Below are 144,179 nucleotides of genomic sequence, written 5' to 3'. Positions count from 1 at the left end.
TCAAGTAGAGTAGCCTTGGACCAACAGAATGTAGAAATAAACATATAGCACCACTGGATTATTTCTAGATACACAATGACCTAATGGAAAACGAATTTGGGTTTACAGAAATAACGCAAAAACAAATAACAAGACAGTCCACGAAAATTACATTACATGCAAACAAGAAGTACATGATTGCTTGAAAGATAACATATTTTTACAAAATATAGTATCTTCAGTGACCAAGGGGAATGACTGACACATTCATAACAACCACTTAGAAGGGAATTCTGAACATATAATCAAATTGGTGAGGCCATATGCGAGAACTTCCAGCATCTAGAGAACAGAAGAAAATCAAGTAATCCAGCACAAGTAAAAAAAGGTAAACAGCACATCACAAAATATATAAATTTTAAGGCAAAGTCATTCCCACAGTTTCCGGAATATGTGTTTCATAAGCACCCAGCATATATTTGTAGTGTCAGATATGACTTCAAAAATCGACTTCTCTGAAAATTCACTAAAAGAAAATTGAGAAAATCAATAGATTTGTCAAGCTAAAATGTTAAAAATGAGGAAAAGACAAGGAATATGTTAAAGAAAAAAGAAAGTTCCAAAGAAAGAAACATGTCACAAGATCCACACTGTGTCCAAGGTGCCAAATAAGGGATATATCAGACAAACAAGAACTTAAGAAGGGTATAAGTGTTTGTTAATAGATGTGGAATCTTATTCCTCTCTACAATGGCCCTAGAAAGAGTTAGATGCATTCAAGAAGTTGAAATTGATTAATAGGAGCCTCCATTTAGAATCATACTCACACCTTCAAATGTTGCATAATATAAATAATGAGCAACAACCTCCCCTTGACAATATAGATGAAAAGAAGTACGTGCAACCTTGTGAGAGAACATGAAGTTAAAGTAAAAGCGTGCAACACTCTAGAACTTCCTTTGAATAATGTGACAGTGGCATGTTGACAAGGCCTGGATAGCCAGAAGTCTTCAATATAGCCCATGATCTTTCAAAGATACACCCATAAAGTAAAGTGATTTGTCCAGGTTGTACGTGAAAATTTTGGGGAATAGGCAGACATTAAAGCAAAAATGATTGCTTGCTACTACTCTCTACTATATATTTAACTTGAAGGAAAAATAGAGGAAAGAAATTGCATACCTGAACAGTTGAGGACAACCCCGCCCCCTCCTAAACAAAGTGTACTTCTAGAACACTAGATTGTATGTGCTTGTGTAAGTTGATGAAATGATAACCAATGTTTTTAAACTCAGACCAGGCCTCAGACTCAGCCATGGCCAAAGCTGAGTAACATGGCCAAGTCTGAGTGGACACAACCAAGTCCAAGTGGACTCGGCCAAGTAGTTTACATATAGCCCAAATCGCCATAAAAATTAAACAAATAAGATATTGTTAAAAAATAAAAAAATTACATAGAAAGTCTAAATAAGTTGAACAAAATATATAAAACATGGATTTAAAACAAAATATTTACAGTTGGAGACATTTCAAAAAAATCCAAAAAAAAAAGAGGAAATATAAAAATAGGTCATACTGCAAGAAAAACTCACAAGTCATCATAAAAGAGTCCAAATTACATATAGAATTTTTATACATTAATTCCAAATTTTTCTATAATTTTTATGATTTTCATTTAGTTAACCCGAGTTTTACCCGGTTCTCGGGCCAAGGTGAGAAAATCATCAGAGTCCTTTTTTTTTTGAGGAAATCATCCGAGTCCTTGAACATTGGTGATAGCATTAGCAAGGGTTACTAACTGGTATCATATTATTATTGATAGAAAATACAATAGCACAAACCTTAGGAAAATAGCCCTGGCTATATTGATTAATACAACCACAATCAGTTAAAATTTAACACAAGTGTTAATGCGTTGTGCATATAAACTACGTTGTGCATAGAAACTATTATTCTTCAGCACAACAAATACTAGCATGAATAGAATTACTATAACATTGGCTATTATTTACCCACAGGTTGTGAACTCAACATGGTATAGTGGGGCCTAAAGGGTTTTTAAGAACACGTTTCTTGGAATCTACAGAGATTTCCCAATAAATTGTTAATGATGCAGATCTACTAAATAGTGATATTTGGACAGTCAGAACCCATATTTGCTTTTCCAAATTAAAGCTAAAATAAGAAATTCCTGAAATTGTATTCCATAGTAACATGTATTGCAGTTAACTTTACATGTTTATGAATTGACTATCGGCAATGAATGTTCGATAACTTTAACAACTGAACCATATCAGTAATTTCAAGCAGAGTTACAACTCAGTGGATTTTCTCACCAACAATCCTTACTTGAAATGTGCCCAGTGACTACTGTTAGGAAGAGAGTATACTTGCTTCATGTACCACATTCATAAAATTATGATGGCTGCCTCTATCATTTCCAATGATGTGTCAACTATGTGCATATCTAGCTATCATAGTGTTGTTCTTATTCCATGACATCAAGAAGGACCCCGCCACTCTAATGTGTGGATCTTTATCAACCATATGCCACTTAGTCTTGATTAGACTTGTTACTAGCATGAATTGAGCTCCATTTCTAAATATACTGTCAAAAGAGGGAACTGATCACTGCATGAGAACGTTAAAATTACACAGATTTCATTCACAAGATGTCACCTGGACTTGTTGCACAACTTCATGTTCATCCGAGTCAGCAAGGACTTGAATTTGATCGAGCTTGAGAATATTAGAGAAGACTGCACAGATAATGATTTGGAATCCAGAATTAAAATCATATGAACAAGAGAGAACCCAAAAACAGACAAAGCTTGAAATCCTGTCTCATGCTCAAGAATCATCAATTTCTGTAAAACCCTAAAGAATTTCCAATGCCAAAAGATGACTTACATAAATGGTACTCCCCAAACCTTGGACTACCTATTTGTCGTTTCAGCCGATCTATATTCTCTGTTATTGGACGAAGAAAATAAACAGCTTTGAGGTGCGCCATTGCTTCCTTGGATATGGAATCAACCATCTCTACCAAAAAGACCTCCTTCTGAAGTAACTCAGACTGAGAGTATACTACACTTACAATGCTGACCTGAAACCATGAGAATTCCCGACTATAACAATTAGCAATTGTATAAAAAAATCTGTCTCCATAAGGAATTCCAAACAATTGGGACCAATCAGATAAAAATTCTAAGATATCCTGCTATGAGAATTCAATCTACGAACATTAGAAGTTAGAACCAAGGAAATTTTTTCAGATGACAATAGCATGGCTTGCAAAAAACCTTGTGTGATTCATAAAAAGTTGGCCACTAAAAAGTGTAACATGCAAGGCCTAACAAGCAGGTTCATCTTAGGCACCCAATCGTATGTTCTTGTCATTGTAACATAAAGTGAGTAAGCAATACAAGGTGCTTTGGGAATCAAAGGTAAAATAAGACTGTAGTAGTGCTAATTATGATGTGTTTTACTTATTCGAGAAATACCATTTATGAAACGAGAATTCCAGGGGACATCCACCAATTATGAAAATGGAAAGGTTTGAAACACATGGAGAACACTTCTGTGTAAGTGTTTTGGCAACTCTCCTTTCTTTTCATTTTCTTCAAGCATATAAATCACGATGCTATGTCAAACCAAATTCACTTTTCTGGACTGATCAAATTGAGCCTAATTAACTTGATTATTTTTTTAATAAAGGCACGGAAAGTACATTGTTTTGATTTTGGCTATAGCATTAAACTCGTTGACCTGGTAAATCATAATCTTCAATCTTCATCTCTAGGGCAAGATTGAAATCTGACCGTCAATATTAAAAAAAATTGAAGGCCTACCTCAAAGAGGTTAGCATTGAAATTATTAGATCCGGAGCACATGCCACACACTTGCACGTGCACATGCACGTGTGCGTGCGCGCACACACACTCAATCTATAAACTACCAAAAATTAAGCTCAGGGGAGCTTCTGTCAAACAGGATTTTCCCAATATAAATAGGAATTTTTTTACATTTGATATATTAGTATCAAATTTAAATATCCAAAAAGGATTACCAATTGGCTAGACTTCAAAGATATCCTTTGCGCATTTTCTGCTTCACCATAGTCATTGATTTGGGAAGGTTTCTCGAGATTCAAGTCAAACATCTAATTAGGTTTGCGACTGTGAAGGCCGCCAGCTGAATTGATTTTAGAGAGAAAAAGTATCTGAAATTTTTTAGAGAGAATATACATGAATTTTTAGAGAGGGAAACCTCTCAAATTTTTACAGAAAGAAACTATTTCAAATCTTTAAGTTGTAGAAAGAGAAAGCATCTTAAAATTTTAGAGAGAAACTACATTAAATTTTAGAGAGAGGAACTACTTAAAAATTTTTAGAGAGAAATATCTCAAAACTTTTAGAGAGAGAAACTATCTCAAATTTTAAGTTTTAGAGAGAGAGTATATTAAAATTTTAGAGATTAGAAGGTATATCAAATTTTAGATAGAGAAACTACTTTACAATTTTAAGAGAGAGAAACTATCTCAAATTTTATGTTTTAGAGAGAGAAAATATCTTAAAACTTTAGAGAGACAAACTATATCAAATTTTTGATAAGAGTAAATTATTTAGAGAGAAAAACTATTTCAAAAAATTTAGATCGAGAAACTATCGCAAAATTTTTATAGAGAAAAACTATCTCAAATTTTAAGTTTTATAGAGAGAAACTAAATGAGAAGCTAAGCAACAATAGGAGCCCCGTAACATGTATTATAAACCGAAATTCACTACTGAGGCAAACCCAATTTCAAATACAGAAAATAATCATATGTAAGATTATATGAACAGAGTGAGTACCGTTTGGGAATCGAGAATGAGAACCTTCATGCCTGAAATGTCTTGCAACATCCGGGTCACATAGTCCCTGGCTGCAGAGATCAATACCATATTTGCACAGGTGAAGCAACGCACTTTTTCTTCAATTTCAAGATCCCATTTCTTGCTTCTTCATAAAGAAATCAAAACCCTAGTTCTCTGCAAATGCAAACAATCTTACCACCATCATCAAAATGAAAACCATCACTTTTCAGTTCCCAAATTTGAGTTACCAGTATGGGATTTGTGCTTGAATTGTAATAAGCTTAGGAAAATGTCCATAAAATGGTCAAACCACCTAAAAAATCCGCGGGTAAATCAACTGATTTCTCAATAAAGTCGTTACTGGAAAAATTTATCCAAAAGAACAAAAGAGATGAGATGTTTAACATCTCATCCGTTTCTTTTGATTAATTTCAAAAAATCCCCTGAAAAGACACAATCACTAGTTAGAACAATCGATATTTTAGGCGTGTTTTGATAAATGGAAAATTTTCCCGTGGTTTAATAAATTTCTTGATGAAAATTTGTTGTTCTCATAAAAGCAATTGGATATTAGAGAAAAGTATGAAAATTAACCACAACTCTCAAATGTTGAACTTGACCTATCAAAAACATTACCCTAATGAAAAAAACTTAAAGGATTCAAATGGAGTAGGATGTTATGTCAACACGCAATAAAAAGATCGAATTTGATAAAAAATTTAAATGAAAGTGAAAAAAATTGGAAAACCATTTTGTAGAGAGAGAGAAAAAAAAAAAGGGGACTAAATCCAACCAAATATTCCAATGCTTCAAAAGCAATGCGTTCTCTTTTACCCAACAAAAGAACAATCGGGTTTTCATGGCTACAACACCCAGCTCAAACAGCAAAGTCAGTAACAATTTAGGGTTTTCAAAAATGAACCTTAAGTTTTAGGAAGGAGATTATCGTTTTGGGTACCTGGTTGATTCAATCGAGGGCCCATTACTGAAGACCAGAAATGGCACTAGTCTTGGATCTGAAAGGCGCAAAAATGAAGAACAAGAGAGAGAGAGAGAGAGAGAGAGGCCTCTCACGTGGAAAGAGAGATTTTTCCCTTCAAAAAATGGAGAAATTGCAGAGATGGGGGAAAAGGATGGTTCCCAGATAGATTTCTCATTCATGTTTTTTCGCCATTTTCTCTATGAAATAGATGATTAGGGTTCGCACATGAACGGTTCAAGGACCGTATTAACAAGAAAAAGGCTCCTGATTTGGAGGCTTTGGGCTTTTTAATTAATGGTCTAGTGAGAAATTCAAAGGAGGAGGAAGTAAGAGAGATCAAGAAGCTAGTTAGGGACACTAATCTTGTTATCCTGAATAGAGAAAGATCATCAGCTTGGAGGATATTACACATCTCTCTACCCCAAATCTTCAATCCCAAATACCTCAGGCCATTCATGCACTTGTACTCCCAAGTCCAAAAAAAGCCGTCAAGAGAACGACGCCAGATTTATTTTAGAGAGAGACCAAAGTCCAAAAAAAAACAACGGCGCCAGATTTATTTTAGAGAGAGAAAGAGAGATCAAATGGAAAGGATAAGGCCAGCAACCCACCATTCTGGCAGCCTGTGAGCACTTCAGCACTCGAAATCATGTGAGAGGAGCGAGCAGGGTTAGATGGAGAAGCAGGTTGTCTAGAGACAGAAAAGGTGTTCACAGCAAAAGAAAGGCAACGGCCTTAGCAGGTCACCTATGGAGCCATCGGTGTCTGAGGTTTGATCCCTTGCCTTTCACCAGCATTTGCGTTGTAATTTATATCCATGGACGATGGAATCAACCATTACAATGTCTCGTGACAAATGAAATATTTTTATAACATGTCCAAGCCACATGCTCTCTCTCCGATTTCTGGTTTCTTGGAATGATACCAAAAAAATTTGTATTTGTGCTATAATGTTACATATTAGATTAAGGGTATGAATGTCGTAAGATTAAAGCTATTCCAATGAATTTAGGTACCGCACCAATACATGATAAGACGAGAGAGTAGACTTAAATGACTCAAATATGTGTGGTGACTACTAAATACATCACGATGTATGAATTAATTCAAGTAAAAAGATTGAAAAAGGTGAAAAATACGACCAAAAAAGCATAATTGGAAGTAGCTTGAAAAGATACGAAAACTTGTGGATTAAAATATGACTTTTAATAGAGCTAAATGGTAAACCAAGATTCGTATAATCGATGGTAATTAATTGAAAAAAGTAATAATTATGATAATGATGCTTTTAGAGAGTTGCAACCTTAAACAATCAAACAAAAAAACACCTCCAAACTTTGTGATGAGATATAATTTGGTGTTGAAATTCTTAAAGATAGTGTGAGACCTGTTTTTATCTCTAATATAAATTTCTAAACGCAAAAGATGTTTCACATCAAGCTGATTTATAAATGCATGAAAATCTAAAAAGTAGATGATCCAAATAATGTATTGCTAGATGTACTATTTTTAGGTAAAGGTGACAATGGGTCGCTAATGGGTTAGGTTCGACTATACCCAAATGGTATTCGGGTCCAAATTTTGGACCCAAAGCCAACTCGTCAAGTCTATAAGTTGGACTCATACTCATAGTCTTTGAGTCCCAGGTCTATTCCATTTGGCTCTCGAGTCTGGTCGGGTCCATTACCACCTTCATTATGAACTTCTTTTTATTTTTTTTTGCTTTTTTTTACCATCATATACCCATATTATTGGCAACAAAGTCACAATCACCGGCCATAAATTTCAAATCGTCTGATTTGTTGTTTAATAGCTAAAAATGACTATGAGTTATTATTGTATACAATCTTTAATACATATAAACTAATAAGACTTGAAGTATTTTATCTCCAACAATTTACGGGTACAGATCAAGTCTAAACAGACCCAGACTTGGACCCAAACCCAAATAGTACTCGGGTCCAAGTTTTGGACCCAGACCCGACCCATCGAGTCCAAATGTTGAACCCCATACTTGGACCTGTGTCGAGAATACCCAACAGGTTTCTGGGTCAGGTCCGGGTACATTGCCACCCCTATTTTTAAGACCACAAATCTTTCTTCTTTTTTTTTTTTCTCCACATATATCGAGATGATCAATGACATGTTTTTCCATTATTAAAACCACATTTTGCAAAAGATTTTAGAGGTGCACCTTAGGTCCACATTTTAAGGTGCTAACCTTATATAAGCTTTTTCCTTAGATTAAAACTAAAGAAAATAAGCATCAATTAAATACAATGCAACTGAATTAAATTAAAGGGCGTGGTTTCCATAAGGTTGCAACCTTAAACAATCCAACTAAGATTTAAAATGTGCGCCTCCAAATTTTATCATAATATATAATTTTGATTTAAAATGTTTTTAGGATTATCTCGAATCTATTTTTATATCTAATTACAAAATTTTAAATTCCAAAAAATAGTTAAAATCCAGTAGATCTATAAACATATGAAAATCTTGAAAATGAACGGCATATATAATATGTTGTAAAATGCATTATTTTTGAGACTCAAAATCTTTTTATTTTTCATTGTCATAAATCTCCACGTCGAGATAATCAATCACAAGGTTTATCAACATTAAAACAACATTTTCTGATAGATTTTTGAAATGCATCCGTAGTTCTACATTTTAAGGTTGCCACCTTATATAAACTTTTTCCTAAATTAAATCATACTTGATTTGAGAGAGAGAGCGAGAGAGAGAGATCAAACCATGTTATGGCATAGTTCAAATTGCTTACTCAGAGAGAGAGAGAGAGAGAGATCATCCCATGTTAGTTCCCACCATCGATCTTCAAATTGCTCACTCTGAGAGAGAGAGAGAGATCATCCCATGTTATGGCATAGTTCTTCCCACCATTGAGCTTCAAATTGCTCTTTGCTAAAACACAGGAGTACACTCTAACACAGTTCATGCACTCGGGCACACACACGCAGAGAGAGAGAGATTTTGGCTTTCCTGGCAATGCTTTACATAAAGCACCGTCTTCATACACATGGGAACAAGATTAAGGCATACAAAACTTTCTGTTCCTGTGATAAATTAGATGTCTCATTGCACAAGGCGAAGTTCCAAGAAGCAATTGAAAGGGAGCTTGAATTGCATCCTATTAGTCCACTACTAGTCAATCGATTCAATGGAGAGAATCATGACTTACCAAAAGGAGAAGATCTCACTTCACATGTAAAGCTCTTTTAACCGTTTAGAAGCTTCTAGAACATTCTCCCTGTGACCAAAGGCACTCACTCTGATAAAACCTTCACCAGCTGGTCCAAACCCACTACCTGGTGTTGTAACCAAGTGAGCTTTCTCAAGAATCTCTTCAAAAACATCCCATGAGCTTCGACCAGGAAAATGTACCCAAGCATAGGGTGCATTCCTCCCTCCATAAACCTTAAAACCGAGCGATTTGAAAGTATCCACTACTATGTCTGTGTTCTCTTTGTAGAAACCAACTACTTCATGCATTGCCTGAAAAGAAAATGTCACGTCATCTGAGCAAGTTGGATATGCACCAGAAAGATGGAAACATAATCCTCTCTCTCTCTCTCTCTCACACACATACACACACCCACACCCACACCCACACACACACACACACACCCACACCCACACATCACGTATCTGACCTTTAAACCCTGAGGGGAAAGGCATTCTAGTCCCCCAGCCTGCGCAATATTGGATGCACCATTGAAGGTGGTGCATACAATTCTATTGAAGTCTTTGGCAACAGGGAAGCCATCTGAAAACACGAGCTGTTTTGGAATAACTGTCCAACCAAGACGAACACCTGTAAACCCCGCATATTTTGAAAATGATGATATCTCAATCGCAACCTGCAATACATTTCAACACTTGACTTACAGATAATATATATTTGTCTCATTGGAATGGAAAAATTAAAAAGAAAAAAATCACATAAGCCAATAGATAGAATGTTTACCTCTTTTGCTCCAGGAATTTCAAAGATTGAGCGAGGGCAGTCATCTGAAATATACATTGCATAAGCTGAATCATACACTATGATAGATCCATTATCCCTTGCGAACTGCACTAACCGAACCAACTGTTCCCTAGTAGCAGCAGAACCAGTTGGATTGTTTGGAGAGCAGAAGAAAATGATATCAGTTTTTGATACGGTTGATAAATCAGGGAAGAAACCATTTTCAGGGGTGCATTTCATGTATTCAATCTTCCCATACTTCTCAACATCCTTTTGAAATGGGCCAGTTTGGCCCATAATGACACTGGAGTCCACATATGCCTGTCAGCATAAACAATCAATCAGAATGAGGAGTCTTCCTTAGGCAAATCTATAACTCTTTTTATGATTTTTAAGATAAGGATTCAGAGTCAAATACAAAGAAAGCGAAATTGAAATATGAAATAATATTTCACAGTAACATGAATATGAAACGAACAATGTACTCTCGGCACAAATGTCATTCAAATGATGACTCAATTGAATGAATTTTCTTATGTTGCTCATTAGGATATTTTTGTTGAACTCCCAAGTTACACTATAAGCCACAATGATTACCGGGTATGATGGATCTTGCACAGCCATCATCACATTAGACCCAAAAAGGATCTGCATGAAAGAGGAGCATTTTTAGTTGTCCTGGTCATTGACTTGACAAAAATCGATGTTAAACATGCAAGGAAATATTAAGGCAGCATTAGGAGGTTGTCGAAAAGTTCATCAATAGGATGATTTAAATTGCACCATACATGGCATTCAGGAAGCACAGAGCCCAATACCCACTCAACAAAGAAAAATACTCAGTATAACTTGTAAAGAAAATATCCCTATGACAGTTTAGTTGGTACACGTGCATATAACATCATGCATGCACATACATCCAATTACATATGCATGTAAGAAGTATGTGTATTACTTAATCATTAGATGTCCAAACTTGACTCAATTTTGAAATATAAACACAGTAAGCAAAATAATAGAGCAACCTGAAGGCGTGAAATGTCACATTTTGCACCATCTGAGACAAATATATCAGTTTCCTGAATACCAAGGTTGCCATAATATGTCTCTGCTATTGCAGCTCTCAAATTCTGAATATGGAAATATCATAAGCAACACATGTCAGTTAGCATTATGAATGGAAAAACGAAGAAGTCATATGGAAAACAGAAAACCACATAAGATGAATGCTTCCACCATATTTGTTTGATACCAAAATCATCACTACCGTACAAAAATGAACTGGGCTCCCTGATTTTCCCAATGATTGAGTATGCGGCATAATCAGGTGAAATGAACCAATTTCTAAAATCACTTCAGAAATAGCTCTATGTTTTTAATGACACTTCAAAAATAACTCTTATGTTTTTAATGGATAGATGTTAAGCTAAAATAGGTTAGTAAACCATATTTAGTAAAGATTCCATATGTAGTTGAACTTTCTCAAAAAAAAAACAGAAAAAAGAACAGATTCCATATGTAGTTGGCTTATTTGATAATGACATGCTTAGGGTTTAATTACATGTTTGATGGAGGCTATCCTACCTCATTAGGACCATCACAAGTGTGCTGGCTAAGTATAAAGTCACAATAAATGCTCACAGTGAGGTTCATAGATATGGTTTACAATCTGATTCAGATTCATGGTCAGGATGAATCTAACTACTTTTGAGGAAGCCAACTTAACCACTGTTAGGATCATTCCTTCTAAAGTTGATGTCCAGATTGGAAATAAATAGGAAAGAGTATTCCAAGGAAAACAGTTCATGAGGAGCCTAAGGCTTTCAAGACACAGCTCATGACAGTTCAAATGCTGCCAGCCCGAACACAGGAAGTGGTCATGAGATCTACATTCCATTTCCCCATCAGAATCGTAGAATATATTGTTTTGCTCTGCTCATAGTGAGGTTCATAGATATGGTTTATAATCTGATTCAGATTCATGGTCAGGATGAATCTAACTACTTTTGAAGAAGCCAACTTAACCACTGTTAGGATCATTCCTTCTAAAGTTGATGTCCAGATTGGAAATATATAGGAAAGAGTATTCCAAGGAAAACAGTTCATGAGGAGCCTAAGGCTTTCAAGACACAGCTCATGACAGTTCCAATGCCGTCAGCCCGAACAAAGGAAGTGGTCATGAGATCTACATTCCATTTCCCCATCAGAATCGTAGAATATATTGTTTTGCTTCTCTCACTATGCCTTCACCTTTAAAAATTTACTATGAGAGCCTGTTTGGATGACAATTAATTTTATCGGGAATAAATGATCTTATCTAAAATTGACAATATTATTTTGTTAGCTAATTGGTACGTATCTATCTTATATATAATATTACTTAATTATTTAACTTTTTTCGTGATTTCCAGCTAATTATAGCTAGTTCTGGCTAAAAACATTGTTTTCTAGCAAATTACTCCGAATAAAGTAAAAACAGCTTTTCAAAAAAAAGATAAACTCGTATGCCAAACTGCCTATCAGTTTGTCTTATATAACTTTATAATGAAGACTGCCAAACAACAGATAATTCATTATCAGGATCAAGGCTTAAAAAAAGCAAATCAGTGGCCCCGATCGGCCTCCCCAAAAACCAAGTTGGATTGGTGGATCGGTGAACCGGATTGGAGAATCAGCCAGTTTTGGCATAGAAATATTCCAAAAAGTACTATAATTTCTTAAAAATCTAGTTTCTTAGAGTTTTTTAAAAAATAGTAGTAATTGCATCATAGTTTTTCACTATTGTATCAAAAATATGGAAAAATTGAGAAGTTGTTTCATGTTTGAGTGTTTGTTGTCGATTAAATTCATTTTATAGTCAAAATGAAATTTAAAATGCAACTCATGGCAATAAAATGGATCTTCTAACTCAATTTGTTTTTTTTTGTTTTTTATTAACTTAAAAATTTTGGTTTTTGAAAGAAGCATATTATTCATTCTTTTTCTAGAAAACAAAATCTTCATTTACTACTTTTGTTTTTGCTATTGGTGTGCACAAAAATTTTAGAGAGAGACGAATTATTTTCGTGACCCAATATATCAATGATTTCTTTAGCTAGAGAGGTTTAAAAAGCCAAGATAAACCAAAAACCATTTAGAGGTTTTCTCATTAAAATCGTTACAATAGTATATTTTCTCTCTCATGGTTTCTTCTCTCTATGCATCTCCAATATTTGAACAGCCTTTCATTTTTAATTTTTGAAAGTTTCAACATCTATTCCCCAAACGGAAAACCTAACAGCTCAAAATAAAAAAAAAACCATTGATAGGTTTTCTCATTAAAATCATTACTATAGCATGATTTTCTCTCTCATGATTTCTTCTCTCTCTCATTAAAATTTTTACAATAACATATTTTCTTTCTCATGATTTCTTCTCTCTCTACATCTCTGATATTTGAACAGCCTTCGAATTTTAATTTTTTGAGAGTTTCAACACCTATTCCCCAAAAGGAAAACCTTGGTTGAAATATTTCCACACCCTTTTGTGAAATACCGATTTTTAAAATCCTTGAATGATTACATAAATGAGATAGATGGTTCTAGAGAAGCCCAAAAGAAAAAAAAAACGATAGGTTCTGCTTAAATGAAAGGAAAGATTCTAGATAGAGAATAAGAATCATGAAATGTTGTATTTAAATGATGTAGAAAGAGAAGAAAATATGAAATGTTGTAGAGATAGGAGGCTAGCACAAGAATCAACTTTCAACCCACCGTTGGAGACTTGACAAAGTCATTCATGGGAGGTGGGAAATAGAAGAGTTGGCAAATAATGAACCGCCTGATTAAGGGCAGAGAGATAAAGGAAAGCGAGACCTTAATAGAATTAAGATTTTTAAAACTTTTAACACCCTTTTCATGTCCCACATCAGTGAGATAGAAGGGGTATGTGGGGGCACAGGTTTATAAATGGCTCCAAGCTACACTAAGTTTTGAGGAGATTGGTTATTAGGAGTAGGGACACGTGTTCCTAAAGGAGAGGAGTGACACCTCTTTCAAATGATAACAAAGTTTGATAGTACAAGGGAGGGTGGCCCCCACCACCTTTCCTTTAACTAGAAAGATTTCAAATTTATTTGCCAAACAGGTAAAATGTATGAGCCAGTCCCGTTTGATAGAACCAGCCAATTCTGTTAATGAACAGGTAGAACCCTCCAGCTCATGAGGGGGCCCAGCCAAATCCTGATGTATAGCAGGATCGGCCAGTTCCGATTCAGATCACCGAATTTTCAAACCTTGATCAGGATTAATTTTATGGAAACAATGAATTATCAATGATAACATCTACATCCAAACGGGCCCCAAAAGAATAAAGATATGCTAAGTACCTTTTCACCCTGCTCAGCTCCATAGCCACTATAACCAGCAACAGTTGACAGTGCATACGACCTCTACAGACACCACAAAGGTTTAGATTGGGGCAAATCAGCCTTTTTTAACAATAAATTCGAAACCACACATAGGAGTAATTGAAGCTTCAAAAGGACAGCATATAAGATTGTTCTCAAGTGTCCTTTTCACATAATGAGCAACTCTTTAGGACTTGTAACAGCATAATATGGGGAAAATGCAGACCAAATAGTGAAGAAAATAAATACAAGCCGAGTTGCAATACTTTTTTACCTCTGCCATAGCAGAAGTAATAACTTCTGGAATAGGCTCAGTTGTGTCACCAATTCCAAGGCTTATCACCTTCGCTTCCGGATATTTCAACATATGCACTTCTCTTCTTCTAGCAATCTGAGTTTCAAGAAAAATACAAAGAATCAATCAATCAACAGCTAAAATTTTTCCTTCAAACTACAATTTATTTCTCCTGAAAGGTACCATTTATCATTTCCATTATATTCTATGTAACACAAAAACAAGAACCAGTGATCAAAATAAATCCTCCTTATCCTTAAAAGTATCCAATGATAGAGACATTCAAGGATTTTTTGAAAAGAAGACTGCGAAGTGAGAAGGTCTAAAAGTCATAAAACAGAATGAATAGAACATAATGGTAAAATAGTTATTTTTCTTATATAGTTCTATATTTCAACATCCAAAGCACAAAACTTATAGCAGGCCATATAAAGTGCAAACTCAATATGTAGGGGCTTTAAGGGAATTAAATACTGAGTGACATTCCAACACTCCCAGAGAAGGGGTTAGATGCTGGAACCATGTAGAGCTGAGACATCGGAACAGAATGTTTAATAAGCATTTTTTCATCCAAGCCTCTTATTGAGCAGATTCCTTTTACCAGCCACAAACTAGAAAGCCAAACTTAATATAATAATGCTCAATAAAGTTTCAGAAAACTGTAGAGAATTTGATATAAAGCAACACTCAACTTCATAGAACACTAGTAAAAAGTAATAAGAAGCATATAATGTAATCGAATCTTATACAAATGGATTCCCAGCAACTCACAAATCATAAATGTGAAGTTTGCACAAGGTGTCAACCTTAAACACTCAAAGTAAGGCACACCACCGAATCCACCGAATCTAGGTACAATTCCAGTGCCAAAAATCCCATTGATGGCCATAAAATCTATTTAATGTAGAACAAGAAGATTGAAGGAGATTGAAGAGGTAAATTAATTTAAAAAATTTCTTAAAAAAAAAAAACAATTCAAGCACACTGAGTTGGATAAATTTGGCTAGTAACCTAGAAGGCTTGATGTCTAAATGAGATGTATTAGAGGAGAAGTTATGTTAGGGCATTGAAGGAGATTGAAAAGGTAAATTAATTTTAAAAAGTTCTTAAAAAAAAAAAAACAATTCAAGCACACTGATTTGACGATTCTCTGTGAGTGAACTCAAATATTTTGAATTTATCAGCAATCAATAGCAGCAAAAAAGAAAAATAAAGCAAAAAAATAAACAGACTGATTTTAGCAAAGAACTCAAATCCGTTTATTTTTTTGGATCAATAGCTACAACTGTGGTTGCAGAACCCAAAAAGCACTTTTAGTCAGTTGTAGAACCCAAAAAGCAGCTTTAGGGCATTGGAGGAGATTGAAGAGGTAAATTAATTTAAAAAAGTTCTGAAAAAAAAAAAACAATTCAAGCACACTGATTTGATGATCCTCTGTGAATGAACTCAAGTATTTCAAATTTATCAGCAAACAATAGCAACAAAAAACAAAGAAATAAAAAAAAAAAAAAAACAGACTGACTTTACCAGATAACTCAAAACCGTTTATTTTTTGGAACAATAGCTAGTTGCAAAACCCAAAAATAAATATTGCATATCTAGAAATAAATGTTAACTACAATTGTGGTTGCAGGCTGCCAGGTTTTAGCTGCTAGTTGAAGAAGATGGGGTTGATGGGTTAGTTGAAGAAGATGGGGCTGGAGGGTTTTAGCGCTAGTTGAAGAAGATGGGGTAGTGGGTTTTAGCTGCTAGTTGAAGAAGATGGGGCTGGAAGATGGGGCTGGTGGGTTTTAGCTGCTAGTTGAAGAAGATGGGGCTGGTGGGTTTTAGCTGCTAGTTGAAGAAGATGGGGCTGTTGCTAGTTGAAGAAAATGGGGCTACGTGATTTTTGAGGTTTAAATATATATGCGATTCGGTTGATAGTTGAAGAAGATGGGGGTTTTAGCTGTTTTTTTTTTTTGTGGTTTATTAGGAGGTGAATCATGGGATTTTTGGCTCCTTCACCGCCCTTATCGCTCACAATAGATTTCCTGATTTTTTGGGAAATCATGGCTAATCTTTTTCCATTCTGATTTTTGGGAAAATCATGGCTAATCTTTTTCCATTTCCTTATTATTAAAGTGTACCCAAACAATAAAAATATAATATTTCCGTATAATCTATTTTCATGTAATATATTTCCAGGTTCCCAAACGACCTCTTAAAGTTTTTGAAAATGGACTTTCAATATAATGTGTTACTAGATGCACTATTTTTAGGACTCAAATTCTTTTTCTTTTTCATATCCATAGATCTCAAAGTTAAGATGATCAATTGTAGGGTTTTTAAATGTCAGAACAACCTTTTTGGGTAGATTTTTTAGGTGCACCATACTTCTATAGAATAAGGTTGACACGTTATATAAAAAATTTTCGGTCAAAAATATTGAAAAAATGAAGGAAAACACTAGAGCAAGTCTTTTTTCATAGATAACTCTCACAACTTTTCAAATCACAATGGTGATTAATGAAAGTAGTAAAAAAAATATCATTTGCCCTAGAAACGGGAGAAGAAAATAAAAGGAGATCATTTTCCAACAGCCTTTAGTATGTACTATGCAACACAGTGTTTCTACGAAATATAATCAGGCTTATTGTTGCTGACCTCTGGAAACAAATAACCAGCTTGCAATTTTGCCATGTTTTCATTTCGAGATACCTTTGTCTTGTAAACTGCAGACACAAAAGCAAGAGCGGACAGTCCCATCAACAATTTAAGTTCTGAAGTTAACCATCTTATCAAGACGTTTAACCATTATAACCTGAAAGAAACTAAACCATAGAAAATAACAAAAGGATGGAGTGGAAAGAAAGTAAGATTCATCAAAAAAAATTATTCAACAAGGTGTAAGCCGTTTACCTCATGAGACCCAACAGAAACATAAAAACACTCAAAAGGTATAAAACTAAAGTGAAAGGGACAAAGATTCTTTTTCATTAATGTTATTTAATTTTTTTCTTATTAAAATTTTTACACAATTTAGTAGTAGTTTATCAACTGTTACTGCTAATTACAGATGATTTGCACATAAAAAAGGAACCATGTTACTTGCCCAGTAACATTCAAGTCAGCTCTGTACACACTGAAGTAACCAGCCCATCAACTCCATTCCTTAAGTCTTACTAAACCTAGAAATCACATCATTCTCCAGAACACACCAGCCCATCAACTCCCTCTGCCTCCCAAAGCAGGTCCAAAGTCAACTGAAACGAACTAAATCCTGAAAAAACTAACAGGTGCATGTGCATCCCTGTCCCCCAAAAAAGCCTTTTCCAGCTAGCCTCTCTAATTCCATAAATAATTACCCTACCCACCATATTCAACGTCCAAAATGCCCTTGAAAACTGACATGACATACTACACTTACTAAACTCCCCATCCCCTCTATCCAAATGTCCAAACCATTGCTGTCATTCTATGATGCAGAGATACTTCTATAAGCTTAATGCAACAGTGCTGCACCGGGTATCCAACAATATTGATTCTAGATATAGCTCGAATACTTGTAAACAAAATGCATATGTATCGAAAATATAATATGTAAATTATTATGATATAGTATATATATGATATATACTTGCCAATCATCGATGAACTGATCGGATTAACCAACCAAAGTTTGCTTTAGTCAGCCCCCTCTGAGGGAGATGATCATTAGCTAATGCTACCTTGAACAAAAGCTCCTAGAGAAGCTCCCTGTATTGGATGCACACATTTCCATATTATACAAGCAATTAAAATATAGTTATAGATGTAATAGACAGGATGCTTGTATCCATATCCTTTCCTGAATGTCGAGATATGCCAAATTGTTTCCCATTCCTTGTACCGTTTCCAAATCCATACCCATGTATCTGCATGTTAGCTGCCATTTATATCAAAACTTCAAATTTCATTTATCTACAACCTTTTCTTTTTGTCAGGGTCAATAGATCCATATTAACATTCACAGAAGATACAAGATATCCAACCAACAACTCTGCAATCCAACATAGAGCATACTATCAATCTAATAACAACCTCCCCTATAAACAAACCATTCCACATTATTTTTCTCTGCCGCAAGACCAGCTCAAACAAACCATACATACTTGGCCATGGGTAGAAGCATCACAAGATTTCATTACAGACCGTCCATGAAAAGACATTTCCCATACATCTGAACTTCTACCAAGACCCAAGAGATCACCTCTTCCTTAGCATGGATGCCCTTAAAGATTCTAGATAAGCTATGGGAAGTTCAAAATAGCTATGAGAAGTTCAAAATCTATCAGAAGATTGTCAAGAAATTAGTAACCTAAATCATCAGCAGAATTCTTTCTAAACTAAAAATTCAATTCCCAAAGACTCTGAATTAAATCCCTCTACCATGCAGTTGACATAATACCACCTGGTCCAATTATACAATAAAATTCAATGTCCAATCATTCGCTAAAACCAAATAACATATTAAACAAAAGAATCTGAAAATCTGCATTGCAAGCCTCTGAACTATTGGCTACAACAAGTAGCTTCTACGTCATAGACACAGTGGATGTAAATCGACTAACAACTGGGGCTAGCAATTGAAGAAGTGACTATTAACCCCGAGAGAGGTCTTATTGAGTGGCTAAAGTCTCCTACTGGTATACTCTCCATGTCTCAAAATTGTTCTAAGTTCTCTTTAAATAAAAACTACCATCATCAATGATAACAAATGAAATGTATGAGACTTAGAAGTACAATAAAAAAATATAGAGAGATATGAATCATTTTTAGCTTTTTCCTTGGAAGATAGAAAAATAACGAAACAACAGCATCATATTCAAAACAAAACCAAAACACCCTTCTTTTGAGGACATTATCTATCCTACAATACCAGGGATACTTAAGAAGAAGATTTGGCAATGTCACAATAATGTGAGCTGCAATTTCTTGTTACATTGCAAACCATATATGAAACAGACCAACCCAAAAATTAAATTATATTGTATAAAGAGACTAGAAGTGAACCAATACCAGTCTGCATCATCTCAACAGGCTCCGCAATGCATCTACATTTTACATTTCTTCTCAAAAGAGGTAAGGTCTTTGATGTACTGAAATAACAATGCAATAATCAATATACAACACAACCTCCACCGTTAGAGCATTTGATATCATTATCTTTGAGATTTTAACATGAAAAAGTCATGCAAAATTTGCACGAATGTTGAAAAAATATAGTGTAATGGATGGTACCTGGAAAGAACGTCATCATCGCCAAAGAAGGCACATGAAGATGAGGAAAAGTGAGCTGATAGTTGCAAGAGCGCCATTTTTCTATCTTGGTTTCTTCTTCTTACCTCCAATTCCCCTCTAAAAATAAGAAAAAACCTATTGAATAAATAAATTCATCTACTAAACTCTTTTAATTGCTTAAAAATATGATGCAAAAAAAAGGAACCCAAATGATAAAAACAATCAAAGAAGTAAGGATCCTGCCAAGAAACCAGCTTACCTAGGCCAAATTAAAAATTTATGCGTTGCTCTTGCAGCTAACATAATTGTAACTTTGCCAAATCTTGTTAATTATCCCCTGGTATTGTAGGATAGATAATGTCCTCCAAAGGGTTGTTTTTTTTGGAATATGATGCTGTTGTTTCGTTATTTTTCTCTCTTCTAAGGAAAAAGCTGAAAATGATTCATATCTCTCTATATTTTTTTATTGCACTTCTAAGTATCATACATTTCTTTTGTTATCATTGATGATGGTAGTTTTTATTTAAAGAGAACTCGGAACAATTTTGAGACGTGGAGAGAATACCAGTAGGAGACTTTAGCTACTCAATAAGACCTCACTCGGGGTACATAGTCACTTCTTCAATTGCTAGCCCCAGTTGTTAATCGATTTACATCCCCTATGTCTATGACATAGAAGCTACTTCTTGTAGCCAATAGTTCAGAGGCTTGCAATGCAGATTTTCAGATTCTTTTGTTTAATATATTATTTGGTTTTAGCGAATGATTGGACATTGGATTTTATTGTATAATTCGATCAGGTGGCATTATGTCAACTGCGTGGTAGAGGGATTTAATTCAGAGTCCTTGGGAATTGAATTTAGGGAACTATTGGGTTTGGTCAAATGTAGTTTAGAAAGAATTCTGCTGTTGATTCAGGTTACTAATTTCTTGACAATCTTCTGATAGATTTTGAACTTCTCATAGCTATTTTGAACTTCCCATAGCTTATCTAGAATCTTTAAGGGCATCCATGCTACGGAAGAGGTGTTCTCTTGGGTCCTGGGAGAAGTTCAGTTGTATGGGAAATGTCTTTAGTAGCTTTCATGGAAGGTCTGTAATGATATCTTGTGATGCTTCTCCCAAGGCCAAGTATGTATGGTTTGTTTGAGTTGGTCTTGCAGCAGAGAAAAATAATATGTGGAATGGTTTGTTTATGGGGGAGGTTGTTATTAGATTGATAGTATGCTGTATGTTGGGTCGCAGAGTTGTAGATTGGATTATCTTGTATCTTTTGTGAACGTTAATATGTTTCTATTGACCCCGACAAAAATAAAAGGTTCTAGTAAATGGAATTTGAAGTTTCAATATGAATGGCAACTAACATGTAGAGATATATTGGGTCGCAGCTAACTTTGGTTGGTTAATCCGATCAGTGATGGTTGGCAAGTATTTATTATATATATACCATATCATAATGCATAATAATTTACATAATATATTGTCGATACATATGCGCTTTGTTTACAAGTAACAAGTATTCAAGCTATATCTAGTATCAGTATTGTTGGATACGCGGCGCAGCACTGTTGCATTAAGCTTATAGAAGTATCTCTGCATCATAGAATGACAGCGACGGTTTGGACATTTGGATAGAGGGGATGGGGAGTTTAGTAAGTGTAGTATGTCATGTCCGTTTTCAAGGGCATTTTGGATGTTGAATATGGTGGGTAATACCTTTGAAGGCCTATTATTTATGGAAACGGTAAAAGGAACAGGATACAATTTGGCATATGTCGACATTCAGGAAAGGATATGGATACAAGCATCATGTCTAATACATCTATAACTATATATCAATAGCTTGTATAATATGGAAATGTGCGCATCCAATACAGGGTGATTCTCTAGGAGCATCCGTTCAAGGTAGCATTAGCTACCGATCATCTCCCTTAGAGGGGGCAGACTAAAGCAAACTTTGGTTGGTTAATCCGAACAGTTCATCGATGGTCGGCAAGTATTTATCATACATATACCATATCATAATGCATAATAATTTACATATTATATTTTCGTTACATACGCATTTTGTTTACAAGTATTCAAGCTATATCTAGTATCAATATTGTTGGACACCCAGTGCAGCACTGTTGCATTAAGCTTATACATCATATAATGACAGCGACGGTTTGGACATTTCGATAGAGGGGATGGGAAGTTTAGTCAGTGTGATTCTCTAGGAGCATCCAATACAGGGTGATTCTCTAGGAGCATCCGTTCAAGGTAGCATTAGCTACCGATCATCTCCCATAGAGGGGGCTGACTAAAGCAAACTTTGGTTGGTTAATCCGAACAGTTCATCGATGGTCAGCAAGTATTTATCATACATATACCATATCATAATGCATAATAATTTACATATTATATTTTCGTTACATACGCATTTTGTTTACAAGTATTCGAGCTATATCTGGTATCAATATTGTTGGACACCCGGTGCAGCACTGTTGCATTAAGCTTATAGAAGTATCTCTGCATCATATAATGACAGCGACGGTTTGGACATTTCGACAGAGGGGATGGGGAGTTTAGTAAGTGTGGTATGTCATGTCAGGTTTCAAGGGCATTTTGGATGTTGAATATGGTGGGTAGGGTAATACCGTTGAAGGCCTCTTATTTATGGAATTAGAAAGGCGCTGGAAAAGGCTTTTTGGGGGGCAGCAGGGATGCACATGCACCTGTTAGTCTAAGTTTTTCAGGATTTACTTCGTTTTAGTTTTAGTTTACTTCATTTTACTTCGTTTAGTTGACTCAGGCTAGCTGGAAAAGGCTTTTTTGGCGGAATCAAGGATGCACATGCACATGTTAGTCGAAGTTTTTTAGGATTTACTTTGTTTTATTAACTCCAGACCTGCTTTGGGAGGCAAAGGGAGTTGATGAGCTGGTGTGTTCTGGAGAATGATGTGATTTCTAAGTTTAGTAAGGCTTAAGGAATGGAGTTGATGGGCTGGTTAGCCTTCCAGATGGGTGTGTACAGAGTTCACTTGAATGTTACTCGGCAAGTAACATGGTTCCTATTTTATATGCAAATCATCCATAATTTCCTATTTTATATGCAAATCATCCGTAAATAGCAGTAACAGTTGATAAACTGCTACTAAAGTGCGTAAAAATTTTAATGAGAAAAAAATTAAATAACATTAATGAAAAATAATCTTCGTCCCTTTCACTTTAGCTTTATACCTCATGAGGTAAACGGCTTACACCTTGTTTAAAAAACAAATTTGATGAATCTTACTTCTTTTCACTCCATCCTTTTGTTATTTTCTATGGATTAGTTTCTTTGGGGTTATAATGGTAAAACTTCTTGATAAGATAGTTAATTTTAGAACTTAAATTGTTGATGGGATTGTCTGCTGGTTCTTTTATGTGTCTGCAGTTTACAAGACAAAGGCATCGCGAAATGAATACATGGCAAAATTGCAAGCTTATTTGCTTCCAGAGGTCAGCAACAATCAGCTTGATTATATTTCGTAGAAACACCGATGTTTTTGAACAATTGATCAAATGCCTCGTAGGAATGGGTGTTCAATTGGAAAACAAATTGTAGCGCATCATTGAATGCCTCATTCTTCTTGAAATTTGTGTAGCACAGTGCATACCAGTGATGATTCAAAAGTAGGCTAGTCGAACCGGACTCGCCCAGTTCGACACAAGGTTTTCGGACACCCCGTGTCGGTTCACATAAAAGACTTAAAAGCGCCTGTGTCTAGGGAGAGCCGCCGAGTTTTACGCGAAAACACGCTCGTGTACTATTCACGACTCGATGAACAGTAAAACCCATGAGCAATGGTTTAATAAACAGATCGATGCCCCAGATCGGGCATCTCAAAAACCCATCCGGATCGGTGAATCGGAGATCCGGATCAGGAATCGTCCAAATCGGTCGGATTTAGCCTTAAAAAAAATCCGAAAAATTTATTAAAATTCATTATAAATGTTGTTTTTTAATAATCCAATAAGAAATGGGGGTACTCCAATAAGAACTTTCATTTTTTTGCATCAATATGCGAATATTGAGATGTTATTTCCCTGCATGAACTATTGTTAACCATTAAATATACATCACACAAAAGGATAAGCATAGAATTATCATGGATGAAGTATAACATCATACATGGACTACAATAAAGCATACAATTCATAAAATACAACCTAATAATAAAATGATAGATGACGTCATTCTTCATCTTGGTCACGCTGGTGCCACTGGTTGAATTCGCGTGACTTAATCTAAGAACGAATCATCCGAATTAGTGGGCACCTGACTATAACCAAATCTATGAGTGTTAGTGTTTTGTTGCGGTCGTAATCCAAAATCCTCGAAGCTTGTCCATCCTTCATAGTCACCTACACTGTCGTGCTCGTCCTCCTTTGCTATTGGGACTCGGTATGTGAATAATTTGGTTCGGATAGGGTGGCTTCAAAATCATCATCTCTCTCATTTTCCCTTATACCCCCTTCTCACTCTCCATCATTAGGTGCAATACCACTGACATCTCCGACGAATTGTGAATATGTTGGCGGGTTGTTTCCTCTTTCATACTGCTCATCAACTTCTTCAAGATCTTCCTCACCGATAGCCTCACTGAACGCTATCTTGTGCAACACTAGCTCATCTTCCTTTACTACCCATTGTTCTGCTGTGTCTGTGACAAATACTGTGTCCAAGTCTATCGGTCCGTAGTCTTCAAGCTTCCTTCTTATTTGTCGCTTTCAGAAGTTTAAGTTGTAACGATCGTAAACTAGTTTATGAACCCTCTCCGAAGCGAGTCGATTCCTCCAAATAGTGTGCAACTATTGGAACGTACTCCAGTTTCGCTCACACCAAGTAACAGAACATGTCTGGAAGAACACCTTGATTGCTATCCTCCTTAGGTGAAGTGCATCAGTACCATCTATCTTCCACCATTCAATTGGATTAAAATGCAAAAAGCATTGTAAGGGCAAGGACAATTCATAAGATTAAAGATATGAAAGAACAAAATATTAGTTCGGGGTTAACCTGAATCCATCTTAGTTCGAAAATTCCTGACAAGTCTAGTTCTGAAAGATCCTACAGCATCCCTATACATAGAAAGCGAAAACTTTCGTTTTAGTGCATTAGTTATTCCTCACAAATATCACAACTTAATGAACTTATTACCCAAATATTAAATATTACCTCTTGCCACTACCTGATTTCGATGGCTTCTCTCCAGCTTGGTAATAATGTATATGACTCCTTCCATAATCTTATGGGGATGTTCAGGTGTCAAACAGAAAAACTTTAGGTTGAAGTAGTAACCTAAACATACATAGATAGAGAAAAGTCATTTAAATTTTCATTAAAAAAATATTTTAGAATTAAACATTCTAAGGATATATATGTATATATATATATATATATATGTACCTGCATAATGAATTGGACAGTCAAATTTGGTGTTCCACCTTTCTATAATCTTGATCACTTACTAGCAAAACTTCACTTCTATACAATAGCTAATTTGGCCCTCTCGATACCTTCATAAAGGATGCCTATGGTAGCTTTCTTGTCAGCATCCACCATTCTCAACACCGTGACAAAAAAGGCAGTGGCCTCTACGATACTCGAACATCGAAACCAAAACTTCCTAGCTCTATGCCCTCCACTTTTAGCCCATTATTGGACTTCGAGACGCGGTCATTTGACCACTCTTCACTGGTAAACAATCTCTTTAATGCAGCCTTGAATTCCTGAATGGAGTCCACAGCCAAGTAATCTATCGCAAAGCTGGTTATGGCAAGTCTGATTTCTCTTTTTTCTTAGATTGTTCTCTGAACAACAATAAGATTTTAGAGTGGTTATATATAAATCTTGACACCAACCTCGCTTCGTATAGAGTCTCCTTCACAATTTTGATCTTACCGATCTCCTCTAACATAAGATCGATGTTGTGTGCAGCACACGAGATCCATACTAGATGCTTCCTCTTATCCATCAACTTGCTGCCCGTAGAAACACAAGCACACGCATTGTCCGTAATAAACTGAACCACATGCTTATCTCCCACCTCCTCCACTATCTGGTCATATAGTCGTATCAAGAAGTTTGCATCCTTCTTTTTCCTTGAGACATCTTTGCTAGATAAAAAAGTTATACCTTCTGGGGAATAGGAGAAGTTAAGATACTCCTTTTTGCTAACTATATTCAACCAACCATCACTCATGAGAGTATGCATGTTCTTGGCCAACCCTGTTTATATTCTTCAATCCACTTCCTAACTTCACCTGCCTCTTCATCCAAGATCGGCCCACTGAGCTCATATGCAGTTGGGGGCTTTACCCCAGGCACGGCTCTCTGGATTGCGTTGACCATAGGTGGTAAATATGGGCTATTGGATGCATCAAAGGGGATTCTGTTATCGTAGATCCATTTACCAACATATCTATCCAACATGTTCCTTGTAGCATTCACCATGTCTTTGAGGGTCATCTGTTGTGACTTGGGCTTTGAGAGAATATACGACCATGACCTGCAATACTGGTGCTCCTAGATAAACCAGGAACAATTGTACCTCTGAAAACATATTGCCACCAACCCCTCCATACGTATTCTAGCTGGGCCCGCCATACATGCTCGAGTTGGGCCCGCCATGCATGCTCGAGCTGGCCTCGCCATGCATGCCCATGTCATAACCACCAGGCATTCTGAACCTGCTTTCCCTCTGGTACATTTCGTGTAAACTCATTCTTGCGGCCATCTCCAAGTCATTATTATATTGCTCTTCTGGATCAATCCTGCTCAATGACATATATAAGCCAGTTATCTCCTCATCCATCCTCTGCTTTGCAATTTTTTTACCTTTGGTAGCCTTGAGAGTGGCCGCCATTTGCTTTCTTACATTACTAATGCTATTATTGCACGCAGAAACGTCTCCCTTCACCCTGCCAAGTGTTGCTTGAACTTATGTACCCAAACTTATCACTTTTTGGCAGTAATTACAAATGATTTAATCTTTTTTGTTGGGATCAAGTCTGACCTCATGTTGCTATGCAAGGTCTTCCTTAGATCTTGCCATGATTTAACTGTTTTAATATGTAAATGGTAAAAATGAACCGAACAATTCAACATGAAAAATAATCACCATGTGTAGTGATAATGTGTAGGGGTAGTTCATGAAGTTATCTTTGTTGTTAATGCAAAATACTTCTACTGGCAAAAAATATTTTAGTTCCTACTGGGAAAAATATTTTATTTATGCAACATTATAGATAAAAAATAGTCTGTATCAGCCACTACATATAGAACAAAAAACTTTCAATGATATAGTATTAAAAAAAAAATCTATTTACAATGTTATAGTAATTCACAATGCTAGTACATATAGACTCGTCACAAATCTTCATTTAGACAAGCATAAATTAGTTCCAACTGGGAAAAAAAAATTATTTATACAACATTATAGATAAAAAGAGTATGTATAAGTCACACTTAGAATTAAGAAAACAAAAAAATTACATTAATATAATCATCCATAATGCCACTACACGTAGATTTGCCACAAAGAATAGTTACAATGATATAGTCATTCACAATGCCACAAATAATATTTACAATGATATAGTCATTCAAGAAATATAATTATAAAATATGTATCAACAATATACATACATTTTATATATCTACATCCATTTTTTTGCATTAAAAATTTAACAATAAAATTGAAAAATACAAGTTAATTTAATCACTGGTTTTCATGATAGCACCACCTAGCCTACTTACAAAACCTCTTTTAAAATTAGTTTACAGCAAGTATACACCAATATGTGGGCACAATCCCAAGATAAAAATGAGCACAAATAGTCCTACAACTCAATTACAAAAACTCTTCAGTCAATTGTGCAAAATTATAATGCAAACATCAATACAAAACTCAGCAATTATATATCAAAAAAATACATACATTTCGATCTCGATCACGGTTCCCGAAAAACAGGTATTTTTCCCCCATTTAGCAAATTTTTGGTTCATATCATGGGGTTTTAGTTTTTTATGATGTTATTCACGAATATTTGTATCTCATTTTCTCTTTTTTGGTCGATTTTTTATTTTGAGTCATGGTTTTGTCAAGAACAGTTAAGGTCTTTTTTTTTTTCCCCGCCAAACTACAAATTTGAGACGAATTGAAGCACCATTATGAATTTTTCTTTATTCCTTGCAGGCTGAATTTTCATGCTTCTATACTTGGTGATGGTTTGAATAACACTGCTTCCTTTTGAATTTCTTCTTTCTTTTCTTGCCGTACAGATTTCAAATTATTCAAGACATTTTCAATTCTAGTAGTTTGTTTTCCTATAGTTTGTAGGAAGAGATTTGTGTAATTATTTTGTTCTATGATGTGTGGTATTCCCTCTAATTTGACCATATGATTTTCAGATTCCTTAAGCCCCAACTTAAAGGGCGAAGTTTTAGTTTCAAGCTTCTCTCCTTTTAATTGTAAACTCGTTTCTGGGGGATGGATAGATTCGACCGTTTCACCTTTGATAGTGTGAAAGGTCTGAAAGGCCTTTTCAGCCATATTTATTTTAAACTCTGGAAGCTTAATCCCTTCTTTTTTGAGGATATACTTAAGCCATTTGAAGAATTCCACATTCCTTCTATGTTGTATCATAAATTTATTAAACTTTTTATGAAAACCATCCCTTAATTCTTCTTTAAATTCTTGGAAACACCATTCCCTTATTTGTCTATTTTCTTCTGAAAGGAAATCTCTTTTAATCCATTCTTTATCAATGACAAACTCGTCTTGACTCTGGATTGTATGTAGATCAAAGTCAACTTCTGATAGGGTTGGCTCTTCTGGTTCAGTTTGAGAAGAACTAGGAGTGTTAACTCTATATACTGGATGTTGGACTTGATTTGAAGCCTTTCTAAGTCCTTCTATGATTATTCTTTCATTATGGGCTTTTTCATAATCTGATTGAGGAATAGAGAAGGTTGAGGTTCTAGACGGATTTCTAAGAAGTATATTGGAAATACTTAGTCTAATTTTTCTAAACGATGGAAATTGTATTTCAATTTCTCCATCAGGTAGAATTCAATTATTTGTTCAGGCTCTCTATTTTCAAGAATCTTAGTCTGATTTTCAGACTGAAGAGACCATCTTTCAAGATACAAACTTAGATATAACCAAATTAGATTTATCCATATTCGATTGAAAGAAAATGGTTTGACCTTTTATATCCATTTGCCTCTCGTTTGGACATAGAGTGGTCATAACTTTATAACAGAGTCTATAAACAAAAGCTAAGTTTTGAGATCCAGATCCATATCAAAACTTTGAGTTTTTAGATTCAGAGTTAAAACCTTCAAAAGATTTGGATCAAATAAGGCCACCGAAAAATTCAGGAGCAATTAAAATATATAGGACCATTGCAAAGAGTTGATTCAACGATTCCTAATAAAGAAACGGGGAACCTTTTATGTCTGTTATCCCTTAAGCAAAGCAAAACAAAGTTGTTTAACCCTGTCCTGATTAAGGGTTTAACAGCTATCTGGACTAGGCCAATATGCAGATAGTTAAAATCTTTTCTTTTATGTTCTTCAACCATCCTTGAGGTTAGGAGTTGGAAACTATCTTGAGTTTCCATGACAGAAATAGTCTTCTTAATAGTTTTAATTGAGAAGCTACTTTTGAAATCAAAAGTCCCCTTTTTATAAATATCCGTTATAGGTACTTTTGGGGTGTTCCAATTTTTTATTTGTTTTTCAATATTATCGATAATAACTTCTTCCTTATTATTTACAAAAAGTGTGCTGGTAGAAGCTGTCCTACTAGATAGTGTCCTGAACAAATTTGCCACATTCGATTTTATAATCTGAATCTGAGTCAACTGGAAACAGTCCCTACACCTTCCCTGCCTTCTTGCTCAACGGCGATCTTTGGGTCACAGTGACTTTAGATTTGACTGAAAAATCTAAATTTGCACAGTTAATCAGTTCACCACTAAATAGAACTTGGGTCTGATTCCATAATATATTATCTAAACTCGTTTATATATTATGTAATATATATAATATATATTAGATAGTTGCGGATAATGACAATCTGGACGATCAAGGGTCCAGCATGTTCCCCTTAGCGGCTCATCCTGGCCTTGGCGGGTACTTTGCCTAGACTTGTCCTTTCGTCTCTTGCCTTAACTCTCGGACCAACTTTTTCAGGGGCAAATTTAATTAGGAATCTTAAAGGTAATAATACAACTTCATCTCAAACACTTAGAGTTAAAAATAAGGAACAGATCATAATAAATGACATTGAAGATCACATTCAGAATTGGAATATTCCCAAGGTACCAATAACAGATATTTATCATAAAGGATCATGTAAATTTAAAATGGGTTATGCTATAAAGACAGTAGAAGAAAGCTTGTCTGTTACACAGAATCAAGAAGACTTTCAACTACTATCTAAAAAAGTTATTGAAAAACATAAGGAAAATCATTACAAATATTTACACATTGGCCTTATTCAAATAGCTATCAAACCTTTAACCCGATTAGGGTTAAACACTTCAGTGCTTGTATGCCTAAGAGATACAAGACAATAATTTCACTGATTCACTCTTAGGCATGGTTGAATCCAGCCTGTGTAGTGGACCAATATATTTTAACTGTTTTCCGAATTTTTCAGTTTCTTTAACTGACCCAAATATCTTAGATATACTATCAATAAATCTGAAAACCTATGGATTTAATATGTTACATGGTCCCAAAACTTAGCCATAGTATACAGAGTATATTATAAAGTAATGAATACTCTTTGTCCCAATATTATGAGAATGGATAAAAAAGACCAAACCATATTATTTCAAACAAATATGGAAAAATCCCATACTATTGTACATAAAACAATTAAATGGTCAGACATTGTTTTACCACAGTCTTGGGCATTGCAACATGCAAATCAAACCCAAGAAGTACCAAGCCATAATATTCCAAATCAAATTATTGAACATCCAGATGGAAACATTGAAATAAAATTCCAACAATCTCAAATACAGGATGACATAAATGTGAATAGGAAAAGAAATAAAAAACCAATAATACCAAGTAGAAAATCTTGTTCTATTACTCCTGATGTCATTATACTTCCTCCTCCTTCTCAATCTTCTTCTTCTCAAACAATACCTTACTCAGATTTGCAATTCCAAGGAATAAGAAGAACAGCAGATCATGTTGTTCTCCATACATATACTCCTGAACCAAGTATAGAAGAATTTCAAATATTAACATTACAAATCGAGGACAATCTTTATACTGATGAACAAACAACATCCTATTTAGAAACCAATAATATATATACGGATGAACAAATGGCAGCCTATTTAGCAGCCAAATAAGAAAGGAAATCAGAAAGAAAGAAAAAGAAAATTAATACTGAATATATTAAGCAAGATTATATTTCAAATGAAAATAAACATATTAGAGAATGGTATCTTGCAACAGTACCATTACAATTAGGAGAATTATTACAGGCAAAATATAATAAATTTCTCAAAAAAGAAAGAAAAACAAAAGGATATTTTATATGGTTAAAAGAAAAATATCAAGATAAACTTAATATTCCTTCATTTGATAATCTTCAAACTTTGGAAGAAAAAACCTATATTAGCACTGATGGAACTACAACTGCTAGTACACATCCTCCTGAAAAGAGTATAATACTTAAAGGAGTCCCTCCATCCAATAAAGGAGAACCACCTCAATCTTTATATGATATAATTGCTACTCCATATAAAGTTCTACCAAAAGAACTAGGTAAGAAACAAGAATTGATCCCTCATACTGTAAAACAAAATAATTATACAAATTTATATATGCAATCTTTAGGAAAACAGGCAGAACGAATAGAAAGAATAGTATCAAAAGAAAAACTAGTTCCTTCTCCTCCTAAAGCAGTTTTGTTCAAACCACCTCCAAAATTAAATAAAAATAAATTTTATATTGGAGACAATAATAAATCCTTAATGGAACAATTAATAGCCAAACTAGCTCAGTTAGATATTAAAGGAATACCATCTCCCAAACTCACTATTCCTACACCAAATATACCTAGTATAATACCTGAATCTTCAGACAAAGGCAAAGCTAAAATCCCAGAGCATGAGACAATGATGCTCCAAGAAGAACCAATAATAGAAGATACTATCCAAAATCAAGAAAATACATTTATGGATACCACTCCTATTGATCTGAATAGAATAACTTATGGAAAAAATTGGAAACCAATTACTGCCCTTCCATATCAGAAAACACCTACACCTGTTGACATCCAACTGGAAGAGGATGCTATACAACAAGTAGTATCATACTCAGGAAGATCAATAGTCAATTGGACAATAGATGGTTTATCTGAATTAAAGATTTTAGAGGTTATGGGACATATGACAATGTTTGCCTCTGCAAATCAAATGGCAGGCAACCCAGATCAAGAGGTTGCAAAAGCAATAGTTAATGGATTTACTGGCTGGTTAAGAGGCTGGTGGGATTTTTATGTTGATAATGAAACAAAAAATAGGATCCTCACCAATACTAGACAATGGACCGCCAAAAATGAACAAAATCAAGAAATAATCTATACGGAAAGTGATGCCGTCAATACTTTAATATATACCATTACACTTCACTTTGTAGGCAGTACCACACTGTTAGCAGCAAGATCAGAAGATCTGCTCTCCAATCTTCGCTGTCCTACATTATCTCATTATAAATGGTATAAGGATGTATTTTTCTCACGATTATTAATACGAGAAGACTGTCAACTAGACCACTGAAAAGAGAAATTCATAGCTGGTCTACCATATTTATTTGCTGAAAAAGTCAAGGAAAGACTTAGGAACAAACATAATGGAATCATTATATATTCATCATATACACTTGGAGAACTTTCAGCAGAAATATGTGCTGAAGGCTTAGCTTTACGCACAGATATGAAACTCAAGAAACAATTGGATAAACAACAAATCACGAAGCGTAAAGAACTTGGTAAAGATCAAAATACTACAACAAGATAGACAGAGGTAAAGACAGATAAGACTAGAACAAAGATAGAGCAAAAATAGACAGAGTAAAAGGTATTGTGAAAACAGTAGACTTACTGTTTACAGATGCACTAACTGAAAAAGAGTTCCCAGTGTTGCGGGCAATATGAAGGAATAGAGTTTATATTGCAGTCACACATATCAAGAATAGAGAAGAGAGATAGAACCTGGTATTTGATTATGGAGCTATGAAGGTCAGGATAGCTCTTGATTGTTGATATTCTTTATCTTCGGGGATGAAAGAGAAATAGAAGGAGCAGAGAGAAATAGAGAGGAGCAGAGCGGAGAGAAGCAGAGAGGAGCGGCTGAGGAGTGAGTGACCTCTCTCAGGGGAGTGAACGACCTCTGCCGAATAAGAGGGAAGAGGCTTCCTTCTATAAGGGAGCTTGCTTCATAAGGAAGCAAAGAGGACGAAGACAAAAGAGGAAGAGGACAAAGGATTAAAGATGAGGTCGACAAAAGATGGGACCAAAAGACAAAAAACAAAAAACAAAAAAGGAAAAAGCATCTGTATACAGTGTTTCTCTTGTCGCTTAGTGATTATGGCTACAGTGCTTTTTTGGATTACATGCAAGAGGCTACAGTGCTTCTTTGGATTATATGCTAGTGGCTACAGTAACTCTTTTGGACTATATGTCGGTGATGGCATCTTCTTTTGCCGTATATGTCGGTGAGGGCATCTTCTTTTGGAGTATATGTCGGTGAGGGCATCTTCTTTTGGCGTATATGTCGGTGAGGCTTTTCTCTGGAATCTTCTTGAAATCAACTATTGATGATGATAGTATTGAGGATATTCTTCGAGGTCTCTGGCTAAATTCATCCGTATCATCTTCTTCTGGATCTGTTTCATCATCCGGATCTGTTGCAGGAAGTTGCAAGTACTGATTGGTGTGTAAAGGCGAAAATTGTACAGTTTCTTCAGAAGAAACTGGTTTTCTTCCTGCTTCAGCAAATATTTCTTTCATTTGTTGCTCTAAGGCTTCCTTTGAGGCATTGGGGTTGGACTGGAGCATATTTCTCAAATAGGTTGGGAAATCAAAAGAGGTGTTGGCAGTATTTGGGCTTGGTTGGTGTTTAGGTGTTTGCTGAGGTATTCTTTTGGGTGTGATTGTTGTGGGATCCATATTGAATATGTCCCACCATTTCACAGCGATAGTTTTTCCTAATCAGGGAATATAGGTGTAGTCAGTAGTATTATTGACTGAGATGGTATAGTCCCATTTCATAATCCATGGGATTTGGTACAAAGCCATGAAGTATAGGTGAATATCAATGGTAGTATCACTATTATTGTATTCCATGAATTGGTCCTGCACTGTTTTGAAAGCAGGAGGTAAAATTGAAGATGTTGCCCCACACTAAGAACCAGTTTTTAAACCATATAGGGAATCTTTCAAAAATAGGTAGCCGGAACTGTATGTACCAGTTGTGTGTGTTATTTGGATTTTGATAGTAAAAGAACTTATGCCAGGCTTCAATATATTCGGCATACTTATAGTATTTATAAGAGAAATCTGGGTTGTGCAGTTTCTTTCCTTGCGCGGGATTACAACCCCACTCATCATAGGAAAGTAAGTTTTTTATTTGAACCTTTGAGTACGCAATGACTCTGGTATTTTGCTGGTAATAATTGACAACGAAAATGGATCCCGTTTCCATAAGGATGGCTTTATAGTACTCTCTGGTTTTTACACCATTGGTTGGATTTAAGTGATTGAGCAGATATAATGGAGCAAGTTTTATAGGATCTGTATTGATGTGTTGTTCATCAATAGTAATATCCATCAGGTAGGCTCTTTCAATATATGAGGATCTTGGTATATTAGGTCTTGAAGCAGACTTAGACTGGGCTGGAGAATATATGGGATTTGAAGCAGTTGCTTCGGGATAGGTTATTTGATGCATAGGAGAGTGTGAAGGCGAACGGATTGCCAAAGGCGAAGGTTCTCCTTCGAAAGGTATTATATTGGTCATTGGGCGTTTATCGTGGCGAGGAGTGCTACGAGAACCCATTATAGGTGAAGGTGAAAGTGAAATATTATTATTTCTATTTTCTTCGAACAGTTGTAATGCAAGGGACAAAGGTGATTCGTCGTTGCTGTCAGTGTTGCCCCCCCTGCAAAAATTCACGGGTTAAGAAATCAGGCAAGGAATTTGAGGACCCGGGAAGGTGTTCGATGGAAAAATCAAAGGCGGACAATATAGCCTGCCAGCGAGCAAATATTTGTTTAGACACTAAATTTTGAACATCTTTTTGCAAAATATCTTTGGCTGCTTTGCAGTCAGTTCGTATCAGAAATGATTGATTAAGAATGTCACTCTGAAATTTTGTGACACAATGAACAATGGCTAATAATTCCTTTTTAACCATTGAATAATTTTTCTGTGTGGGATTCCAAGCTTTAGAAGTGTACCTGAGTAGTTCTTCTTTGTTCTCAATTCTTTGTTTGAGAATATCACCCAAGCCCATATCAGAAGCGTCGCATTCTATAATTTTGAACGCCGTAGGATGAGGAAGAGAAAGGCAAACTAGAGTTTTTACCTTTTGTTTGATTATTTGTACTGCACGAGTATGGATATTTGACCATGGTGGAGGATTCTTTTTGAGTCTATCATATAAAGGTTTAGAATCTATGGCAAGATTAGGATGAAAATCACTAACATAATTTAAACATCCTAAGAATCTTTGTAGGTTTTTCTTATCAAGTATTTGATCAGGAAATTTATCAGCAAATTGAATTGATCTATCAATGGAAATAATTGTGCCATAGTGGATCATGTGTCCTAGGCATCTAATATTAGTTTTGAATAAAGTAATCTTTTTGGCTGATACAACTAATCCAGCATTTTGGACTGCATTGATAAAAGTATGAATATATTTAATATGTTGCTCTATAGATTCAGAGAAGATCAAAACATCATCAATATAAACAATCATAAAATGATGATAAGAATTGAAAACATCATTCATTATTTTCTGGAATTCTGATGGAGCATTTTTTAAACCGAAGGGCATGACATTCCATTCGTATTGACCAAATGGGACATTGAAAGCTGTTTTATATTTATCTTGTTCTTGAATTTGTATTTGCCAATATCCAGACTTCATATCAAATTTAGAGAAGATACAAGCATTAGCAACTCTATCCAATAAATTTTTTTTATTAGGGATAGGATATCTAATCCATCTTAATACTTTATTGAGAGGTTTATAATTGATAACTAATCGAGGAACTCCTCGTTCTTTTTCAGCATTTTTATTAACATAAAAGGCTGCACAGCTCCAAGGTGAGGAGCTTGGTCTTATTAACTTTTTTATTTGGAGATCCTTGATTTCTTTGCGGCACATATCAAGTAAGCTAGTATTCATCTGTATTGGTCTAGCTTTTGTAGGTATTTGGTTTTCATTAAAACCTTGTTCATATGGTAAACTAATACTATGCTTTTTTCGTTCCCAAAAAGCATTGGGATGCTCACTACATATAGAAGTTTCTATTAATTTTTGTATGGCTTCAATTTTTTGTTGAATCAAAGGATTGTTTATTTGTTCTTCGATATGCTTATATTTAATTTCTTGCTTCAAAGTACAAAGAAATTTTTCTTTATTTTGTAATTGACTTTTGACATTATTTATCTCTTTTCATTTGGGTTTATGTATAAAGTCAAAGTGTATTGGTACATTTTGATAATTAAAAGATATTCCTGTTTGATCTATTGATAATGGATATAAAAGGGTAAGGAATGGAACTCCAAGTATAACTGCTTGGCTTAACCCTTTAACCATTATAAAAGGTGTATTAATACATTGATGATTATTACAAACAGAAGCATCTGATAATTTATAATTTATAAACAATCTACTTCCATCTGCTGTATTCAAGATTTGAGTTGTCTTATCAAAATATTTTGAAGGTACTAGACCTTCATTGATGCAATTCAGGTCAGCGCCTGAGTCTATTAAAGCTGAAGTTTCAAAACTATAATCTTTTGCAACTATAATTTTGACGTGGACAAACCATTTTGAATTAGTATTTTATCTATTAAATTAACTGAAGGAAGAGTTACCAGATAAGGTTTCTTTTCTGATGTTTCTGATATCTCTTCTGGTTCTTCCATTATAATTTGATCAAAATCTATTTCATCTGTATCTGTATCTTGTGGAGATACTTGTTGTAATTCTAGAATTTTATTTCTATTTTTTAATTGAGATACTTCTTTCTTAATTTCTTTGATTTCTAGTTTCAAATCAGAAATTGAAGGTTCTTTCTGTTGAGAAGTATGTTGTTCACTTACTCTCTTCATTATTGAAGCAAAATTGTATTCATCAGGAGATTTATTGATGGGAGGTGTTTTTGCTTTATTTTTTGTTATAGAAATAAATTGAGTAATGACAGATCTTTTTTCATCTGGATCAGTAATTTTCTCAATAATGTCTAAATTATCTTCTTGGGTAAGTGTATGAAGATTATGTGAAGGTATGGGACAGCTACAATCATTATCTTTCATTGGATTAGATGATTCTGAATCTGTTGAAGTATTAGAAGAATCAGATGAGTCTGTCCATAATAAATCATCATCCTGTATATTTTCTATATAAGAATTGGAAGAAGTATCTGAAGATGTAGAATCATAATTGATTATATTATATAATTTTGTTTTAACTGTATCATCTAAATGTAAGGACTCTACTTTCTTTTTTAATTTACATTGATGTTTATAATGACCAACCTTGCCACACTTATAACATGCTGGCAGTTTTCTTTTATGTTTTGTGTTGGGAGAAAATTTATTGATAAGTTTTCTTTTAGATTTTTTGTGATGTTTATGGTCTTTATTAGATTTGGATTTGGATTTATACTTGTCCTTTTTATATTTTTTCTTTTTCTTATAGAGTTTTTCAGGCATATTTTTTCTATCAAGGTAATATCCAAATTGTTCACAAAAATCACCAAGTTCTTTACGCTTCGTGATTTGTTGTTTATCCAATTGTTTCTTGAGTTTCATATCTGTACATAAAGCTAAGCCTTCAGCACATATTTCTGCTGAAAGTTCTCCAAGTGTATATGATGAATATATAATGATTCCATTATGTTTTTTCCTAAGTCTTTCCTTGACTTTTTCAGCAAATAAATATGGTAGACCAGCTATGAATTTCTCTTTCCAGTAGTCTAGTTGACAGTCTTCTCGTATTAATAATCGTGAGAAAAATACATCCTTATACCATTTATAATGAGATAATGTAGAACAGCGAAGATTGGAGAGCAGATCTTCTGATCTTGCTGCTAACAGTGTTGTACTGCCTACAAAGTGAAGTGTAATGGTATATATTAAAGTATTGACGGCATCACTTTCCGTATAGATTATTTCTTGATTTTGTTCATTTCTGGCGGTCCATTGTCTAGTATTGGTGAGGATCCTATTTTTTGTTTCATCATCAACATAAAAATCCCACCAGCCTCTTAACCAACCAGTAAATCCATTAATTATTGCTTTTGCAACCTCTTGATCTGGGTTGCCTGCCATTTTATTTGCAGAGGCAAACATTGTCATATGTCTCATAACATCTAAAATCTTTAATTCAGATAAACTATCTATTGTCCAATTGACTATTGATCTTCCTGAGTATGATACTACTTGTTGTATAGCATCCTCTTCCAGTTGGATGTCAACAGGTGTAGGTGTTTTGTGATATGGAAGGGCAGTAATTGGTTTCCAATTTTTTCCATAAGTTATTCTATTCAGATAAATAGGAGTGGTATCCATAAATGCATTTTCTTGATTTTGGATAGTATCTTCTATTATTGGTTCTTCTTGGAGCATCATTGTCTCATGCTCTGAGATTTTAGCTTTGCCTTTGTCTGAAGATTAAGGTATTATACTAGGTATATTTGGTGTAGGAATAGTGAGTTTGGGAGATGGTATTCCTTTAATATCTAACTGAGCTAGTTTGGCTATTAATTGATCCATTAAGGATTTATTATTGTCTCCAATATGAAATTTATTTTTATTTAATTCTGGAGGTGGTTTGAACAAAATTGCTTTAGGAGAGAAGGAACTAGTTTTTCTTTTGATACTATTCTTTCTATTCGTTCTGCCTGGTTTCCTAAATATTGCATATATAAATTTGTATAATTATTTTGTTCTACAATATGAGGGATTAATTCTTGTTTCTTACCTAGTTCTTTGGGTAGAACTTTATATGGAGTAGCAATTATATCATATAAAGATTGAGGTGGTTCTCCTTTATTGGATGGAGTGACTCCTTTAAGTATTATACTCTTTTCAGGAGGATGTGTACTAGCAGTTGTAGTTCCATCAGTTCTAATATAGGTTTTTTCTTCCAAAGTTTGAAGATTATCAAATGAAGGAATATTAAGTTTATCTTGATATTTTTCTTTTAACCATATAAAATATCCTTTTGTTTTTCTTTCTTTTTTGAGAAATTTATTATATTTTGCCTGTAATAATTCTCTTAATTGTAATGGTACTGTTGCAAGATACCATTCTCTAATATGTTTATTTTTATTTGAAATATAATCTTGCTTAATATATTCAGTATTAATTTTCTTTTTCTTTCTTTCTGATTTCCTTTCTAATTTGGCTGCTAAATAGGCTGCCATTTGTTCATCTGTATATATATCATTGGTTTCTAAATAAGATGTTATTTGTTCATCAGTATAAAGATTGTCCTCGATTTGTAATGTTAATATTTGAAATTCTTCTATACTTGGTTCAGGAGTATATGTAGGGAGAACAATATGAACTGCTGTTCTTCTTATTCCTTGGAATTGCAAATCTGAGTAAGGTATTGTTTGAGAAGAAGAAGATTGAGAAGGAGAAGGAAGTATAATGACATCAGGAGTAGTAGAACAAGATTTTCTACTTGGTATTATTGGTTTTTTATTTCTTTTCCTATTCACATTTATGTCATCCTGTATTTGAGATTGTTGGAATTTTATTTCAATGTTTCCATCTAGATGTTCAATAATTTGATTTGGAATATTATGGCTTGGTACTTCTTGGGTTTGATTTGCATGTTGCAATGCCCAAGACTGTGGCAAAACAATGTCTGACTATTTAATTGTTTTAGGTACAATAGTATGGGATTTTTCCATATTTGTTTGAAATAATATGGTTTGGTCTTTTTTATCCATTCTCATAATATTGGGACAAAGAGTATTCATTACTTTATAATATACTCTGTATACTATGGCTAAGTTCTGGGAACCATGTAACATATTAAATCCATGGGTTTTCAGATTTATTGATAGTATATCTAAGATATTTGGGTCAGTTAAAGAAACTGAAAAATTCGGAAACAGTTAAAATATATTGGTCCACTACACAGGCTGGATTCAACCATGCCTAGGAGTGAATCAGTGAAATTATTGTGTCTTGTATCTCTTAGGCATACAAGCACTGAAGTGTTTAACCCTAATCGGGTTAAAGGTTTGATAGCTATTTGAATAAGGCCAATGTGTAAATATTTGTAATGATTTTCCTTATGTTTTTCAATAACTTTTTTAGATAGTAGTTGAAAGTCTTCCTGATTCTGTGTAACAGACAAGCTTTCTTCTACTGTCTTTATAGCATAACCCATTTTAAATTTAAATGATCCTTTACGATAAATATCTGTTATTGGTACCTTGGGAATATTCCAATTCTGAATGTGATCTTCAATGTCATTTATTATGATCTGTTCCTTATTTTTAACTCTAACTGTTTGAGATGAAGTTGCATTATTACCTTTAAGATTCCTAATTAAATTTGTCATCTGTAGGTTGCGGATACTGACAATCTGGACGATCAAGGGTCCAGCGTGTTCCCCTAAGCGGCTCTTCCCGGCCTTGGCGGGTACTTTGTCAAGACTTGTCCTTTCGTCACTTGCCTTAACTCTCGGACCAACTTTCTTAGTGGTAAATTTAAGTAGGTTTCTAAAGTAATAGTGTAACTGTTACCTCTTACAGTTTACTGTTAAGAACAGTATTGCTGTTTGTTACAGTGACTGTTTGCACAGTTCTACTGTTTGGTTCAGTTATAAACAAGTTTGATTAATATATATCTATATATATATATATATATATATATATATATATATATATATATAGGGTGCGGTATCTATAAGGTTGCAACCTTGAACAATCCAATTAAGGTACACCTCTAAATTGCTTTATAATATGTGATTTTGGTAAAAAAATTCTTAAGATTATCTCAAAATCTATTTTCATATCTAATTATAAAATTTTACGCTCCAAAAATTGTTAAAATGAAGTAGATCTATAAATATATAAAAATCTTGAAAATGGATGGTCTAGATAATGTATTGCAAGATGCATTATTTCTGGGACTCAAAATCTTTTTCTTTTCATATTCATACGTCTCGATGTCGAGATGATCAATTAGAGGTCTTTTCAACGTTAAAACCACCTTTTTCGATGGATTTTTAAGGTGCATCTATAATTCTACATTTTGAGGTTGAAACCTTGTATAAACTTTCTTCACATATATATCCTTAGAATGTTTAATTCTAAAATATTTTTTTAATAAAAATTTAAATGACCTTTCTCTATCTATGTATTTTCTAGGTTACTACTTCAACCCAAAATTTTTCTATTTTACACCTGAACATCCTCACAAGATTATGGAAGGGGGGTCAAGTACATTATTGCCAGGCTAGAGAGAAGCCATCGAAACCAGGTAGCAGAAATATAAGAGGTAATCTTTAATATTTGAGTAATAACTTCATTAAGTTGTTATATTTGTGAGGAATAACTAATGCACTAAAACGAAATATTTTGTTTTAGCTTTCTATGTATAGGGATGTTGTAGGACCCTTTGGAACTAGACTTGCCAGGAATTCTCGAACTAAGATGGATCCAGGTTAACCCCTAACTAATATTTTGTTCTTTCATATCTTTAATCTTATGAATTGTTCTTGCCTTTACAATGCTTATTGCATTTTAATCCAACTGAATGGTGGGAGATATATGGTAGTGGTGCACCTCACCTAAGAAAGATAGTAATCAAGGAGCTCTCCCAGACATGTTCTGCTACTGGGTGTGAGCGAAACTGGAGTACGTTCCAAATGTTGCACACTATTAGAAGGAATCGACTCACTTCGGAGAGGCTTCATAAACTAGTCTACGTTCATGACAACTTAAACCTCCGAGAGCGACAAATAAGAAAGAAGCTTGAAGACTACCGGCCGATAGGCTTTGACACAATATTTGTTACAGACACACCAGAACAATGGGTAGTAGAGGAAGAGGAGTCAGTGTTGCACAAGGGAGCGTTCCTTGAGGCTATCGGTGAGGAAGATCTTGAAGAATGTGATGAACAACATAAAAGAGGAAGTAGCTCGCCATCATATCCACAATTCATCGAAGATGTCGGTGGTATTGCACCTAATGAGGGAGAGTAGGAAGGGGGTATAAGGGAAAATGAGAGCGATAATGATTCTGAGGCCACTCTATCCCAACTAAATTATTCACATACCGAGTCCCAACAGCAATGAATTAAGGTAGGGACAAGCACAACATGAAGGAAGGACAAGCTTCAAGGATTTTGGATTAGGAGCGCAACAAAACACTAACACTCAGGGATTTTGGTATAGTCAAGTACCCACTAATTCGGATGATTCGTTCTTAGATCGAATCAATGAATTGTCACGCGAATTCAATCAATGGCACCAACGTGACCAAGAAGAAGAACGACGTCGTCTTTCATTTTATTATTAGGTCATATTTTACGAATTGTATGCTTTATTGTAGTCCATGTATGATGATATACTTCATCCAAGATAATTCTATGCTTATCCTTTTGTGTGATGTAAATTTAATGGTTAACAGTAGTTCATGCAAGGAAATAACATCTCAATATTCGCATATTGATGCAAAAAAATGAAAGTTTTTAATGGAGCACCCCCATTTCTTATTGGATTCCTACAAAATAACATTTATAATAATTTTTTCAAATTTTTTTAAGGCTAAATCTGACCGATTTGGTCGATTCTTGATCCGGATCGCCGATTCACCGATCCGGATGGGTTTTTGAGATGCTCGATCCGGGGCACCGATCCGTTGTTTAAACCACTGGTTCATACTAAAGGCTGTTAGAAAATTATCTCCTTCTATTTTCTTCTCCCATTTCTAGGGCAAATGATAGTCTTTTTACCACTAGCATTCCATATACATTCCTCAAACACTCCATAAGCACCCCATAAGCACTCTTCAAACACTCCATAAGCATTCTTCATAAAAAAGTACACTACAATAATAGAAATAATAAACTACATTACATAAGCACTCCATATGCATTCCTCAAACACTCCATAAGCACCCATAAGCACTCTTCAAACAACCCATATCTTCAAGGATTATATTTCAAGACAAATTCTCTTGAGAAAATTTTATCAGCAAATTCAAATTCCCACCCACCAGCTACGCAACATCCATACAAACTTTGACCTAACAACTTAAGAACAATACCTCTTGTCATTTGGCTCTATTAGGCACAAGTTTGCCTTTTGAAAAGAAAAACAATCCACTGTTGGATGGATACAAATTTGGTTGCCAAATCTAAAGCATGCTACATCTAATTGATGATATGCGTGACCCAATTTAAGTAATGCATATGTGTGGCCCAATTGAAGCATATAACAACATATAATTCTAAATGACTCAATCTAGGAACCAAGATTTGTTAAAGTTCTAACTGCCTTGTACTCTGTACTAATTACTAACAAAACCCAAACATGCATCCACTTGTTCAATCTAGTACCACACATTGCCATTACCCACCTCATCACAATTTAAAGATCACAAGCTTTCTCCATATCCACCATCAAATAATTCAGGTGCCAAACTTCGAGATTAGACTTGCCATCATAATGGGTAAACGACTTCACCCACAAAATCTGCTAGGCTCAAAGCAAGAACTATCTCCTACAAGAACCAACTAGTGATATTGGCAAAAGAACCCTCAATGAATAGCTGACCCAATTAAGAATCTTGCACCCATCAGTAGGCCAAGCATTTATGCACAGGCTTTGAGTTGCCTATCCAATTGGATCAAATATAACTTTAAGAATCTTACGAAAATTATTGCCTATCCGTAGGGTCTGAAAACCAATTGGGTGATCAAAACATGACAATAAAGCTATTCCATAGGCCCACACAATGCATCTTTCTGTTCACCCTTCATTTTCAGATGCAATTGCATCTTGAAGGGCACATGGGTCCCATAGTTACAACTGGGAAAAGCATTGGAACCACCACTTCATTATACATGCATCATATTTCCAGATGCAGTCAACCATTGTTCACTGCTAATGATGGTACTAATTATCCCATACATGAAAATAAACAAGACACAAGATCCATCACAATCATATATACAAGCACAAAGTACATGCCAAAACCAATCTAAATGGTAAGCACCACGCCAATAGGAGCAGCACCAACAAAAATAATGGATAGCCATCCAAAGTCTTGCCAAAAAGAAAGAAAAAGCACAAAACTGTATAAACAATTTCTAGAAATTCTCACACTTAAACAACATGAGGATCAAGTTTACAACAACCACATATCCATGCAATTATCCATCAAGAGAAAAAGAATGGGGAAAAATTTTAAAAGAGAACAGAGTCATCACAACCCAAAAGTTTGGCTAAGACTGCCATTATCAACCACCATCCAAGCAATAAACTCAAGTAAAGCATAGAAATACTTCACACCAACATATTGAACATTAATCCAAGAAATAGAATCAATAATATTGATTGGCAACAATATATAATGATCCATAAATATCCACAACAAAATACTAGGAATCAATCAACAAATGGGGCTAAGAAAAACACGAGATAGAACTAAATGAACTCCAGACCAACATCAACCAAAATGAAAATGAAACCTTTTACATATCACCAGATTTACATTCTGAGAAGGAAAATAACTAACGCCAAAATACAGAAACTTTACCACAACCACACAATGACATTGAAGCCCCTTATCCTCTAGAAGAAAAATACATACAAATACAACGTACCAAATACTTAGTTCAGTCTATTCACAAAGTAAACAAGGAATCAAGCTATATTAAAATGATGCAGTCTATGCATCTCTGGAACTGTTATTCATAGAAAACTTATAAAATTAACAAACCCCTCTCTTGCAAGAACTATATTGAGATCATGCAACCCCTCTCTTCACTCTACGATAATAGAGCGACAAATTACTGAGCACACAGATAATCTAACACAACATTGTGGTCTTAGATGAGGAAGACATCACAGATATCACAAATCATCAGACACGAAATCTCGAAAAATAATGTCATAAAGATACTTATAAAGCTATAATAACAGGAAATCCCCAAAAAACATCTTAACTAAAATGCCACAAATCTCATGATTTCTCCAAAACCGGCCCAAAATCACATAAATTGGCAAAAACACATCCATTAATAAACATCTCTCGAAAATCAGGGGAAAATACAGAGATTGAAGAAAAAACAAAACCCTACCAAAATAAATAGGTTTACATTAAAAACAAAAAAAAACCGACCTGGAGGTCTGATGTTAATGGCGGATGGGAGGTTGGTGACTGATAAAACTCTCTGCGCACTGCTTCTCAAGGACGGAGAGAGGGCTCTCTGCGTACTGCTTCTCAATGGTGGAGGACGGCTCTGCAAACAAATATATGAGGAATAAAAAAGAGCAACGGGTGGCGTGGTTTTCCAATGAAACGTGAACTGAGATAAAAAAGAGGGGACGAGAAATAAAGAACGAGCAACGGGCGGCTTGGTTTTGACTTTGAGTCAAACGGGAACTAAGAATTAAAAGTAAAGACTTATTGACGTACGAGGATAGCAATTTAAGTTGCGGCTCAACGATGGAAATTTAAGTTTTTGAAAAAAAAAAAAAAAATTAAAGCTGGTCGATAATAACACTCTCGGATTGTGGGGTAATTTTGTTAAAAAAAAATCATGTTGATAGATTTTGATTGTAATATATGCATACGAAGAGAGCAAACTGTATTTTTCCTATTTATATAAGGAACCTACGTAATTTACTGAAAAATAAATCATTATTTAAGATGCAGTTTATGTAAAATTGTTTCCTTGAAATACAAATTAAAAAAAAAAATTACTTTTGCATCGTCTTCAACTTATTTAATTAACTTTTTTTTAAAACAACGAAGCAAATGGCCTTTACTTTTTTCTTCTTCTTCTATTTGAATAATTTGGTGGGAATGACGAGACTGTACCGGTTTTTTAAAATTATTAATAATTTTTTAACGCATTAGGTGATAATAAAAACTCAAACCTTAACTGAGGCATAAGTAACCCCCTTCTCCACAGCCCTTATTCCTTTGCATCAAAAAAAGCATGAAGGCAGCAAAAGAAATAAAAAAGTGTCAGCTTTTGTTGAGAAATGAGGAATACCACAAATTAGTTCCATGTGTACTCGCCGCCCCCTCGTGTAGTGTGATGCTACGATACGAGCTCGCATTCTTCTTTAACAAAAGTTGACATTCCTCTTTCACTTGCTGCTATTTCTTTTTTCCTTCTTTGTCTACATATACATCACATAAATAAGCATTCTGAGACACATTATTTTTCTTTCTTTTTTGAAGTATATATATATATATATATATATATATATATATAACTCCACTATCACCGGTCCCAAGCAGGTCATACTGGTTCCAAGCTTGGAAAAAAAATGAGAATTGTGTTAGGCTAGACGCCAGCTTCATGAATCCTGATAAGATTCGGATAATGATGATGATGTTGAAACTTATGCATTTATTTTCTTTACTTTCATGTTTTTTCTTCTTCTTCTTTTGAGATAAATGAACCAAGGTTTACTTGGGGAAAACATATGCCTATCTTTTACGAATACATCTAGATCACACGCGTTAATAGACCTCATTACTCTACAAATTTGCATGTGATTGCATAGAGGGAAGATCCTAACCTATCTTGTAAGTTCGAAGTTTGAACGACCCAAAAGGATAATAGAACGAAAATAAAGAGTATACATGGTTTGAGATCACTATTTGCATAAGGGGAAAGTTTATATAGATCTTGGGTTCTAAACAATCAAATTAGAGCTTCCCTAAAAAATTTTACTAGAAAAAGTTGTTTTGATGTTTAAATATCCTCAAATTGATCATCTCAACATTAAGATGTATGTACATGAGAAAAAAGTAGACTTTAAGTTTTGAAAATAATGTATCTTATAAGTCATGTATCTTGTATATATATATGTGTGTGTGTGGAAAATATTGAGATTAGCCCACTAGCTTATATGAACATATGAGTCCAATGAGCCAGATTGAATCTGGACTTATCTGACGGTCACGACTTTATTTCATTTTTTTATTTTATTTTATTTTATACAAATCCAAATAACTTTAAATTTTAGGCGTCCATTATTCTCATCAAAGTTCACCTGATAATATTAAGTAAAAAATAACTCACAAAAAATAAATTGACCAAAATACCCCAAAACATTGTAGGGGTATTTTGGTCAATTTATTTATTTACAAATTATTTTTTTGATATTTTTATTATATTCTCATATTTTCTAAGAACACATGCCTAAAATTTCAATTTATTTTGATTCGTAGAAAAAAAAAACTCAAATTCAAATATGAAATGAGATCGTGACTGTCAGATCGGCCCAGATTCAATCTAGACCGTTGGGTTCATATGAACCATATGTTTATATAAGTTATTGGGCTAATCTCGTCATTTTCATGGGTATTTTGGTTAATTTATTAATTGTGAATTATTTTTTTGATATTTTTATTAGATTTTCATATTTTTAAAGAATCATGCCTAAAATTTCAAGTTATTTAGATTTGTAGAAAAAATTTAAAATTTAAAATTATTTAAATTAAAAATTTCAAGTTATTTAAATTAAAATTTTCAAGTTACGTGGTTGTGCTCGTCTGATCGGCCCAGATTCAAATATGGACCGTTGTGCTCATATGTTCATATGAGCTAGTGGACTAATATCAGCATTTCACTCACACGCACACACATATATCATCTAGCTTAAACCGAACAAACAATTTAACAACAAAAAAAGAAGAAGTACAAAATAACCTCTTTAAGTTAGAGAAAATTAGGTGAACCTTCTAGAACTTAGAATAATATTTTATTTAAAAAAAACATATTATGAAGTATCTGAATGCTCACCTAATTTAAACATATTCCTATAGGCATTATTTAAATTATACTTCTCAACAAACCCAATGTTTCAAAACATATATTGCATCATTGAGTAGTAAGCCCCCAAAATCAATTTCACCTAATCTTTTTAGCCCAAACAAAAGTTTAAAATACATAATTTTTTTCTATTCATTTCTAAACTCATTCTCTCTCTCATTGTATTTCTCCCCAAACCTAGTTAGAAAGGAAAAAAATAAGATGTATTTTGAGCATTTGTTTGGGTTAAAAATATGGCAAAAAGTTGATTTAGGGAGTTTAAAAATATAATACATAGCATCTCTATGCCTCAATATGCGTTTTGAAACCCTGAATTTGTTTAGAAATAAAACTAAAAAAAAGCGTTTACAAAAACATTTTCCCTAAACATTTTCCTTTTTTACAAGTTTTTAGGTTGGAGGAATACTTGCACACTCTTAAATGCTAATTTGTACGTCATTGACCTGGCCTCGAAACTCCTAAAAGAGCTTATTATCTAGGAGACTTTTGGCCCAAATCATGCATGTACTCACTTGAACCTAGTGTAACAACTTCAAAGAGTTAAAATATATATAAATCTAGAAATTATGAGGGCAGAAGTCACAGAGGGCAACCTGGGTGAAATTGAACGCAAAGGGGAATTACAAATATTTTACCCTTTGTGTTCAATTACAAATAAAACAAATGGGACTGCGAGAACAAACGCTGTACACTATTTCCTTTATGAGAAAAGGAAACATAATGTGGAAATTATGAATCAAACGGATAGAATAACATTCCAAGGAACATACGCCAACAATTTCGGCTTCGCTTTTTGATAATTGAAAGGTAGATTGTTCATTGGAAATTTGAAGTTCTACTTTGTTGGGAAGAGAATAGTGTTTGATTACCTACTGAAATATTAAAGAAGTTCTAGGTATATGCGTGTGACAGCCTGTTCGAATATATAGTTATGTTTATTTAAATATTATAAAAATATTTTATATTAAATATAAAATAATATATAATATGTATTATATTATAAATATCTACTACATAAATGAAATTATTATGTAATAAAATATATATTAAACATATTATATATACTGTGAATATATATAAATATAAATATATAATATTAATATGATATATTGTAGTTTATTTTATATTTATTTTATTAATATATATTTGTATTATGTAATATCTAATATAATAAATATTTAAATATACAATATAATATATAATATATAATATAATGTAATGTAATATAATATAATACAAATATAAATTAACGATATAAATTTAAATATAAATATGAAGAGGTTGGCAAAATGGGGTTTGAGGAAGAAGCTTATTGTATATGTTTCGTGCATCAAACACAAGAGTTGTACAGTAATAGGGAAGTTCCTTCTTCATCCCCCTAACTTCTTATTGTCACACACGCCTTAAGAGTAAGTTTTAAAAACGACAAATTAAAGAAAAAGCAAACAATTATCTTTATCAACGCTTGAATTAGTGGTCAACATAAGAGAAATCGAATATCTAGTGGCAAGTACAATATTATTGAGGGAGTAATAATAAGATAATTAATAATATACCTAACAAGTGGAGGACCTATTCTACCATTTTTCCATAAGTAGAAGACCTTCAAAAATGATGGATAAGTAGACGGCCTTCAAAAAATGATGGATAAATAATCGATCATCTCAATCTATTTGTAAACAATTTCAAAAGGGAAAACCTCCAAATTGATCAAGATGGATATAAAAAGAAAAATAATAATTATGAAAATAATACATCATATAATGCATTATCTGAACCGTATATTTTCAAAATTTTTAAGTATTTATAGATCTGCTTAACTTGCATCATTTTTTAAATCTAAATTTAATAATTAAGATTAATAATAGATTTCATGCGGTTTTTTGGAAAAATACATATTTCGAAATTGCCTTGAAGTGCGCCCACAATAGTTGATACCTTACACAAACTTCACCTTTTTTATTTTTGGGGGAAATGTACATTACAACACCTAATTTTGCACATAATGACTCTTGCGGCAGCAAACCTCTGATAAAGTTGGTGCATATTACGCTTCTAGTTAGGAAGCGTTTGTTTGACCTAATGTATGAAAGTCACTAATTTAGATCAAGATCGTCGATCCGGATCTAGAATCATTGCGACAGTCATAATTCCCTAACAATATCAAGAACGAGCATTTTTTTAATTTCAAAATGGGATACCTAAAACATAACCAATTGGCATTCGGTAGACACCCTATTGAAATCAACTAGTTTTTCCGGAATTCTTATACCTTAGGGACCACCATAACTTAGTAGACCCTAATCAACTTTTTTGACAAAAAATCCAAACTTTAAACTTACCTAATAGACCAAATAGTCATCCTAGAGAGTATTTCCATATCCATAGGAAATCAACCTGAACACCAATATCACACTCTGGAACTTGGAGCCCAAAGCCAACAATCCTAGCCCCATAGACCCATCCAAAATACTTAAATTAGAGAAAGTTTGACTCTAAATTTAAGGGAGATCAAGCACTTTTCAACGGTCAAAGTCTCATCCAAATCCGATTTACAATTTAAAAGTTATAGCCCGAGCAATTTAGTTCAATTGAGATTCTATTTTGGCCCATACCATAGTTTCTAGATGCTGGAGGGTCAAGCTTCTAGAGTAAAAAGACCTCGAAATACTTGGGGTGTGGGATCACTCAGATGCCGGGAGGTTCGGCATCCACCCAAAAGTCAACCTAGACGCCGCAAGGTCTTGTGTCTGCCGACTTAGATTTAGTCAAACCGACTTTTTGAGTGACAAACACATTGGAAACTTCAAAAAAATGCATGGAAATGCATAAAACAAAACAGAGAGAGAAATTAAACTGAGAGAGAGAAAAATCCTAGATCTAGAAAACCCTAACCCTAAAAAATCCCTTGACCATCAAAACCCTAATTCAACTTTCCCACTCCGTCATGGGGATTATGGTGCATGGTTTTCAAGCTTTGCATAGGGCACATGCCTCGTCCCATTATATAATCTAAATTTGCAACTCTCCAAAACAAACCCAAAGGAAATCAAATTACTAACACGACTTATTCCTGCAAATAAGTTATATGTCGAATGATTTTATTTTATTTTTTATGTTTTGGGTGAATGAATAATTTGATACCTTTGTACTCAAATAACATATATATTCAAATAAGTAATGATTTTATTTTATTTTATATGTTTTGGGTGAATGAATAATTTGATAACCTTAGTACTCAAATAACATATATATATTCAAATAAGTAAGACATTCAAATAAGTTATCACAATGTTTTACTTTCTCTCAAATTAACTGTTTTACTTTCTCTCAAATTAAATGGTCTTATGGAACATTTGTAGAATGCATGATTCGAGTGCTAGCTTTTCTGAAGTTTGGTTGCACAGTGACCACCCAGTTTGCCAAGGGCCACATACTTCAAACTCACATTTCTGCCCTCCCCCAACCCCGGTTTTCATCACTCGGCTTTTCATCAAAAGTAAGGGACCATTAAATTCCCTTACTTTTATTTTTTCTCATTTTGTTTTCCTTGTTTGTGTTATTTTTACAATATCTTTTGAAGAAACCTTCTCAAAGTGTTATGGAATTTTGACAGTCCACATCGACCATTTCATTTTTTCATGACCTATGTTCATTTCCTAGAGAAAGTGATTTAGAGAAAAATGTGGACTCTTGGGAGCTTGAAGAAGTGATGCCATGTTGCATATGACTTTGAGGTGGATCTCTCTAGAGGATGAATGTGCAGCTTTCTTTTGTCTAGAAAATTATATTCCTCTCTGCTAATATTCTTCATATATAGTTGTTTTAGAAATGATGAGACAAAAGGAATTTAAAAGGAAATAAGTAGACAACATTAAATAAATAAATTTGCATGAAAGAACATAAATTTCAATAAAATAAAATATGAATGAATATGTACATAGGCAAATGCGTGGGAATTAGGGTTGGCACTGAGTTGGACCTGGGGAAGGCTAGCCCAGGCCCTACCTAGGCATTGCCCATTCTGACCTTTAGGCTATATTTTGTGGCCCATGCCCTAATTTTTAAGATTGGGCTGCCTGAGCCATTGCTAGCCTTACGTATGGGTGCATAGGTGCCTATTTGTGAAAACTTTTTGGCACCCATATTGCTCTTCGTTCTTATGACCATTCCCGATTCTTCAGTGTCTCAACTTGGTCCATTGCTAATGTTGCCCAAACTCTCGAGATAAGGCTGCAACCTTTTATTTACAGAAATAAGGTTGTCATACTCTACACTGTCCATTTTACTTGGATGATGTAGATTTGACATATCTTTAAGATAATGTCAATATATAATATGTTTTTTAATATATTGCCCAATCTACACCGTTCAAATAAAATAAATACTGTAGATTACTACAACTTTATTTATTTCTACAAATAATGCTACAACCTTATATAAACTTTTTCTCAAATTTTCAATAAATGTGCTCTTCCATCAAGTCAATATTACCCATAGGGGCAACCATGGTTGTTTCTTTGATATGACTATTAAGGCGTCCAAACAAACCCTAAATACAAACTCATATTATCTCGATACGTTGTGGAACTTTGGACCCTAGAGTGATATTTTGTTTATAATAAGTACAAAAAAATTTTATCTAAGGTTGCAACATTACTTATAGAAGTAAGGTTGTATCGATCTACTCCATGCATTTTATTCATAGTAAAGATCTGGATCTATCTTAAAAGATATGTCAAATATATACCATCCAACTATAATGCATAACCTTATTTATACAAATAAGGTTAACAATACAATTTGCACCATATTAAGAGAACCTTATATAAACCACACCTACTGGGAAAAGAGCTGATGCTTAATTGGTTAGCGCCTGATGATTTGTATCATCTTAGGCCCAATTCCTAAAAAGAGTAGGGGCCTCTCCCTACGGATTCCCTCAAAAAAAAAAACACACCTTTGATATTTAAAATTACCATGATGCCCCTGCCCTTAAAAGACAAATATACCCACTCAACTTCAAGGATGAGGTTTCAATACGTGGCTCCTTTACGGAGGCATCGAGCTCGCAAGTAGCATGGTTGACGTTGGATTCCTGGACGATCTTCCGTGCAGATGATATCATTGGAATCTAAACTTTATTCATTCTCCAAATATATTCATCTCCTTGCTTTTCATCCAAAATATGTTTATATGCTTAAAAAATAAAAAAGGACAAGAATTAAAATTTGTAAAACAAAACAAAGGAGTTGCCTTTTGTCCAAATTGAAAAAAAAAAAACAGAGAGTTTTTTGTGGACCATGAATGCCTAGGTCACAAGTATTTCTAATGGGAAAAGTTTCTATATATTATTTACAATATAAAATTTTACATTCTACCAATCCAATGGTATAACCAGATCAAATAAGCTATTGACCATTTGATCTATGATGCCTAATAGTTTTTTTATTTTTAGTTTTTATTCCATAAATTGTATGAATATGAAATTTAGCACGTGCCATCATCTCAATGGTACATACCTAAAACAAGTATAAAAATAAAATAAAATGATCAAAATACCCCTAAAACTTTTAGGGGTATTTTGATTATTTATTTAATCAATAATATGTTTTTTTATATTTTTTAGAGGTGCGAAGTTAAGAGAGGAGTGGATGCCCAAAATATGGTGTGAAAATGTTTTGCAGAAAGAATAGTTAAATACGACAGTGTAAAGGCCTGATATTGTAATTAGATCCCCATCTCAGCCATTCGTTAAGGTCCAACGGCTGGACAAGGGGAAGTACATTACTATAAATTAAGAAAAGTATAGAAAGCTTGTCCATTTCTAATATATCTAATAGTCTGGTTATTTCCTAAAAGCTTAGTTTACTTGGGTCTTAGAGATCCCCTAATTTGATAATTAAAAATAATATGTACAAAAATGGTGATTAAGCTCACGTGAGTCAAATCCTTGAAATGACTTAAGATGGCCAACAAGTTTATCTTATTGCACTACTTTTCGATAAAAGTTAAATCTTATTGCACTGATTAAAGTAATTTATGCTCCTTCCATTGGCATGGGTTCTTTAGAGTAAAGAGAATCCAGTGCACCAATCAAGGAATCACTATCCCCTTACAAAGATTTAGATAACACCCAGGATTAAGCATGGGGATAAAAGAATAAGCAATCGGGTATCGTTTCTTTGCCATTTGAAGGCAAGTTACTGTGACCCAATAAAAAATTTGAAAAGTTATTAGGATATAAACTTTACCAAATTTTGACTTTTTTTTTGGTTAAAATTAAGGTATACACTGTGAGATATGAATGTGGGCCTTTAGAACCTGGTTTTGAGTAAGGGTTAAAGTCAAAATTATTTGAGACTATCGAGCAATGGCAAAAAGAATTCATTATTTAAGATCTAGCATATAAAAAATTGCTTCCCCCAAGTTCGAAGGAAAATTACTTTTGAACCGGCTTCAACTTATTCATATGTTCATTTAATTATCCTTTTTCTTTGGTGGGTTAGGGGATTTGAACTCTAGGGCATAGTTCTAAGGCCCTAACTACCAGGGCAATCTAAAGTGAAAGGCAACATAATTCATTTATTTATTTTCCATTCTCTCTCAAGTTAATTTATATATATACACACACAAAGTCTTTGGTGGGTTAGGGGATTTGAACTCTAGGGCATAGTTCTAAGGCCGTAACCACCAGGGCAATCTAAAGTGAAAGGCAACATAATTCATTTATTTATTTTCCATTCTCTCTCAAGTTAATTTATATATATACACACACAAAGTATTATGTGAGTCAGGGAACACATGCGTCCCTAACAATTGAGCGTCTATCTTTAAGATGGGAATTAAAGGGCACCCAAAATTGATGGTGCAAAAAAGTTCAAAAGAAAATGTTTTGAACAGTAGAAATCGTCTTTTATCCAACACCGTGAGAGTTTAACCATATTATAAACAATATTTTATATGTTTTAAACGGTCGTGATGTTCATTTCCAACACATCAAATAGAGAATGAACTGGTTGATACCTCAGCATACATGGCAAGTATGCAAGGGAAGTGAGGGCAGAGTCGACAGACTTTGTTGCCCTATCCTCGTTTGTTCCCTTCCTGCCTTCCTTCCTGCCGTCCTTCCTTTCTTCTCCCGCTGCTCCTATTTTTTCTTCTTGACCTTTTTTTCCTTTTGCCACGAACCAGTACCTAGTTCATTATCTCGATAAAATTACAGTTAACCTTTATCCAAAAAAAAAAGAAAAGAAAAAGGTACTCTTTTAATTTGAATTTTTTGTGTTATGTGTATACTTATTTTTAAAATCACCCCAGACTAGATCGCGAATCTCTAAAAATTTGGATCCAAAATCCATTTTTAAGATAGATCTTAGAGGGGCACATACATTATTAGCAGGAAGACTCATAGAAACCCATCCATATATGTATATTCTTTTTGTTTAAATAAATTTTGAACATGTTTTTACAAATTTTGTCCATATATTATTGCTTTTGTGACAAATGCCTTATCCATTGGGGCGAGCATAATAAGAATGGAAAGCGAGGAAGCAGGTGCGTCTACCTTTGTATCCAAAAGGCACGAAAGGAGCAAAACAAATTAAAAAGCGAAATCTTTTGTGGACGAATACCACCAATTTGTACCATATGTGTACTCACCGTCCCTTCTCTTGTGTGATGCTACGGTACGAGCACGCATTCATCTTTATCAAAAGCTGACATTCCTCTTCCACTTACTACCACTACCTTTTTTTCCTTCTTTGTTTACAAATGCATAAGCATACTGAGACTGTTTTTTTTTTTACCTTCCTTGTAGATGTGTACATATGCATGTTTATTTTCGATATCACCGCTCCCAAGCTGGTCATGCTGGTCCGGATAATTTGGGATTAGGCTTAGATGATGATGGACATAAATTTTTTTGCAAAAAAATAAGTATGATATAAGGGCAAGTTTAGATTTAAGGGTGGCCATGGTAAGCCGGCCCTTGCTCTGGTCCCTATAGGGCTTGCCTGAGCATGGCCCCGCCTAGACCTCGACGATGAGTCTCAGGCCTAGGCCCAAATGTTCTCAAATTGGGTAGGCCAAATATAGTCAAACAAAAACAAGAAAAACATATTAAGGAAATAATTGTCGAGATGCGGCCAGCTTGTCATGGCCCTAGTTCAACTTGGGGCCTCGAGTAATAGTGGCCTAGCCTTAGCCTGGTTGGGCCATATTATGCGGTTTAGGCCTTAGTTTTTCTGGGCATCTACTGGGCTGCCTGGCCAATTGCCACCCCACGCTTAGTGTATTATGAAATTATGACTACCAATAAATGCCACTAACGTACATTATCACTTAGCGGTGGTTAAAAGGGTTTAGGGGCGTACATAGGTCTTTCTCAAACAAGTGGAGTTCAAAAATTGGTGGAGGATAAATATGTTGCGAAGAAGTTCCTTCAATAGTTTGGTCCAAATCCTTACTGACTTACCATTTTGAAGAATAGGGTTGGGGTCATGGCCGTAGGACCACTTGTACCCCAGCTAAGGTCGAAGCTTTCATTATCACCTAACGCATTAAAAACTACTAATAATTTAAAAAAACATAGAGAGGCTCGTCATCTCTACTTAATTACCAAAAAAAAAAAAAACTCAACTTAAAAATGTGCTAAGTGGTCAAACCAAACGAGGACAATGCGGGAAATATGTGGCAAGGTGATCCATATCTTCACCATTCATTTAATGGTGGAACGGTGATGGAAAAGGTTGGATCCATTGAAACGTAGCATAATTCTAAATGGCGAGCTACTGTTCATAATTGTTAAACCATCAAATGAACGACAATATTTGCAGTCGTTTAAGTCTCAAAATGCATATAATCTTGAATTATTTTTAATTATTTATGAGTTCCCTTGTCATACCCTCTTAAAATAAAGCAGCTATTTTACATGTTAAACTCTGGGACATTTACATGTGAAATTCTGGATTTTACGTAATAAACATAAGCATGGCTAATTTTATCAAACATTTTCATTTTACGACAAAATTAAAAAAAACCCAAAGTGGCTTCTTTATCTGAAAGAAATCTAACTTCGCTATCTCAACGAGATTGAAATCCGGGAGTAAATATTCTCTTTATTCACCAAGATTTTTGTAGATATTTACTTCATAAGGTGCTTCCAAAATGTGGCTTTTTCTTTCTTATCTCCTTCACTCATTTTACTTGTACATTTTTCCTCGTAATTTTGTATCGGATGAGAATCTCACTTGGGAAAAAAAGGTGGTCGTATTGGATAAACTCCATACTCATCTTCCAGCACATCAGATGCTCACGAGATGGATACATTCTAAAAAGGAATTCCAACAAAAAAAATAAAAATAAAAAATATATAAATAAATAAATAAATAAATAAATAAATATATATATGTGTGTGTGTGTGTGTGGAGGAGACTCTGCAACGGTTATGGGTGAAATGAACAGTATTTTCGCCTATAGGCTCGACGTCGTTCGATTTTTTGAACGGCGTGGATTAAAAGACCGTCATGGACATAGCATATCCTTTATGGGGCGAAACACTATACAAATGCATCCATAAGCGCTTTTAAGACTTTTATATATATATATAAAGATATTTTAAACTTCACAACCCTTCAAATTACAAAGGTATAGAGAGAGTTGTGAAGGTGGATTTATTAATTTTGTATTCTATTTTTAAAAAAAAATTACTTTTGTGGGGCAATTTTGTAAATATTATTATAAGACAAATGGTACTTTTGTTATCTCTATAAGGGGTAAAATTGAAAATTTAACTAAAAGACAATGACACTCTACAAATGAAGTTTCATGATACCAACTTTCAAAATGCCAATCTACTTTTGTGAAAAATTCAAATTTGTTATTGCTTAATGGTAATGTTACATATTTAAATAAATTTTTAATAAAAAGTAATGATTGTTTTGATAAATAGACCAATCACAACCCTTTATAACTTGAACCTTTGTAAATTGAGGGGTTGTTAACTCTAGACAAACCCATATATATATATATATATATATATATATATACAAAAAAAACCATGTTTATTGAAATTTTGAAACAAATATTTTGGTTCTTAGTAGTAAAAGGAAGGGGAAATTTGACGTTCTAAGCAACTCTTGTGAATACTCACACTCCAAAAACGAGTCGATCTCGTACCTTTTCGATTAAGGGTGCCGTTTGTATGAGGCCGAGGTTCTAAATAATCAAAGTAAAATGCATTATTTGAGCATACCTTCAAATAGTGTAAAAAAATGTTGTTTCAATACTGAAAGTCTTTATGATAGCCTTAAAATATATTTTTATTTATAAGTATAAAAGTTGAAGCTTAATAAATAGTGTAGATCTAGCAGATCTATAAAAACTTTAAAATTGACCGTCAAAAAATGTATTACAAGATACTCTATTTCCAGAACTTAAAATCCATTTTTTCTCATGTCCATGCATCTTGAGATCGAGATTATCAATTTGATGATTTTTGGATATCGAAACAGTCTCTTTGAAAACTTCGAGGAGTACCCTAATTTGATTGTTTAGACTCTCACACTTATATAAACTTTTTCTTTCCAATTAAATGTGAAGAGAAACCATAAAAGAAACAAAAAATAAAAAAGTTTATATAAGGGCAAGGCCCTAAACAATTAAATGAAGGTGCTCCTCAAAAATCCCTTTGAAAAGGTTATTTCAATACACCAAATCTGCAAATCGATTATTTCGACCTTAAGATGCATCGAAATGGTAAAAAAAATTGGACTTCAAATCTTGAAAATAGTATTTCTTATAAGGTATTTTTAGACCGTCAATTTTTAAGATTTTTAAGTGTTCATAGATCTCCTCAATTTATACTATTTTTTAAGCATTAAAATTTATAACTGAATATAACAAATAAAGTTTAAAGCGATCACAAAGATTTTTAATACCAAAAAAGCATATTTCAACAGTATTTCATGGTGTACCGTACTTCGATTGTTTGGAGCCTCAGCCTTACACAAACCACACAAAAAAAAATAGAAAGCATAGCGTACGGAGGATATTCTCCACCTTAAAAATAAGCCAAAATTTTATGGAACTTTAAAAAATAGAGAAAATTCGAGATACCTCCAAAAACGCCCATCTTAGTCATACCCGGAATCGTGTCTTTGCACGTGTGTATCGGCGAATATTTTTGTAAGTTCGCTGTCCATGAAAAAATCGAGAACGGATGGGAATTCCAATTACATCAAATTAAAATATTATTCCTTCTCTTCGCTTTAGTTTAGCGAGCTTATAAATACAGCACCTCACCTCCCTTCTCTTTCAAACCATCAAATCAAACCCTCCTGCAACCTCCACTTTCATATATCCCACACACTCTTCTGCCTTAACACAATTATTTTTTTTCGTCTGAATCATCAACTCACCTTTTTGCAGAGCCTAACTGGAAGATTTTAGCTAAAATGTACATATTTTAGCAAGAGTTTTCACCTGAGTTTCTCTTTGTTGGATAGTTTGGCCTTAGAAAGCAGCAAAAATTTAAGTTTTTTTACTGAATTTTGCTATCTTTCGTTTTAGAGTTTGAGATACTTGGGGACTAAATCATCTGGAGTAGCTGCACTATTTTCAACTCAAGTCTCTGGTTAAGCTGCTTCCACTTCGCTTACTGCCGAGTGATTCGATCGAATCTCACTCTTTTCCTTTCATATCTTTTTGGGTACAGGCCTTCATCTGTGTAATTCTCATATTTAACGGTGCAGGAATTTCTCGATCGTTAGTTTTTCAGACCTAGCTGAATATTGTAACAAGCTTGCTGAATCTCTCCTTCTGACCCTGTTTTCGAGCATTGTCCCCTTTCCCACTACCTGTTCAAATTTCTAATCAATACTAGTCATTCGGAAACCATAACTACCAAGTTTTGTTTGGATTTGACTCTGAAGGCACACATTTTTCTGGACTTTGATCAAATTTGTCTTCAGAACCTATACATTTTGCCTTGTTTCTCTTCTAATTTGTCTAAAAGTTCTGCATTATAGTCTTCCTCTTTCATTCAAGGGAGAGAACAAACAGGGGAGCTCAACCACAACTGCTCTTTTTTTAGTGAGGTGAAAGCAAGGAACAGACAAATACTCTCTTTCATTAAGAAATAAGAAGAAGGAAGCAGGTGGGTCACTTTCTATTTTGTGAGAGATGGACAAGGTGAAGAGGATGGCATCACAAAATGCAGTGGTGGTGTTTAGCAAGAGCACATGCCCCATGAGCCATGCCATCCAGACCTTCTTCCATGATCTCGGTGTCCATGCCACTGTGTACGAGGTCGATGAGCTTCCCAATGGGAGAGAGATAGAGAGGGCGTTGGCCAATTTGGTAGGCCGGGGCCCTCCAATCCCCGCCACTTTTATCGGGGGCCATTTCGTGGGCCCCACTGATAAGGTTATGTCTGTTCACCTCAGTGGCAAGCTTGTGCCCATGCTCAGAAAGGCAGGGGCCCTTTGGGTTTAGAAGATTTGCTCTGATACCATTGTGAAGTGGTTTAGCAGCTTTAGCTATGAATGTAGAATAAGAAAGATGGTCTTGGTCTAGCTCTCGTACGTCTTCTCTATGTTTTTGGTTTTGAGGTTTACGTATATTTGGGCTCTTTTTGTTTATAAGAGCAAACTTATGGGCATGATATAAGAGAATGTAATATTTCATGAAGTATTCAATAGATATAAGCTTTTCCTTTTAGTTTGATTTGTGCTTTCAACTAAGGGTGACGTTTGTATAAGGTGTCTACCTTGTACTATTGAAGTACGGTGCATCTCAAAACTATGCCGAAAATACAGTTTCGGTACTGCATGATATGAAAATATATTGTTGCCCCCAACTATGAAATTTAAAGTTTCATAAATGGTGACGATCAAGCATATCTATGAACACCTGAAAAACTTGAAAATGGACGGTCCAAATAATGTGTTAAAAGATGAACTATTTTTAGGACTAGAAATCCCTTTTTTTTTTTTTTCTAGAAGTCTTGAGGTCGAGATGATTGATTTCAGGGTTTTCTACCATAGGAGCAACCTTCTCTAATCGGTTTCTTAGGTGCAACTTACTCCTACAATATAAGGTTGACAACTTATATAAACTTTTTCCGTCAACTAACGCAATGGAATGGTATACTTTAGGGTATTTGTTTGCCCTAAAAAACACGAATTGTTGGCATGAGAGCGGCCACATTGAAATAGAGAGAGAGAGAGGGAGAGATTTTCACAAGACTCTTTAAGATTCTAGTTTGTTGATTATGTATGTAGAAATTTAGGTAGTGCAATAAGTTTTTTAAAGGGTGCGGTTTTACTAAGTTGCAACCTTAAACAATCCAATTAAGGTGTACCTCCAAATTTTATTATAACATGTAATTTTGGTGTAAAAAAATCTTAGGATTATTTAATAATGTATTTTCATATCTAATTATAAAATTTTAAACTCCAAAAATAGTTAAAATCATGTAGATCTATAAACATGTGAAAATCTTGAAAATGGACGGTCTAGATAATATGTTGCAATATGCACTATTTTTGAGACTCAAAATCTTTTTTTTTTTTTTACACATTCATACATCTCGATGTCGAGATGATCAATCAGAGGATCTCTCAACATTAAAACAATCTTTTCCGATAGATTTTTGAGGTGCATATGTAATTCTCCATTTTAAGATTGCAACCTTATATAAACCTTTTCCTTTTTTAAATCCCTTTCTTATATCTTATAAGGAAAAAGTTTATATAAGGTTGCAACCTCAAAATGTAGAATTAAAGATGCACCTAAAAAATCCATCATAAAATGTTGTTTTAATTTTGAAAAACCCTCTAATTGATCATCTTGATATCGAGATGTATGAATATGAAAAATAAAATAAAATTTGAGTACCGGAAATAGTACATCTTGCAAAACATTAGCTAGACCGTCCATTTTCAAGATTTTCATATGTTTATAGATCTACTTGATTTTGATCATTTTTGGAGTTTAAAATTTTATAATTAAATATGAAAATAGATTTTCAGATAATCTTAATAGTGTTTACACTAAAATTACACGTTATGATGAATTTTGAAGGTGCGCCTTAATTGGATTGTTTAAGGTTGCAACATTATAGAAACCACACTCGAAGTTTATATAAGGTACCGGCTTTATACTGTACGGGTAAGGTGCATCTAAAAAAGACGCTAAAGAAAGTTGTTCCTATGCTGAAAAATCCTCAAATCAATTTTCTTGACCTCAAGATTCAGAGACATGAAAAAATGAATTTCTTATTGTAGACAGACCCCCATGTTTAGCACCACCGTCAAGATCTCAACACTACTAATCCAAATAGAAAACAATAAAGAGAACTTTATGCTCATGTCTATTAAGTAGATATTTTAAAAAAAATTCATAATTTACGGTCGTATTTTTTTCATCCTTTCTATTTTTCTCAGTTTTTTTGTCCTTTTTATTTTTCTCTAAAATGCCTTCATTTTTAGACCTCCAAAGAGATCTGAAATGAGCAAACTACTTGTATCTTGGACCTGGAAGAATTGAAATGAGAGCACGGACTTTCAACGGTCCAAGTCAATAAGCTTCTTTTTTAATACAAAACAATTTAAGAAGTTTAGGGATACCATGCGGGTCCAAACCATTAAGTGGTCATGCTTACCCAAATTATCCATTTGAATCCATACATCAAACGCCTCTAAGATAAATTATAAAAATGATTTGCATGTTTATATAACGATCAATAGTAAAGGTTGCATTGATTTTGTATATTGAAAGGTTAGAAGTGCACTTATACTTTGGACCTTAGAAGTGGAAGCATGTAAGTGGAAGGTTTGAAGCCAAGGATGTTTATTTATAGGAAAATATCTTCGTATTTTTTATTTTTGATTTCTATATCTCATGAGATTCAATTATTGAAAATATTATTTATAAATAAAATATTTCCATCTTTTCCATCTTATAACCCACTTGATTTTTCTAACTATGAATTTTTTACCAAAAAAAACACGAAAATGATATCCTCTCCAAATTTTTTCTCTTCCGTTAATGTTAATCTCTTGAAGCATCATCTTTCTCTCTCTCTCTCAAATCACCGTCTTCTTCTCTCAATACTCTATCTCTCTCTCTAAAATCTAAAGTTACATAGAAGTTATCCTCTCTACATAATCTCTCTCTCCTCTCGTTCTCTCTCTCTAAATTATCTTGCCCTTTTTACACCCCAATTATCTTTTCTTATTTTATATCATAGTCTTGAGTATACATCTAAACATAGAGTCCAATGGCCACAAAAAAGGCAGTGTCATTCCTTGGAAACTTAGTCATTGCACAAAACTTTGAACTTTGAACCGCAAAGGAAATCAACACTACACTTGTGACCCATTTAAATCGGGGATCCAACTCAATAGAAGGTAACCTTTGCAAATATGCATGCTAGTCCCCAGTAATTTATGCCATCTCCTCATTCCTGGAATTTGTTTTCATTGTGCATTTAATCTTTTAATGCAGCCATTAATGGTTACACTCTGCTGCTCGAGTAACAAGCGTGAATGATCTCTTTTCCCATTTGATACTGAACTTGATTTCAAATTCAAAATTTCCAATTACAAGACAAAGGCCAAATCACGAAAACCCAAGAGTTCAAAGCACTCACTGAAAATTTGCGAACAAAGTAACGAGAACTTCTATTAGATATCTTGTAAATTGAGAAAAACCCTACAATAAACCTGTATCTGGCATCAATATTCCACCAAAAGGAGCCCATCATCTGCAAAAATCAACAGGATAGAGCATAAGAGAGAGATGAGCTGGTAGAGAGAGATACAAAGAAAGGAAGAGAGGGTACTTGGTTTGTTGTTAGAAGTTGCGCCCTAAGGTAGGCACGAGAGAGAGCTTTGGTGGCTGGAAACAAAGAGCGGTTGAGCGAGAAAATCAGTGCTTTAGATAAGTGGGTATTTTTAGAGAGTTTGTAATATATTGGGATGCAAAAGGGACAACATAATTTTTAGAGAGAGAGACGATGTAGAGAGGGGAACTTCTATGTAACTTTGGATTTTAGAGAGAAAGAAATGGTGATTCGAGAGAGAGAAAGTGCTTAAAGGGATTAATGTTAACGGAAAAGAAAATTTTTGGAGAGGGTGTTATTTTAGTGTTTTTTGGGTAAAAAATTCATGATCAAAGGAGTCTAGTAGGTTGTGTGATAGAAAATATTGAGACATTTTGCTTATAAATAATATTTTTAAGTTTTGAATCTAATGAGACATAGAAGTAAAAAATAAGGGATAATGTGATATTTTTTCTTCATTTATTTAGACATTGAAGGTTCAAAGCAATGGCATTATGGGAGAAAAAAAACTGACAAAAAAAATTTGTGTGGGCATAAAATATATACATTTGGGAGAATTTTTATGATATATGTATGGATTTAAGAGTCTAAATTCGCCACAGTAAACTAAAAAGTGTTCGTTCAAGGACTTTGCCCCTCGTGATTCGCTCGGGAAAATTCTGTACAGTAAACTCTAAAGTGTCAGTTTAAGAGAGAAATTTGCACAACGATTTTGAAAGCTTAATACTATTTTGGATAATGAAAGGCTATGATGAATCTCATGTAATTTGGAATTGAGGATTTAGATAAAAGGAATTTTAATCTAACTTTACAAAAAGGGCACAAAAAAAAAAAATTCAATAAAGGATTGACCAGCTCTAATTCGAGAGGGAAAGATAATTTTTTATTGAAATAAAAATCCACGTCCATCCAGTACAGGGTATACGAAATTTGAATCTATTCACAAGAAGAAGACATGGGGTTTCATAGTGCATAAGAGAGAGCAGGGAAAGAACATTCTACGCTAGTGTTTGATAATGGAGAAAACAAGGGAAGTAGAGGCTTTTCCGATAGTTTTTTCTAGTTTGGAAGATGTGGTTTAAAAAAAGGTGCAGCTGGCATACGGATGCATCCGTAGTTGTAGGGGTAAGGTGCACCTTCAAATGTTATCATGGTATATAATTTTGATGTAAAATGTTTTTAGGATTATCTCAAAATCTATTTTTATATCTAATTATAAAAATTTAAAATTTTAAAATAGTTAAAATCAAGTAGATCTATAAACATATGAAAATCTTGAAAATGGACGGTGTAGATAATATGTTACAAAATGCATTATTTTTTTGACTTAAAATATTTTTATTTTTTATGGTCATACATCTCGATGTTGAGATAATCAATCAAAGGGTTTTTCAACATTAAAACTACCTTTTTCTGATGAATTTTTTGCGTGCATTTGTAGTTCTACATTATAAGGTTACATCCTTATCTAAACTATTTCATTTTAAAAATTGGTATGATTTATATAAGACAATACTCGAAACTATCAAAGTAAAGCGCACCTTCAATTAGTATCGAAAAATGTTGTTTTAATACTGGACATCTCTAATTATAAAATTGAAAGTTTTAAAAATAGTATAGATTGAGCAGATATATAAACATTTGAATTTATAGCTTTAAAAATAGTATAGATTGAACTGATCTATAAACATTCGAAAATCTTGAAAATTGAAAGTCTAAATATGCATTACAATATGTACTATTTCCAAGACTTAGAAACTTTTTTTCTTTTTGTATATCCGTACATCTTGACGTTGAGATCATCAATTTGAGAATTTTTGAGTATTGAAACAATCTCTTCTAATGAATTTTTGAGGTGCATCTTAATTTGATTGGTTAGAACCTCGCCCTTATATACGTTTCTTCCACATATATTTTTTTATAAAATAGATACCCCAAGTTCCTTGATCCCTAGTATAAATGGCAATTTCCATCTTTTACCCCCATTATCAAACAGGAAAGTTAATAGAAATATTCAGTTCCAAAACCACGAATTCCAAAAATCAAACACGCCCAAGCCGTAAAACTGAACCGGAGCTCTCCTATTTTTCTGTTTACCTAAAGAAAGTTGCAGTGGATTGGGGGCTGTAACGTTTTGAGGCGTAGCCCGATAATATATGCAAATGTTTTAGGGTGGCAACATCAACTGCTGCACCAGCCGCGCGTGCTTTAGTTTCTCTCTCTTCATCTTTTCTATCCTCGAATTCGAATAATAGAAAACCTCCTCCAAATTTAGGGTTACTGCGTTAAAAAACAGGTAAATTAAGAGATTTTTTCTCAATTTTTGGAGGATTTGAGCCTTTGAAAGCTTATCCTTTCATGGATTCAGCAACATCTAATACGAATTCTCCCCAGAGAAATCAACTGGTAAGATTAACGCTTAGGGTTTTTGTTTTTTTTTCTTTTTGGGGAATATTTGTTAAGAAATTAAGGTATCTGTTTTTTTTTTTTGTTGTTGTTGCTTTCTATCTCCTTCTGTTTGCGATGTTGGTAAGTGTAATATTAGGCATAGTTTAAGTGAAATTGGGTAGAGAATCTGTTACATTTTACTGGAAATTACTGAAAGTTTGGGTTGAAATCCATGAGAAAATGTATCCAAACTTCATAGTGAACTCCATGAAAAATGAATGGTTAAATTTGATTGAATTTGTTGAGATATTCTTGAAGTTTGAATCGTGGTATTGTTGTTATGGGGCTTAATCCATTTACTTTAGGCCATTCAGTGAAAGGTAAATTAGTATTTCATAGTTCAGGAGTTTTGAAGTCTACAAGAAAGCTGGAAGCACTCCTCAATTTATGGGGGAATAAATTTGGGGAAAATTCTGATAAAGTATTAATAAATTTATGGGTATCAGTAAAAGGAATCAGGTGAAATTTGGACCACAAAATTTTGCAGAGTAGTTTCAACTTTTCCCTTCATGCAAAATTTTGAATCCATTGGTTTTTTTGCAGACAGAATTCATGGTTGATGAAGTGTAGTGGTTGCGTAATCAGCTGTTCGAAATAAGTTGCAGAAACTTGATGGTATGTCCCTTGTTTCCCAATATTACCTCGAAAGGATGAGACCAACTATTGAATTGTCTAAAGTCTATCTCGAAATGTTGCCTCCTTTATCTCCATTTCATTGATACAAGGTATGCCATCATCGTCATCATCTAACCCTTATCTCAATTATTAGGGGTCGGCTTGATACAAGATTCGGATCCCAATATTAATGAATCGAATCATTCAATGATGCAAACTATCTTCTATGTTGAAACTTTGCATCCTCCTTCCAATTTACTGTTTTGTAAGATAAGTTTTATATGTTGTTAGGCGTCAAAAGGGTTGATGCAGACCTGACCATGAAATTTTTCTAATATATCACATGAAATTTAGTTGGTCTATTCAATCTCTGTTGTCAGAAGAGTGTTTCTGCGTTTTAGTGTGTTTATAAATACGTTGTTAGAGTATTGCATTCTCTTGGTTTACTATTACGTGGCTGCATAATTTGAGGTTTTGTGTTGCTTCCTTTCCATATTAGATGTTCAAGTTTATGTGAAGATTTCCTTGTTAATTTCATGAATATATATTGCCATTTTTTTGGGAAAAATGTTGACTGTATGTATGCATTTGTAACAAGAGCTTTACAGATGTGCCAAACTCCATTATTTTTCTATATTCCACATGTGCTGCTCCATTATTTTCTCTCCCACTGCTTTATTACTCTCCCACAAGCCACTTTTTCATAATTTCTTCTCTCTAAAAGAGATATCTTCCTTCTTCATATAAGAGATGTCATCAACCTTGATTTTCCTCAGACGAGCTCCATCAAGGCTCGAAGATTCACAAGCTTTATATTCAAGTAGTTAATAGATTGGCTTGAGATTACGAGCATCATTCGCTAAAAATTAAAAAGCATAAGTTAAGCAAATCTATATAAGGGTACACTAGTTTTTTCAGAGATACGTAATCTCTGTCTGATCCTTATATTAATTTTGTGTTTCCACTGTGTGGTGACTTTCCTAGCAAGCAGATGAAAAGACATCGTTGCCTAGCTAATGAGAATGGAATTTGTCTTATCTTCAATTTTGCCAAAAAATAAGGGAATCTGAATTCTGACCCACAAATACATTATAAATGAACTAGATCATTTGGAAGTACCAGGGCATAAAAGAATTTAGAGCATTCAAAGGATGCCTGATTTTCATTTGGCTTGGATTACAATACCATCATAGTACTATAGTCTCGTAAGAGACAATCCTGACACCCTCACACATATGAAAAACAAAACAAGCAACATACCCCCCCATAAGATATCATTTCATTATAAATAACAAATATCAATTTCGTGATACCCAATGGGTGAATAATGGAAAAAAAAATACACCTAATGGAAGCCCAAAAGAGGACTACTGAAAGTAATTAACCAATTGAAGAGGAGATTCTTGTGAGGATAGGAGTCAAAGAAGATATGCTATAGGAATTAAATTCTATTTATTAAGAGTTCTAATAGCACTAGTTACCTAATGGAAACCCAAAAAAGGATTGCTAAAAATAATTAATCAATTGAAGATGAGATTCTTGTGAGGATAGGAGTCCAAGAAGATGTGCAATAGGAATTAAATTCTATTTATTAAGAGTTCTAATAGGACTAGGCATATGTTTAGGAATGGGTTAAATGTGATAGAATTAAAGGTTGTTTAGGATTAGGGTGATAACGATCGGTAGTGCTATAATAGACATGGGCAGTGATTTCATACAGCAATTTATATAGTGATATAATAAATCAATCTTTAAAAACCATGTTAGGGCTATTCGATCGATCCCAATTTTTAATTATACACTCTTTTCATTCTAGTGAACAGTTACAAAAAAGGAAAAATTGGAAACCACTTCCTAGAAACTATGTTTTAGCCGAATTAATATAGACCGTTCATTTTAGTGAGATGCTTAGATCTAAGCCTTTGAAGGATTTTTTTTTTCCAAGTTTTTTATATAGCTCTATTATCATTAGATTAACAATATAAAAAAATAAAATTATTTTGAATTTGTAAATGCCTAGATCTTGAAATTCACCAAATGAACGGTTTGGATTCATTGTTGGAGAGGACTTATTTTGACCATATGTAAGGTGCAAATTGAATTTTATTTTATTTTTTGAAATTGATCATTAGGATGAAGAGAGTGTCTGTGCAAAATTTGGGGTCATACAAATGCCACAAATATGGTTTTCTAGAAGTGTGGTTTCTTTATATCACAATGACACAATTTCATGAAATCATTCCCCAATATATATAGTTAGGTATTACATGAGGCATTTTAGTGGGGCTATCACATTAGGTCTATGTGAGAAGCATTACTTGGAGGCCTTGCCACGAGACAGAGGTTGTCCTAGAGATCCTTGTTGTGTGGTTTGCCACTTTTATAGTGAGGCGTGGCTAGAGAGAAGGTCTGCAAGTTTGAGAGGTGGTCAGTCATCCTATATACTGAATATTTCTTCATTAAGAATTTTCTTTGTAGAATTTTTATGCACTTCATTTTTTGGTGTATGCGTGGTTTCGTTTACAAATAATGCATACCTCTAACTTTTGTCAGAAGATCTAGTTTTGGTATCGAAAACTTTGTGATGGCTTGAAAATCCATGTTTTGTTGGAATATGTAATTTTGGTATCGAAAACTTTGTGATGGCTTGAAAATCCATGTTCAACCGTAATTGTGAAATTTGAAATTTTAAAAATAGTGCAAATTAAGGAAATTTATACACACTTGAAGAACATAAAAGTAGACGGTCCAGATAACTTGTTACAAGATGTACTATTTTTAGCACTTGAAGTTCGTTTTTTTCTTTAGACCATACATCTTGTTGTGGTGATGATCAATTGGAAGGTATGCCAACTTCGAAACACTCTTTTTTACTAAGTTTTTGAGGTGCACCTTACTTCTATAGTATAAAATTGCAACCTTATATAAATAGAAAGTGATAAACAGATGTTTCCACAAGAAAAAAAAAGGATCTAAAAGAAACATAGGTCAAATTAAAAACAATCATTTTAGAAAATTTCAAGGGCTTCTTGAAAAGCTTGAACTTCTGACATGACATTAAAAACGGTAAGAGCCATGTTTAGGGATCTTTCACAATAAAGAGTAAAGAGGGATTTGTGCTGGTTTTTTTAGGGTATTTTAATAAGGAAAAAGTCTATATAAAGTTGACACATTAAAATGTAATATTAAGATGCACCCCAAAATCTCTCAAAAAAGGTTGTTTTCATGTAGGAAACACATCTCTAATTTAACATCTCGACATCGAGATGTATGGATATGGAGTAAAGAAGATTTCAAGTCCCAAAAGTAGTACGTCTTACAATACATTGTTTGGACTGACCATTTTCATGATTTTCATATTTTTATGGATCTGCTTGATTCGAACCATTTTTGGAGTTTAAAATTTTATAGCTCGAGATGAAAATAGATTGTCACACCATCTTAAGAATTTTTGACATCAAAATTGCTTCTTATGTCAAAGTTTGGAAGTGCACCTTACTATGATTGCTAAGGTCGCAACCTTATGCAAACCATACCTTTTTAGTAATTTTATGTTTATAAAAAAGCCTAGTTTTCCTCTTTTATGGTAGAGGGATTGTACAATTTTTTTGGGCTCTTATTTTGCCAATTGGAAGAAGTTTATAAGGTTGCAACCTTGTACTGTAGAAATATAGTGCAATTCGAAAATCCAATAGAAAAGAGTATCCGGAAGTTGTAAAACTTTCCAATTTATCATATTGACTTCGAGATGTATGGATATAAAGAATTTTTTTTTTTTTCAAGTCCTAAGAATAATGCATCTTGTAGCAAGTTATATGGACCGTCTATTTTAAAGATTTTCAATTTCATAGGTTTGCTTGATCTACACTGTTTTTGAAATTTTAAATCTCATAATTAGGGTTGAATATAGATTTTCAAGCTATTGTGAGGTTTTCGACATCGGAACTACATCTTCTAGAAAAACTTATAGGTGCACCTTACTTATATAGTAGAAGGTCGCAACCTTGTTCTATACAAGTAAGGAGCGCATCTAAATTTTACCAGAGGATGTAGTTCGGGGGTCGGGAACCTTACAATGACTTAAAAATATATGTTTAGCCCTATTTATGAAATTTAAAATTCTAAAAATGGTGCAGATCGAGCAAATCTAGAAACACTTGAATAGATGACCCGAATAACTTTTTACAAGATGCATTATTTTTAGGGCTTAAAATTGTTATTTTTCTTTGCGTCCATACATCTCGAGGTCAAGATGATCAATTGGAAGGTTTTCCAACTCTGGAACACCTTTATCTACTAGATTTTTTAGGGGCACCTTACTTCTATAGCATAGGCAACCTTATAGAAACTTTTTCCTTTTAAAATCTAGAGAAATTTCATAAATATCCTTTTTATTAACCATAATTGCAAAATTCCCTTACAACTAATGTTTTACAAATCTCGCATTCATCCCCATTTTCTCCATTTTTGAATTCGCTTCCTAAAATACCCTAGCTTCGGACTATGATAATCCAAACTCCAAAGTATTCAAAGTGGCCTTCCTTCAAAAGAAAAACTTCTGATTTTTAGAACCCTGAGTTGTTTGTGTATTGTCGTTCAACAAACAAACCTCAAATATAGAAAATCCAACGTTGTTTTTGTATTGTCGAACTCTTTTTTTGTATCATCTTTCAACCAAAAATTTGGAATTTGAATATCCAATGTTGTTCCTTGATAAAAAAAGAAAACTTTGCATTGTGAAAATCCGAAGTTTTTGTTCTTTAGAGGTTCCTAGTATTTTTGGCCCTAGAAGGTACCTTAAGGGACTTTGATAAAGTTCGGATCTTCAAAATCCAAATTATAGGCATTTTTGTTATTTTAGGAAAATGGCAAACAAATCTGGTATGAGTATAACAACGTTAAAAAAGTGAACTTTTTAAAATAATGGTACTTTTAGAGGTATGTACACGTTAATTACTATAAAATCCATGATTTTATGGGGCGCTGCACATGTAAATGTGAGTTGTACGATCGTAGAAACCCTCTCCATATTAAAAAGGGACATAGTAGATATGCACCCTCTCTCCAATGATTCATTTTTTTGATGGATTTTGGACTAATTTTTTAGGAATATATGATGGAAAACTTTCATATAAGGTTGCAACCTTATTCTATGGAAGTAAGGTGCAGTTAAAAAATCTAGAATAAAAAAACCTTCCAAGTGTATATAGATATAAAGAAAAAAAAGAAAAGAAATTCTAAGTCCTAAAAATAGTGCATCTTGTAACAAGTCATGGACTGTCTATTTTCAAGATTTTCAAGTGCTTATAGACCTGCTCAATATGCACTGTTTTTAGAATTTTAAATTTCATAATTAGAGTTGAACATAGATTTTCAAGCCATCATAAGAATTCCGACAGCCAAACTACATCATTTGGCAAAATTTATAGATGTGCCTTACTTGTATAGTATAAGATGGGAGGCTTATACAAACCTTTTCCGTATATAATCTCTACCTTGGGGATCATTAATATGTAATAAATAAATAAAATTTAGAAATTAAAAATAATATTTTTGAAAATATTTTAGACGATCAATATTATTTTTTTGTGAGACGACATCTTTTTACCTCCATCCTCATGATGGATGTTTGATGTGTCACTCAAGGAACAATAATGTAGGATTGCATCCTCCGGCAGACAACACGCTTTCCACTAAAAAGGATCAATATTCTTCTCTTGCAATATAGAGAAAAAGGAGACTAGAAGCACTTCTTTTTGCCAAAAGACAACATTTAGTAATTGTACGTATATAAAAGGTCCGATTTACTTCTTCGACCAGGCTTTTTGGAACCCTATTTTATCACTCAACTCCTCTATCCCTCCAAGCTGCTCATATTGACACCTTGTTTTCTTTGCTGCTAAGATTCGGTCCGATCACCATTTTCTTGTCTTTGCACCACAGTTTGTGCCCCTTTGATGATTGAAGATACTCAGTTGTTTTAGTTTTCCTCTTTAATCTTGATGCCATTTTATTTATTTTATTCTTTTTGAACAAAATTCTAGCCCGATGTGCAGTTAATTCTAATTTTATGTGAATTCAGGAGAATAAAAATTGGTCAGAAATTCTTAACTTTAGCATTTTGATAAATTTAGGAATTGGATGAATGTTTATATGTAGGGTGAATATCTCATATTTTCTTTTTGATTTTTTTAATGTTAAATCATTGTCTGATGAGTCATTTTTTTGAGACTGTTAACTGTTGTTTGATGAGTATTGTTCTGATGAAGAGTGGTGTTTGCTTTATTTTTAGTTAGGGTTTGCATTCAAGAGAAAGAATTACGATTTTCTTTATTTGAATAAAAATTAGGGAGATTTTCTTTTAGTTAGGGTTTGCATTCTAGAGAAAGAATTAGGGTTTTCTTTATTTGAATAAAAATTAAGATTTTTTCTTCTTTCTTATCAGTTTTCTCTTTAAATAAATTCCGTCTGATCACTCTGTTTGCTTTATTTTTTATTGTTTTGAATTTTAATTTCCTATAGACAGTGAAAGTAGCGATTCTTTCTATGTAATTCGATGCAAATAACTGTTGAATTTTGGGTCTTCTATATATGTTGGATTGTAGCTGTACTTTGACAATGATTCCCGAGAATACATAGGGTTTAATCCTTTGCATTAGGTTGAATTGATTTTACGAACTAATATCCAGTTGTTGTTTCCAAAATTCGTGTTTCAAATTCAAATAGATGGTAGGGATATTGTAAATAATCTAAGGCATCAGTAACTATTTCAAAACTTCATCAGTTAATGGTTTCTATTTGTGTTTTTGAGTTGTAGCGCTAGTAATAATTTTATCTAGATTAATCATGATATTGAGTTACTTTAAGCTTGCATTGTATATTTAGTTCTCCATGGCCATATGTAATGCCTCTGTCGAAGTATTTAGGCGTCTTTTGTTTTGATGTTAAATACTGATGAAGTCTCCATTCTAGTGTTTCCTCAAAATGCTATTATTTTGAATTATGTTCTGAAAATTGAGATGTATATGATATCATTTGTATAGTATGCGTTGAGTTTTAGTTGGAACATAGGCAACAAGGCCCATGTCCCACCTAATCTAGCCAAAATGTTATTCTGAAATCCTAATAGGGCAGATATTCACATAATAAAATTTCTTGTTAATGTATGCAAGGAATAGAAAATAGTTTATGCTTCTCTATGTTATCTGAACGTGGAAATTTATCCAGAAAAATACAATGAATTTTAGGTCGATATGTTCTTTCTTCTTTAGGACTGATGCCTTGTAGTTTATAATTTAGACCATTATTCACCAGAAAAGAGAAATATCATGTACCTTATGTTTGTCAAGTATAACAGTGTAATATGTGCTTTATTTAAAATTTGCTCTTAAGATTTATTTATGAACATCGATTGTTGATATTGTTGCTTTGTCATTGTATTCTTACATAGTCCAGTGTGGAGCATTGCTTCATGCCTTTTGTTTTTATTTGGATCCCTCTGAAAGACTTTTTGCGTTGGAACTTTCAGGTTCTATCATTTCCTTATTTTGTTCCACAATCCATGGTGAGCTTCTTAGAAATTTATTGACTATGCGGGGACACGATCGGATCGTAAGTATTCTATTGATATATACTGAAATATAGTTCTTTTTTTCTTTTGCAATGTGAGTTATTTGTTTTTTTGACAGTTATATTGCATTTTTGACTCAATTGATTAATTTTTTCATACTTGTGTTTTGGATCTTAAAATCATTCCTTTTGTAGGATTCACATAAGAACCACAGAGATTACTCTAGAGATCTCGATGAATACGAAGATGATGAAGAGGACCAAGAGGGCGAACAAATCGAATATGAGGAGGCAGCTCAGGAAGAAGAGGAAGAAGATCCTCAGATAGCCAAGGAACAAATGGAATATATTGATAGGAGGGAAAAGTTGAAGGAAATGATTCGGCAACAAATGAAGAAGGAAACAAATGCTGCGGTTGGCCTTTCACAAGAGATGAAGAGAACCCTCCCTAAAGACAAGTGAGCTCCATCTCTTCATTTAATTCTGATTGCTTTGTTCGCTGACTCCATGTTATGAGTGAATTATTGTGTGATTTAATTTAGCTAGAAATCAGGAGGAAAGAAATGGCTGAACAATTTGGCAAAGAATAGGTATTCGATGGAAACTGATTAGCCTAAAATGTAGAGAAAGCATTACCATATAGATGAATCTATGTTTATCTTTTTCCTTTAAATGATTCTCATACAGTCATACTTTATCATCATCATCATCCAAGCCTTGCCCAACTATTTGGGGTCGGCTACACAGATCTGGTTTCGCCTTTCACTCTATCAAGGGCCCTACCCTTAGTCACCACATCTTTTCTCACTCGTTCCATCCCTATCCTTTAGGGCCTTCCCCTTGTCCTTTTAGAGCTTTCCACATAAACCAAATCACCCCTATTAACTGGTGCTGTTTTAGATCGACGCTGCACATGACCAAACCACCTAAGTCTACTTTCTCTCTTTTTATTGCCTATTCTCATACAATTATACTTATTACGATTATTTAAAACTTTACATAACTATCTATGATTTTTTGGATCCTGGGTAAAATTTCACTTGTTTTTATAAAACCCAGGTCCTCCAGAAACAAAGGCTGTTTAGTAAGCTTTTTCTCTCTCAAGACCCAGGTTTAATATTTCCCATAAAGCTTGTTTTGGGTTAAAGCACACCATCCAAGAATTGGTTTTCCAAAAGCATACGCAATTTGTTAATCCAGGTAATCTAGGATATACCCAGAAGCACCATGTGTATGGTTTGATGGATATAACATTCAAGCTCTTTTATGAGTTGGAAACCCATTACCTTAATATGATAGTCTACTTTTTAAAATGTGGCAGGACTTCTCTTGGTGATCATATGTAGCAAACACCTAATCAGAGAGCTCTGATACATATTGTTTGCCTCTCACAAAACTGGCTTATTTATTTTATAAAAGGAGCTAGATATCTCTATTATCTCTATAGAGTATATGGTTTTCAAAGTTATTCACCAGTGTAATGTAGAACTCTTGGCAGTGCCAAGGTGTTGGGTGTGCTGAGGTTGGTGCCTGGAGTTGCGGGTGGTTATAATGTAAAAACTTCCTCCAATGGCCAAGTATTTACAATCTGAGGGCAATTTCCACTGCAATTTCCACCTTCCAGGCTTCAGAGAACCAGTAAATAAGTAGAAATTACTTTTACCATGATTGCTTCTGCTACATTTGGCTTCTTTTTATTTTGTGCATTGTAAAACGAAGACTTCCCAATTTAATGGGAATTATGATAGATCGCATTCGCTCAATGCTGACTGGTGCAGTTTCACCTTCTCCAGCTTGTATTGATGAGCAGGTTCATATGCACTGTGCAATGTAGGGAACAATTTATTGATGCTCTGCTTGGTTGATGAGGTTAAATACCTTGCTTGCCAATCTAATGTTGGGCGATTAAGACGTGACCTTTTAGCAACCCATAGTAAGATTTCTCCAGTTGGAATTATAGAACTAGATTGTGTTATGTCTTTATATCTCAATTTATTTTTTCATCAAGTTCAACTAGTCATAAAAAATAAGATTAGTGATTTTATCAATATATTATAATGATCTGTAGTAAAATTTATAAAAAAACACTATTATAATATTACCTATTCTTTGTTCAATGATACTTCTTATAAATTTCCTTTATTATCAAATTCTGATGAATGAATCCTGCTTTTAATTCCCTACTGTATGATTATTTTTATGTCCTACTTTTTGTCCCCACTTTCTAGAAGTATTTTGTGCTTTAATGAGAAGTACATGTGCCTAATACAAAATTTTCTATTCATTTTATTCCATGTTATAAAATGCTTTCACTCCTAACTCCACTTTTTACAGCAATGGAAACTGAATTATAGAAACCACCACCACCCACCCCCCCCCCCCCTCACCCCGGAAAACAAGAAAAGAAAAGAAAAGAAAAAAGAAGCTATAATTCCTGTGGTGATTTTTTTTTCTTTTTCTTTTTTACCTGGCTCTGTCTATGAATGGAAAACTACTGTGGAAGGAAATTACTTCTTGATGCTGCTACCCCAGTTTGGCAACCTAGTTGGCCTTTTGGCTTGACATGGCCAACTTTAGAAGAGACAGGACATCAGAGGCTGAATTTCTGCTTGTTGGCCCAAACAAAACATAGAAAACCCCATATTTTATGTAAAAAATGCTAGGTGGGTCTTAAGTGGATTTCCCACAACTGTGGTTGGAGGTGTTAGTGAATCTTCTCTATGTATATATACACATGAAAGCTCATCCATGGATGCAAATTTTGATGCATCTGTGCATGCCTTCCTTCTTTATCATTCCAAGAAATGAGAATATTCAACCTTTGTTAAGAAATATTTTTTTTGCAGTTTTGGATCCTTCTTTGGCCCATCTCAACCAGTTATTGCTCGTAGAGTAATTGAAGAAACCCGTGCAAAGCTTGAGGCAGAACATATGGCAGCTAAGCTTCCAAAAGCCTCATCAGAGGTATTGAGCCATCATAATTAATTACTTGAACATTGATTGATCTTTACCATTTTTCTCCTCTTAACATGTTCTGATTTTCACCTACTTCCAATCAGAATAAAAAGGCTCTTTCCTCTACCACTTCAGAGAGAAAATTTCGTGAACGTGATCAGCGTCTGAAGGTTGTTAATGAGGTATGTCTTTTTTTGTTTGCATTTTCCTTTTATTTTCTGGACAATTGGCCTAATCCTTTCTTGGTTGGATTTTGTAGATGAAACTTAAAGTACAGAAGCTAAAGGATGCAAGAGACTACTCATTTCTAATGTCAGGAGATGGAGAGCTTCCTTCACCTCCAAAAGAGCTTGTCCCCCGAAATGTTTGGGTGCCTTCTTCTGGTGTGGCCTTGCATTTTGTCTCTTGTTTCCCGCTTTTCTTAATTGCATCCCTTTCTTTTTATTTTTATGGGGAGAAGGCTTATACAGGTCTATGCTGATTTGAAAGCTGCTCAATTGAGTCAATCGCCTCCAAGGAGAAAGCTTGATAACAGGGAGAAGAAGATAGTCTCTGTGAACCAACAGAGGCAAGCTAAGACTGGGCCTCCAAAAGTGGGTCCTGGTTTGAAGTCTTCCTCTTCTAACGCAATGAAACGTCCCAGTAACAATGCCGGAAGTGGGCCAGGTCGGCCTGTTGTTTCCAAGTTGCCGCCTCCTAATGGTGCAAAGTTTCCTTCTTCTAGTGGTGGGAAGGTGCCTCGGCCTAATGGTATGAAATTTTCACCTAAGGCTCCAGTACCAACAAAGGCTTCTTCAGCTCGAGCAGTTGAGAAGAAGAAGTTGTTTTCTGTGGTCACCGGCAACAGTGGTGGCATACAAAAGGCGCACCTATTGAAGAAGCCATCATCCACTGAAAAGCTTGTTAAGAAGGCTCCTCAAGTACTGGACAAGCCTCTTGTTAAGGTGGCACCAAAACGATCGTCAACATCATCTCAACATAAGGTGATGATTGATACTTTGCTTGGATTTGTTTTTGCATCCATTGATTGCATTTTTGATGCAGGAAATTAGAGAAAAAAGACTAAAAACAGTTAACTATCAAAACAGGCCATATTTTAGTGGATTTGGCTTTCTTTGCACAAAAAAGTAACCCCAAAACTATTCACAATCTGTTTTTACTATTTACACCCCAAAAGTGTTAAAAACCCTAACATCCAAGTCCATTTATTACATTATGATTAGAAAAAGACCAAAATTACCCCCAGTTAAGTTGAAACATTAAAAAATACCTTATAAGTCCCTTCACTAAAAAGAAAATTCATAATGTCACTTTTACCCCTGATAAAACAATAATTCTGTAAGTATTCTAACACTTCTCTAAATATATCCTAAAATCCTAAAAAATATAAAAAATCCTCGACTTGCCTAAAAAGAACTTAAGACCCTAAAAAATAAACCCTAAGACTAAAATAAAAAGATAAATCCTTTGAAATTAAACAAATATCAATAATAATAATAGCTTTTTCCTCCATTATTATCCCTTGGTTGGAGGAAACTCGTCCTCGAGTTTTAAAGTGTGCTAAGATGAAATTAGCATTTTGCAACTTTCTTCAATCTGAATATTGTAAATACCATCTTGGAACTTGTGGGTTATTGTACTAGTCAAAATACAATGGCTGTGCACTAAAACTGAGTCTTTGCAATCAGTTGATATATCCATAGACACTTTTGAGAACCCCTCGAGGAGAGGGTCATTATATGTTGATTGAATAACCATGATATGTACCCTCGGTTTAGCCACATTAACTAGCTGAAATTCAGCCACATTAACTATCTGAAATCGCATCAGGACAGCCATTAAACCCTACTGAAATGGCCTTGGTTCATCCCTAGAACAAACCAACAAGATAACCATCTCCAACCCTTAGTTCACTAACCAAATCACTTCCAAAATTTCTTCATCTTCATCTCGACCATTGTCACCTTCCTTGTTTGCACTTGGTTCTTCTTCAAAAATTGGATCACTACCCTTTTCATCTGAACACTCATCAAAGACCAATGGAGAGTCCCAATCAAGGCCTTGCTGATTTTGGAAGCAAATTGATGAGAAATTCTTCGGTTTTAACCTATTTGCCTTGTCTACTACTTAGGGTATAATCTTGCTGCGCCGGATCACCAATGCCCTCCCATGACATTATAGGTCACTTCCAGGTCCTCTTCATCAACTGGCTCATCATAGATGGGATCACCTTCAAAGAAATGCTCATTGTCTTCATTGTAGAACTCTTCATAAAGGTTAATGAACGTGCGCTTTGGACATTGTGATGAGACATGCCCGATTCGCAAATACTTGTTGCACTTGATGTTGCTATTGGCTCCCTTTTCGAGCTGCCCGACTCCTGAAACAACTCCTTTTTGGTCTAGGGCACCTTGCTGGTTGGCTGTTCTAGCAGTGCAAGATGTTGAGCCGGCACCAGTCACGCTGTCTTTTCTTCCAAAATTGCCACCACTGGCTGCTGCCCTATTTCCCCCATCACCTGCACTTGCCTCGCACCTGAGCACGAGTCTTTTTTGCTAAGTTTCAACCCTCGTTGCAAGGTTATAAACCTCGTTAAGGTCCAATACAACTGCTAAACTACCACATCTCGAATTGATTGGCACAAACCATTCACATACGTGCCAATGGACTGCTCCTTCCGCTCGATCACATAACTACGGGCAGTCAAAAGGTGAAAGTCATCTTTGTATCCATCCATCGGCTTATCTCCTTGGTGCAACACATGCATTTTTTAATATAACGACTGCAAATAATTTTCAGGTAGGTATTTTTCCTTTAGTTTCTTTCTCATCTTCTCCCAAGTATTAATTTTGGGCTTTCACATTCTCTCTAGTGTTGCTCTCAGTTGTTCCCACCATACTGAAGCACTTTTCTTCAATTTAATCTCAATAATATTTATTTTTTATTCTCTGGAACATCCTTGTATTCAAAGACCATTTATATTGTGTTTAACCAGCCTATAAAGTCATCGGGCTGCGACTTTCCTTCAAAATCAGGAATATCTACTTTTAGATTTATGGATTTTGAGTGTCATCCATACCTCCGATCGTATTCCTTTTCACTCGACTCATCCCGCGAAGCATGATAGTGAAAAGGGTTGTACTCCACATCATCTTGGATGGCAAAATTTCATCTCACCCACAATCGATGCCTGCAAGCCACCTTGTAAGTTCGTAAACTTGTTGTCTCAGATCCTCTATCTCTTGATCTCGCTCATCACAAGGTGGCATATGAATACCTTTGCCTCAACTTCTTCTTGCTGTCATAGGTTCACTGAATTCACAAACCCTAGATAACCAACAAAACCTAGTTGAAATCAGCAAGTTCTAGGCTGATTTGGCAAAACTTAGCCTAAAATCAGCAAACCCTAGACGGCTAGGCTTGTTGTAGATTCCTAGCTTTGTTGTTGAAGAAAACCTAGGCTCTGATACCAATTGTAGTTAGAAAAAAGAGACCAAAACTGTTCAATAACCATCAAAATAGGCCAGATTTGAGTGGATCTGGCTTTCCTTGCACAAAAAAGTAACCTCAAAACTCTGATAAGCTTGTTGGCACTATTCACAATATGTTTTTACTGTTCACGCCCTAAAAGTGTTAGAAACCCTATAACCTAAGGTCTTTTTATTACATTATACTAAAAAAAGATCAAAACTACCCCCACTTAAGTTAAAATATTATAAAAATACCTCATAAGCCCTTCACTTAAAAAATTTGTAATGATACTTTTACCCCAAATAAAACAAGTAATTTCATAAGTATTCTAACCATTTTTCTGAACATCTTCAAAAATCCTAAAGAATATAAAAAATCCTAGACTCCCTAAAAAGAACTTAAGACCACAAAAAATAAACCCTTAGACTAAAATGATAAATCCTTTGAAATTAATAATTTTGGTGGTTTATAAGTAAATAGTATTCTTTTGGCTTAGCTTGTAAAATATAAGGAAATGAAATGTACAATGAAAGAACCTAATAGGGCAACTTAATCGTGATTTACATTGAAGAACCTCCTTTATGTCCAAATTTCACCTAATTTTTAATGAAATCTTATGTGTTCTTTTTGTTACTCATTTGATTTCGTCTTATTGTTCTTCTTGTTACTTATTAGTGATATCTGGGACGTGGTTTCCCTGCTGGTAAGATTAATTAATTTATGAAATTTCTTAGGGGATGTCTGTACTTACGTGAACATTTTTCAAGGATACTTTTGTTAAACATTGTCCTACAATATATTGTTGATTACAGGCAAAGCCTGCAAAGAGTATTTCATCACGTCCTGCACATCAAGCGCGGCCAAAGAAGAGGCCTCTAGATGGTTATTCAGATGAAGATGAAGGTGATGGTGGGGATGCCCTTCATCTCATTAGACAGATGTTTCGGTAAGCCTTCCTTGTTATCTTCTTTTCCAATTAATATTGTAATACTGTTACTTTTGAGTTCTGATACTCTGCATGCTCGTATAGCCCCATTTTCTGGATTTTGGTCATCTGTGGACAATGTAGTTGATTTGTTTATGAAAAATCCATGTTTGCAGGTATGATCCTGGTAAATATAAAGATATTGATGATGATGACAGTGACATGGAGGTTGACTTTAGCCGTATCCAGGCAGAAGAGAGGAGGAGGTAAGTCATTTTCACTAGAAATAAATGTGGGATGATTTTTAAGTTTTCTGAGGCATGAAAGGAATTGGCAGCTGCTTTATCACTTCTATATGTGATGGATAATTGACATAAACTGTGATAAATAATCAGAATTATTATGATGGGTTATTTCAGATAAGCAATTCAACTGCTTAAAAGTAATTCAAAAATTTATGGAACTTATTTAAAGCATATATTTCTTGATGAAAATTAGCATGAATGTAAAGTTCTAAAGAATGGTTCCAATATCATTATTATTGTAGATTTATTTCTCCATTTGTTTCCTTTTAACTTGGAGTTTATTATAGAAAATGCATTACGTCTTTGTATGATGAGCATTTAGTGATTTTATGTTGTATCATCCTGTAGCGCGAAGATTGCGAAAGAGGAAGATGAGAGAGAGCTGGCACTTATCGAAGAAGAAGAGAGAAGAGAGAGGGAGAGGAAGGCCAAGCGGCTCAAACTCAAGCATAATCAGCGGTGACATGGTGTGTCATTGTATTATTTTTGGTTTGGTTTCAATTTATTATTTATCTATTGGCTTCTTTTCTCATATCTCCACTGCCTCGAGAATTCATATTCTTGGTCAGCTTTTCCATCAATGCGGGAATCCCCTCCTTGAAAAATGGATGGGACTGTCTGTAAGTGCTGAGTGAATATTTGTAATTTTAAGATCACATGCTGTATGCAGCAATAATGATGACAATACGTTCAGAGCCCTCACTGTTTCTCGTTATATTGTAATATGTTAGCTTTATGCACTCTTCCTTCCTTGATTGCCTAATATATAAGGAGAAATGTTTAGAGAGGATGTAGGAATCCTTCTGTCCTAGTGAATGATAGCAATGGAGTATCACTAATTGGTTGGTAGTCTTATTCATCTGTCTGCAACTCTGCATCTTTCCCTCATTCTTGAAACGAGTTACCATTGGACATTGAATGATTGACGCATCATGATATAGCATTCTCTCTCACTTGTTAGCATTGCGCTTTATGTCAGTTTTCTTCACGGAAAGATGATGATCACATCTCTTAAGTTCTTGATGGATAAACCATCACTTTACTCTTTCCGTGTCGGTTGGGCACAAGTTTGTAAGTGTTGCTTGTGAGTCAATGGTTGTGTTAGGGGAACAAATGTCCCTAGGCGACGTATTGAATTGCCATGTGCAACTGTATATATGCAAGGTCAACATTTTTTAAAGGAAACGTATGGAAAGAGACCATTTACTTTTACTTTTGTCCGTTAGATTTTAAATTTTGTGGTTGTAAGTGTCATGGACAAGAAGTTTGTGATGCACTCGAAGCCATCCAGTTTGATATTTAATGGTTAAGAATGATTGTGATCTTTTTGTAATAAGGGTAAATGGTCTCATAGTATACAATCCCATAAGAGAAATGTATATAGGGAGGCCATTTATTTTTGTTATACGGGGGCCAGAATGATTATTGATCGTTAGATGTGAAATTGAATGGTTGTGGATGTGTCATTAATTGAACGCAAAGTCTTGAATAAAATTTACCATACATACTTTAGATCTCATATCCAAGCATTCATGAATGGTCTTATGCTATGCAATCCCCCTTGTAATAAGCATGGTTATCACAAGATGTATGTTTACACAATCTCATTGCAACATTCAAGCTTGGTCCACTGCAAAGATGTTGCCGGGTGCCATTTTTCCTCGACAAGGTTTCCAGGTTCGCACCCACGTAGTGTGCGTGTGAGAGAGATATTGGGGACTAACAATGCCAAATTAGTGGTGGCAGTGGACCCGGACCCAACCCGGTGCTCAAAGGGTAGACCCGATCCGAGTCCGGGTATGGGTTTAAAAATTTGACATGGCGGATCGGTTCCGGGTCCAAATCTTGGACCCGAACACTATTCAGGTCCCGGTTGGGTTCAAGTCCGATAATATTTTTTGAGTATGAAATATAATTAAATATATAGACATTTTAATTTTTAAGTCGGGCTTAGGCCTGGGTCTGGCCGGTCCAACCCGACCTGTTGCTACCCCTATGCCAAATGGAACGGGAAAGGGGGACTTTTTATTATTCGAACATCAAAGGTCGTGGTTATGAGTTATCCTTGAGAAGAGGTTAAGAATTTGTGCGTGTACTTTGTACAAAGTTGAGGCTCTAAACAAATAAGGTATGCCCCTAAATAGTGTCGAAATATGGTTTTTAAGTAGTAAAATTTTTTGTGCTGGCCTAAAACTTATTTTTATCTTTAATATGAAATTTATATTTTCAAAATAATATTAGATTGAACAAATCTATAAACACTTGAAAATATTGAAAATTGATGGCCCATATAATGTATTACAAAATGTGTATTTTTCATACTTCAAATTTTTTTTTTTTTTTTTTTTTATGTTTATACATCTCAAGGTCTAGATGATCAATTTGGGGGTTTTTCTATATGTAAGCAGCCTCTTCTAGTGAATTATTGATGTGCACCTTGATTTGATTATTTAGGCCTCAAATTATATAAATTTTTTCTAAAATTTATTTAAGGTTGTAGATTATATTATTGAAGTAAGGTGCACCTCGAAAATCCTTTAGAAGAGAGTGTCTCAATATTGGAGAACCTTCCAATTGATTATCTCGACTTAGAGGTATGGATATGAAGAGAGAAAAGAATTTCAAGTATTAAAAATAGTGCATCTTATAACAAGTCATTTGAACCGTCTATGTTCAAGATTTGCAAGTGTTTATAGATATGTTAAAATTGTATTATTTTTGAAATTTTAAATTTCATAACTATAGGAAAATTTATATTTTCAAGTCATCATAAAATTTCAAATACCAAAACTACATCTCTGAGCAAGTTTTAGAGGTGCAGCTTACTTCTATAGTATAGGGTGGGCGCCTTATACAAACATCACCCAAATAGAAAAGGGAAACAATTATACAAGGTGTCAATTTTATACTAAAGTACACCTCTAAAACCCTTAAAAAAAAAAGTCGTCCCGACGGTAAAACACCCTCAAATTAATTAGTGTTGAAAAGGGCAAAAAAAGATTTGAAGTACAAATAATGCATCTTGTAATGCATTATCGATTTGTCCATTTGTAAAAAAATTAACTATTTATAAATCAACTTGATTTACATCATCTTTTGAGCTTTAAATTTCATAGTTAGGGGCCAATAGATTTTCACACCTTTTCATACCTCGTAAGGCTTTTCGGCACCGAAATTGGATCTTACGACATAGTTTTGAGGTGTGAAGGTGCGTCTTGCTTCAACATTACCAGATTGACACCTTACACGTTACCCAATAAATATTTTTAAGTAAAAATAAGTTTATTACAATTTGTACTATATATTTTTTTTAGAGGGTGCGGTTTCTATTAAGGTTGCAATCTTAACAATCCAATTAAAGTGTACTTTAAAATTTTATCATAATATGTAATTTTGTTATAAATTTTTTTTACCATTATCTTAAAATCTATTTTCATACCTAATTAGAAAATTTTAAATTCTAAAAATAGTTAAAATCAAGTATATCTATAAATATATGAAAATCTTGAAAGTGGACGATCTAGATAATGTGTTGCAAGATGCATAATTTATGGGACTCAAAAACTTTTTTTTTCATTTTCATACATCTCAATGTCAAGATGATCGATTATAGGGTTTTTTCTACATTAAAACAATATTTTCGATAGATTTTTGAGGTGCATATGTGATTCTATATTTTAAGGTTGCAACCTAATAGATTTTTTCTTTTTTTGGATAGTGTAGATTTAACACTTTTTTAAAAAATGCGTAAAATCTACACATCCAATTAAAATAGACAATGTAGATCATCGCAATCTTACTTTTATAAATATGGTTACAACCTTACACAAAACCACGTCCTTCTAAATATGAGCCATAAAGTTATAGGGTTTGGGGAGTATATCATATGTCTCGTACTTCCTCAACCATGCAACTAACTTTAATGAGAAAAATCACCAATCAACTATTTTAAAAAAATGATGGTAGGAATAGATATCTTCTACCCTTTATGCAATCAGATCTGTGTTTAGGAAATCAAATATTTTGTTAGCAAATTCTAATAGAATATTTTCCACAAGTGAAAAAATAAAAATAAAAGAGAAGTTCTTAACATAATCCTATGCAATCAATATCCTCTTGAGATGTAATTCACTTTCTCAAGTCACAAATAGCTACTTTCAAAATAAAAAGTATTACATTATATTTTATGAGAAAATAACGTATATATCCGTTATATTTATCATTATTATAAAAATGCTTCAAAGTTTTCGTTATTACTCATATATCCATTTTTTAAATTTCCTAACATTTTTTAAAAAAGACAAAAATGTATATTTTCGACTTTTCAAAAACTGAATTTTATATTATTGAAATAAGTTACACCTCAATAACCCTTCATAAGAGAATATTCCAATATTGGAAAACCCTGATCATCTCTACATAGGTTTGAAGAAAAAAATAATTCAAGTTTTAAAGAAAGTGCATCTTATAACAATTTGTCCAAACTGAATAATTCTAAGATTTTCTAAGGGTATAGATCTACTCAAATTGTACTTTTCTTTTTTCAACTAGGTTAGCATGCAGCCAGCCCACATGTTGTAGAAACACGGGCTTTTCAATAAATATATTTAAAAAAATAATTTGATCCTAATTTTTGCATAACATATAATTTTAACATGAAGATCATGAATATGAAAATGAAAAAAATTTAAAACTAAAAATAATAATTATCCTAAGAAAGCATTTGGACCATCAGTTACAATTGTTTTTAAATGGACTACGTATGCTTTATACTTGTGAACCGCATATTGTAGAAATGCAGTCCAGCCCCACGAAACAATTGTCTTTTTTTTAAAATAAAGAAATAAATTAATTAAAATTTGTAACTATGGGTGAAAACAGATTTTAAACCTCTCTTGAGGGTTTCAATACATAAACTGTATCTCCAAGCAAAATCTAGAGTTGCGCCTTCTCAATTTGATCTCATTGTTCTCTCCCTTAACACTCTCATGGCTGCAAGAGCGCAGCAGGCAAAGAAGACTGTAACTTGTAACCTCATCCTCCTCTCTCTCTTCTTCTCCACTTCCCTCTATATCATCTTGGCTCGTGGCAGAAATGCCTATCATCTTCGCCATCCTCTCCTTCAACCCATCCAGCAGTTCTGCAACTTCTCAGATGGCTCATGGCTTTATGATAAGGGGGCAAAGCCACGCTATGACCACACCTGCAAAGAGATATTCAAAGGCTGGAACTGCATCTTTAATGGAAAACCTAATGTTGAAGAGATTTTCAAATGGAAATGGCAGCCTAGGGAGTGTGATCTTCCCCGATTTGATCCAGCTCAATTTCTCGAGCGATTCAGACACACCAAAATCGGTAGATCCCTATCTCTTGAATTCCTGTTTTTCTATTTTTTGAACATTTTCTATTATTTCTCAAGATTGTTTTTTCTCCGTTGTTGCATTGCCTTCTTGTAGTATTTCCCTTAAAAAAATGGATGTTATATGCTTAATTTGGGAATTTTTTGGGGGAGGAAATTCACTAATATGGTGTTACTCAAGCTGTTAAATAGAATTAATTCTAGAATACTCTGTTAAACTGGAATGTTAGTTCTGACTCAATTGAATTGAATTGAATTAAACCCAGTTTTTTCGCATTGACTAGTAATGTTTAGATTGAGCTGTACAGTCTTTTTATACACCTTGTATGTGTTTGCCAGTGCAGGATTTGTGGGAGACTCTTTGAACAGGAATATGTTTGTGTCACTTGTGTGCACTCTGAAGAAGGCATCAAACGAAGTAAAAAAATGGCGGCCTGCTGGTGCTGATCGCGGCCATACATTTCTTCTTTATAACCTTACAATAGCATATCATAGAACCAATCTCTTGGTTCGTTATGGAAGGTTAGAATTTTTGAAGAATTTCTCTAATGCTTGTCCTCGTTTGTGAAAATTGTCATTGTTTAGTTGCTTCTAGTGCAATGGTTGTGTGAATACATGTTTGTTTGCGATATACTTCTTTGTCAATGATCCAAGCTTTTTGTTAGTTACGATCCTTCTTGGGAGAGAAATTGACTTGGGGTGCTATGGTTCCTGCACATTAGGTTATGTAGATTCCTACTATTAAAAAGTTTGGCCGTTGCTATTCTGTAGACTTGCTTCTGTTGAAAGGTCGCAACATTTGAAGTTCAAAAAACTGTTACTGTAAAATGTCAAAAACATATAACAAATGAATTTTTGAGAATTTGCATCATTTGGAATACGGAAAATCACAGCGTTTGATGAGCATAAGAATTGTAGAAGCTACTATTTCTGACAGTCACTGTGATTAGTGAAATTCGAGTGTCACGTGGTTTTTATGTAACATTTTTCTTAGAAATATATTCTTGAAATGTAGTTGACTTGGGTTCGGAGTTCAAACGTGCAGCTGAACTGGAAGGCATTCAGTGTTGTATCCTGCAGATTGTGTGTGTTTGACCCTATCTAAGTTGCTCGAGAAGAGAACACTGTTACCTTGGAACATTTTCCCTTCATTTATGCCTAGAGATTAAGTGTACATCACCTCTCCCAAATTATGGGTGTTTTTAAAACTCAGGAAGTACAATTGGGCACTTTCCTTTTAATTTTTTTTGCCAGCATATGTTAAGGATTTGCAGTCCTCCAAAACAAGCTGCTCTTTATCTAATGGTCTGTACTTGTTGTTTGCTTCCTGTATGTGTTGTTATTTATATTTTATATATGCCTTGCTACTAATATTTATAATGCGGCTATCACTAAGCCTGTTTTTTTTTTTTTTTTGTAATTTCTTTTGTTTGGTGCAGTTGGTCAGCAAGTGACAAAGATGGCATCTTGGAATCACTTGGTTACAAGCATGGTTTTAGAGTGGATATTGATGTTCCTGATCTATCTTGGATAGAAGCTCCAAGCTACCACGACATTCTTATCATGAATACTGGCCACTGGTAAACTTCAATGACTCTTTCATGTGGTATGGTGCTGGCTTGCTACCTGTAGTAATTAGATTTTTCACCTGTACTCCGCAATTAGGGCTGCCACTGGACCAGTTTTCCAGTGGGGCTCGAGCTCGCCCAAATTATCTCATTGAGGCCTGAGCTGGCTTGGCCTGAAAAATTGAATCAGGTCGGGCTGGGCTTGGGCCTTCTTTTTGTGATATGAAAGGACATATTATATATCTAAATGTATGTTATATACGCATGTTTGTGTGTGTGTGTGTGAGAGAGAGAGAGAGAGAGAGAGGGAGACAGAGAGCTGGGCCAAGGCTGGCCTGCATGGGCCTTAAAGTGTGATCCAAAGCCATGCCTCACCGAGAGGCCCACAGGCCAGGGCATCCCGGTTGCTTTTGATATGATGGAAGTAGATGCAAGTTGCTCACTCTGAGAGTCTGAGAAATGGATAGAACCAAAATGAGTGTTTCTTCAAAGGATGACAACATTGCCAGGTCTTGGTTCTGACGTCAATTTTTTATGTGCTCTTGGATTCAATATTCCCTCTGGAGTATAATTTCTTTGATTATGAGAAAACTGAATATTGAATCTGTATGAAATCAAAATTAGGAAAAATTTAAGTCGCAATATTAATAATAGAATTAACAACTAGAGATGCTCTGAGATATGGCTCTGTTGTTGTGTGAGTTCTTGCCTTTTTGAGTTGATAATCTGAGAATATTGCTTTTTTGCTATGTGATGGAACTATGACTCATATCAATTGTAGAATAAACATATCCACTTGTTTTACTTTGAGATGATGCCATTTCATGGGCTAGTTCTTCAAAAGGGTACAGTATTAGGAATTAAGATATTGACTGAATTAGGGTTGAAGGACAATGGCGTTGAGAAAGGATCAGATGAGGCAACTTACATGTTGAATGCCTCCTATCGGAGTTCTTAGGCTTAACATTGATAGTAGTTTGTTTCGAATCCAAGCCCATCTAGTATTTGAGTCATCTTTGTGGACTTCTAAGAAGGTGAGTAAAAGGTGGAGGTGTTATCTGATCCCGTTGGACTTGTGAATTCAACCTGAGAGGAAACACTTGCGCTCCATAAAGACCATAGGCTGTTCTATTCGTTTTTCTCAAGTCTCCTGGTTATGGAGGGGGACTCCGTCAATCTCACAAGGTGGTTTTCTAAGTATCTGGTTTCCCAAACCATGGAGGCTGGTAGATCTCATGGAAGAAGTCGGTCACCTGTCCCAATTCCAAAATGTTGCAGATCTAGTTCTATCATATATGGAAAGAAAATAATTGTGAAGCAGAATGTCTAGCTTAACATGGAGTGGGAGCTACCTAACTAGTTGGACTGTTGGAAACACTTACATTCCCTACCTGATACAGTGATGCTCTATGTTCTCTCTCGTATTGTACTTTAATTTATTATTGTTTCTGTTAAAAAAATGGACTCTAGTATGCGTCTCTGTTTGTTTGATATTTTGGGTGTTACTGAATGTATACTCCATCTCTTGAAATAAAATGTTTCTAGAAAAAGCAAGCCTTGTAATTTGGATGACACTTCAACTCACAAATGGTGTCCCTGAGACGATCACTATGCAATTCCTTGTGGAAGTTTTTCTATGAGTCCATTCAAGCTCTGGTGTTAGGAACTTCCCAGTTGCTTTTGTTTGTTGACCAAGCTCCCAGCACCTCTATTTGTCTCTTTTCTTCCTTTTTATTATTTTTATCCGTTTGGTTTCCTTTTTTTTCTTTTTTCCTTTTTTTTTTGGGAGTTTCTTGAATAAGTAACCATTGTTTATTTCGGTCATGCGCTTGCATCACTCAGTGAATAGAATGATTATATCCCTGCATGACTCAGTGAATAGAATGGCTCTTTCATGAGTCAACTTGACCTAACCTTATCTGAGCGCAGCACTGATTTCGAGTATGCAGTTGATGGTTTCTTTTCATATTGGTCTGCCCCCATACCCAACATCCTTTCCTTTGTTACTCCTGGACTTCGTAACCTAGAATATAAAGCTATGGAATGCAAGTATAAAATTTGTGAAATATCTACCAAAGGCTATAAGTATGAAATATGGTAAATCAATGGATTTGGAACCTTTAATCCCTTATAGAGATTTGTGGCTTGTCTCTAGCAAGTTTTGCTTGGATGTATGCTATCTCGGCTGGTCTCAAAATTTGATGCCTTGACAATGTTCAGGATTTCTCTTCTTTGCATATCTGGTACTACACTATATATCTGTGCAGTTCATTTGTAGACAAATGAATTCTTCAACGTTATGTTGTTATCAACGAAAGGAAATAAACTAGGTGAATTTATATTCTCTAGCTACTAAGAATATCTACTGAGAAATGATAGAACAACTCAGTGCTTGGCTGAGGATGATCCAAGATATTACTGCTATTCCAAAGAAGACAATATGGACATTAAGAGTTTGCTTCAATGAATATGAGTTTTTGTGTCTCTAAGTTTTCATTTTATTGTGGACATGCAATCCCAACTGATTCCCACTTTAACTCTACATATGATTTTGTTTGTTTCTGCTTTTGATGGAAATGTTATTTTTTCAGGTGGTGGGCACCTGCTAAATTTGATCCAATTCACTCTCCAATGATCTTTTTTGATAAAGGCTTACCTGTGATACCTCCCCTTTCCCCTTCTCTTGGCCTGGATATGGTTTTGAAGAATATGGTATGTCTTACATCTTGTAACCGTTGCGGATATATTTTTTTGTCAGCCGTTGGTGCAGCATTTTCTTGAAATTAGTAATTTATAATCCATCTTTTGGTTTACTAATACGTTCTATTTAGTTTAGTGGTTTTAAACCAGGCATGATGAGTTTAAATAGGTAACTGGTATATTAATCAAGATTCTAGTTTCTGATTTTCCTGAGTTTACCTGATCTATATGTGGGTCACTATAGTGTGGCAAGTTAATATTTTGGATCCACGGTTAGCTTGGCCAAGTGGTGTCAAAATCTCTTGCATTTTGGGGGACCACGGAGGGACTTCCTATGGTTCATTGTGACCTTATTTTAGTGAAAATTTCATTACCAGTTCGAGTAGAAAAAGACACATACCATGGATTCTCCTTCCACATGAGGCCCAAAATCACCCTTCTACCAAATGACCACCAAGTGATACAATGAGTATTCCTTGTAGAGATATACAATTCTCAGCCCTGTTGAATGCTGGTATTGCTAAGAAATAGTATATACAAAAGTTGGGTAAATTACAAACAAAGTTACCCAGGCATCCCCTTTTTTGTGCATTACACAGCCATCATGTTCCAAGTAATCTTATCCACTGGAGCACTGAGAGGAAATTTATTGGAAGAATGCCCTTATGATCCAGAAGTGACCTTAGGGTCCTACAGTAAATGGCAATCACATGTTTTCTTTGAAGGAAAAGAGATGAGAGCTTTTTTACTGTTCCTCTACGTACCTATTACCAGCCACATACTCATAGACTCTTGAATAAGCAGCATAACTGGCTGCGCAGTCCATGTACCATCTCTCTCTCTCTCTCTCTCTCTCTCTCTCTCTCTCTCTCTCTCTCTCTCTCTCTCTCTCTCTCTCTCTCTCTCTCAGTTGACATCTTTCGCGAGTGGACATGTGAATTCTTATTCCGTTACACATGTTTATCTAAATGTCTATGCACGTACATGCAGTCATGCACGCATGCGTGACTAATGTGTAAATACATATATTCACATCAGCTGACATCTTTCACAAGCATGCATGTGCATACTTATTCCATTGCTCACATGTTCCTTTTCACTGCTGATGTTCTTGTGGTTCAGTGCAAATGTTGTTACCCAAGATGTGCAAGGATAACTAAACACAAAGTAGAAGCTTCTTTCTAAAGATATCCTCAATATTTGGTTGCTGTAGTTATTTTCTAGTAGTTGATTTATTTGTTTCTGATTTGTTAGTTATTCCAATTTTTTATTTTTCCATTTCTGTTCAATGGGCTTCATTTTCATTTGCAGATAATGTTTGTGGAGAACAAAATGGCACTCAACGCCATCAAATATTTCCGTACACAATCCCCAAGACATTTTGAAGGGGGTGACTGGAATGAAGGTGGTTCTTGTCAACGTAATAGACCTTTATCGCAGGGGCAGGTGATTTTCTTTTGACCATCTATCACCAACCTTTTTTTCGTATTTTTTATATCTTATCTTGACAGATTTTTTCTTAGCCATATGGGGCAATTAATATTGTTGTTATTAGTTATGCCAAAAACTTGGTATATTTCTTCTAAATCTGCAGTCCATTACTAGCTTTATCTGGCATACGGACATAGAATTTTTGTTGTATCATTGATTTTCATTGCATTTTATTGATGTTGAAATATGTTGAACTATAGCATCCTATACTTTAATAACAGTGCCTTAATATGATGTATGCTTCCTTTGTGCTAAGGGTTTTTATGGCTTTCATATTCATAAATACATTATGGAATTGTACATATTAATGTAAATTTGTATGCATCTGTATGGTTGTCTTGGTTATGTAGTTATATACCATATGTTATGCATTCGAATTCTTCAAAGAAACATCCTGTAGTTATATCATATTATTTTTCTCAAATCACTTTCATAGCTCCATGACACTTGTCTGTCTTTTGGTTTACAAAAGGTGGAGCAATTGTTTTCATTGGAGAGAAACAGAACAAATGTTGAGGCTCGATTGGTGAACCAGCATTTGTACAAGGCCATAGAGGGGACAAGTTTTCGCATTCTCGATATAAGCCGTATGAGTGAATTCAGGGCAGATGCCCACCCATCGAGCTCTGGTGGGAAAAAGCACGAGGACTGCATGCACTGGTGCTTACCAGGATTGACAGATTTTTGGAATGATTTGCTTGTAGTTAATCTTATTACAAATTGACATTGGATTCTTTTATTATTTGCAAAATTTTATTCTTGTCTCGACCCCTATTTGCAAACTTCAGTTTTTGCATGTTTCTCTCTGAGCGCGTTCTTTTCTCAAATATGCTTTGATTATTGCCCTTGTTGTTTGTCTCACCGCTTCAAAGAATGTTCATCAGTTTCTGCAGTTAAATGGCTTGACTTGTTTCATGAGTTTAACCTGAATTAATATTTGACTCTGACTCCCTCCCCAGCCCCTTTCCCAACAAAATACCTCTCACTCTCTCTCTTTGAATATTAACACAAGCTTTCCATTAATCATAAAACAGATTACAAGATGTGACGTACAATAAGAGCATAAAATCAAGAAAATATAACAACCAATGAGGAATTTGAAACTCCCCCTTTGGCTAGACAATCTGCGTCCTCATTGGCCTCCCTATAATAATGACAAAGATCAGCATTAAACAGCCAGATCTTATCCCTAGTTTCATGAAATAATGATCTTAATCTCCTATTAGACTCCCCTCTACTCTTCTTTAATTGTCTTTCCACCCTCTAACAAACCATGTGGTTCAGCCTCGCTAGAGGTAGTAAAACTGCATGGGCCAGAGTAACTGCATAAGATATAGACGAACTTATTTCTGATCAGTCTACCAAAGCCAGTTGCACCGGGATTGCCAAAACTGTTTTCATCAAAATGTAGTTTGATAAAATTAGTAGGTGGTGGAGACCAAACATCAGCCCTTCGATTAATGTTAACAAAGGCCAAGGATGTCATTGCCAATGGAGTATTAATAATTTGCCTTTTTGGGGTTGAGCTCTCTCTCTCATGTGTTTTTGTGTGGTGGTTTTATTGGGCTAGTTTGGCAGGTTTTTCTTATGACTCTGCAGAAAAGTTGTGAACCAAGTCATTTAAGGATTTAGCAACCCAAGTTAGTTCCCAAACTCGATTGAAAGGTGCATGGAAAAGCTTTCGATGCGTATGCGGACTTTCGTGTTTGCCTTGGTTTTGGAGGTGCTTTTGAAAAGTTGGGATTATTAATGTTTGCTACAAGGTCACAAGTGCTATTAGCAATTAGGTGTCAAATTTGATGGCTTGGGCTCGGGTAAAAGTTTGAATTTTTTTTTTTTTAGTTTTAAGTCTAGTCAATGACACACTTACAATCACTCAATTTGAAATATGACAGACAAGATTTTTTTTTTTTTTTTGGAGTTTTGAGTCTAGTAAATGACATACTCACAACCACGCAATTTAAAATATGACAGACAATAATGTTTGTGACTGCCTTGTTTAAATGGTATCTTTAAGTATTTTTTCTTTATATGGATTTTGAGATTTAGCCGACCCTAATAAGTTTGGAAAATACTCTTATGATGATGATGGTGAAAAGATTTTGAAACTTGAAACACATTCCAAAACACAAATTCATATTTGCCTCGAATCTATTTGAAGACCTTTGAATAACTAAAGGATGCAGTTGGCATGCGGCCAATCCCGCACATGTACAAATGCGGGCTTGGCAATAAATATATTTTTTAAAAATAATTTGATCTTATTTTTTAGAGAATATATAATCTTTAACATGGAGATCTGGAATATAAATAAATAAGTAAAATTTGAAAACTAAAAATAATAATTATATTAAGAAACATTTGGACCGTTAGTTACAATTGTTTTTAGATGGACCACCTATTTGCATTCATCTTTAAGATGGATGCTTTATACCAATGGACCACATATTGTACAAATGCGGTCCAGCCCTCATGAAACAATTGTTCATAACTACAATGAATGGTCTAGAAAAAAGGTGCGGTTTTATAGAGCCTAGGCTCTAAACAATCAAATTAGAACCTACCTTCCAATAGCATCGAAATGTGGCTTCAATATTATAAATCTTTGTGACAGCCTTAAAATATATTTCATATTTATTTATAAAGTTTAAAGCTTCAAGAAATAGTGTAGATCGACACATCTATGAAAACTGGAAAAATCTTAAAAATTGACTGTTCAAAAGTGCATTACAAAATACTCTATTTCCAAAACTTGAAATCCATTTTTTCTCATGTCTATGCATCTTGATGTCGAGATGATCAATTTGAAGATATTTGAACATTAAAACAACCTCTAGTTAAATTTTTTAGATAGGCTCAAATTTGATTGTTTAGGGCCTCGGCTCTATATAAACTTTTCTCCTAAAAAAATGGTAGAAGATAGAACACATTTAGAGCTCATTGTTTTCTTTTCAGTTTGCGATCATTGTAAGACTGAGATGGTGGATCTTTAGAGTTTGGATCCATTTCTCAGATTGGCCTCAGGACGGTACTTGCACATAAACCCCAGCAAATCAACATGTATTTTAATAAGAGAAATGATCCTGAAGTTCAACTTCAATGACGACTGGAGCTTTAAAATATGGGAAAGGTTTTTATATTTCCCCTACACTATAAGAGATCTATGCTTCCCTTACTATCAGCTTTCTAATTTTGATCAAGAGAGCCATTTATCGTTTGATCTTAGATCTGACGTCTTAAGAATTTTATTTTTAGCTTTTTTTTTATATAAATTGTATGAATATGAAATTTGGTACGTGTCATCTTCTCATTGGGGTGCACTTATAAAAAATATTTAAAATATATTTTCGATAAAATATAAATATCAAAATACCCCTTAAAATTTTTAAGGGTATTTTGGTAATTTTATTTAATTGAAAATATTGTTTTTATATTTTTCACTAGTGCAAGTTTAATAGAGGATTGGACGTACAAAATTTGGTGTCAAAATCGTTTGTATAAAAATAAAAAAAAATGAAATAATGTACATACGTGACATTATGTTTGGGGTTATCTTAGCCCTCCACTCAAAATGGACAAGAAGAATTTTTTAAATTTTATGTTTTAAGGGAAGCATAAAAAGCTTGCCCTTAAAAAATCCCCAAAAATTGAATTTTTTTGTGTGTAAGTGGAGTTTCCAGCTTTTGACTCCAGTGGGTGAAGGCATGAGGACCACAAAGCTATGTCCATGGTTTTAGTCCCAGCTAAGCAACTGCCTCTATTTTTGGCGGTTTGCTAACCAAAAATTTTGACATTTTGCGGTTTCCTGAAGCAATAATTTTAGATATCAAAACATAGGGAGGCATAAAGTTAAAATGGAGGCTTGGGTTTGGTATTATTGCTACAATTTGGATTTAAATATTAAAATAGTTTATCAATAATAAAAAAAAAATGGAGATTTGGCTGATTTTTATAGGCTTGTGTATATTGTTTCATACCGGCTTATGTAACAAGCACACCCTGTGGGTATTTTACCCATGTTTGGAAACCTGGATAGGCTGGGTGAACCAGCCTTTCGGAGGGAAAATCCGTTCTAGATCGGCAATGGACTGATTCTCACAATTGAGAATTGATCCATAAAAATGATAATAACAAAATAAAAAATAAACATATAATGTGTGGATTCCCTGACAGATATCCTTGATTCCCTAAAAGGGAACCGAGTCCAAAGAACTGGATTGTTTCTAGGTTTTGCAAGAAAATGGGTCAGGTTTGGACCGATTCCCGATGTGGATCAGCAATTCCTGATCTTGACCACTGAGTTTTAAACATCAATTCTTGCCCATGGCTGTGACGTGATAATTGTGTGACGCTTTACAGTATTAACGAACCTTATCTTTTTGAACCCAAATGTTTCTGCAAACAAACGCGCTCTAAATGAACTTATCTCAAACAAGTGTATATGTACTATGTTATTCACAAAACGTATATATATTTATACGAGCAAGGGTGGCAACCAAGTTGAGTCGGTCGGCGGGTCAACCCCTAGCGGGTTGGGCATGGGTCCAAATGACTTGGACCCCACCCGTGCTAGTTCTGAGTCCGAGGATGGCAAGGACCCTACCAATTTGGATCGTAGTCAACCATACCCAACAGAACATATATAAATACATGTACTGAGTAATATACACAATAATTTTGTATTATTTTCAAATTTCTAGATAGGGATGGGGTCTAAGTCCAAATCACTTGGACCTAGGCCTAGGTCAGGTCTAGGTTCAAATCTAGTATGATCAGGTCAGTGCTGGGGTAGTCCCAGCTAAGGAACTGCCTTTATTTTTGGCGGTTTGCTAACCAATAATTTTGACATTTTGAGGTTTCCTGAAGCAATAATTTTAGATATGAAAACATAGGGAGGCATAAAGTTAAAATGGAAGCTTGGGTTGTGTATTATTGCTACAATTTGGATTTAAATATTAAAATAGTTTATCAATAATAAAAAGAAGATGGAGATTTGGCTGATTTTTATAAATTTGTGTGTATTGTTTCATACCAGCTTATGTAACAAGCACACCCTGTGGGTATGTTACCCATGTTTGGAAACCCGGATAGGCTAGGTGAACCAGCCTTTCGGAGGGAAAATTCGGTCTAGAACGGCAATGGACTGATTCTCACAATTGAGAATTGATCCATAAAAATGATAATAACAAAATAAAAAATAAACATATAATGTGTGGATTCCTTGACAGATATCCTTGATTCCCTAAAAGGGAACCGAGTCAGAAGAACTAGATTGTTTCTAGGTTTTACAAGAAATTGAGTCAGGTTTGGATCGATTCTCGATGTGGATCAGATATTCTTGATCTTGACCACTGAGTTTTAAACACCAATTCTTGCCCATGGTTGTGACGTGATAATTGTGTGACGCTTTACTGTATTTAGGAACCTTATCTTTTTGAACCCAAATGTTCCTGCAAACAAACGGGCTCTAGATGAACTTATCTCAAACAAGTGTATAAGTACTATGTTATTCACAAAACGTAAGTATACTTATACGCACAAGGGTGGGAACCAAGTTGAGTCGGTCGGCGGGTCAACCCCCTAGCGGGTTGGGCATGGGTCCAAATGACTTGGACCCCACCCGTGCTAGTTCTGAGTCCGGGGATGGCAAGGACCCTACCAATTTGGATCGTAGTCAACCATACCCAACATAACATATATAAATACATGTACTGAGTAATATACACAATAATTTTGTATTATTTTCAAATTTCTAGATAGGGAAGGGGTCTAGGTCCAAATCTAGTACGATCAGGTCAGTGCTGGGGTAGTCCCAGCTAAGCAACTGCCTTTATTTTTGGTGGTTTGCTAACCAATAGATTTGACATTTTGCGGTTTTCTGAAGCAATAATTTTAGATATCAAAACATAGGGAGGCATAAAGTTAAAATGGAGGGTTGGGTTTGGTATTATTGCTACAATTTGGATTTAAATAATAAAATAGTTTATCAATAATAAAAAGAAGATGGAGATTTGGCTGATTTTTATAGGCTTGTGTACATTGTTTCATACCGGCTTATGTAACAAGCACACCCTGTGGGTATTTTACCCATGTTTGGAAACCTGGATAGGCTGGGTGAACCAGCATTTCGGAGGGAAAATCCGGTCTAGATCGGCAATGGACTGATTCTCACAATTGAGAATTAATCCATAAAAATGATAATAACAAAATAAAAAATAAACACATGATGTGTGGATTCCTTGACAGATATCCTTGATTCCCTAAAAGGGAACCGAGTCCAAAGAACTGGATTGTTTCTAGGTTTTGCAAGAAATTGGGTCAGGTTTGGACCGATTCCCGATGTGGATCAGCAACTCCTGATCTTGTCCACTGAGTTTTAAACACCAATTCTTGCTTATGGCGGTGACGTGATAATTGTGTGAGGCTTTATAGTATTCAGGAACCTTATCTTTTTGAACCCAAATGTTCCTGCAAACAAACACGCTCTAAATGAACTTATCTCAAACAAGTCTATATGTACTATGTTATTCAAAAAACGTAGGTATATTTATACGGGCAAGGGTGGCAACCAAGTTGAGTCGGTCGGCGGGTCAACCCCTAGCGAGTTGGGCATGGGTCCAAATGACTTGGACCCCACCCGTGCTAGTTCTGAGTCCGGGGATGGCAAGAACCCTACCAATTTGGATCGTAGTCAACCATACCCAACAGAACATATATAAATACATGTACTGAGTAATATACACAATAATTTTGTATTATTTTCAAATTTCTAGATAAGGATGGGGTCTAGGTCCAAATCACTTGGACCTAGGCCTAGGTCAGGTCTAGGTCCAAATCAAGTACGATCAGGTCAAGGCTCGGGTAGTCCCCACTAAGCAACAACCTTTATTTTTGGCGGTTTGCTAACCAAAATTTTTGACATTTTGCGGTTTCCTGAAGCAATAATTTTAGATATCAAAACATAGGGAGGCATAAAGTTAAAATGGAGGCTTGAGTTGTGTATTATTGCTACAATTTGGATTTAAATATTAAAATAGTTTATCAATAATAAAAAGAAGATGGACATTTGGCTGATTTTTATAGGTTTGTGTATATTGTTTCATACAGGCTTATGTAACAAGCACACCCTGTGGGTATTTTACCCATGTTTGGAAACCTGGATAGGCTAAGTGAACCAGCCTTTGGGAGGGAAAATCCGGTCTAGATCGGCAATGGACTGATTCTCACAATTGAGAATTGATCCACAAAAATAATAATAACAAAATAAAAAATAAACATATAATGTGTGGATTCCTTGAAAGATATCCTTGATTTTCAAAAAGGGAACCGAGTCCAAAGAACTGGATTGTTTCTAGGATTTGCAAGAAATTGGGTCAGGTTTGGACCGATTCTCGATGTGGATCTGCAATTCCTGATCTTGACCACTGAGTTTTAAACACCAATTCTTGCCCATGGCTGTGACGTGATAATTGTGTGACGCTTTACAGTATTCAGGAACCTTATCTTTTTGAACCCAAATGTTCTTGCAAACAAACGCGCTCTAAATGAACTTATCTCAAAAGAGTGTTTATGTACTATTTTATTCACAAAACGTAAGTATATTTATACGGGCAAGGGTGGCAACCAAGTTGAGTCGGTCGGCGGGTCAACCGCTAGCGGGTTGGGCATGGGTCCAAATGACTTGGACCCCACCAGTGCTAGTTCTGTGTCCGGGGATGGCAAGGACCCTACCAATTTGGATCGTAGTCAACCATACCCAACAGAACATATATAAATACATGTACTGAGAATTATACACAATAATTTTGTATTATTTTAAAATTTGTAGATAAGGATGGGGTCTAGGTCCATATCACTTGGACCTAGGCCTAGGTCAGGTTTAGGTCCAAATCTAGTACGATCAGGTCAAGGCTGGGGTAGTCCCCGCTACGCATCTGCCTTTATTTTTGGCGGTTTGCTAACCAAAACTTTTGACATTTTTTGGTTTCTTGAACCAATAATTTTAGATATCAAAACATAGGGAGGCATAAAGTTAAAATAGAGGCTTGGGTTGTGTAATATTGCTACAATTTGGATTTAAATATTAAAATAGTTTATCAATAATAAAAAGAAGATGGAGATTTGGCTGATTTTTATAGGTTTGTGTATATTGTTTCATACCGGCTTATGTTACAAGCACACCCTGTGGGTATTTTACCCATGTTTGGAAACCTGGATAGGCTAAGTGAACCAGCCTTTCGGAGGGAAAATCCGGTCTAGATCGGCAATGGACTGATTCTCACAATTGAGAATTGATCCATAAAAATGATAATAACAAAATAAAAAATACACATATAATGTGTGGATTCCTTGACAGATATCCTTGATTCCCTAAACGGGAACCGAGTCCAAAGAACTGGATTGTTTCTAGGTTTTGCAAGAAATTGGGTCAGGTTTGGACTGATTCCCGATGTTGATCAGCAGTTCTTGATCTTGACCACTGAGTTTTAAACACCAATTCTTGCCCATGGCTGTGACGTGATAATTGTGTGACGCTTTACAGTATTTAGGAACCTTATCTTTTTGAACCCAAATGTTCCTGCAAACAAACGCACTCTAGATGAACTTATCTCAAACAAGTGTATATGTACTATGTTATTCATAAAACGTAGGTATACTTATACGCACAAGGGTGGCAACCAAGTTGAGTCGGTCGGCGAGTCAACCCCCTAACGGGTTGGGCATGGGTCTAAATGACTTGCACCCCACCCGTGCTAGTTCTGAGTCAGGGGATGGCAAGGACCCTACCAATTTGGATCGTAGTCAACCATACCCAACATAACATATATAAATACATGTACTGAGTAATATACACAATAATTTTGTATTATTTTCAAATTTCTAGATAGGGATGGGGTCTAGGTCCAAATCACTTGGACCTAGGCCTAGGTCAGGTCCAAATCTAGTACGATCAGGTCAGTGCTGGGGTAGTCCCAGCTAAGCAACTGCCCTTATTTTTGGCGGTTTGCTAACCAAAAATTTTGACATTTTGCGGTTTCCTGAAGCAATAATTTTAGATATCAAAACATAGGGAGGCATAAAGTTAAAATGGAGGCTTGGGTTTGGCATTATTGCTACAATTTGGATTTAAATATTAAAATAGTTTATCATTAATAAAAAGAAGATGGAGATTTGGCTGATTTTTATAGGCTTGTGTATATTGTTTCATACCGGCTTATGTAACAAGCACACCCTGTGGGTATTTTACCCATGTTTGGAAACCTGGATAGGCTAGGTGAACCAGCCTTTCGAAGGGAAAATCCGGTCTAGATCGGCAATGGACTGATTCTCACAATTGAGAATTGATCCATAAAAATGATAATAACAAAATAAAAAATAAACATATAATGTGTGGATTCCTTGACAGATGTTTTTGATTCCTAAAAGGGAATCGAGTCCAAAGAGCTGGATTGTTTCTAGGTTTTGTAAGAAATTGGGTTAGGTTTGGACCGATTCCCGATGTGGATCAGCAATTCCTGATCTTGACCACTGAGTTTTAAACACCAATTCTTGCCCACGGTTGTGACATGATAATTGTGTGACGCTTTACAGTATTCAGGAACTTTATCTTTTTGAACCCAAATGTTCCTGCAAACAAACGCGCTCTAAATGAACTTATCTCAAACAAGTGTATATGTACTATGTTATTCACAAAACGTAAGTATATTTATACGGGCAAGGGTGGCAACCAAGTTGAGTCGGTCGGCGGGTCAACCCCTAGCGCGTTGGGCATGGGTCCAAATGACTTGGACCCCACCCGTGCTAGTTCTGAGTCCGGGGATGGCAAGGACCCTACCAATTTGGATCGTAGTCAACCATACCCAACAGAACATATATAAATACATGTACTGAGAATTATACACAATAATTTTGTATTATTTTAAAATTTGTAGATAAGGATGGGGTCTAGGTCCATATCACTTGGACCTAGGCCTAGGTCAGGTTTAGGTCCAAATCTAGTACGATCAGGTCAAGGCTGGGGTAGTCCCCGCTACGCAACTGCCTTTATTTTTGGCGGTTTGCTAACCAAAAATTTTGACATTTTGTGGTTTCTTGAACCAATAATTTTAGATATCAAAACATAGGGAGGCATAAAGTTAAAATAGAGGCTTGGGTTGTGTAATATTGCTACAATTTGGATTTAAATATTAAAATAGTTTATCAATAATAAAAAGAAGATGGAGATTTGGCTGATTTTTATAGGTTTGTGTATATTGTTTCATACCGGCTTATGTTACAAGCACACCCTGTGGGTATTTTACCCATGTTTGGAAACCTGGATAGGCTAAGTGAACCAGCCTTTGGGAGGGAAAATCCGGTCTAGATCGGCAATGGACTGATTCTCACAATTGAGAATTGATCCATAAAAATGATAATAACAAAATAAAAAATACACATATAATGTGTGGATTCCTTGACAGATATCCTTGATTCCCTAAAAGGGAACCGAGTCCAAAGAACTGGATTGTTTCTAGGTTTTGCAAGAAATTGGGTCATGTTTGGACTGATTCCCGATGTTGATCAGCAGTTCTTGATCTTGACCACTGAGTTTTAAACACCAATTCTTGCCCATGGCTGTGACGTGATATTTGTGTGACGCTTTACAGTATTTAGGAACCTTATCTTTTTGAACCCAAATGTTCCTGCAAACAAACGCACTCTAGATGAACTTATCTCAAACAAGTGTATATGTACTATGTTATTCATAAAACGTAGGTATACTTATACGCACAAGGGTGGCAACCAAGTTGAGTCGGTCGGCGAGTCAACCCCCTAACGGGTTGGGCATGGGTCTAAATGACTTGCACCCCACCCGTGCTAGTTCTGAGTCAGGGGATGGCAAGGACCCTACCAATTTGGATCGTAGTCAACCATACCCAACATAACATATATAAATACATGTACTGAGTAATATACACAATAATTTTGTATTATTTTCAAATTTCTAGATAGGGATGGGGTCTAGGTCCAAATCACTTGGACCTAAGCCTAGGTCAGGTCTAGGTCCAAATCTAGTACGATCAGGTCAGTGCTGGGGTAGTCCCAGCTAAGCAACTGCCCTTATTTTTGGCGGTTTGCTAACCAAAATTTTTGACATTTTGCGGTTTCCTGAAGCAATAATTTTAGATATCAAAACATAGGGAGGCATAAAGTTAAAATGGAGGCTTGGGTTTGGCATTATTGCTACAATTTGGATTTAAATATTAAAATAGTTTATCATTAATAAAAAGAAGATGGAGATTTGGCTGATTTTTATAGGCTTGTGTATATTGTTTCATACCGGCTTATGTAACAAGCACACCCTGTGGGTATTTTACCCATGTTTGGAAACCTGGATAGGCTAGGTGAACCAGCCTTTCGAAGGGAAAATCCGGTCTAGATCGGCAATGGACTGATTCTCACAATTGAGAATTGATCCATAAAAATGATAATAACAAAATAAAAAATAAACATATAATGTGTGGATTCCTTGACAGATGTTTTTGATTCCCTAAAAGGGAATCGAGTCCAAAGAACTGGATTGTTTCTAGGTTCTGTAAGAAATTGGGTCAGGTTTGGACCGATTCCCGATGTGGATCAGCAATTCCTGATCTTGACCACTGAGTTTTAAACACCAATTCTTGCCCACGGTTGTGACGTGATAATTGTGTGACGCTTTACAGTATTCAGGAACTTTATCTTTTTGAACCCAAATGTTCCTGCAAACAAACGCGCTCTAAATGAACTTATCTCAAACAAGTGTATATGTACTATGTTATTCACAAAACGTAAGTATATTTATACGGGCAAGGGTGGCAACCAAGTTGAGTCGGTCGGCGGGTCAACCCCTAGCGGGTTGGGCATGGGTCCAAATGACTTGGACCCCACCCGTGCTAGTTCTGAGTCCGAGGATGGCAAGGACCCTACCAATTTGGATCGTAGTCAACCATACCCAACAGAACATATATAAATACATGTACTGAGTAATATACACAATAATTTTGTATTATTTTCAAATTTCTAGATAGGGATGGGGTCTAGGTCCAAATCACTTGGACCTAGGCTTAGGTCAGGTCTAGGTCCAAATCTAGTACGATCAGGTTAGTGCTGGGGTAGTCCCAGCTAAGCAACTGCCTGTATTTTTGGCTGTTTGCTAACCAAAAATTTTGACATTTTGCGGTTTCCTGAAGCAATAATTTTAGATATCAAAACATAGGGAGGCATAAAGTTAAAATGGAGGCTTGGGTTTGGTATTATTGCTACAATTTGGATTTAAATATTAAAATAGTTTATCAATAATAAAAAGAAGATGGAGATTTGGCTGATTTTTATAGGCTTGTGTATATTATTTCATACCGGCTTATGTAACAAGCACACCCTGTGTGTATTTTACCCATGTTTGGAAACCTGGATAGGCTAGGTGAACCAGCCTTTCGGAGGGAAAATCCGGTCTAGATCGGCAATGGACTGATTTTCACAATTGAGAATTGAACCATAAAAATGATAATAGTAAAATAAAAAATAAACATATAATGTGTGGATTCCTTGACAGATATCCTCGATTCCCTAAAAGGGAACCGAGTCCAAAAGAACTGGATTGTTTCTAGGTTTTACAAGAAATTGGGTCAGGTTTGGACCGATTCCCGATGTGGATCAGTAATTCTTGATCTTGACCACTGAGTTTTAAACATCAATTCTTGCCCATGGCTGTGACATGATAATTGTGTGATGCTTTACAGTATTCAGGAACCTTATCTTTTTGAACCCAAATGTTTCTGCAAACAAACGCGCTCTAGATGAACTTATCTCAAACAAGTGTATATGTACTATGTTATTCACAAAACGTAAGTATACTTATACGGGCAAAAGTGGCAACCAAGTTGAGTCGGTCGGCGGATCAACCCCCTAGCGGGTTGGGCATGGGTCCAAATGACACCGACCCCACCCGTGCTAGTTCTGAGTCCGGGGATGGCAAGGACGCTACCAATTTGGATCGTAGTCAACCATACCCAACATAACATATATAAATACATGTACTGAGTAATATACACAATAATTTTGTATTATTTTCAAATTTCTAGATAGGGATGGGGTCTAGGTCCAAATCACTTGGACCTAGGCCTAGGTCAGGTCTAGGTCCAAATCTAGTTCCATCATGTCTGGGGTTGACCCAAACCAGACTCGACTCAACCACCACCCTATGCGTGAGCATTTCGTCTAATCATTTGCTTTGTGAAATCTTTTATAATAGTTTTTTTAAATCCCAAATTTGGGATGTAATTCCCCAACCTAGCAACCAAATTTTTCTTAGAAAAGCTAAAAAGACCCAAATGGATTTTCTTAAAAAAGACATTATAAGATTGAATAGAGACATCCAATTTGTTGACGATTGTATCTAACTACATAGAGTCACAATTAAATACCTTTCTAGAGAATATTCTAAAGTAGATCCTAAATTTTAAAATAGAACCAATCCTTCTTGCTTCCTATTTTTAGCATTGCATAGCATCGACATTATGGTATTTTTTTGCATAGCATAACATGGACATTATAAAAGCCAGAAAGACACAAATGGATTTTCTTAAAAAAGACATTATAAGATTGAATAGAGTCATCCAATTTGTAGATATCATATCAAAGTACATAGAGTCACAATTAAATACGTTTCTTGAGCATATTCTATAATAGATCCTAAATTTTAAAATAGAACAAATCGTTCTTGCTTCATATTTTAGGATAGCATAGCATTGACATTATGGTTTTTTTTTTTTTTTTTGGGCAATTCGATGCGGAAGACAGGTCCGTGCCCGTTTTTTCAATAGATTGGGGCGAGTTACATTTTGAAAGTCTTAACTGAGAGTATCAACAATGGGAACGAATGGGGAGTTATATGAGTTACATTTTGAAAGTCTTAACTGAGATTGTCAAGAGCAGGAATGATTGGGGAGTTACATTTTGAAAGTCTTAAATGAGAGTGTCAACGGTAGGAATGGATACCACGATGTGGTAACTGGGTATTGAGATGCTACCACCATGAGCCCAGCCCCTTTCCTACATCAACATTACGTTGACACTCAAATAATGCACAAAAAATAGATGATCATGGTTGTATATGGTATTCTAAATCTATTATTTTTTTCTATAAATCTAATTGAAATGAATTTTTTAAGGTGACTCGCCACACTTAAGCTCACCTAAAAAAAATAAAAAATAAAAATTTTAATTTGACCAAATTACTCATGAATATTTCAACGGTATTTTGGCCTTTTTGTAAAAAAAAAATTCCGTTTGTCTTTACCTCGTACTTGATTGAAAGTGATGAGCTCCAAAATTTCAAGTTAGTTCAATTGATAGAAACATTTAAAACAAAACATTGCACGCAATCGTAGCCGTCTGTTTTCTTTCCTTTTAAGTTTTAACGTGAGTCATGTTTCATGTATCGGAGGACGAAAATATGCGTATGTTTGCGTGTATGGATGAGCACCAATGCATGTAAAATGTCTAATTTAATTTTATAGAAATTTTTGTTTTGCATTTGGTATTTTGAAATTTTAAGTATTTTATCAAAAATACCCATAAAAGATGAACGTTTTAACATTTTAACCCCCAATTGCAAGTACTCCAAAACACAATTGCAAGTACTCCAAAACACAATGATGTGTTGTTTTAAAATCAAAAGAAAATATATGGATCGAACTTTAAACAACTTATTTTTTCTAAATAATATGATAAATAGCTCATCTCTGGCGAATATTTGAATTTAATTTTTTTATTCAGATGTGGATAACGAAGGAATGGGTAAAAGACAGTATTCCGTTGTCCCCTTTGGACCATAGATGAGGCCGTTATATGGGTCCATATTACCCATTCACACGTTACGTGAGAAGAGAGAGACGTATAGGTTTTGACCAAATTGGCTATTTGTAAAACGTGCGGTTTGTATAAAGCGGAGGCTCTAAACAATCACAGTAGAGCGCATCTTCAAGTAGTATCAAGAAATGTGTGTTCAATATTGGATATATTGGTGATAACTTTCAAATGTATTTTCATCTCTAATTGTAAAAACTAAATCCTTAAAAAATAGTGTAAATTTAGCAGATCTATGAAAACTTAAATATCTTGAAAATTGACAATTCAAAAATGCATTACAAGATGTACTATTTCTAAAATTTGAAATCTATTTTATTCTCATATTCATGCAACTTGATTGTTTAGAGCTTCTACTTTATATAAATTTAGGTGAGCTCTAATTTGATTGTTTAGAGCCTCTGCTTTATATAAATTGTTTCTATGAATCTTGATGTCAAGATGATCGATTTGAGGATATTTGAGCATCAAAACAACCTCTTCTACTGAAAATTTTGAGGTGAGCTCTAATTTGATTGTTTAGAGCCTTTGCTTTATATAAACTTCTTCCATTATACAAACTATACAAAAATATAAGCAAAATGACACCATAATGTTATATGCTAAGGATCATGGGCGGATATCATCACCATAAGGGTTGCTTTTTTCATTGACTCAATAACCATATTTATATCTTACGATATCTCATATTAGAGGACATGGTTGGAAGTCAACTTAGAGTTGGCATTGCTTATGCAGAATCCCGGCTCGGGAGGGGTGAGCTGGAAACAGCCATATCTTGTGGCTTTTTGTGCACAAAATGGTTGTTCTCAGGACTTGAAACTGCACTCTTGCACTGGTTAGCCGAGCTTTTTACCTTCATCCCAAGTGACAACCTATGAATTCATTGACAGTATGATTTTTAATAGAGCAAAATGAAGGACCATGATTTATATAGTTGAACCCAGATAATTGGAAAAAAGCTTTGATGATGTTGATGATATTTTCTATTAGAGTGATAACAAATAATCATATTTTTACGCATTTTTTTCTCTCCTTAGAAATGTATACAAAAATTTCGGATTACAGCGAGGTTTATTTACACGCGGGGATTGACATAAAATTTATGCTTTGTTGAATTTCTTTATTTTTTAGTTCAGGTAAATTAAGAAATACAAATTCTTACTTTTCAATATTAGTGAGGAATTTATTTATTTTTTTATGAAATCAAAGAACTAATTTATTCTAACACTAGAACCCCATGAGATAAGTTTCTTATATAGTGCAAATAAAATCTCAAATAGCATGAATTCCCTTTTTTAAAATATCAAATAGTAAGAATTCCCCTTTTTTTTAAGTCCAAGTAATAATAAGGAATAGTATCCTCTTTTAATTTTCAACATGAGGTATCGTCATTGTTTAAAAAAAAAAATTACGTCTTAAGATAAATTATTTTTAAAATAAGAACAGTTTTCATAAAATATTTCTCACATTTTGATGAATCTAAAAAGTATTCCTGATATTTCATAATTTAAACTCATGGAGCATGAATTTTATTTTAATTTTATTGCACATTAGATTAAGATAAAAATTGGGCACTCATGATTATCTAGTCTCTCCATGGTCGACCTTTTAAAAAAAGTACAAAATCAATAATTTAAAATAAATAGAAGGAAAACTTTATCAAAATGCACCTCACTTTTCAGTAATTTCATAATTTACTCTTTTTCAACTATCATATATATTTTAATGCGTATTTTGAAATTAAATCAAATAAAAATGTTTATATAAGGCTGCAGCGTTATACTACAAAAGTAAGGTGCACATCAAAAATGAAGTAAAAAAGAGTGTTCTACAGTTAGAAAACTATCCAATTGATCATCGTGACCTTGAGATGTATGAATATAAATAAAAAAATGGATTTCAAGTCCCAAAACCAACATTTTTCAACAAATTATATGGACTGTCTATTTATAAGATTTACAAATATTTATAAGTTTGCTCAATCTACAATATTTTTAGAATTTTAAATTTTGTAATTTTGTAATTTTGAATGAACATGGATTTTCAAGCCATTATAAGATTTTCGACACTCAAACTATATCATCAAGTAAAATTTAGAAGTGTGCTTTACTTGTATAGTATAAGGTAGGTACCTTATTTAAACCTCATCCATTAGAGAGATAGGACTAAAATGTTAAATAGTTAATTCTCCATATATTTTGATAAATTTTCCTAAAAAGAATGACATAATAATCAAAAGGGTGTGGTTTTTTAGAAGGTTACAACTTTAAACAATAAAATTAAGGCGCATTACCAAATTTTATCATTACGTATAATTTTGGTGTAAAAAGTTTATAACAATATCTTAAAATCTATTTTCATATCTAATTATAAAAGTTTAAACTCTAAAAAAAAGCTAAAATCAAATAGATTTAATAAAAAATCTTGAAAATGAACAGTCTAAATAATATGTTGTAAGATGCTCTATTTATGGGACTCAAAATCTTTTTCATTTTATAATCATACATTTCTACAATGAGATGATCAATTAGAGGGTTTTTCAACATTAAAACAACTTTTTTAGATGGATTTTTGAATTCTTGCAACCCAATATCACTTTTCCCTAACCAGGTGTAAATGAGATTACAACAATTGTGAAGGGTTCTCCCGTGACATGTAACCTGATATATAAGATAGAGGTCTTAAGTCTTTTGGAAAGCCTCATGGGTCTTCTGGTATCATCATTTATCCAATCCAACTTCGAGTCGCCGGAAACTTAAAATTCCGGCGGGAACTTTTGAAATTACGGCGTAAGCTTTTGAACTCGGCGAAATTCCGGTCACTGGCATCCGATTTCCTTAGATGACAATATCAGTTAGCGGGACCTGACTCAGAACTCAGACGATTCACGGTGTCTAAAACGGTGGGTTTTCGAGCCTGTTCCCCTCTCAGTTTACATCAAAGGTCCAGCATTGTTTGTTTAATTATCCAAAACAAATCGTGTGAAAATTTTGGTTTCGTTTGAAAATTACGAGAATTTATTTCGAAACATGCAAGTGATGGAACTAAGGCAGTAATGTATTGTTTTTGCCCTAAGTTTGGTTTTATGGATATAGATATTTTTATTAATGAGCAAAGGGTAAATCAATCCACCATTTGGTTTTTTTTTTTTCCAGCGTTATCTAGTATTTTGAAGGGTCTATGATGTTCCTTTTTGATTTTAGGGTTGGTTTTGGATATGCATAGTGAATAATTTTAGTTTGAGTTTGTTAAGGTTTTGTTTTATAGATCTATTGCAACTGATAATTTTACATATCCGTGAATGAAATCACGGGCAGCGGTGTGAAATTTACCCTAATCTTGTTTCGTGGTTGCATGGAGCAAGAAATCTATGTATGTCTCATAATGATCAAATAAATTTACTATTATTATTTTACTTGTATTTTTTTGTATATAATTTTTGTTTTGGGGGGTTTATACCATGCATTTTTTTTCTTAGTTTTGGAGAACTCAGTTTCAGAAGATGCATACTGCTAATTTTTTTAAAGCAGTGTGAAATCGGCCCTATGTGGTTTACTTGGGGATGTAACTGAAAAAGGTTATTGTTGTTAATCTGAATTTTCCATTACTTTTAGATTATTTTTAGGGATTTACCTATATTCCCAGTTTAGTTCATTGGTTTTTTTTTTTTTGAGAATGTAGTGGAGTTCATTGTTATTGTGTGGCAGATAGAATACCTTGTTCTAATGAACTCTTTAATGGCATTAATTCGTTTTATGTTTTTAATCATTATATATGGATGATTTTTAGTCTGTATACTTTTCAATTCCCATGCAAATTGTATTTGGTAAATTTTTTATTTGTTTCCCAATATTTTCCATTACAGGATCTGCATCCTAGTTACTTGCCTTTTCATCACGTTTGTTGAATTTTCCGAAGACTCTTTGTAAATTCTATATGATTGTTTTGTGTAAAGAACAGTAAGGGATTAAGGTGCTCCTTCATTTTCAAATGGTTTTCAATGTAAATAATCATACAGTGGGTAATGTTGCTCATTTTCCTCAAATTAGTGTGATACATCAATTTCTTAAGAAAAAAAAAAAAGGAGGGGAAATTGTATCTTAACACTGTGACTTGCCCAAGATGATTTTTTCGAGGGATAACTTAGTTGCCACATAATTTTGTTATGGAAATGCGTGTACAATGAGACCATTTACTTTTGATACAAAGAGGTCCCAACCATCATTGACCATTAGATTTGAAATCCAGTGGTTGAGGATGATCATTGTTCAAGTACAAGGTTCAAACGAATGTTGTGACACACTTTCATCTATTAGATTTCACATCTAATGGCTAAAAGTGATTGTGACCTCTTTGTACTAAAAGTAAATGATCTCATATTATACAATCCCTTTTGTTATTATGGTGTACATCATTTATTATTTTCCGCGATTATTTCCTTTTTCATTAGTGCAATAATAACATTTTAGTTAGATTTAGTGATTATCATCTGAGCCTTATCCAAACTATTTGGGATCGCTACACGAATCTTGTTCCGCCAATTGGATTAGGATTCATGAACAAGATGTAGCAAAAGTTTTTCACTGGTTGCCACCTTAACACACTTCTCCTTTCTCATCTGGGCCTGGAGTGGAATTATTTAATGCTCATAATACATTTTATGTTAATGATAGGGATTGTTCTAAACAAATATTCTTGATAGTTATATTTGGAGTGCTTACTCTTGATATGGATCTAGTATGAACATTTCAAACATAAAAAAGTTGCTTATTTCGGCTTGTTTACCATTTTCAGGCTATGGACCGTTTCTGTTGGGTAACAGTTACAATATTTATCTGCTTTTTTGCCATTTCTGAAGGAAGAGGTAACTTTGTATTTTTTTTTTTTGTCTTTTGGTCAGTGATGTGGTGTAATACTTTTAGATTAATGTGTATTGAAATGGTGATTATAATTAATAGATACTTTCTGTTATTTTAATCAAGAATACTTGATGTGGTGATTTTCTTTATGATGTGTTCCTGTTAATGTTTCAGATCTTAAGATCAAACATGAGAATCACTTCCCTAGTTACAATCACACCCTTGCTCAGATACTTGTAGAGTATGCTTCTGCAGTAAGTCTCATTGTAGTAATTTTAATATAATGTTACTAGTTGTTGTGATATATTTTAGTTCAGAAATTGAGTTACTAATCACTCTGACTCATTGGAATGTCTACCACTTTGGACTTCTTCCTCTTCAGGTGGCTCCTTTTTTAATGGCCAGTTTTCTTCTGTTTCTGTGCCCTCCCCCTATTTGTTTCAGACACTATATATTTCTTGATTTTCCATTTCATTCGTTAAATCAATTCTTTTACATACAGAAATTAACTCCTTTTTGCACATTATAGGTGTATATGTCTGATCTAACTGCACTCTTTACTTGGACCTGTTCAAGATGCTGCACTGATTTGACAGAGGTATGTGGACTATCCATTGTAGTCATCATTCGTATTATGCAAATTTTTTTGAATATTCATATTCAAATTTTTTTTTCTTGAATATAGCTTTATGTGGCTATGGCCGTAGTATTCTATTAATTTTTGCCATGGCAATGAACTAGGTTATTAACTCAGTTTATGGCATTCGTCTTTGCTTCCACAGGGTTTCGAGATGATCGAGCTGGTTGTTGATGTACAGCATTGCTTACAAGTATGTTATTTACCTGTACCATTCAAGAGGAGTGGATGTTCATGAGTTTATTGTTATCAATGTTAATTGTTAGATATGATTTTTTCCAATAAAAAGATGGTGGATTTGGATTTATGCAACAAATGCCTAGAAAAACAACGCGGTTAAATTTGAATGTTGTAATGATGATTATTTGCATTCTTATACATGGAACTTCTTATGTACTCAGGCATTTGTTGGGGTGGCTGACAATATAAATGCGATTGTCATAGCATTTAGAGGCACACAGGAGCACAGGTATATGTTTTCTTTCTCGTTGCTGGTTCATAAATGCTATTCTATATCGGCTGTATAACGTTTGTCATTCTGTCATATTGATGGATCTGCAATGGACAGAAGCAATAATGAGTAGGTTATCAGTGCAATACAATTGCACTCGTGGTTTGAAGCCAAGATTATGATGTTTTTCTTCCATTTACGTGACTTTCCATGTGCTTGAAGTCTGACAAACTTGCACAGTATCTAAAGACAAGTGTCACATTTTTGTTCCTTGACAAGTTTGTGGATTTCATGGAACTTCTCTGATAATATCTAGAAAAGTCTTTCTATACTTATTTTATCTGTGAAGAATCAGACTCAAGTGTGTTCTCGAGTCCACTTCCTCCACACCTGCTTGTGCAATTGCTTCATTCAACCAGAGATAGCTAGTGGAACATGCGAGGTTAACACATGGGCTGACATTTTTATTAATTAGAGTTGTTGCAATGTGGGTAAAAATCGGCACATCTATAATAGCATTGACAAAGAAATGCTTCTAACAGTGAAACTATGTAAAAATGATCTATAAAAGAAGAACGAAAAAATATACATGTGGGAAATGCATTTGAACATTGGACTTTGCAATATATACATATGGGATCCATTGATGTAGCAAACCGACCAATCTTAAATAGCTTCCATATTTTTCATTGTGTTTTGAGATGTGTAGTAAGGGGAAAGCTATAAAAGTGAGGGAAAGTCCTCAGTTTGACACATCAACACATATCTGTAAAACCTTTATCTGAATGGATATGTAGCATACATTCTCTGGGAGATCCTTTATGCTGGGGATGAGACATTTTCAAATAATAATAATAATTAAAAATTCCAAAAACGTGAAGAGCTGAATGCAAATATCTGGGAGAGATGGTGGGAATATGGGAAGGGTTATTTTTAATCCTACATGGCAGGGCAAAAGGATAGAGGAAAGAGCTTGTTCATGGATGAATTACAGTTTCATTAAGTGATTGCATAGCCATTTCTGGTGGAATCAGGCTATGGTTTCATTTAGTTGTTGGTTCATACTGATATTATTTGAATGTGATGTTTTCTAGTTCCATATATGTAAGTTTCTTCATGTAATACTCACCCAAAAAAAAAAGTATCTTCATGTAATAATTTTCACACTTAACATGTGGCAGCGGACACTATAGTTCAGAAACCGCACGTAAGTGCGAAGGAAATTCTTCATATCACTGCACTCAATGCATAATATTGTTCATATTTTTTTATCACACAGTTTAATTAACTATTGTCTACTTGGTGTGATATGGTCTTATACAAATTTCTGTTATGCTCAACAGATTAATATTTATTTATAGAAATAAGTTTGGCATCTACTTCTTGTGTATTATTTACATTGCCTGAGTTACTCTAAAGTCAAAAGGAACGCTAATGTAGTTTGTTATCTTTGGGGGATGCTAATTTCCGTTCAAATTGAATGCAATATGGCAGCTTGCAGAACTGGGTCGAAGATCTGTTCTGGAAGCAGCTTGATTTGGACTACCCAGGCATGCCTGATGCGATGGTGAGTTTCTTTGATGGTTTATTTGCATATGAATCAATCCTTTGCCATTTGATTTCCAGCATGTTTGTATATTGGTTTCAGGTGCACCATGGATTTTATGCTGCTTACCATAACACAACCTTACGATCCGGAATCCTGAATGCGGTCCAAAAAGCTCGGGAATTGTATAGGGATATACCGATCATGCTTACTGGACATTCTATGGGAGGGGCTTTGGCTTCCTTTTGCGCACTTGATCTTGTGGTAAATTACTAGAAATTGTGTATAAATTAATCCATAGTTACAGTGCTCTTTTTTGCGAAGTGTGCATGACAAGTGTTATGTGCTGGCTTTCTTGAACTATCAGTATTTCTTATTCTGATACTTGATTACAATGCTAGTGTAATTGTTCGTTTTGTTCGTGTGGTTAACTTATTGGGACAATAGGTACTCATTTGTTTTTCCTGGAGACTTGTTGAATTTTTCATGTTTTCCTCTCCAAACAAAGCTTATGCTTTCTTGTTCGTCATTCTTTCTTCAAGGAGTTGCCTCTTTGCTGCCTTTATGCCAGTTATCATTCATTTGATTTGAGTCATATGTTTCTCCTTTTGGTTTTGGTAGTTCTCTTGCTGTCAGTTTTTGTTTTTTGGTATAGTTTGACTATGGGACTTCAATAGCATAGGGTTTCATGCCTAATTTTGTTGATCTTTTTCTCAGGTTAACTATGGTGTAGATAATCTTCAACTTATGACATTTGGTCAGCCACGGATTGGAAATGCAGCTTTTGCTTCTTACTTCAGTAAACGAGTGCCATATATGTTTCGAATTACCAACGGACATGATATTGTTCCACACTTACCTCCATATTATGCTTACTTCCCCCAAAAAACATACCATCACTTCCCAAGAGAGGTAAGCCCTTTTGCTTGCTATCTAAATTACAATTGTAAATTATAGCTAAATTTTCTTATGTTTGCCTGATAGAATATGCAACGGGTTTCTTTATTGATGGGGATATCTAATATTTAATACTGCGCCTTTGAGGATTGTATTTCCTAAAAGAATCAGCCATTAATTTACAAGTGATTTGGAAAAGCAAATTCATACTTACAGAGTGTCCAAATGGGGCCTTACTTTATTGCGGTTTTGAAATGCTGCATTACTCTGGACAAAAGCACTCAGTTCTTATCCGCAGTTGCCTTTATAGGCAATCGTGGAAAAAAGATCATCTTCAATGTGTATAATCTAGTGAAATTTTGGCGATAGAGGAAAAAGAGAGATTTTGTTTTCTATCCATGAGACCAAAAATGGGGCATATTGATGGTGTTTTGTCAATAGGAGGGGTTCCATTCCCTAGTTGCACCGTGACTCAGGCACATATATATAGCAGTTCTATTGATACACCCAAAGAAGGGGTCATCCAAACATGGCCTAAGCCATTGATTTGGAGCATTATTTTGTGTAGTTCTTGGAATTGTGCGAAATGCTTAGGTCGAAAACAACGTATGAAAGTGGTGGCGTGTCGTTCATGTGCGTCGATGTCTGGGGTTCGCATCCCAGTTTGTTGTTTAATTGGTGCCGTGGATGCCCCACTCCTCTCTCTCTCCCCTCCTCTTTCCTTCTCTCTCTCTCTCAAATCTCTCTCTAAAAAAAAAAAGCAACTTATGAAAGTGGAAGTGGCGGCTTCCATGGGGACCATGGAAGTGGCCACTTCTCTTGTTTGGGAAGTCACGGCTTGCGAGGCGCCGCGCCTTCCCAAAATCAAACACACCCTTGAGGTTTCTATTGTTGAACCATCACAAAGTTGTAGTCTTGTACCATGAAAAGGCTTCATATTCCTGAAACAATTCCAGGTCTGGCTTTATGATATTGGCTATGGAAGCCTAACGTACCTAGTGGAGAAGATCTGTGATGAAACCGGCGAGGACCCAGCCTGCAGCAGGTGAATTTAATCTGTCCATTTACTACTGGGTGATAATTTGTAGAAGTGCAATTTTTTCAATTTAACACTGTAATTGTTTTCACAGTCCCAATAAATGTAGGAGAGAGAGAGAGAGAGAGAGAGAGAGAGAGAGAGAGAGAGAGAATGTCTGTGATCATCCATGTCTTTTAAGACATCTGCTTCTGACTTGCCATTCTTCTTTAACCCCTGCAGATCAGTGACTGGCAATAGCGTCTTGGATCATTTGATGTACTTTGGAGTTCATCTAAGTGCTGACACATGGAACTCTTGTGGCTTTGTGATGGATGGACAAATGATCCAAACCAACACCACAGATCTTAGGCCTGGTTTCGTATTGTCGAGGGATCCTGTTTCATCAGTGTTGAAATTGAAGACGCCAAAGAGTGGTCTTCTGTCCAGCCCTATTTAGAATGGTGGGTAAGGATGGTGCCTGCCTCTCTCTCTCTCCATGTTTGGTGGAGAATTCATGTATTCTTCTCTTTCGAAAATCATCTGTAAATATGTTCTTGCTGAAAGGCCTTCAGTTACTGTCTTTAAGAAGAAGGGTTCTGTATAGTTGTGCAAGCCAATGCCTCTCCTTGTAATTGAATTTCTCAGCCAAAGGAAAAGTATGGCCCGCTTCCCCCCTTGTTAGATTTATACTTTCGGAACTAGATATGAAGATATAGAAAACGGGTGATGCAGAAGTTATGCTGTTATAACGGGTGTTTCATCATTTGCTGAAGCTAGGCTTGATAGTGCAGTGTGCATTAAGTTGTTATAACGGGTCTTGCAGCGTTTTTTCAAGGGTGGGCTTGAGAGGATTTGGTATCCTTTATGTGACTTTGTTAAACGTTGTGAAGATGAAGTACTTTGAAATAGCGATACTTGAATCTGACCAGCTAGCTGGTCTTGTTAGACGGGTCTGGCTGCTGGTTTAATTGTTTGGACTGGTTTTAGGAAAATAAAGTAAAAAAGAAAATAACAAGCCTGGACTCTAGCTGGGACTCAGGTGCTACAACCACCACCCCAATTCATTTTAAAAATATTTTTCATAATTTTTTTATATTTTATTTTTTGGTAATTCAATGGGGAAGGTGTATTTTGTCTGAAATAGAACTCAAGACATTACCTCATGGCATCCTACTGTGTTGACCAGCCCATTCTTTTGGATAAAACAATTAAAATCAAAATAAGGAGCATACCGAATCCGTTATGGCAGGCCTTTTTAATGCATTAAAATGCATTTGAACTAACTGAATTTCCCATCTGGGTAGCATTGGAAAATTTCTTAAAATGCTCCTCCTTCTGCCAAGCCCTAATCAACGAATCTATAGAATCCCTCTAATTGTATTTGACTAAATCCATGTAGACATTCTCTCATTTCCACCCCGCAGCATCTTAATTTTTCATTTATTCAAAAAATCCCTTCCTATTATTGGATCACTAACAATGATGGAAAATCATACACTAGAGTTTTGTCACTAAACTTGGGAGAACGAGCTTCTAAATGGCAGAAATCTAGTGGTAAATCCAAACCGTTCATTTTCAGGTTTGTTTCCATTTATAAATAGCTTAATAATATTGCCAGAACCTAAACAAAATATTGCCTGAAAATTAACAGGAACAAACCGAAATTCGGGTGCTTGGTGATTCCACGTCAGAATTCCCATTTGAACGCCAAAATTAGGCGGGAACTATCGGCCAAAAGTGGCGGGAACGTCTTGTACACCCGCGTACTCATTCGTTACGTGCAAGCAAGAATGACTAAAAAGGCCTTGCCTTTACCGAAATTACAAAAGACTACATCGTTATTTACCCAACGGATTCTATTTCATAACGGTACTACGAGCGGAATTATTCCGATTGCTTTTCGACTTAGAAACAGGACCTTCTGGTCAATTCTTTCAAAGGTTGTGGTAATCTACTATTTGAATAGAGGTGTTTTGGGCATTTCCATTTCTGTCGTTAGTTAACAGAACTTACCGACCTTCTGGGTGAGCAAAGAACTAAAATAGCCCCGCGTTTTGTGTTAATGACCCAAAATACCTCAAAATTGTCGAAAACCTTTGTGGGTTGCTAGGCGGGAAACGGAGGTTAACTCGTTAACGCCATTTCGAAGGGCATGTTGGTCAACTTCGTATTAATAAATTTTATTACCCCACATATGTTAAAATGACAAACTACTATATTCAAATGACAAAAATAACATAAATAACTAGATGGGGGTTTCTTACTTTTTTTACAAATTCGGCGCTCCTCTATTGGGGCTAAAGTTCTCCATTTAGACATTTTTTTATCCCTTTAAGGACATCCTCACACTAAATCAATTAATGCAAGGCCTAGGCTCTTTTTTTTAATGGGCAATTTAGCAATGGGAATCAACCTTGAGATGTTAGTGGTACAAGCCGGTCGAATATTGAGCCTACTTTGTACCTAATAAGAATAAAGTTGAATGTCAATCTTCAATGCCAAAAATCTCTATAATGGTTTCAAATCTAGTTCAAACCTTAATTATGAAATTTAAAATTTCAAAAATTATATAAATCTAGCAAATTTATGAACACTTAAAAATGAATGGATCATGCAATCTCTTACATGATATTCTATTTGTAGAATTAATTGTTTGTCTTTTCCTTTTTCAAACTCACGATCATCAAGTTTGAGATGATCAAATTGAGAGCCCTCTATCACTAGAACTACAATTTTTGGTGAGAGCTTTAAGTACTGCTTTAATTTCATTAGAAAGCCTAAGGCATTCACTGACTAAATACCTAGCGCATTTTGCCATTTACAAAATTAAGAGGGTATAGAGATGGGATTCTTCCAAAATTTTGGCGACAATTTCCTTAACCTCTACTGGGAGGCTAAAAAACCAGGGCTCTCTTTGTCATTTTATCAAAGATATGCATCACTACTGTCTTTTCATTTGTGGGGCATTTTCGTCATTTATATCTCTGCCTTTTCTTCCGATATATTTATTTACAGGCACAAAAAATTCCCCCCCCCCCTTCGTGATTTCCCCTCCAAAAACTTCGCTTCATTTTATTCTCGTCTCTCCCTCAGTCTGCAATTCTAGGGCTAGGGCATCCATTTTTGTGCATTCATGTCGCGCTCGGAGGATCCCCTTTCAAACGGATCTGGTTCTTCTACAGGAGAAGAGGAAGAAGAAGAGCAACAAACTAACTCAGATGATGAAGAAGAAATCGAAGCAGTAGCAAGAGAAGCTGGTTCTGATGATGATGATGATGATTCTCCATTGCCAGATGGAGCTGAGGGAGACGATGAAGTGGAAGAGGTAGTTTTCAGAGAATTTTAAGCCTTTGAAATCTTTGTGATTTGCTATTTGCTTTTCTCTCTCTATTAGTTTCTATTTTATTTGAATTATGGAGGACTTTTTGGTCGTTAGGGAATGCAGAGGATAGTATAGATGGTTTTTGGTTTTGTAGAAGCTGGATCTGAATTGTTTATTGTCCTGAGTTATGCCAAGGGGCGATGGAATTTTTGTTCTACCACAGTTCTTGGTGGCCTAAGTTTCTCTATGTTATGGTTTAATTTTTTTTTCTTTTTAGGTTTTGTTGGTGTTTTCTGTGGCAACTAGGGTTTTCCACTTGCTTGCTGGCGCAATTTGTGAAGTGATGGACAATGTTTTATGGGCTTAACCTTTTGTTGTGTGTTTGGTATGGTTTTTGAGTGTGTGATTGGGGTTTCATAGACATTATGGCTATTGATTAGTGTTTGTGCAAATGTTCTATTGTCCATTTGTGAAACAATATAGGTGCCGCTTTGTATGCGGATAACCTTGTGCAGGAAGTCTTGAGCTCCTTGCTTTTATTATTCCCTCTCATTTTTCAGTTGTAATTGGTTTGCAGATGTTATTTCTTAATATATTGAATCATTGTTGTCTTGTCATTGTTGGACTTTCTTTAAATTTGGAGAATTCTTTTCTGTTAACTCTAGAACTGGCTGTTGTTATTCCGTTGTCATTCCCATTTGTTACATTAATTGAAAACACATAATTAGTGTTATTTTGACAAATGTGCAATTAATAGTTCAGCAGATTGGTTTAGTTATTTTCAGTGTCTTCCTTTTTAAGAGTTGTTAATAATTCTATGCTCTTTTTTGGGTGCATTAATTATCTGAAAAGTCACCTCTTTGTTTTCATTGTTGGTTCTGATTGATAGCCTTCTTGATAGCATATTGACAAACTTACTGAAAGAGAAAATCTGAATAAGATATGGTTATATTGGTTGTTATATTGGGGTGTTCTCACTGTTGTAGGGTGAACCATCATCAAATGCTGAAATGGGAAAGCGCGAAAGGGCCAGGTTGCGTGAAATGCAAAAGCGTAAGAAACAAAAGGTCCAAGAAATTCTTGATGCACAGAATGCAGCCATAGATGCTGACATGGTATGTTTTTATTCTTCTTGGGTGTTTTATCACCATGTATGAAAACTAAATTAGTTTTTGTAGTTAGAAGTGATTCTTAGAATTGCTTTATTTGAACCTCAATTCATACTGATAATTCATTTTTTCTGCACTCTTTTCAGAACAACAAAGGGAAGGGCCGTTTGAAATATCTTCTACAACAGACGGAGATATTTGCTCATTTTGCCAGAGGTGCTCAATCTGCTGCAGAAAAAAAACCAAGGGGCAGGTAATTTCTTTTGTTTGTATGATTTTGTTTTTGTCAATTGCAAGGCATCATCAGGTGATTTTGTGTAGCTAAAATACATGAGTGAAAGGAACCAAAAGGTCATCACTATTTTCTTCTACAACTAATTTTCCTGTGCTAAAATTGAGTTTTCCTTGATATTCATTAAACAAAGTGTTAGCCAGGTGTTTTGTGGTTGAAAATTTGTGTAAGAATTTTGGTATGGTTAAATTTATTACATTCAATGTCAGTGTTTCAAAAAGCGCTAGGTAGCACTCAGGCGGCCATGAGGGTCCAGGCCGCCCAGCGCCTAGGCGGCCGCCTAGCCAGTTGAAAAAAAAAAAAAACTGATGATTGATAATGATTAATCCATAAGAATTTGATAATCCATAAGAATTTTGATAGTCCATAAGACTATAATCCCAGTTTAAAAAAAAGAAGAAGATAGAAGTCGAGAAGAGAATTTTGGTAATCCATATGACCATAATTCATATTTTCATAGAATGCTAAAAAAGTAAAACCATACAAGCATACACTGATAGTTTGATACACTGTAGATTGTACGCACAAAAGTTAGATAATAGAACTAGAAACTAGAAACTAGAAAGTAGAAACTAAAAAAAAAATATACAAAATTCAGAAAATATACAATCTAGGATACAATAGTCAACAGTCAACACCAAGAGTCTTCAGTCATCATCATCATCATTGTCATCAGAAGGAATGGGGTAAACTTCATCATATGCATCAGATTCAAGGCCATTATCATCAGAGTCATATCTCTCTTCAATATAACCCTTTTCCTCCTCTGTTTCTTCTGAATTTGCGTCTTCCTCTTCCTCTTCTTTTACTTCCCTCTTATTTGTATGTGTAGATGAGGCCCTAGGAATCTTGGCTCTCTACCATTTTTTATCTTTTTGTGCTTCCCTGAATTCAAATATTGTACAATTTCCTCCTTGGTAGTCTCAGGAACATTTTTACACGGGACAACATCCCCTTTAATACCGTCAAGGTGTTTTTTAAACTTGTAAATGCCCCTATTAGTATCCTTTCCATAATAATTACATTTAATATGATTTTTTTCATTCTGATTCGGGTTATAACCATACTTCCAATTGGGATCACCACTTCTAAAAGAACCTGGAGAAGATATTTCCATAGAACAAGGTTCATTTTCATCATTTTTTGGTTCTTTTAAATTCAGAAGTTGCCTAATCTCATCTCGAATAGTTTCAAGAACTTTTTTACAAGAAGCAATATTCCCTTTAATACTAGCAATGTGTTTTTTGAATCGGTTAATATCCCCATTGGTATCTTTTTCACAAAAATTACACTTTATACAATTTTTATTGTCTTGTTTTGGATTATAACCATACTTCCAACCCGGATCACTTCTTTTAAAAGTAGCAGAAATAGATCTATTCAAATGATAAGGATTTTGCTCCTGTTTTTGTTTAACAGAACTCATATATTGTTTAAGCTCCTCTCTGATAGCTTCAGGAACATTTTTACAAGGGGCAATATCCCCTTTTTGTATCTTTTTTGCAAAAATTGCATCTAGTGCAATTTTTGTCATTTGGATTTGGGTTATATCCATTTTTCGAACTCGGATCTCCATTTTGACTAGATCCTGAAGAAAATATTTCAAAATAAAATAAGCAATCTAAAAAATAAAGTTTTGCACTTATTTTGATTGCTTGAACTCCAAACTCCCACCTCTAAGATGTTTTTTGGTGCTATAATAATAAAAACACCCTCTAATAGGATTATAAAACTCCAATACTAAATCAAATTTACTTAGGTGATGTTTGGATCTGTTTTCCGTAACTTTGAAAACACTTCGATCCAATGAAATTCACAAAATTTAGTTTTCTTGAGGTTTCTTTCTTTCTAAAATGTGTTCTTGTGGGTTTAGGTTTCAAATGAACCTAAAACCTATCCTTGAAACCCTTTATGTTTTAAAAAATCAATACAACGAAAATAATAATAATTTTCCCCCTTAGGTGGGGCGCAGGCCCTGGGCGGCTGCCAAGGGATTGTCACCCAGTTTGGCCGCCTAGGCTTGGGCGTGCCGAGGCGCTGGGCGGTTTGCTTTTTTGAACAATGTCCAAGGTTTTATGCTTAGTGGTTTTATACATTTCTGGATGATTTTGTGTGATGGATCTGGCAGGGGCCGCCATGCTTCTAAAGTAACTGAAGAGGAGGAGGATGAGGAATGTCTAAAGGAGGAAGAGGATGCTTTAGCTGGTTCTGGAAGTACACGGCTAATGGCACAGCCATCTTGTATGATTTTTTCTTTGTGGTTTATAAATTTTGGCCTCTTCCAATTCTTTACCACATTCCACAATTTATTCTATGAAATGTACAAATAAGTTAGATGGCTTAATTCCGATGCCTTGCCTCATGCTCTTTGTTTTCTTACTGGGCAATAATTATCTTTCATATGCTGCACAACAACCACGTTATTTATTGACTCCACGCTTCTTACTATAATAGTTGTCTAGTTGCATTTATTTTTTCAATTTACTAGTCAAAATTTTTAAAAAACTTGAGAAGTTTTCTTCTCCCATTTATTTTCTGGCACGCTGCAATTCTCATCGTGGAATCTTCTACAGATGTACTTGTATTTAAATCATGAGATGCGTGTTTGAAGAGAATTTTTGTGAACTGCTCTTGCTTTGTTCTGCTGGTGTCAATTTTGCCACTCAGTAATATTTCATGTTCCTTTATCTTCTAGATTATGGTGAATCATTTTAATTTGTAATGAATGTTTTCTCACAAAAACATGATTTTTTACACTTTATATTTGCAAGTTGCATCTAATATTTTTAAGTTTTTTTTGTTAATATTTGCATATGCTGTCCATGTCCTCATATGTGTCAATCCTTAGTTGCTGAAAATGCACCTGGAATGCATGTGAGGGAGTGGGCTGAGAGTTAGTTTTCCATTATTTACTTGGGGATCATTGACCATGGCCAAATCTCATTTAAAATTTCATCATCCTTCAGTTTCTTTGATTGAATATGCCAGTTTCTTGTGATGTGACTTTCCCTCCTGCCATTCTATAATTGTGACCAATGTTCTGATAGGAATCATTATTTTTTATTTCTTTTCTTTTCCTTCATTGTGCAGATACCGCTTTTAACAGACCTTCAGAATATCATTGTATGTTTGTGAAGTAGAGTGCCCATTTTTGGACAGCTTGGGTCCTTCTATAGTTGCTTAGCATGAGATACCTATGAGATACCTTTTGTATGCGGCAATGTTATATTTCTGTTGTGGGTGTGTTGTGAATTCTGTAATATTATATGGGATGAAAGGGTAGGCCCATGTGTTTATTTCCAACTTTCTGTTTAAACACACTTAGTAAAGCTACTGAATTAGTGAAAAAAGGAACCACTGAGCTTGGCTCTTGTTGTTTTTGGGATTGACTGTTGGTGGATGAGGAAACCTCTAAATTTCATATATATTTGTGAAAAAAAATGTTTGATATACTTATTTTTGGGCAATACACTCTTTATGGTTGTTTGCATGGGCTATGATGCGACCTATGCTGGGCATGGTACTTATCACGTATTTTACGCATTGTTCAGGTATTCAAGGCAAGATGAGAGATTACCAACTAGCTGGACTGAATTGGTTGATACGTTTGTACGAGAATGGTATTAACGGGATTCTTGCTGATGAAATGGTATGCAGTGGGCTTCTGCCTTGTTTTATATATATATATATATATATATATATATATATGCATTTATACATGCATACATATTATTTCCTTTGGAATCTGTAATCTTCTTTTCTGTATTTGGCCTCCTTTTCACAGCTTTTGGTGGTTAATTGTCTGAAAACTGATAATGCAAGAGTTGCATTTAGCAGAGAAGTATGCGTTGGAAACTATTGTTTTTTTTTCTTGCTTTTGTATTTGGGTTTCTTTCTTTTTGTCGCATGTGCTATGTTGTGCATTGGAACTCACCCCGAAAGTCCATTTATAAGTAGTCATTTACAGTATGTTGTTATAATAAAGGGAATGAGTGCTTCGTTTCATTTCCAACAGTTTGTTTGTGAGATTGTCCTTGTCTGTAATTTGAATTTTCTCCTCTGTCTCGGATGCGGCGGTGGAGCTGTCGCCGTAGCTGATTAATGGGATGGATGCGTCTTCCCTAGTTGAGTGAAATGGCGGAACTGAGGAAAGTATCAACTGAATATGAAGTTGTGAACCATTAACATTTCCTGCAATCAGTTATGAGTCGTTAGCTTCCTCTCCCTGGCATGTAGGATCCATCCAAAAAGACAAATATCGCTGACTTTTGAATAAACAAAGACAAGTACCACAGACCCAGTTCAATGGAAAATGCCACCCTTGCCCAACACTCCCTTGGATTGGCTAGTCTACTCTTGCTTGCCTGCTTACCTTTGAAGAATTCCATCACCATTTCCCCCTCTTTTTTGGCTCATCTCATGATCACAACTGGAACTCAAACTAGCTTAGTATTGAGCTTGTTGCTTGAAGCATGAACTTTGAATATTGATATTAATGATGTTGATCATGTTTGGGTGGTGTGTGATGAGCTCTAACTTCTTGAGCTTGCACAAAAGCTAAACCAAAAATCTATTCAAAAAATGGGTAGGGGGCTGTCTTCCCCACTGAATTACCCCCAAAAAAAAAAATCTGAGGTATAATTGTTAACTTCATGGTTAGTACGACAATGACAATGTTATGTTTATGGACTCTAACCTAATGACATAAGGAACATTCCATCTTGATAATGTTTATATGAGTTGATTCTTTCTAATGCTTGGCTTAAGATAATGTGATTTCAAGGTTATATGGATTTCCCCAACGAGAGTTTTGTTTAATTTCTTGGTATGCCTCCATTTTACTTTTTGGGTGATATTTGCTTGGCATCTGTGTGGTTGTTTTTTATTTTGGCTGAATATGCAACTTGAGTTCATTCAGACCATCCATGCTTTTGTTAAGCAATGTAAATGGATATATACTTCTTCAAAAATCTTTATGCTATCACGGTGATTGTCTCCAATTTGATCTTGGTGTTTCAGTTGGGCAAATAGTGGAACTTCCTCCTGTTGGGCAGCATTTCATTTTTTCTAAAAATTGGCTTTTGAAATGAACTATCTATATTTACTTATTCATTTGGTTTTTGGCCTCACTCCGTAAAGTGCCCTACTGTGAGTGCTTTAAAGCATATACTGTTGGTTGTTTACTTAAGTGGGTTTGCAGTTCCTTTTCTGCCGTGTTGTGGCTGGTATTAACCCTTTGATTCTTTTAGGGTCTCGGAAAAACCTTGCAAACTATCTCTCTATTGGGTTATTTACATGAGTTCAGAGGAATCACTGGTCCTCACATGGTGGTAGCCCCAAAATCAACTCTTGGAAACTGGATGAAGGAAATTCGTCGCTTTTGCCCGATTTTACGTGCTGTGAAATTTCTTGGCAATCCAGAAGAAAGGGTCAGTTACCACCAAACTGTCAGATGTTCTACTGTTCTTTTTCTATTGTTTCAAGAGTGTTCTGATTTTTATGGTACCTAATGGTTAATTTATTGTTTTGACTTCTGCAGAAGCATATACGTGAGAATTTGTTGGCGGCTGGAAAGTTTGACATATGTGTCACAAGTTTTGAAATGGCAATTAAAGAAAAAACAGCATTGCGCCGTTTCAGTTGGCGCTATGTTATAATTGATGAGGCTCATCGGATAAAGAATGAGAATTCTCTTCTCTCTAAAACAATGAGACTTTACAACACCAATTACCGTCTACTTATAACGGGGACTCCTCTTCAGGTAACATGCTATTCTAGTTCGGCATTTGCATATGTAGCGAGCAAAGCAACATACTGGTTCTCTCTCTCTTCTTTCCTTTTTTTGGAACGCTATGGACTTCACTGGGATCCTAGCCTTTCTTGAAACTGAAAATCATCACATTTTATTGGTGTTTTATTGCATACATTTACTTGTCATGCAGCTTCTCTGTCATGACTGTAAGTGGTCATTCTTTGTCTCCAAATTGCAGTTTTAAGATGTAATTATCCACAACAATTCGTCATCATCATTATTGTAATAGGTAATTAAGGCACAGCTTTTGCTCATAATGTTATGACATTGTGTTCTTTGTTATGCAGAATAACCTACATGAGCTCTGGTCACTCCTCAATTTTCTTCTTCCCGAGATATTTAGCTCTGCTGACACATTTGATGAATGGTTTCAAATTTCGGGCGATAATGATCAGCAGGAGGTTGTTCAGCAGCTTCATAAGGTATAATACTAAACTATTTGTATTATCTGCAGTGATTTCATTCTGCTTAAATGAAACTGAATCATAAATTTTGTTTGTGTTCATTTTCATGGACTTAAAGGTCCTTCGTCCATTTCTTCTCCGAAGGTTGAAATCTGATGTTGAAAAAGGCTTGCCACCTAAAAAGGAAACAATACTCAAAGTTGGCATGTCCCAATTACAAAAGCAATATTACAAGGCTTTGCTTCAGAAAGATTTAGAAGTAGTTAATGCTGGTGGGGAGCGCAGGCGCCTTTTGAATATTGCTATGCAATTGCGAAAATGCTGTAATCACCCATATCTTTTCCAAGGTGCTGAACCGGGTCCTCCCTATACAACAGGCGATCATCTAATAACAAATGCCGGTAAGCCTTACCTCCTCATCTTGGTGAATATAAATTGCTTTCCAGGTTTCTAACATCTATTTGTATTCATCTTTTTGCAGGTAAGATGGTTCTTTTGGACAAATTGCTTCCGAAACTAAAAGAGCGAGATTCCAGAGTTCTAATATTTTCACAGGTAAGCATGCTCTAGTGTTATCACTTGGTGAAATTTAATAGCATCTGGCTTATGGTTAAATTTGTGGTCTTAATGATGGTGAGATTTGCGTCGTGGCGTTCCTTTCTAAGTGACGTCACAGAATCTGCAAATGATATTATCAGTTTATGACTTTCTGTTTATTTAATCAATCAAATAAAAAATGGAAACTTGTATTGAAGTGATGGCAATAATGAGCAATTAGTTTGTTAGCCTTTTGGGACCAGGTAGCTGGCAAATGGCATTACTTAAAAAAGCTGTCATAAATGGCTCTGGTAGGCATATAATAGGAATTAAATAACCAGAATGTTAGTTTTACCAAATCTGACATGCCTTACATATCATGAATGCTATGTAGCAGGTTATATTTTTCACATGTGGAATGATCTTGTAGAAATGAAGTCTATTTTAGGAGTACAGGACTAACTACAAAATTCTAATAACCATAAAAGACTAACTCTAAAATCTAATGTCAAGCGTAGAAGTTGGATCCTGCTAGCTGTTGGATAGTATTTGATTATGATAGGCTGTTGGAACATATGGATAATCACCTATAGTGCTGTTGGGTGTTTGGGAAACACCTAGGTAGAAATACAAGTGAATGACTTGAAGCGTGTAAGCTATACTCTTTCAGTAGGTTTGATTCCTACAGGATTGTTGCGCAGTTTATGGTTTTCCATGTATAATATAAACCTGGACTTCAAATCATTCTTCCAACTTCGTTTGGAGTAATCTTGGTCTTTTCTAAAACATAGGTTTAGTGATCAATCTAATTTTGCTTCTTGTGAGATGGTCTATACCAGTGTTTTAAAACCTGGACTTTCAAACCATAATTGCCTGGGGTGGTAGTGGGGGGTGGGTGGTGGTGGTGGGGGGATCCTTTCTTGGGAATCCCTAAATTGCCTGATTTCCCAGTTTTTGGTACTTTTTTTAGTTGTATCAGTATGATGATTATACCTGCTGAACAAGTCCATATTGCCGATTTGAACCAGTTTGAAACCCACTTCTGCGTTTCAAAACACTGGTCTGTATGATAAATTGAGCACCTTTTGGTTAATAGTTTTGGAAGATTTTTCCTTTACAAGCATATTCGTCTTGTTTGAACTACCTCTTTATGGTATGTCAATATGTTTACAATGAAGATTCTCCATCTTTTGGGGTGTCTTTTCTACATAAGCAAGCATGAGACTCATTAAGATTGTTATGTTAATCGTTCTAAATGTCTTTTAGACTGTTAGATATGTTTATTGTTATGCTCATTCCCTTTGCCTATTTTGGATCAAATGAAGATTTCTTGCCCTTGACAATGATTTTTCTGATGTATAGATGACTCGGCTGTTGGATATTTTAGAAGATTATTTAATGTATCGTGGGTATATGTATTGCCGAATTGATGGCAATACTGGTGGGGAGGACCGTGATGCTTCCATTGATGCCTTCAATCAGCCAGGAAGTGAGAAGTTTATTTTCCTGCTCTCAACCAGAGCAGGTGGTCTGGGTATTAACCTTGCCACAGCTGATGTTGTTATTCTCTATGATAGTGATTGGTATGCTACTGCCTCACGATGCTTCTGCATTGCAAGTTGCTTCTTCTATCTTAGATTCGAAGATAATGTTATGTTGCATGCATCAGGAATCCTCAGGTAGATCTACAAGCTCAGGATCGTGCTCATCGGATTGGCCAAAAGAAAGAAGTTCAAGTGTTCCGATTCTGCACTGAGGTTTGTCTCTTTAGGATGAGCTATGTCTGAATAAACTTAATCATATCTACCACTTTCATGCAATAACTTTGTATTTCCCTGTTTCGTTCCATGAATACCACAGTATACCATTGAGGAGAAGGTGATAGAGAGGGCCTATAAAAAGCTTGCACTTGATGCTTTAGTTATCCAACAAGGTCGCCTAGCTGAGCAGAAGAGTAAGTGTGTTCATTCTTTTATTCTTTTCAGATCTCCTTGTCTCTTACTGTTTTATGAAGGCTTTTATGGTCTCCATGGAAGTGCTTTGTTTCATAATGAATTGTGCATCTCTATTTGTGTTTCTTTTGTTTCTGGTGCAGCCGTGAACAAGGATGAACTGCTGCAAATGGTAAGATTTGGTGCGGAGATGGTTTTCAGTTCCAAGGACAGCACCATAACAGATGAGGATATAGACAGAATTATAGCCAAGGGAGAAGAGGCAACAGCAGAACTTGATGCAAAAATGAAGAAATTTACAGAAGATGCCATCAAGTTCAAGATGGATGATAGTATGTTGTTAAACATTAAGTAGTTTACTTTATTTAACCTGTCCACTTCCTGGTGACTTATCCATACCGGTCTATTTCTCCAATGTCTTCGCTGAATATGTTTCTCGAGACACTTGATAACAATACCGGTTTTTCTTGCAGCTGCTGATCTATATGATTTTGGTGATGAAAAGGTATGAAGAAATTTCTTTTTGAAGTCTTTTGTTTTCTCTATTTTCATATGTACCATTGTTTGGTGATACAAAATAATAGCAATGAACTCCAACTGCGACTAATTGTGCTGCTTTGGTTTAATTTGGCAAGGAGGAAAACAAGGCTGATTTTAAGAAACTTGTCAGTGACAACTGGATTGAGCCCCCTAAACGTGAGCGCAAGCGCAAGTAAGATTTATAACCTCTGTGAACATACTCATTCACTGATGTTTTAGAACTATTCTTTTGTGCATTTAATTGAGAATCATCTAATTCTATTCATTTTCCTTTTTTAAGCTATTCGGAGTCAGATTATTTCAAGCAAGCAATGCGACAAGGGGGTCCAGCAAAACCGAGAGAGCCTCGTATTCCTCGCATGCCACAGTTGTAAGCATAGTTATACAGTTTTTCTGCAACTGACTAGGTGCTTTAAGCTATTAAAATATTTGAGGGAATTCACCAAGCTTTTGGGGAACTCCATTCCTGTGATTGTGTTTTTGAGTCTTCCAGTGCAGTTATGTTAGCACAAGTTCATATTTATTTTTTTATTTTCCTTGTGAGTTGATCCAGGCACGATTTCCAGTTCTTTAACACCCAACGTCTTAGTGACTTATATGAGAAAGAAGTACGCTATCTCATGGTATGTGTTGTTTGAGACCTTGCTCCTGTCCTGCACGGTTGCACAAATTTAATGCCCCATATTTATTCTATTGTTACTTTTCTCGGATATCCTTGTTTAGTTCACCTTATCTCTCCCTTAGATTGCTACTGCTTTATACGGGAATATTAAAATATAATACTAGTTTAATATTCAGCACGCCTTTCCCTAGTTATCGTCTTGTTCTTATGACTAGCTCTTCATTGTATATGTATGGTTTCTTGATCTAATCTAAAACCTATACAGATAACCCATCAGAAAAATCAACTGAAGGACACAATTGGGGAAGGGGATGATGTTGAAGGTATGTTCATTTGTGTTCAATTTTGTTTTCAAGGCCTACTTTGTTACTTTTGTGTTCTGACAAGCCCTGAATTGATGATTCAGAAGTAGGTGAACCGCTCACTGCTGAGGAGCAGGAAGAAAAGGAGCGACTTTTGGAAGAGGTAAGTTGGGTGAATTGTGTACACTTGGGATATTTTTCTATTTACCTTCAGATACTTAGCTACCTCTGGATTTCAGGGATTTTCTACCTGGGCAAGGAGGGACTTCAATACATTCATTAGAGCTTGTGAAAAGTATGGCCGTAATGACATAAAAGGCATCGCTTCTGAGATGGAAGGAAAAACAGAAGAGGAAGTGGAGAGATATGCAAGGGTCTTCAAAGAGAGATTCCGGGAGTTAAATGGTAAAGCATTCTGCTAAGCTGTTATTATTGTTGTTGTTTACTTCACTGATGCAAACATGAATCTACAAATATACTTCTTTTACAGATTTGTTCTTGCTAAGCTATTTCCTTTTTTTGATTTGGGTTTTTTGAGGTGCCAAATAGTTTGTACCTGAGTTGGGCTCTTGTGCTGCCAATCAAAATTATCCTAGTTCCTTCTATTGCAAATTGTATGATGGGATTTGATGGTTGGACCTCGTTGAGCTCATTGATATTGATAAAAGCCAAAGGCAGTAGTTTAGCCTTGGAGAAAGGTGCAAAATGTTTCTTTGGACACCCAAGTCTGGAATGGGTTTCGTAGTCTAGGCCCAACCATGGTCTATCATAGTTGTAATTGAATTTTAGGTTGCTAATTATTTATTTTTTCAGCAATAAGATACAATCGCATAAATGGACATCTCTATGTGTGTGCATATGCCCATTGGCTTGTGCATTTGCATCGATACATGCCTATTACCTCAGATATACATGCTTATAAGTACCAAATAGGCCATGGGATGGCACATTTTACTGTTTAAATATGCATAGTTGGTCTAACCCATGGACTTAGATGTGCGATACTCTAGCTCATTTCTTCTTTTGCACTGCGCCTAAAATTTTTTTTGGCTGTTTTTGTGAATTTGGTTTTGTTTGTTATTATTATTATTCATAGTATTGCGACTATTGTTTGCTTGTTATTTTTAGTTTTCATATCAATTGTTCTTTGTTTTGCAGATTATGATAGGATAATTAAAAATATTGAGAGGGGAGAAGCACGAATATCTCGTAAAGATGAGATCATGAAAGCAATTGGTAAGAAGTTGGATCGATATAAGAATCCATGGCTGGAACTGAAGATTCAATATGGCCAGAACAAAGGGAAACTATACAATGAAGAATGTGATCGTTATATGGTACAGTTTCTTTTTTGATTTTCTTTGTTATGGGTTTAGACATTGTTTTTATTTTGTATCTATGGCCATTATAATTATCATCCTTTGTTTTGTGTTATAGTTATGCATGGTTCACAAACTTGGTTATGGAAATTGGGATGAGCTGAAGGCTGCTTTTCGGACATCCCCGCTTTTCCGTTTTGATTGGTTTGTGAAGTCCCGTACTGTTCAAGAACTTGCCCGGCGTTGTGATACTCTGATTAGGTTGGTGGAGAGGGAGAATCAAGAATATGATGAGAGAGAGAGACAGGCAAGAAAAGACAAGAAGCTTGCAGCCAAGGTGCTGTTCTTGAATCGTGATAGTTATGTGATTTACTTTTTACTCATATGAGAGAATAGTGGGATATTTCAATAAAATTCATTGATGTTATCACTAGTTTGCAACATTTAGAAAGACTGCAGGTTCAGAATCAAATGACTTGCATCTTGGGATTTTTTACTATGAGACCAAGTATCTTTGTTACAATGATGTCGCAATTAATTACTCCTAGCCATCAGATGTCAAATTGGATGGTATCTTTTACAAAGTTATAGAAATTTCCTTGTGAACCTTGATTCTAGTCAACTATACACTCACAACCACTTGATTTGAAATCCGATGAAAGAGAGTGATTGTAATCTCCTTGTACAAAAAGTAGACAGTCCATATGGTATATACTTTTCCTACATCTTTTGTATAGTTTTTTTATGGTTTTGGCAGTATTGACACCATGATAAATATGCAGTTTTCTGGATAATGTATTCATGGCTGTAATTTGGTGATTATTATTATTTTTGTTATTATTATTTGTCTCTTACACGTTTTAAACTCATGTAGTAATAAAGATGGCTGGTTATGTGAGTCTAGTTTTTTGATTTTCATTACGTAATTCTACGTGATTCTTCATCCGCTTTAGGAAGCGTAATTCTCTTCTACCTTGTAAAATGTGTTTTGCATTCAGAATCTGACACCAACGAAGCGATCTGCATCAAAGTTGGCCTTGGAGCCTGCGAAGAAACGGAAGCAGGCAATGATGGATGACTACTTGAGCTCGGTAAGACTGCAGTCTCAGTAAACTTTGTGATCTTGCTTGTTGAATGCCTTTCTGATTTCTTTTTATCAGTTTGGGAAGGCTATTTTGCACTCTTATATATCAAGGCAGTGGTTGGTAGTTTTCTATGTCCTATGGGCTTTCAAGGCATTTCAAAGATTCTTTATCAGTGTAGATTCGTTCATTTTATTTGGGTATTCTTATAAGAATTTCTTTAGTTGAGGAGAAGAATAACTTGTTGCTATGGTGTTTTCTTAGTTCAAAGTTTTTGGACACCCATTTGTCAAAAAGCAGAAGACTAATCTTTCTGATAATTTTGGCAGATGCTAATGTGATTGCCTGGTTTTTTATTCTGATTTTGTCATCTGATATTTTTGTAGGGAAGGAAGCGGAAGTGATGGTAAAAAAGCTCTTTTTGAGGCAAGAGTTGTGATACTAATTCTCTGTTAATGGTTAACATTTTTTTGGGTAATTAAAGTTGATGGTTAACATGAGCATGGAAAAGCTCTGTTCCCATATATTTGTAGATGGTAGACCAGGATTTTGGGTAGGACATTCAGTTAAAAATCTGCTTATGTCATCCCTACACGTATAGTCTCTCTGTCTGTGTCTCGTATTATATATCATTGTATGCCTTTTTAAGGCATTGTAGACGGCTGTGCTGTGTTTCTTATTTTTCTCTTAGGACACGGCAATAGCCCTTCTATGTTGTATAGATTTTCCCTCTATATAAATCAACAACCATGATGTAGCACTCGAAGAGCCCCTTGGCTCCTTAAATCAGCATGAATTTATACCTGGCTAGATGATCTGTGTCCCCACTTCTGTTGAGACCTAAAAATTTGAGTTCGTACTTTTTATCATCAGCTGCAGTTTTGATGATATTCACTTGTTTGTTATGTTCTGTTTACACCGCCTGTTTGGAATGGAGGGTGGATGTCCTTGTAGAACTCTCTTCCATGACTTGCTTTTTTAATTTGTTATAATACGCCTTGGACTTGGGCTTGTCGGTCAATAGTCTATGATCTCTCTACAAAAAGCAATGTTCAATGTTCCATTAAGACTGATCATATCGTCAGGGGCTGCTTCTGATTTGAAATGTGGCTGCTATATAAGGAAAAAGCACATAGAAGGTTGATATCTTACATTGTAGAATTAAGGTGTACCACAAGACAATTATTTTGAAATTGGAAAATCATATAATTGATTATCTAAACATCGAGATGTGTGGATATCGAAAAAAAGGTCTCCAAGTCTTAAAATGGTTGCAACACATTATAATTGGGGATGTAAATAGAATCTTGGATCATTTTAAAAATTTGACACCAAACTGCATTTGATGGCCAGGGTTTGAAGGTGTGCCTTACTTGATTGTATAAGATTGCAACCTTATACAATTTTATAATTTAGGTTAATGGATTTCTTTATTTTTTTAATGTTAATTAATAATCTCTTAAACCAGGTACAATAGTGTTGTAATAGATGTATGATATTTTAGGTATTTTAAGGTTTAAAGAATGGTTGTAAAGGAATAGAACGAGCTTAGTCCTTCCGTGTTATCTAAAGGGAATATCCGTCAATATGGGAGACTTGTTTTTGTTTAGAACTAGTACCCAAAACCGCTTCATTTATTTTTTTTTGAAAATACTCATTTGGTGATCCAAAAAATTTCAGGTCATTAAAATTGTGAATGAGCGTTATAGATTTTAGATTATGAAAATCATCATGTTAATGGATTGGTTTTTCGAATTGATCACCCATTGGTTTTGAGTTGCATAGTCCTGTTTCAATTTGGATAAAGCTGATCCATTGAAAAAGAAAAAAATTTGCGGGACAATAGAATGACAATGTTGAAGATTGATTAAAAAATAGTTTGGAAATGATGAATCAACAGAATCTGTTAGAAAAATAATTGAGGAAATTAAAGAAGTGATGGCCTATTTTACGTAGAAAGAGACATGTTTCTATTTGTTACCCATGTGTGAGTGTTAAAAATGTGAATTCCAGAAATTGTCATCTAGACATGATATGTCTGGATAATATGTGGGAGTATATGTGTGTATATACATTAATTGAAAATTATGTACAATTCTTTTTTTCGAGTGCTATGTGCAGTTCACATAAGCAGTTAGATATGAGATATTCGTATACCAAATAATATGCATCACAAAATTTATATTAAATTCACAGACCAAAAATTGTTGCTTTATGAATTTAAATTTCATTCATCAAAATTATTTGTAGTCTATTCCAACGTTGCATTATAACAACATGAAAAGAGATAGAAACCGTTAGGCTTATTATTAATTTATTATAAAAACATTTTTTTTGTTTTGACAAAATAATAATAGAAGTTTTCAAAATTGACTCATGTATACAAGAAAATTTTCATATGTAACACGGACAACTTTTTGAACTTCACTCGTGTAAATTAGGCATTTCAAAATTGACTAATATAAGCGCATACAATTGTCACTGTTTTAAAACTGAAAATATAAGGTTTTATATTTTGAACATGGAAAAATATTTTATAAAGAATTTGTGTTTAAAAGTTGACATTGTATACATAGACAAATTTTTTTTTTTATTTTTTCTTTATTCTAAAACATTTTTTATGTTTAAAAAAGGTTTTTCATTGAAAAATGATGTTTCTACACAGTCTAAAAAAAAGAAATGTGTCTAAATGGATCCACTATTGGACACTCAATGGGTGCAATATTGGTTCTAAGAAGCGTTGATATGTGTGTCAATGATGAGATTTAAAATTGATTCAATATGTCGAAGAACAAATACAACCAAAGCGAGTTAAATCAAATTATTGATTATATAAGAGAGAAATATTTTGTAACAAAATTCCATCAATTTAATGAAACGATGAGAGGGAAATTAAGAAAACAAGATGAGAATCAGACCAACTCTTAAATGGTTTGGATAGAAAGGCGTTTGTTTGTGGATATTAAAGGGGGCTAGGAGAAGATCCCTACGGGAAAAAATTGATTAAAAAAAATGAGTTTAAATAGGTGTGATTTGAAGCATTTTTCAAAAAATGAGTCAATTTTGGGGGAAAAAGAGACACGCCTATGCGGCTGTCATGTATACATGTCGTGAAAGTTTGTTGCGGTTTTGGCCATTGCTCTCTCAAACATACAATTGCACACAGGTGACTACATAGTTTTTTTGGCTTACAAATATTATCCCTGGGCATCTTTTCGACCTCGACAAGTGATGAACCATTACAGACTCTTTTCGGTTGTACCACATATACAGGGTTAACGATTTTGGACATGACCAAGGCCATAAACCATCAAATTTTTGGTTAGTTAACACATACTCCTATTGAAGTGCACGTTCCATTATAAATATCGTTTTTACAAACTCTCGAGGCTTTTAAACCCATATCTCCCATTTTGCCTTGAGGACCATACAATCACTCCCTCTCAATTTTTCTCAAGTTCATCCCATGTACATGTTTGGCAAAAATATTTGCTACTAATGCTTTTGCCAAAAAGGCCGTTAACATGGCCTCAATCGGGAGATATGCAATTTGAATATCTTTTGCTCGGATCACATTGCAAATGTGATAGTAGCACGGCTTTTTATGTCTTGATTTTCTGTGAAACCTTAGCTCTTTTGACACACAAATAGATGACTGATTGTTGCATAAGATTCTAATACACATGCAATTTATTGGATTAAATCAAAGTTGATTCAGGAACTTCTTCAATCGGACTTCTTCTTTAGCCGCGAAACAACATACCACATACTCTGACTTTATAGTCGAGAGTACAATAATATCATATTTATTTGAACACCAAGAAACAACTTCACCTGCATGCATGAAGATATATCCAGATATGGACTTACTCTCATCTGGATCGCTGTGATAGTCCACAACTAAATGTCCTTGCATCTATAAATCCGAGCCGCCTCTATAAGTGAGTGCATAATAAATGGTTCGTTTCAAATATTGTAGTACTCTTTCGATGACCTTCCAATGCTTTATGTTTGAATTACTTTGGAAGTTGCTAATCAATACTCATAAAAAAAAAAAAAAAAAATGGTCTTGTCCTTGACATAGCATGTATTAGTGACCCAACTGCACTTCCTTATGGAATTCTCTGCATGGCTTCCTTTTCTTCATAAGTAGTGGGATTTATGACTAGGCTAAGCTTGACCTTCTTATCAATAATGGTTAATATGGGTCGGCAATTTTCCATTTCAGAAATTTCAAGAATTTTCTTACAATATGTCTTTGGAAATAATTGTATAGTTATCTCTTTTCTGTTTCGTGTAATTTTGACTATTAAAACATATGATGCTTCACCAAGATCTTTCATATCACAATGTTCTGACAAAAAAGATTTTGTCTCAAATACGAGACTCATTGAACTACTAGCAATTAACATGTCATCCACATATAAACTCCCACTGATCTTGACATATATAAAATAGTTCTCATGGTTTGGTTTTTTGGTAGGATCAAGGTTCATATAGGTGTTCTTCTTCAATTCTCTCATAATATTTTCCTAAAAAGGAGAAGAACTTAAGTTTTCTCGTAATTTGGTTGCGTCTCCTAAGATGAGATGGTTCACGATCCATGGCCTTACTTTTGTCATTTTCTATCCCATGAGACTTGGCTTGGTTTAGAGTGACACAACCCTTAAGGAATTCTTCCTCAAGGAAATGAGCGTCCCTACTCTTAAGGCGAGCCCCTGAGTTAGAATTATAGAAAAAATGGTATTCTTTACCATTGGTGGGTATCCTATGAAGATGAACTTAACAACTTTAAGATCTACTTTGTTTAGGTTTTTTTATCTCGGTTTTATACTCTTTGAACCGATGTAGGGTTTTAGAATTTTCACTTAACTAGTAGACATGGACTAAATGGGAGTGATTACCATTGGTGGGTATCCTATGAAGACGGACTTAACAACTTTAAGATCTACTTTTGTTTGGGTTTTTATCTCGGTTTTATACTCTTTGAACCGATCTAGAGCTTCAGAATTTTCACTTAACTGATAGACATGGACTAAATGGGAGTGATCATCTATATATTTGATAAAGGATTTCTTAAGCCCTTAGTGACCACATTTATACGTCCACAAATATCACTACGAATAACTTCTAAAAATTCCAGTAGCTCTCTGAGCTTTTTGCAAAGGATTTTTTAACCAGCTTTCCTTGAACTCATTATTCATAGACTCTAGTTAAGTCTTCATTTAGAGTACTCAATAATCCGTCTCTCTTAAATCTCCCCATCCTTTTAGAATTTGTGCCATATATACGCATCATCATTATCATTATAACATGAGACATAAGAAATAAAATTCTTTATTGCTACTAAAAAGAAACCTTCAACAAGATGATCATTCATGACTAATTCATCTCCATATTTCACCTTCACCTTATTACCATTAAAAATAGTGAAGTAGTATGGCTTAGCCAATTTAGAGAACGAAACCAAACTCTTTCTCATCTCGAGAGTATAAAAAGTTTGCTTTTGGATCATGTTCTTGCCTTTTTCAAGTTGAATGACGAAACCTCCAATACCCAGAATTTCTGTCTTTTGATTTCCACCAGTATAAATATTTTGATTGCCAAGGGCAACTGGCTGAAAATTTCTATATCCATACTTAGTGTTTGACACATGAGCAGTGGACCCTAAGTCAAAATACTATGACTCTACTTGAGGGTCTAGTACTACATATGCATGTTCCTTATCGCCTTTGGGATTCGTATTCTTGGGTGCTTTGCAATATTTAGCAATTTGCCAAAATTTCTAGCAATTATAGTAATAAGTATTCTCAAAATCTTTCTTTTTCTTAGGCCCATTATTCCTTGTTTGATTCTCATTCGGTTTTTTCATATTCATTTATTTGCCGTTCTTCTTCTTGAATAAATTAGGTTTGAGGTTTACCATATTTACGAAGTCATTCAAAGTTGAAGTATCACGAGACAATCTCTTTTCTTCTTTGGCTTTAAGTTTGGTTATGAACTCGTCTAACTTCGGCATACTTGCATTTCCCCTAAGAGCTGAAATGAAGTTTTCCCATGAGCTCGGCATAGAATACAGCAATTGGCAGCTCTACATATTTTCATATGGATAAACTTGTGCAGCCTAGAGTTCACAAAATAAGGTTTTGAATTGTTGTATATGTTTGATTAACTTGCTTCCTGCCTTCACTTTCAAAATTTGAATATTATTTCATAGCCATCGTCTTTCTAACGAGAGAAGGTGAGGCATAATCAGCCTCGAGTCATTTATGAATCTCCTTTACGATATTCAAGTGTTCATACTCAAGAGCATGAGAGTCATTCGTGGCCATAAGTAATGCATGCTTTTTTAGAGTGTTTTTGCGATCCCACTGAGCATAAACTTCTCTTAAGGCTTCCCTCCCATAAGCATAATATCTTGGGGTTAGGCATTTGGCTTGGTCCTTCTTCAAAGAGGATATAACCTAATTTTTTCTTCCAACTAAAACAGTTTTTCCCATCAAATCTTTAAGTTTTAGTAAATTAAGCCAAGCAACCTTTTGATATCATGCTTTTTAAACAAAGAAAAATAAAATAAAACTCCTAAACTACGGCAGTAAAATATAAAAGCTCTTATACCAATGAAAGGTGCGGCTATGTGGAACTCAAGATATTAAATTTTAAAAATTTCCTTTTACTTTTATTTCAAATACTTGAATTTCATATGCCACAATATACTGTTGAAAAATTAAAATATTGCCATAGATATAACCTAATATCTTTATTTTTACTGTTAGGGGAAATAGAAACTATCTATGAACTTTGTACTACTTTCACTATAATTTTTAGTGCAAATTAAGTTCCTGAAAATTTACAGAAAATATGAAATAATAATAAAAATAAATAAAAATTAATGGGAAGTCTAATTAGAAGATGTCTGGAGTTACTCCATCAAGACTTAGTACAATTAGACCCGATTCCCTAACCAATGACAAATTTTTAACTTCTTAAGGTGTAGCTTAAAATTCTGAGATAGGGAAGCTTTATAGGTACTTTTTTTTTTCTAGTGTTTTAGAGAGTTAAAAAAAATAAAATCTAACGTTTATAGAAGTCGGGTTGAATATGCTACTTAGATCTCTCTCTAAAATAAAACAAGAGAGAGCAAGAGAGTGAGAGTAGAGTGACTAGGGCTGTCGACGTGCAGGGCCCAGGCCGGCCTGACCTGGAGCCTGGACCCGATCATTCCCGGCCCCGATGAGGCCCGGCCTAGATTTATGCCGAAAAGGCCCGGAAGCTTGGCGTGACCTGTTAAGGCTTGGAACTATACTTGGAAGCTCGTCCCAACCCATTAGGCTTATTGGGTCTGGCCCGGCCCAATTTATACTTTTTTTCTTGAAAAAAAACCCTCTCCAAAACGTTTCTCATCAACAAACAAAATTGCTAATTATTTTGCTTGGGTTTTTAGAGAAAAAGCGAATGAGATAGCTAGATTCAGTTTTTAAAAATAGAAAGAGCGATTGGGTTTTTAGAAAGATAAAGATATATTGAATTTTTAGATGGAGATATATTGAATTTCTAGATGGAGAATGGATTTTAGAGAGGGATCGGGTTTTAATGAGAAAAAGAGGGGCACAATATTGAATACCCACGCACCCAAACACAAATTAAACAATTACACAACCGCCATTCAAACAATGATTGAAAATCAGAAGAAACGTGTGGAGAGCATTATTATCACAAGAGCAAAGTGGAGAGAGAAAGAGTTGAGAGCCGTGTTCCTAGGTGGTGTGAAGCAAAGTATGTGTGAGAGTATAAATATGAAAGTGTTTGAAATTGGTGGTGTGAAGCAAAGTACGTGTGAGAGTATAAATAGGGATGCTTGAAATTAGAAGCGCAGAATATGAAAACGGTGTTTTTTGAAATAAATGGAGTTAAATTTGAATTTGGATACACAAAAATAGGAAAGCTTTATAAAACTATTTAGGAAAGTTTTTTAAAAACGGTTTTCTTTGGAATAAATGGAGTTAATTCGGATGCACAAAAATAAAAAAAATTAAGAAAAAACGGTTTATAAATGGAGTAAATATATAGTTTCTTAAAAAATTGAATTTGTACGCAATTTTTTTAAAAAAGGCTTTCAGGCCTGGGCCAACCCATTAAAAAACCTTTTTTTTTTTCAAAATAATTTCTTTTTTTCTCTCCTTCTTCAAACTTTTATTGGTAGTAGGCCAAAAAGATGTGCTAAAATAGTTTTTAAAGAGAGAAAGCGAGATTGGATTTCTATAGAAAGAAAATGGTATTGAGAGAGATTCAATTTTTAGAGAGTGAAAGAGAGGTCGGGTTTCTAAAGAGAGGATAGGTTTTTAGAGAGAGAAGTAGAGTTTGAGTTTTTTTTAAGAGAATGAGATATTTGGTTTTTAGAGAGAGCATGAATTTTTAGAGAGAGATAATGAGTTTTAGAGAGTAAAAAAGACTGAGTTTTTAGATAGAGATATTGGGTTTCTAGAGAGAAAAAGTATTTTTAAAGAGAAAAAAGAGACTGAGTTTCTAGGGAGAGATTGAGTTTTAAATTTTATAAAAACTATTTGAGCATATATTTATTTTTTTTTAATTTTTGCCTTACTACAAACAAAAAAATTTTGAAGAGTGGAGTTTAAAAAAAAAAAAAAAAAGCTAAATGAGTTGGGACTTAGTAGGCCCAGCCAGGGCATTCGGGTTTATCAGAGCAGCCCAGCCAATTGAGCAAATTTCAAGTTTGTAGCCTGGGCACGGCCTGAAAGCCCGAGGCTCGGCCCTGTCCATTGGCAATCCTAGGTGTGACTTTCTAGGTTGGATAGAGGGTGGCGTGGAAGCCAAAAGTAAAAAGAGAGAGACGTGAGAGAAAAAGTTCAAACTTAATCTTTAAATCGAAAGAGATCTTAAGCGAGAAAAATATATAAAAATATCTATCAAAAATCTATCATCTAGTTTGAACAACATCGAAACTTTGTTAAAAGTGGCGTGCCACTTATGGGAACGTAAGCAAAACCTTTTTTTATTTAAAAAATGGGGGGCTCTCCCCCCTTGCTCCCAAAAAAAAAAAAAAAAAAAAATATGGCGTGGGGGAATTAGGTATTAGGTATTAGGTATTTTGCATTTTTGTATTAAAAGAAATTTGGAGTGCAACCTTTTAAGCCAAAAAGGTGGCGTGCTCTCCCTTATAAGAACGTGCCAGGGTAAGGTGGGGTGGATCTTGCCCCCATATGTGCTAATCAATTTCTAAAA

At 34.8% G+C, this 144,179-nt stretch overlaps 7 protein-coding genes across 53 annotated transcripts in view; 5 read left to right on the top strand and 2 right to left on the bottom strand.

Moving 5' to 3' along the window:
- VPS45 (vacuolar protein sorting 45) overlaps positions 1–6,599 on the bottom strand; it is a 13,072-nt gene extending 6,473 nt beyond the window's left edge. For 4 of the 12 annotated variants that reach the window (XR_016050019.1, XR_016050022.1, XM_088859279.1 and 1 more), the window contains exons 1-4: positions 5,794–6,599; positions 4,833–5,009; positions 2,890–3,085; positions 2,659–2,738 (exon numbers count right to left, since the gene is read on the bottom strand). Coding sequence is in view for 6 of the 12 variants with exons in the window: in XM_088859279.1 (XP_088715405.1) it covers positions 2,659–2,738; positions 2,890–3,085; positions 4,833–4,922 (366 nt within the window). In the remaining 6 variants the exon portion in view is untranslated. Of the gene's footprint in view, positions 1–2,658; positions 2,739–2,889; positions 3,086–4,048; positions 4,198–4,832; positions 5,010–5,793 lie in introns of those variants that run through there. The other 8 variants (XR_016050018.1, XR_016050021.1, XM_088859278.1 and 5 more) reach the window with 3 other exon arrangements.
- A 2,036-nt stretch (positions 6,600–8,635) lies between these two features.
- AGD2 (Pyridoxal phosphate (PLP)-dependent transferases superfamily protein) lies at positions 8,636–45,603 on the bottom strand. 12 transcript variants are annotated; one of them, XM_088859281.1, is made up of 14 exons: positions 45,420–45,603; positions 30,860–31,009; positions 24,950–25,072; positions 24,791–24,852; positions 19,747–19,863; positions 19,525–19,604; positions 17,131–17,198; positions 14,467–14,583; positions 14,172–14,234; positions 10,831–10,935; positions 10,403–10,453; positions 9,806–10,126; positions 9,492–9,698; positions 8,636–9,333 (listed from the first exon to the last, which is right to left on the bottom strand). In XM_088859281.1, the coding sequence occupies exons 5-14, from the start codon at positions 19,821–19,823 to the stop codon at positions 9,040–9,042; spliced, it is 1,383 nt and encodes a 460-aa protein (XP_088715407.1). In that variant the 5' UTR covers positions 19,824–19,863; positions 24,791–24,852; positions 24,950–25,072; positions 30,860–31,009; positions 45,420–45,603; the 3' UTR covers positions 8,636–9,039. The 12 variants fall into 12 exon arrangements, with proteins under 12 accessions (XP_088715407.1, XP_088715408.1, XP_088715409.1 ...); XM_088859282.1 differs by having other exon boundaries at positions 24,963–25,072; XM_088859283.1 differs by lacking the exon at positions 30,860–31,009 and having other exon boundaries at positions 24,791–24,872.
- A 13,814-nt stretch (positions 45,604–59,417) lies between these two features.
- On the top strand, positions 59,418–60,813 carry LOC18445251 (glutaredoxin-C1). The gene has a single exon (XM_088859274.1). The coding sequence runs from the start codon at positions 60,277–60,279 to the stop codon at positions 60,586–60,588; it is 312 nt and encodes a 103-aa protein (XP_088715400.1). The 5' UTR covers positions 59,418–60,276; the 3' UTR covers positions 60,589–60,813.
- Positions 60,814–66,044: 5,231 nt separating this feature from the next.
- Positions 66,045–82,926, top strand: LOC18445250 (uncharacterized). Of its 24 annotated transcripts, XR_016050010.1 has the most exons (14): positions 66,045–66,346; positions 66,932–67,113; positions 74,532–74,614; positions 74,768–75,030; positions 77,419–77,536; positions 77,632–77,709; positions 77,787–77,910; positions 78,017–78,510; positions 79,659–79,803; positions 79,933–80,326; positions 80,523–80,731; positions 81,811–81,944; positions 82,100–82,189; positions 82,577–82,926. XR_016050010.1 is itself a non-coding variant. In XM_088859265.1 (12 exons), exons 6-12 carry the CDS (start codon positions 77,504–77,506, stop codon positions 82,689–82,691), a joined length of 1,068 nt encoding a protein of 355 aa, XP_088715391.1. In that variant the 5' UTR covers positions 66,045–66,346; positions 66,932–67,003; positions 74,532–74,614; positions 74,768–75,030; positions 76,366–76,505; positions 77,419–77,503; the 3' UTR covers positions 82,692–82,926. The 24 variants fall into 24 exon arrangements, 17 of the variants coding, with proteins under 17 accessions (XP_088715391.1, XP_088715390.1, XP_088715396.1 ...); XR_016050013.1 differs by lacking the exon at positions 79,659–79,803 and having other exon boundaries at positions 77,998–78,510; XM_088859265.1 differs by lacking the exons at positions 79,659–79,803; positions 79,933–80,326; positions 80,523–80,731 and adding an exon at positions 76,366–76,505 and having other exon boundaries at positions 66,932–67,003.
- A 4,240-nt stretch (positions 82,927–87,166) lies between these two features.
- Positions 87,167–94,114, top strand: TBL13 (TRICHOME BIREFRINGENCE-LIKE 13). The gene is made up of 6 exons (XM_006855390.4): positions 87,167–87,583; positions 87,932–88,109; positions 89,027–89,167; positions 91,747–91,867; positions 93,167–93,301; positions 93,819–94,114. Exons 1-6 carry the CDS (start codon positions 87,217–87,219, stop codon positions 94,068–94,070), a joined length of 1,194 nt encoding a protein of 397 aa, XP_006855452.1. The 5' UTR covers positions 87,167–87,216; the 3' UTR covers positions 94,071–94,114.
- A 16,811-nt stretch (positions 94,115–110,925) lies between these two features.
- Positions 110,926–118,553, top strand: LOC18445248 (lipase). Of its 2 annotated transcripts, XM_006855389.4 has the most exons (11): positions 110,926–111,137; positions 113,030–113,099; positions 113,269–113,348; positions 113,624–113,692; positions 113,877–113,924; positions 114,133–114,200; positions 115,677–115,749; positions 115,831–115,992; positions 116,446–116,640; positions 117,582–117,670; positions 117,884–118,553. In XM_006855389.4, the coding sequence occupies exons 2-11, from the start codon at positions 113,033–113,035 to the stop codon at positions 118,098–118,100; spliced, it is 1,068 nt and encodes a 355-aa protein (XP_006855451.1). In that variant the 5' UTR covers positions 110,926–111,137; positions 113,030–113,032; the 3' UTR covers positions 118,101–118,553. The 2 variants fall into 2 exon arrangements, with proteins under 2 accessions (XP_006855451.1, XP_011627419.1); XM_011629117.2 differs by lacking the exon at positions 117,884–118,553 and having other exon boundaries at positions 117,582–117,674.
- Positions 118,554–120,648: 2,095 nt separating this feature from the next.
- LOC18445247 (putative chromatin-remodeling complex ATPase chain) lies at positions 120,649–135,746 on the top strand. The gene is made up of 25 exons (XM_006855388.4): positions 120,649–120,968; positions 121,952–122,080; positions 122,221–122,327; positions 124,495–124,607; positions 125,918–126,015; positions 127,616–127,795; positions 127,906–128,127; positions 128,466–128,600; positions 128,701–128,983; positions 129,064–129,137; positions 130,482–130,702; positions 130,789–130,876; positions 130,980–131,073; positions 131,215–131,403; positions 131,545–131,576; positions 131,707–131,783; positions 131,892–131,981; positions 132,165–132,234; positions 132,499–132,556; positions 132,640–132,698; positions 132,775–132,940; positions 133,694–133,872; positions 133,973–134,191; positions 134,853–134,945; positions 135,323–135,746. Exons 1-25 carry the CDS (start codon positions 120,777–120,779, stop codon positions 135,338–135,340), a joined length of 3,186 nt encoding a protein of 1,061 aa, XP_006855450.1. The 5' UTR covers positions 120,649–120,776; the 3' UTR covers positions 135,341–135,746.
- The last annotated feature ends 8,433 nt before the right edge of the window (positions 135,747–144,179 follow it).

Source organism: Amborella trichopoda, chromosome 2 (assembly GCF_054954075.1).
Source record: "Amborella trichopoda isolate Santa Cruz 75 chromosome 2, AtrichopodaSantaCruz75HAP2 v2.0, whole genome shotgun sequence".
Taxonomy (NCBI): Eukaryota; Viridiplantae; Streptophyta; class Magnoliopsida; order Amborellales; family Amborellaceae; genus Amborella; species Amborella trichopoda.
Note: the sequence above shows the minus strand (reverse complement) of the source record. Positions and strands in the feature narration are given on the sequence as shown.

Bases quoted from the DNA above. Each gene is read 5' to 3' on its own strand.
- AGD2 (XM_088859281.1), bottom strand. From the start codon at position 19,823: ATGGCGCTCTTGCAACTATCAGCTCACTTTTCCTCATCTTCATGTGCC. The intron at 19,605-19,746 runs GTACCATCCATT...TTGTTATTTCAG, and splicing joins GATGATGACGTTCTTTCCAG to TACATCAAAGACCTTACCTC. The intron at 14,235-14,466 runs GTAAAAAAGTAT...TGGTGTCTGTAG, and splicing joins TTACTTCTGCTATGGCAGAG to AGGTCGTATGCACTGTCAAC.
- LOC18445251 (XM_088859274.1), top strand. From the start codon at position 60,277: ATGGACAAGGTGAAGAGGATGGCATCACAAAATGCAGTGGTGGTGTTT.
- LOC18445250 (XM_088859259.1), top strand. From the start codon at position 74,594: ATGCGGGGACACGATCGGATC. The intron at 77,710-77,786 runs GTATGTCTTTTT...TGGATTTTGTAG, and splicing joins GTCTGAAGGTTGTTAATGAG to ATGAAACTTAAAGTACAGAA. The intron at 78,511-81,810 runs GTGATGATTGAT...TGTTGATTACAG, and splicing joins CAACATCATCTCAACATAAG to GCAAAGCCTGCAAAGAGTAT.
- TBL13 (XM_006855390.4), top strand. From the start codon at position 87,217: ATGGCTGCAAGAGCGCAGCAGGCAAAGAAGACTGTAACTTGTAACCTC. The intron at 87,584-87,931 runs GTAGATCCCTAT...TTGCCAGTGCAG, and splicing joins ATTCAGACACACCAAAATCG to GATTTGTGGGAGACTCTTTG. The intron at 91,868-93,166 runs GTATGTCTTACA...TTTCATTTGCAG, and splicing joins ATATGGTTTTGAAGAATATG to ATAATGTTTGTGGAGAACAA.
- LOC18445248 (XM_006855389.4), top strand. From the start codon at position 113,033: ATGGACCGTTTCTGTTGGGTAACAGTTACAATATTTATCTGCTTTTTT. The intron at 113,693-113,876 runs GTATGTGGACTA...TTGCTTCCACAG, and splicing joins GCTGCACTGATTTGACAGAG to GGTTTCGAGATGATCGAGCT. The intron at 115,993-116,445 runs GTAAATTACTAG...TCTTTTTCTCAG, and splicing joins TTTGCGCACTTGATCTTGTG to GTTAACTATGGTGTAGATAA.
- LOC18445247 (XM_006855388.4), top strand. From the start codon at position 120,777: ATGTCGCGCTCGGAGGATCCCCTTTCAAACGGATCTGGTTCTTCTACA. The intron at 128,984-129,063 runs GTAAGCCTTACC...ATCTTTTTGCAG, and splicing joins TCATCTAATAACAAATGCCG to GTAAGATGGTTCTTTTGGAC. The intron at 131,784-131,891 runs GTAAGATTTATA...TCCTTTTTTAAG, and splicing joins AAACGTGAGCGCAAGCGCAA to CTATTCGGAGTCAGATTATT.